At 30.7% G+C, this 144179-nt stretch overlaps 9 protein-coding genes across 13 annotated transcripts; 4 read left to right on the forward strand and 5 right to left on the reverse strand.

Annotated features, from left to right (window-relative positions):
- The first annotated feature begins 5232 nt into the window (after nt 1-5232).
- On the forward strand, nt 5233-11805 carry LOC107932155 (serine/threonine-protein kinase RUNKEL). 2 transcript variants are annotated; one of them, XM_016864106.2, is made up of 11 exons: nt 5233-5422; nt 5516-5605; nt 6101-6153; nt 6240-6315; nt 6486-6547; nt 6845-6923; nt 7025-7084; nt 7227-8882; nt 9077-9946; nt 10148-11272; nt 11582-11805. In XM_016864106.2, exons 1-10 carry the CDS (start codon nt 5375-5377, stop codon nt 11258-11260), a joined length of 4107 nt encoding a protein of 1368 aa, XP_016719595.2. In that variant the 5' UTR covers nt 5233-5374; the 3' UTR covers nt 11261-11272; nt 11582-11805. The 2 variants fall into 2 exon arrangements, with proteins under 2 accessions (XP_016719595.2, XP_040944124.1); XM_041088190.1 differs by having other exon boundaries at nt 5243-5422; nt 5529-5605.
- Nucleotides 11806-13868: 2063 nt separating this feature from the next.
- LOC107932164 (sodium/hydrogen exchanger 2) lies at nt 13869-19989 on the reverse strand. Of its 3 annotated transcripts, none has more exons than XM_016864115.2 (16): nt 19749-19989; nt 19263-19407; nt 18599-18935; nt 18373-18491; nt 17900-17997; nt 17331-17390; nt 17192-17238; nt 16911-17105; nt 16774-16820; nt 16369-16435; nt 16181-16281; nt 15975-16076; nt 15744-15882; nt 15594-15656; nt 15209-15292; nt 13869-14543 (listed from the first exon to the last, which is right to left on the reverse strand). In XM_016864115.2, the coding sequence occupies exons 3-16, from the start codon at nt 18752-18754 to the stop codon at nt 14214-14216; spliced, it is 1608 nt and encodes a 535-aa protein (XP_016719604.1). In that variant the 5' UTR covers nt 18755-18935; nt 19263-19407; nt 19749-19989; the 3' UTR covers nt 13869-14213. The 3 variants fall into 3 exon arrangements, with proteins under 3 accessions (XP_016719604.1, XP_016719603.1, XP_016719605.1); XM_016864114.2 differs by having other exon boundaries at nt 19611-19980; XM_016864116.2 differs by lacking the exon at nt 19263-19407 and having other exon boundaries at nt 19749-19980.
- A 14704-nt stretch (nt 19990-34693) lies between these two features.
- LOC107932101 (tubby-like F-box protein 3) lies at nt 34694-38507 on the forward strand. Its single transcript, XM_016864047.2, has 5 exons — nt 34694-35219; nt 35362-35449; nt 35541-35670; nt 35891-36070; nt 36258-38507. Exons 1-5 carry the CDS (start codon nt 34911-34913, stop codon nt 36706-36708), a joined length of 1158 nt encoding a protein of 385 aa, XP_016719536.1. The 5' UTR covers nt 34694-34910; the 3' UTR covers nt 36709-38507.
- LOC107932100 (inactive beta-amylase 9) lies at nt 36763-40090 on the reverse strand. The gene is made up of 3 exons (XM_016864045.2): nt 39466-40090; nt 37931-38410; nt 36763-37848 (listed from the first exon to the last, which is right to left on the reverse strand). The coding sequence occupies exons 1-3, from the start codon at nt 39700-39702 to the stop codon at nt 36958-36960; spliced, it is 1608 nt and encodes a 535-aa protein (XP_016719534.1). The 5' UTR covers nt 39703-40090; the 3' UTR covers nt 36763-36957.
- Nucleotides 40091-58267: 18177 nt separating this feature from the next.
- Nucleotides 58268-61620, reverse strand: LOC107932110 (CASP-like protein 1D1). Its single transcript, XM_016864060.2, has 3 exons — nt 60971-61620; nt 58871-58997; nt 58268-58698 (listed from the first exon to the last, which is right to left on the reverse strand). The coding sequence occupies exons 1-3, from the start codon at nt 61231-61233 to the stop codon at nt 58474-58476; spliced, it is 615 nt and encodes a 204-aa protein (XP_016719549.2). The 5' UTR covers nt 61234-61620; the 3' UTR covers nt 58268-58473.
- A 7258-nt stretch (nt 61621-68878) lies between these two features.
- On the forward strand, nt 68879-71574 carry LOC107932122 (CASP-like protein 1E1). The gene is made up of 2 exons (XM_016864075.2): nt 68879-69425; nt 71100-71574. Exons 1-2 carry the CDS (start codon nt 69250-69252, stop codon nt 71446-71448), a joined length of 525 nt encoding a protein of 174 aa, XP_016719564.1. The 5' UTR covers nt 68879-69249; the 3' UTR covers nt 71449-71574.
- Nucleotides 71575-71801: 227 nt separating this feature from the next.
- Nucleotides 71802-74415, reverse strand: LOC107932102 (E3 ubiquitin-protein ligase MIEL1). Its single transcript, XM_016864048.2, has 12 exons — nt 74070-74415; nt 73906-73993; nt 73729-73785; nt 73599-73631; nt 73422-73499; nt 73300-73343; nt 73151-73191; nt 72826-72908; nt 72657-72748; nt 72480-72549; nt 72349-72390; nt 71802-72256 (listed from the first exon to the last, which is right to left on the reverse strand). Exons 1-12 carry the CDS (start codon nt 74126-74128, stop codon nt 72131-72133), a joined length of 813 nt encoding a protein of 270 aa, XP_016719537.1. The 5' UTR covers nt 74129-74415; the 3' UTR covers nt 71802-72130.
- Nucleotides 74416-79794: 5379 nt separating this feature from the next.
- On the reverse strand, nt 79795-83787 carry LOC107932171 (lipase). Of its 2 annotated transcripts, XM_016864125.2 has the most exons (11): nt 83359-83787; nt 83169-83238; nt 82884-82963; nt 82529-82594; nt 82408-82455; nt 82239-82306; nt 81978-82050; nt 81733-81894; nt 81323-81517; nt 80686-80774; nt 79795-80274 (listed from the first exon to the last, which is right to left on the reverse strand). In XM_016864125.2, the coding sequence occupies exons 2-11, from the start codon at nt 83233-83235 to the stop codon at nt 80070-80072; spliced, it is 1053 nt and encodes a 350-aa protein (XP_016719614.2). In that variant the 5' UTR covers nt 83236-83238; nt 83359-83787; the 3' UTR covers nt 79795-80069. The 2 variants fall into 2 exon arrangements, with proteins under 2 accessions (XP_016719614.2, XP_040944125.1); XM_041088191.1 differs by lacking the exon at nt 80686-80774 and having other exon boundaries at nt 83359-83711.
- A 40151-nt stretch (nt 83788-123938) lies between these two features.
- Nucleotides 123939-125264, forward strand: LOC107932136 (F-box/LRR-repeat protein At4g14103). Its single transcript, XM_041088265.1, has 3 exons — nt 123939-124943; nt 125017-125133; nt 125226-125264. Exons 1-3 carry the CDS (start codon nt 124050-124052, stop codon nt 125262-125264), a joined length of 1050 nt encoding a protein of 349 aa, XP_040944199.1. The 5' UTR covers nt 123939-124049.
- Nucleotides 125265-144179: the final 18915 nt, after the last annotated feature.

The raw sequence follows: 144179 nt of genomic DNA on the forward strand, positions 1-144179 counted from the left end.
ATCCAACTATGATTAAATATTTTTATAAAAAAAATCAGTTATTAATGTTATTCAAATATTTTTCTTGAAAATGAGATTACCACACATCACACAAACAAAAAAGTTTGTGATATTAGTACTTAATTTTCAAGTTGTTTTCTTTAATTATTTGTTATTGCATTTGGCTTCTAATTATTGTAATATAAATTTATACGGGATTATTTATTCTCTAATTTAGATGTTTTAGATCTAATAAATATTTATATATTAATATAAAATAAACTTAAACTAAATTCGAGATCAAACTCAAAATAACTTGAACTAGAAAAAAAATTGTACCTAAATAGATCTAAATCTGAAAAAATTTAAACCCGAAACAACCTGATTTAGACCTGTCCAATTGGCACCTCTAGATAAGGGGAAGGTATTGTTTATTGGTTTAACTTAGAAATGCAATTCATTTACCACTATTATCAATAACTAGTTGACAATATAACTAGAATTTAGTTTAGGGTTTTTTTTCCTGAAGGTATTTGTTTTAATTTCTAAATTCATCATAATCCGAAGAAATACAAATTGTATTTCTGTCACATCTTATACGTATCTTAAAATTTATATGTGAAAGAAGTAATTTAGAAAATAAGAGCAAACGAAGGGGTAATTTAGAAAATAAAAGAAGGGGAAATAATTGAGGGTAATTTGGTAAAGACTTAATTAATTGAGGGCAATTGTGACAAAAGATAATCAATTGGGGGGTAAGTGGAGTAATTGTGACAATAGCAACCAAATTAAGGACAGTTGTGGAAAAAGGGAAGAAGAATATTGTGCTTATATATACATATATATTTGGCACATGTTGTTGTTCGTTTTATGGTTTGAGTCTAGTTGTATTCGGGTCGGAATGATATTCAAATAAAGTTCTGTCAACAATTATGATTTCAGGATTAAAATCTCATCCAAATGCTTGGGGGAGGAAGTCCAATTTCACCTCTTCCAACTATTTGTTGGTAAGTTTTTCAAAATCGAACCAATGATTGAACTGATCAATTTATCGATTTAACAATCCAACTAATTTGTCCAGTTCGGTAGTTCATTCAATTCGGCTAAATAAATTATTAAAAAATATTTTAAAAATAGATTCAACCAATTAAATACTCTATTCAATCAAATTTTAGTTCGATTCATCTAGTTGGTGTCGATTTTTAAGTTAACCAATCTAATACCTTTCTCTAAACCGATTTTTAGTCCAGTCGGTATAGTTCGATTCAGATGACAATACTTATCAGATGATGGCTTCAGATGTTTATCTATATTATTGTAAAGTGGTTACTTGTGTTTGAGATTATAAGTGATATTTGATAATTAAAATAAAGAAAACCTTTGTTTGTTTTGTATAAAATAAAATAAAATAAAATAATATATTAGCATGAAATTTCAAATATTTTGTTAATAATTTCATATTTTACAAATTATAAAACTATCCACGTTTCATGTATTTTTGTCCTCTCTTTTTTTCACTTCTTACTCGTTGTGGATATCTATATTTATTTGTAATCTTTTATTAAATTAGTGTTAGTAGTTAATGAGACATAAATTCACTTAAAAAATTAAGCAAATCTTATTTTTTAGAAAATAATAGAGATACGATTAGGGTGTTTTTCTAATATAGAATTGTTAAGAGCAACCTAAAATAAATCTAGAAAATTGCATATTGGGACTTCAAATTTAAGCCACCATAATCTCAAAACCTCAATTTTACCGTTTTAACTAAAATTTTATTTTATTTTTTAAATACATATTTTTGTATAGATTTTCACTTTTTTTATAATGCTAACCAATTTGTATATCTCGTGTGATGCACGGACTTAAATTAAATTATGAATTTTGGTTACAATATAAAATTTGAAAAAGCTGAAGTTTCTATTACTGAACCTAATTGTACCATCTCACGTTATTTACACTAAATTGCGTTGAAATAAGTAGAAACAGATATATTAAATTATTTAAAATAATGGGTAAACATCTATTCCAGTTTTAAAATATTTAAATGAAGTTGAAATTTGTTGATAGAGATTCAAATTGAACATGAATCGTTAATATTAACATCTTCTTCCACGTATTTTTCTAAAATATGACGAACATAATAAATTTAATGTGTATACAGGAATGGTTTGACTGATTTCAAATCCTAAAATTATATTAAATTTGTATATTCAATGTAAATTTTGTGGAAAATGACTTTCAAAAAATGATTTTGGAAAATTTATATTTTTTGGTATTTGGATGAATTTGTGTAAAATATTTTCTATTGTTTGACAAATTTTTTAAAAATGTTTCATAAAAGTTGTTTTCAAAAAACAAGCATACATTTGATATTTTCTTATATTTTCTTTATTTATTTGAGTTTATTTTCTATCTATAAATTTATATTTTATATTTTTTTTAATATATTAAAAATATTTTGTTATATTCAATTTCATCACAACATCATTTTTTAGTTACGTGACTACCAAGTGAGTATTTTTTATTTAAAAACATGACATCAACAAAATTATCAAAAAAATATATATAACAATGTCAACAAGTGGATTTAATTTTTAAATATGAAAAGTAGATGGACTAAATTATTAAAAATAAAAGTACAGAGTTTTAAAAAATACATGGACTTATGACATATTTTAACATTTATACTACAAAACATTTATTATTAAAATAGTAATATTGAATAATTTCAATAATATGTGATGAATATTATTTAAAATTATTATTTTTAAATTTTACTATTAAAACAAAATTGAAACATTAAATAATTTATTAAATTAATAAATTTATTACATGACTAAATATAACTAATTAAATTAAATATGTATGTTTAATGATATTGAAAAATATTATATATTATTTTAATATTTTAAACATAAAAATAAAATTTATTATCAATATAATAATATTAAGCTTGATTTAAGTTAATTTTGATATAAAAATAAATTTAATTATAGAGGAACTCTTTTTCGGAAAATGACTTACACTTTTCAAAAGAGTAAGCTATTTTACAGGAAAAATGACTTATTTTACGTTGATCTGTAAGTCATTTTTCGTTGACCAAGTTATTTTTTGTGAAAAAAATACGGGAAAATGCAGAAAATATTTTTCCGTAAAACTTCTTACATATAAACAAAATAACCCTTAATTTTAGTTCTTATTACATCAATAATATCCTTTTGTACTTTTAAATAATACCATAGATTTGATATTTTATACAACACCTTTCCTAAGTAATAATCATTATTAAAAATCAAAATTGAATATTTAAGGCAATTTCAATTTTTATTGCGCTAATCTATTAAGGGGTAGATGCTGACCACAAGTTTTAAAATTACTCTATACTTAAGATAATGATCGAACCTTCGACCATTGATTAAAATAGGAGAAATAATGTGTTTTTTATTAGTGTAAATATGTGAAGTTACCAGTTATTTATTTAGATTTCAAGTGTCTTAATTTTATGGTGCCAAATGACAAATATATAACAATGCCAATAAATACAATTTGCCAAATTTATGTCTTTATATTACTTTAGTATATATGCATATATATTAGATATATACGTACAACTCTAATTAAAACCAATTCAATACAAAATACAATTAATTAAAATTAAAATATATCTAAACCTAAACCATAATAAATAATATTTCAACTTAAAATATTATGTGTGTGAATCGACACATGTTATTTATGCATGATAATACTTAGAACCTAAATGTTTAAGGTACCCTCAACCATTGTAATCACTGCCGACATTGCATTAACAACTTTTTATTATTTTTATTTTATCATAAATTAAATTTTTTTTCTTACGGGTGTTTCAATTTCTAGCCATTGTTTTATTTTTGTTTAAAGTTAATGACATATGTCTTTATACTTTTTAAAATTTAAAATTTATATTAAATTAATATTAATATTTTTAAATTATTTTATTAAATTCAGATTTATTATAATGTTATTTTAGTTACATTATTACTAAGTGAATATTTTTTCCCTTCAATAATAAACTTAATAATGTTAATAATTAGAATTGATTTTTAAAATATAAAAAGTATAGAAATTAAATTATTAAAATAAAAATATAAGAATTAAATTTCATAATTGAATAGTACATAAACTTATGATATATTTTAGGTTTATTTTATAATCACTTGATACACTTACTTTTTACTTTTTTTTTCAAAATTTAATAACTATCGATAAAGTAATAAAAATATAAATAATCCTGTTAATAAAGTTTTGGGTGGGTTGATAAATTAAAATTTTAAAACTTTGTGCACCAAGTTTAAACCTTTAGGGGAGTTTTTTTTTAAATTTATTATTGAAATTAATTAAATTACTTACTTCACTCTTTTAATAAAGTTTTGTTATCTAGTAATTTTCAACTCCACTAATTTGAAAATAAAGTTTTGTTAATAATATGCACTCTAATACGTATCATCAACTTACCAACATCAAATTTTAAAAATATTTCGAAAGTTTAGAATATAGTCATGAACTGTATAATTAAGTTTACTGTCACATGTTTCACAAGAGTTTAATTGTTTGAAGAACCTCATGTTCAGTGCAGAATTTAATTCAAACGGATTATATTGATTCTATGAAGAGTTAATGTGTTGTCTTAATGTATTCGTTTAAAGGTGATTTATTCTACTAAAAAAATTAAAAATAAAAAAAAATTCATCCATATATTAATTTAAAGAAACTTTAAGTTGAACTTGAACGTTTGGGCTTAAATATTATGGTCTAAAGATTAAAATTTAGGATAAGACAACATTTAAATTTTAAATTTAATAATTTTTTAATTTGGTCTTTAAATTTTTTTAATTCACATTAATCATTGAATTTGACAAAATTTTTCTATTTTAGTCATTGTGATAGCGAGACATAATATGAGAGTGTTACATCGTCACATTGAATCAAAATGGGAAAAAATTCCAGAACTAATGTGAACAAAAAAAAATTCAAAAACTAAATTAAAGAATTGCAAAGTTTAGGGGTAAATGTTGCTTTTATCCCTGAATTTAGTTTAAGACACACTTAGCACAACGCTTGTCACGTTTAAATCACGTGATTTCGATTTGATCCGCCACGTAAGCCCGACATTTACATAACTTTTTTTCGTTCTTTTGATTTTCAATTTAAATTAATTTCCCGCTCATTTCACAGTTCCTTCTTCTTTTTTTTTCTTTCTCTCTCTTCATCTGATAAGACGCTAAAGCCAAAATTTGGGTTTCTCAAGAGTCTCGCTTCTTCTTTTTTTCAGAAAGCTCCCAACAAAATATTATTCCCAAAACACCCTCCTCAGCTCTTTCAATTTTCGAATCAGAACCGTAACATCTTCACCATGAACCATTATCACATCTACGAAGCCATCGGTCGTGGAAAATATTCGGTAATATCTCCTCATTTCTCTCAGATTTCGACAAAAATTTTCATCGCTTATTTTACTTCATTTTCTTTTTCTTAATCTCAATGTTTTTGTTAGAGTGTGTATAAAGGACGGAAGAAGAAGACGATTGAGTATTTTGCAATCAAAAGTGTCGAGAAATCACAGCGGAGCAAAGTTCTTCAAGAAGTAACATCGACTTCTTTTTTTCGAATTTTTTGATATGATTGGAATGATCAATTACTAATATTGAAAATTTAGATGTTATTGATTTGATTTTAGCTTGTACTTATACTATGTATGACCTTTATGGATGTTAGAGCTGTTTTTTTTTTCTTTTGAAGATTTGAGATAATTTTGTAACCTCGATATTTATGCTTAATTCACAGCGGAGCAAAGTTCAGCAAGAATAACATCGAGTTTTTCTTTTTTTTTAAAAAAAAATTGAGCTGATTTGAATGATTTATTACTAAGATTGAAAATTAAGATGCCATTTATGTAATTTTAGCCTGAAATTTTATTATTTATGATCTTTATTGAAGCGAGAGCTGGTTTCTTTGTGTGTGTGTGTGTGTGTGTGTGTGTAATAGTTTAACCACAATACTAATGTTTAATTACTAATGCTAATACAACATTAGCTTATATTTTACTGTTTTTACATTATCTTTTTCCATATTTTTTCAGGTTAGGATACTTCACTCTTTAAATGATCCAAATATACTTAAGTTTCACTCATGGTATGTTTATTTTCCAATTTAGATCTTTACTTATAAATTTTTGGTATATTTTCAAAATTTCTCAATTTCGTTACTTGTGTGTCAAGGTACGAAACTTCTGCACATTTGTGGTTGGTTTTGGAATTCTGTACCGGTGGAGATCTCATGACCTTGTTACGGCAGGTACTTACAGGTTACCTCCTGTTTTTCATTTCTTTTAAAGCATGAAAGCAACTGTGAAATTTTATTGGTCTGATTAACTGAGACAGATTCAAGGATCTCGAATGTGGGTATGCTTGTTTAGAAATGTACGTTTGGGTTACATTTTCAATCTTTTTAATGATGAATTTCAGGATGGTAAGCTGCCAGAAGATTCAATTCATTTCTTGGCCTATGATCTTGTCAAAGCTTTGCAGTAAGAATATATGTTCTATTTCCTATTCAATTTGCAGTTAGTGTCTTGTATGTCTTTTAATCTTTTTAACTCTCTATGTTACTCAGATTCAAATGTGGGTGTTGGATATGTATGAGTCCAAAAGGATTACTTTCAACTTCTTTCAAGATTTTTTTATGTATTAGGAGGGTCCTTGGAATGCCATATCTCTATATACATGTTTGTAAATGTGTCGAATATAGATATTTCAAAAAAAAAAAAGTTGGAGTAATATAGCTTTTGTGAGTTACTAATGGAAATGTTGGTTGTTGTTATTAGATATTTACATTCAAAAGGAATCATTTACTGTGATTTAAAACCATCAAACATCCTTTTGGATGAGAATGGGCATACAAAGGTACCTATTCAGCATAAAACAACTTTTTCATAAGATCGAGTTGCTATCATCCTACTTCCTACGCAATTGAGCTTTCACATTTGTGTATTAATTTGATGCAGCTATGTGACTTTGCACTTGCAAGAAAGTTGAGTGATATATCTAAAACGCCTTCTTCCATGGTAGGTTCATGTAACCATTGTAACATTCTGTGCACCCAAGACAGAATTAAATTGCCAATTTAATCAAGTTCTTTAAGTAATCCTTTTACCTTTTCTTTTTCTTGTTTCTAACTTGTTCATTGTTCTGCTTTCTACTGCTTAGCTGCCACAAGCAAAACGTGGAACTCCCTGTTATATGGCTCCTGAATTGTTTGAGGATGGAGGTGTCCATTCTTATGCATCTGATTTTTGGGCACTAGGTTGTGTGCTATACGAGTGTTATGCAGGAAAGCCTCCTTTTGTTGGCAGGGAGTTCACTCAACTTGTAAAATCCATCCTCTCAGATCCGCCTCCTCCACTTGAAGGAAGTCCAAGCCCGTCTTTTGTCAATATTGTTAATTCTCTTCTGATTAAAGATCCAGCTGAGAGAATAAAGTGGCCTGAGCTTTGTGTGCATGCCTTTTGGAGGAATAAATTTTCTCAAGTATCTTTACCACCTCAGCCCGCTTTTGAAAACATGATTGGGTTATATGCTAAACCATGTCTCTCAGAGCGTAATGGTGACCGATCTTCTCAAAGCAAGACCCCTCCTAAATATAGGGAAAAAGATCCAAAGGGGGCTTCAAGGAAAGATGAGAATTCTCTGGTGGGTTCAAGAGGTCATGAGACACCAGTTAAGGGTACACCAGTTGGCCGTAAAACTCAACCAAAGGCTTCTGGCAGAGGAGCGGAGGAGAAGCATAAAGATCATTCTAGTGCTATTAAGCGTGTGAATCTCTTGAGATTATCTAGAATAGCCAAAACAAACTTACAGAAGGAGAATGAGAAGGAAAATTACCGGAGGCCTGTCCCTAATAGCTCTGAGAATGAATCTGAAGTTAAAATTGAGAACACCGATATGGAACTTGATTTTGATGAGAACACTGAAGAGGAAGTGCATGATGAATCAGATGGGTCAGATGTCCCCACTTGTACGACTGAAGAGAAGATTTCAAGTCAGAATCAGGAACAATTCAAAGTGGAAGAGGGGGATAATAACGTTGACAGAGCAGACAGCCAAGCTGGGAGTAATTTGCCTGCCTCTGATGAATCAAAAACATGTGATCAGGAATCATCTTCAGATCATGTTGAAGTGGCTGCAACCCCACCTAGTGTCAGTTCTCAACACAGAAACCAGAGAATTAAGGAAAGTCCAGGGGCTACCCTTGAGTCTGAATGGTCAAAAACATCCAATAGTATCTCCAAAGTTCTCTGGCATACTTCTGATCTTTCTGTAAGACCTGTAATGCCAAGCAGAAAATCTGATAAAATGTCAGAGGCACTTCCTTCACTACCATTTGAGGCATTGCATCCGTCTGATTTTGTAAGAATGTCGAAGGAAAAATTGGATGCACTCAACAATAGAATCATATCAATATTTGGAAGTGCTGGCACCGGTGAGAAGCAAAATGTGATTAGATACCTTGAGATGCTTAGTAATAACGCAGAAGCAGCCAATATCTTGACTAATGGTCCGATAATGCTCATGCTTGTCAAAATGCTCAGGCTGTCCAAGACTTCTGCTTTCCGTGTACAACTTGCTTCACTGATTGGCTTGCTGATCCGACATTCTACTTTCATTGAAGATGATTTGTCAAATTCAGGAATTTTAATTGCACTTAGTGATGGTCTTAGAGACTACCAGGAAAAAGTTAGAAGATTTTCTATGGCTGCTTTAGGTGAATTACTGTTCTATATTTCCACTCAAAATGAGCAAGCAAAAGATAACAACCCACTTGAATCTCCATCAAAAAACAACAAGCCTGTATCTGGCTGGCAGGTCTGTTTCATATGCCATTGCTCTAACTTTTTAGATGGTAAACCTGATAAGTGGAATCTTGATTTTTAATGATGTTGCTTTCAAGGTTTCATGTTTTAAAAAAGTCAGAAACTGCCAGTATTGATGTAATGCCTATTTGTTTCTTTCCCTGCTGATTTTCATATATGTTCCATTATTCTCCTCTTTATTGGCAGGTCCCAAATTCATTGGTTTCATTGGTGTCATCAGTTTTACGTAAAGGAGAGGATGATATGACTCAGCTTTATGCAGTTAGGACAATTGAAAACATTTGCAGCCAAGGAGGATATTGGGCATCTCGTTTCACCAGCCAGGACGTGATTAGTAACCTGTGCTACATTTACAGGGCTGTGGGAAAGCAAGAGAGCATGAGGCTAACTGCAGGGTCTTGTTTGGTCCGCCTTGTTCGTTTCAATCCCCATATCACTCAATCTGTTATAGATAAACTTTCACTCAAGGATATTGCATCTGCTCTTAATAAGGGCAGTCCGCGCGAGCAGCAAATCTGCTTAAATCTTCTAAATATGGTACTGCTTGGGAGCCATTTGTTCTCAAATATAGGAAGGTACCTTCAACCGTTGGTAGAGGACAAGAATCTGGTGCCTAGCCTAGTGTCTCTCATAGAACAAGGAACTGAAACCCTACGGGGCAAAGCACTTCTTTCAGTGGCTCTTCTTTGTAAGAATGGTAAGAGATGGTTGCTGCAATTCTTTTGCAATGCAAGGTTACTCCACATAGTGGACAGATTGGCAAAAGAGAAGGATAACTATCTACAGCAATGTCTAGATTCATTTCTTTATGAAGTGGCATCTACAGTTCCCGGCTTACTTGATAGTATAACCGGAGATATCCAGCAAATGATGGGAGGACGACGACATGGGCAGAACTCTGCCCTTACCAGTCGTGCTGCTGCAAAGAATAATGTTAATTTGTTCCCTGTAGTTCTTCATCTTCTTGAGAGTTCATCATTTAAAAGCAGATTGGTGACTCATCAGATCTTGCGGCAGTTGGCAAATCTTATCCAAGTTGTTGAGACACCATTTCAAGTAAGTAGTTTTATCTGAGCCATCCTTTGTTCTCATCACTGATTATAAATTTTTCAGATCATTTTCTCTATTTTAGTGCACATAATATACTTATTTGGACTTGGTGTGACTGTTGGATAGTTATGTCGAAAATAAAGAAAATATCAGTAAGACAAATATTCCTTACAAATACTAATACAGGTCATCTTTTTCATTGACCAGGGACGGGATGATTTCCAAATAACATTGTTACGAGTTCTGGAATCCATACTTGAGGAATCTCCTGTAATTCTTGAAAGCCCTAATATTTTTACCCAAGGAATTCTTCCTAGTCTTGCTGTTCTTTACAAGGGCAACAAAGATGGTAATGCCAGATTTTTGTGCCTGAAAATCATGTTCGATGTGATGGTCATCTTCTTGAATGAACCTTCATTAAAAGATCAAAGTTCAGAGGATCTAAGATTGATATCTAATTCTCATTTTCTTCCACTCTATCCCACCTTGATTGAAGATGAGGATCCCATTCCCATGTATGCACAGAAGCTTCTAGTGATGCTAATTGAGTTTGATTATATCAAAATCCCCGACATTTTAGATCCGAAAATGGTCTCAAAATGTTTTGGATTTTTGCTTGGCGATCTAACAAATGCAAATGTAAACAATGTCAAACTGTGTTTAGCTCTGGCTTCTGCTCCTGAGATGGATCCCAAGTTACTTTCGCAGCTAAAAGTGGTTCGAAAAATTGGTAATCTTTTGGAGCTTGTATATGCAAAGGATATGGAAGACTTTCTTGAGCCAACTCTTGGCTTGTTTAAGGCTTTTCTTCTCCGCTCTAGTGGAAATGGTTTCGTTTACACAAAAGAACCCACACAGTTACTTGATGGTTCATTCGAGTCAAGTGGCTCAGTCAATCAGCAGCAATGCATTAGAGATATAATGGACTTTGGCAGCAATGTTGGAGTGCTATTGGATTTAAGTGCATCTCATGAACCGAACATTGCTGATGTAGCCTCTGAATGTGTTGTCTTATTGCTCAAGGCAGCTCCAAGGGAAGCCACAACTGGGTTCCTAACTAATCTCTCAAAGGCTGGTTCAATCCTCGAGTCCTGGCGCAGCAAGGGCATCTCTCACTTGCTCTTGAACCGGTTACTGCAGGCTGTTGGTTATTCTTGTAGGCAATACTTATCACATGCTATGATACTATCAATATCTGCAGCTGAAATTACACGGATTCAAGGCATCGTTTCTGAGTTGAAAAGCTCCAGTATACCTGGATTGGCTAATGTTGCTTCCGTTGTTTTCTCAGAGTTGCAGCGGCTGCCTCGTCGCATTTGAACTTCATTTCAGGTATATCACTTCTATGAATCGCTAGTGATGCTGAATTTCTTTCGCAAGGATAAACGGTACCGGACTGGTTGACAGGGAACCAATGTTATGTTCAGTCCGACAATTATATGATAGTTATTACGTTCATGTTTAAACATTAAAAAACTAATTTGGTTGAACTGATTAAAATGAAAACCGAAAATTTGATCGGTTCACTTTTCAATTTCATTCATGTAATATTGCTCTTTCCCTTTATCATAAATTCTGCTCTTTTTTTGAATGTTATCCTTTATAGATTAATACATTCTGAGATTTACTTGCACGTTATAGGCATTGATGAAACGACATGGAACATATTTATGGAGTTCTGGAGGGTCAAAATAATCCATGTTAGAGAGGTGAGTTATATTTTGTTAAGTACTGCTCTTGGCCTGTAAATGTATAAACCATGCATGCTTCGTTTCGTACCATCATTGATATAATATCTTTTTCTTTTTTTTTGGATAATTGATATAATATCATATATTCAATTTAAGTTCTTTTCGTTCCTTCAATGCTTTATTCGAAAAAGAAACCGTTGAGCCTTTATTTTTTTGCATTTCTTTTGTCAAATCTTATTTATTAGTCAACTGTATACGAATATATTAGGTTGGGTTCTGTAAATTGTTTCTTGATGAAATAATTTTATGGTAGTTATGTATGTGTTGTCTAAACAACGAATTTTTGCTTTAAATTTTTATAGTTCAATGCAACATTTGTTTATTTAAAAAAAAATACAATTTTCGTTGTGATAAAATTTATGCAATAGTTTCGTGATTATGGTGTCAGTGTCACTGTTGCTTAAACTCAAAAACAATGGTTTATTTTAATGTTGCAATTGATGTTTTAAGTAATAGTTTTTTTATCCAGTTAAATGCAAGATAATGCTTTTCTTAGTTATTGTAACGTTTTTTCTAAAAATATCTTTCAACATTATTTTAAAACTAAAAAAACGTTTTTTCAATAGTTGCAATGTTATTTTTTTATAGAAAAAGAATAATTAATAATTGCAAAACGACTACTTATTTATATAATAATATTATAAGATGAGTACTATGATTTAGTTTTCTGTTTTCTGAAGTTGAGGGAGAAACTGTTGTATAGTGTGTGAACTTGGAGTTAGGCATTGGAAACAACTCCTTTGCTACTAGATTAATGAGTTAATTAATAAATTAACACATATTCTTATTTATTTATCTTTATAGACTAGTGGTCCAGTTACATTTTAAAAACTTATGTAAAATTGTATGCAACTCCTTTCATGAATTAATACTATTATGTAAGAGCTTTATATTCATTTATGTATATATAAAATAAATTTTAGTTAGATGATCTTTATTGAAAATTAGAGAATGAAATTTGAAAAACCGTAGTTAATATTATTTTGCATTAATGATAAATTAATATATGTTTGTATAGCTATATATGTGTGTATTAATTAATAGTTGTTTTTAGGTGCTTAATTATTATCTATGTATTAATGTGTAATTGGATGTATTATATATTAATAGTTAGGTGCATTAGAGACAACAAAAGAGTAGGGTTCATTAATTCCTATGTAAAAATATTTATATGACGAAGTTATATATATTATTGAGGCAACAATTACGTAACACAAAAAGTTAAGTTGCTTAAATATTTTTTTTTAAGATTTTCAAAATATGCAACCATTTTATTTATGTTAGTTACTAATAAAATTTTAAGCAACTATACAACAATATTTCTAGCATTGTTGCTTATTACATTAAAAGGCAACAATTTTTATATCTATTTTTGTTGTTGTGAATTTCAAGTTTGGTTTTATTTTGAGATATTATTTTATTAGTAAGAGCTATTTTTTAGTATAATGTTTGAAAATATAAATTTGAAAATTTCACCTTGAATTTCATTTAAATTAAAATATCTTTTGAGTTTTTGAGCTTTTATACATTTGGAATTTAGTTCTTTTACTTTTATTTAATACAATTTAGTCTTATTCTTTATTTAAAAACGCAAGTCTAATTATTAACACGGTTACAATTTTTCTATTAAATTCGGTCATTATAATGTCATTTTCTTGTTATATGATTATTAAAGTAGTACTTTTTTTTATTTCAAAATGTCAAATTAGTGAATTTAACAAAAGAACTTTAGCAGTGCCAACAATTAAATCTAAATTTTAAAATTTAAAAAATAATGAAATTAAATTCTTGAAAATAAAAATAGAATGATTAAATTTCAAATGTATAAAAAATATATGAAGTTAGAACATATTTTAACCATTCATTTATTATATATCACTTGTTTTGAATTTTATCCTTACCCCTTGTAATTTATAATATATTTATAAATTTAAAAAAATTATGATTATTACACTTACATGTATTTTTATTATGTAATTGATAATTTTTTTTTAAATTCAATTCAGTTTTTCATGTTAGTATTTTTAATATCATTGAGTGACGCGAGTCAGTCCACATGATAACATTTTTGTCTTACTAAAATTAACGGTTTCTTAGTCGGTCAAAAGCCCAAAACATTATTCAAAATAATATAAAAATATTTTATATCATTACGAATTTATGTCCAAGGATTGGTATAATCCAATTTCTTATCTCTGAGTTCTTAATTCTCATAGGATTTTAGGTACACAAAGTAACAGAGTAATGTTATACATAATAAATAGAACTCTAAAAGCAAACAAACATGACATCAAGAAAATACTCTCACTATTGAGACGACAACAAATATACAATCAAAATTAATAATCAGCTAGTGCTGGACAAAATTGCTGTTCTAATCAACCTGCAAAACTCTCATTAATATTAACACAAAACTTCACACTGAAATATCCAGCTGTTGAGCCGGGTTCGCCATGATTTTAGGAAATCGGTATAGCATTCTAGACTTCTTGTACCTGCTATATCAGCTTCGAGTTCCTTTTTCATTGCCACTGAGGACCGTTTTGTTCAGTGGGTGATCCGGGAACAAATGGTACGAAACCCCTTCCACCGAATACAGGTCGCATGAAGGCATCATCGAATTTTCTCCAATAATAGTGCACGGTGTGGGAAGGAGTGGTCAAGAGCATTCTTAAGCTGGACGGCCGGATCACGCTTCGGTTGCCTTGTTCAGCCTCAGATTCTTGCCCATTGTTGAGAAGTGGTAGGAAGAATGATTTAGGAGTAGTTGGCTCGGACGAAAGCATTCTCGAGAGATGTTTTGGAGAAGGAAGCAAGATCCTAACTAATGGTTTAGTCATCAATCCGAAAACCTGCATAGTTTTAACAAACATAAACTTAATTGAGTTCCAAATTTCTACTATATTTATTTTACCTCCTCGAGTAAAAGGAAACATAAAAGAGATGTGGAATGAAGTGCAACAGTTAAAAGCACATTACGACTGCCATGCTACAATTAGAGCTATGACCGAGCTGAGCAGAATTCAGCTCCAAATTTAGAGCCCAAAACATGGCTCAACCTTTATTGAGTTTCGCTTTTGAAATTCAACCATAATTCGAGCTAAAACTCAAACAACCAAGTTGGCTTGATTAGACAATCTACCTTGTTCACCAAGTTAAAAACAAGCTCAATTCCTATCCTCAACGTAGAACTCAATTTATTTATGCTCAAGCTTAAGTTTGAATTAAGAATTATCTAAAAAGAATGTTCAATTAACCTTGTGAGCCACTCAGGTAAAGCATTAAGATACTCAGTTTGGCTTGCTCGACAGCTTGTGCTTGACTCAACGATGTTCAAACTAAACTAGAATATTTTTCTAGTCAACCCAAGTAGCTTACAAACATAAATGTCTCATTTACAACCTTCCTTGCAATTTGAAAACTGTGGTGTTTGGTAAAAGATTGGAGGTATGAGAACAAAGGTAAGAGGTCATAATCAAGATCTATCGAATAATTAAAGGGATGACTTATGTCTTACCACTGTGCTGAAAAGAACAACCGTGATTGTGCTGGTTATCATCATCGCATTCCCTCGCACTTGAGTATGCCCTAAACTAGTAAACTGCAAAAGAACGAATATTAGACTCATCATTACACATTTTTTTCTTTATTAGTCCTGCAAATTCAGGAAGAAAACAAAAAATTTGCAATTATACACAAGTTTTCTGTCAGAACCCTTAATTTATCGATTGAATATTTTATATAGAATTTAACTGTATATAAATTTAAATAAGTTAAAATCTATTATTTTGCCCTGAAAGATTGTATATAAGACTTAGGAGCACTTCTGTGTATTGAAAGATCCTACTAATGATATATAATGTTGGATTACATGAAAGAAAAAACAAGTTGAATCTTTATACCTGATTATAAGCAAGTGCCATTGAGACAGCACCGCGCATAAGACCAGCCCACCAAATGGTAACCTGCAAAATATAAGTCCACAGAGAGGTAAAAATTTATTGATCCCGAGCCTACTAAAGATACGTGTTAGAATGGTTCGAAACACATACTTGCTGTTTGAATTCAATTTTCTCATGAGGAGCTTTCTTTGTCAAGTTGGATATGAACGACAAGGGGAAAACAAAGGCTGCTCTTCCAACAAGAATCAAGCCCAGTAGAATCGAACTCACCCCAACTGATTTTCCGGGGCTGAGAAAAAAAAAGTTATGTTAACTCGTAATAGAAAAATATGAATTTTGAGTTAATAGTAAGATATAAAAACAGTGTATTATTGGCCTCACCTATCACTGATAACTCTCCACTTCTCGATGTCCAAAGCATCCATACCAACATAGAGGAAGATAAAGATCTCAGCAACAAATGATAGAGTAGCAAAAGCATGCCTGCAATAATATGCGGGAGTGATGAGATACGATAACATGAAAGGTTGGCAGGTGGAAAACTGATTTAACAGTTCAAAATAACAGATTTTGGAGATTGAACATACTTTGTTGTCACTCTTGAACTTTCTGTAACATTATGCCATGTATAGTGAGACATAACAATCCCACAAAAGAATACTGTAAGAATTCCGCTTAAATAGAAAAGCTGCAAGACAAACGTTCCAATATTGTCATTAATAGAAAAGAAAAACAGTCATTGACAAGGAGGCCTGCAAGTTCTAAGAAACCTTACTTCAGCGAGCATGTATGAGAGGTAAGCCATGAGGATCATAAGAGCAACCTCGCGATCAGTTGAATGCCTGTTTTTGCAAGAAGAAAAATGATATGAAGACCGTATAGTAAACAAACCAGAACTCCTTGCCTTCATTATTATGTAAAATTAACACCACTATTGAAAGAGACCACCCATGTCCCATATATATAGACATGAGAATATGGCCTTCCAAAAATCCTATTAATATATAGAAAAACTTAGAAAAAAGTTCAATATCCCCATGCTGTACACATGTCCATATCTGACACTCACACTCGAGTATGAGAAACATAGATTACGGTTGAGCAAGTTCAAGTGCACTGTGCTTTTATCCTCGGCTAGTTAAATGAGGCAAAAATATGAAAATTGGACTTTAATACAAACCTTCCGAAATACAGCTTTTTAATAATGAAAGCACTGAGCAGTCCAGTCTGTAGAAGATAAACAAAAATGATCACTAGGAATAATATCAAACCACAATCAAGGGTATTTTAAAACTGAGAATAGAAAGAAAGCCTCACCACAACTCCTAGCAAAGTACTTGAGATGAACAAATAAAAAAAATTTCCGACAAATTTCAAGGCAATGGTAGAGTTGATGTGATTAAGGTCAAAGCTCTGGATTGCATTGAAAAGAACCACTGATGTGGCATCATTCACAACTCCCTCCCCAAAAACCAGACTGTACAACAAAGGTGTCTCGTCCTGATTAAGAACCTGAGACAAACAAGCAGAGGATAAATTGATTGGCGCAGTTACTGTTTAACAATTTTAATGGGAACCTAGATCTCGAACATACATACTTGCAAAGTGCAAACAGAATCTGTTGCAGAAAATATTGCCCCAATTGCTGCAGTTCAGAGTAGTGAGGAGAATTAGCAAAAGACAAATATAAAATTCAACAATATATAGGAAAAGGAGTTAGCGAGGCATGAATGTCACCAAGATAGTCCCCTATCTGCAGATCACCAATATGCAATTCCTTGAAAAACTGTATGGCACCTAGCTCCCAGTAAATAAGAAAAGAAATAGTAGATATTAGGGAAAAAATTAGCAATTAGTAATTTTTTTTAACCATAGAAATAAAACCTTACTCTAAGAGATAAGGCCAATCAGTTAGTAATTCAGTATGTGTGCTTGTCACTAAATGTGCATGTTTGTGCAGCCAACAATGACTATAATCACAAGCTATGTTACTTAGATTCAGGTGTGAATGTTAGACGTGCATATGTGTGAAATGGATTTGGTCAATACTTTTAAGTTTTTCCGGATGGTTATATCCCTATACTCATGTGGATATATGTCGAACACAGGTGTCAAACAAGGGTAACTTCAAGCAAAATGAAGAGTCGGAGCAACATACATTGCACTTCTACAGAACTTATAAAATCAGAGCACCTTTCCCAAATTTTTACCAATAATTTAAAACAATGTATTTCATAAACCATCCACCTTGAACTAACCCAATAATGAGTTGAAACATAAAAAAGTTATCAAAACATTAAACATACCTGCAGATATGATGCCAAATGATATTAAAGTACCAACTGCACCAAACAGCATGATAGTCATAAAGTTGCGGAAAAATTGCTTCTTCTTCACTTGGAATCTGGTAAAAAGAAGAAAAAAAAATCAATCATTGTTGTTTTTAGTAGGACCAGGTTGCTCAAAGCCTATAGGTACAGTTGATGATTCCTTAATTGCTATTTTAGGAACTCTTTTTGCATTTAATGCATCATTTTTATTAAATTGAAGATAAAAATGTATTAATTGTATTTTTTTTTCATTACGTACAAATAATCAGGCAAAGATTTAACATTTTCCTTTCAAGTATTACCTCCGTACAAGAACCTAAACAAAATTGAAAGTAAAACCCAAGAAAAAAAAAGTTAATGCACTTTAACTAAGGGCAACCAAAATGTCCTCATAAAGTAAATGGAAAACAAATATAAATAGAGATTAACTGCAAACATCAATAACTTACCCCGCATTAAAAATAATAGGAGGAAGCAAATAAATGAAGAACAAGTCTTCACTGAAAACTAACAGGTGAGAGCTTTTTCCTCCTGTTGTAAGCAAAATTACAACTCCAGTGCACACCCCCTGCCATCAAAGAAAACCAAAATTATGAAAATTAATGCCTTTTTCCTCTTGAGCAATATAATACATAAATATATATATATACGAGAATATGCAAAAGTGCAACTTACAATGACAAGAGCAGTAATGGACTCGTTCATCCATCGGCTTTCCTCTAGTAAATGACCAATCACAATACAACCGCAAAGAAGCGCCACGAATAAGTTCATTGAAACTATGGAGCTATGATCAGAGGCTAAAAGAGAGTTTAAGATCCCGATCGCCATGGTATACCACTAATAATCACGAATCTATTATTTTGAAGTGAGAGCTAGAGTTTAACTATATAATAACTTAGAGCTTGATTTTATTATTGTTATTATTCAATTTCCCTTGAGTATTTGATTTTGGATCCGAAAACTCTCGTTCCAGAGACTTCCAGTTTCAGCTGCCAACCTCACTGAAAATCTGTTCAAAATAAAAAAATATATATATAGTTGAAGCTTTGGATCAGTTAATTAACAATAGCTCATTCTCTTAAGTTTCTAGTTTGGTTGCTGAGAAACAGGGATTGAGATTCAAAATCCGTAAGTTTCAGGAAAAGAAAGCAAAAAAAATAATATAATAATAATAATTCAAACTTACAGAAATAAACCTCAAAGTCAAAGATGCTAAAACATATATAATTTTCCTTTTCTTTTTCCTCCTCTTTTAATTGCCAGCCAAAAGAGTTAACTCGACAGCTCAAGTTGAAAGCTTAAAAAAATATAGAAACAGAGTCAGAATCCAACTCACCTCAACTCGAGTTCTGAATCTCAAAACTGTAAACTAAGAATAAGACGGATATGGATCATAAAACTTCAACCGGAAACTGACTCGGGAGAACGTAAGCAAAGAAATGCTGAATTTTCTAGTTCCAGATGCTAACCTCACCGAAAATCTGTAGAAAATTCAAAAAATAAAAAACTGAGTTGAAGCTTGGAACAGTCAATAAAAGATAGCTCATATTTTCAAAGCTTCGAGTTTGGCTGCTGAGAAATAGGAAATGAAAGTAAGAAATTGAGATTCAAAATCCGTAAGTTTCAGCGTTAAACAAAAGGGAAAGAAAGCAAAAAAAAAGAAGAAGAAATAATTCAAACTTACAGAAATAAACCTCAAAGAAACGAAAACGCATCTTATTTTCCTTTTCCTCCAGTTTTTCTTGCCAGCCAAACAGAGTTAATTTGACGGCTTAAGTTGAAGCTTAAAATATTACAGAAACCGAGTCGGAATCCAACTCACCTCAACTCGAGTTCCGAATCTCAAAACTGTGAACTGAGAATATAAAGCATTTGGATCATTAAACTCCAACCGGAACCTGATTCGGAAGAACTTAAGCAAAGAAATGCTGAATAATTTTTTTTAAATTTAAATGTTTTATTTCCTTAAAGGAATAATAAATAGGTGAATCACAGAGAAAAATAACAGAGTACTACAATGCAGACAGTGAAAGGAAAGCGAAGAGATGGGAAAAAGACAGAATTGTACAATAGACCTTTTGAAAAGACAGTTTAAAGTCCTAAAACGATTTTAACCGTTGACGATAATCTAGATTGAGAAAGTATTGTAAGTAAATGGTCAGGATTGTTTTGTTGTTGTGGTATTGGGTTCACTCGATAATTCCTTTTGAATCTTCATTGATTGGGTAGAGAATAGCGGAGAGGGACGTGAAAGGAAAGGAGCCAAGAAATGAAGGTACGCATGTTATGATTTTGTCGACAAAACGTGTCAATGGAAGATATTTTTAAATATTTTTTTTCTAATATTCTACTAAAAATCAATTGAACTTTTAGCTAAAATAAATCTAAATATCTTTTCTCCTTGGATAAAAATTAAGTTGAGAAAAACAAGTTTGAAAACATAATCCATATCAAATAAAAGTCATGCTCGGACAACATTTAAAATTATCATTATAATTATTGAAAAATTCAACTCCACAAAATCCCACCACATTATTCATGATTTCTTTTTAATTATTTATAGCATTTTAATAATTTTTTATATTATTTGCATATAATTTTTTTAATTTTTTTACTCCGAACCCAAAACCTTGAACTTAAACTCTGAATTTATACTCCAAACCTTAAATCTTAAATACTAAATCTTAAACTTAAATCTTAAACCTTGAACTTAGATTTAGGATTTGAGGTTTAAGGTTTATGTTTGTGATTTAAGTCTGAATTTTGATTTAAAGTTTGGGGTTCGGGTTTTATAGTTCAAGTTTGAGTTTAGAGTTTAAGATTCAAAATTCTAAATTTAAGGTTCGGAGTGCTAAGATAACAAAAAACCACTTAGAAAAGAGAATATATTTTTATTTTCATATCTCTTCTCATACACACTACATGTATTTAAAGCAAATACAACAACTGTTACTCAACTGCTTTACAACAAACCTCAACTAACCCCAACTACTAACAGATTCTTTATTAACCCTAATACAGAGTAAATAATCTATAGTATGAAAAAAATTCCTGAAATTTCATTAAATAATTAAAAAAAGACTATAAATAATGTGGTGGGAATGGTACATATAACAATTTCTTCCAAATAACATTTGTTGCTTGCATTTGATAATTTTTTAATTTTGATTCTTAATTTTTTTATTCACATTAAATTTAAAACTTGAAAAAAAATTAATTTGATTTTTGAATTTGAATTCAATTAAAGTATGATTATGTGATACTTTAAATTTGTGTCACGTCGTTACTTTATTATCTAAAAATTGTGTATAAAATCTAAAAAATATGAAGGCTATAAAGAAATATAATTTCACAAAAAATTAGATGATGATATCCTCATATTTTAATGGAATTCAAGTTAAAGGATCAAATTAAGAAAATATATCAAATTCCAAAACTAATATAGACAAAAAAAAAAACTCTGAAACCAAAATGAAAACCTTGCTAGATCTAAGAACTAAATATTGTTTTATCCCTAACAAAAAAATTGATAAAATTCCAATATTAGTCCCTATACTATGCATAAGTTGTTCTCTATACTTAATTTGGCCATTTTCAATCCTTGTACTTTTTAAAATTTAAAATTTTAGTCATGATCAAATGACAAATGTTAAATTCATTAAGTCCTACAATATTCAAAATTAAATGCGATAAACTTATTATCACATGGGTAATGCCATGCCAGCTTCCTATTTCCACATATTACTTCTCAAAAAAAAAGTTAATGAAGTTAACAATTTTGCTTGCGTTAGAATTGAAAATTTGAAATTCAAGAAACAAAGCGAGAGAATGATACAATTAGAGAATATGGATTAAATCTACAACTTTACACATAGTACATAACTAATAGCATAATTTAACCAAACAAAATTTACTTCTATCATTTGGTTAGGACTAAAATTTCAAACGAAAAGTACATAAATTAAAATTAATTAATTCAAAAAATATAGGGCCAAAATGAATTAAATTAGAGTATAAGGACTAAATCTTAAATTTGATGAAAAGAATTTGTTGACTTTGTGCGAACAACAAACAACTTCAAAGTATGGTAGTAGAGTTTAGGTCAAATTCTCCTATTAGACTCTATACTTTATGTAAATTGTGTGTTTAGCGCTTGTATTTTAATTTGGTCATTTTCAATACTTGTAATTTTAGAATTTTTAAAATTTAGCCCTGACCAAATGGTGGTTATTAAATTTTGTTATTTTCAAAATTTGATGTGCAAAACATATATTATCACATGTATAATACCATGTCAGTTTACTATTTCCACATATTGCTCACAAAAAAATAGTTAATAGATTTACTAACTGTTGTTTGCATTAAGACTAAAATTTCGAAATCCAAAAACTATAGCGACTAAAAATGATCCAATCAGAGAACATGGATTGAATCTATAACTTTACGTATAATACAAGACTAATAACATACTTTAACCAAACAAATTTAACTTCCACTGTTTGGTCAAGGCTAAAATTTTAAAATTTAAAAAATACAATAACTTAAATTAATCAAATTAAAGTATAAGTACTAAAACTATAAATTACATAAAGTATAGGGTCTAATTGCAGAAGTTTACCTAGAATTTACGTCAGCGTGTAACTCGGTTCTTAAAAAATTTAAATCAGGGTCGGTAGATTGGATTAAAATATTATGAGCAATTTTTTTATTACATTTGTCTATGACATGTTCTATTTAGTATTTACTGTATAAAACTCTTTTCTATTAATATTTCCATATTTTATAAATACCTCCAAATAATTTTTTTATTAAAAAATATTGGACCGGGTTGAATAAATTAAACTACCATAATCTTTGTTTAGGACTCCATCCTTAAGGAAAGTGGAGTTTTTCGTGTTATGATTTTAATAAAATGTGATTCTTTAGAATGTAACTATTATGAATGTAATTGTCGATAAATTTATTTTATAATATTTGATATATATTGAAAGATATTGATTAAAATCTTGTAAATATTGCATTATCACGTTTGGTTCATTAAATATTTTTCTATATATTCATGTTTTAAATTTTTACAATAAAATTTAATTGATAATTTTAATTTTAGTTTTTTAAATTTATAATTTTAATTGAAAACAAAATTATTTCAAAATTGTCCTACATATATTTTCTAATTATAAAATAATATGCTTGTGAAATTATGTATATATAAAACTTGCTTTCGAATAAATTAAAAAAAAACTTATGTATATATAATATTTGTGAAAAATCTATTGAAATAATAAAAAAAATTAGGACAAAAGTAGACAATAATTTATTTTTACATTTATTAATAAGACTAATACCCTAAAGCAATATAAAATAGGGTTAATTTTGTTTTAATATTTTTTGACTTTCCAATCCACAGGAAAGTAACTCTCCCACATTTTATAATGGGAATTACATGGACACGTTCATAGTAAAATAACTCTCAACGAAAAGTTAAATTTCAAAGAAAATGAATAAAATCCAATATATGAAACATTGAAATCACTTTTCAATTGAAAGAATTTTCAAGAAATCTCCTAAATAAATCTCTTTCTTATTTATTGCTTTAATATATTATTTTAAACCAGACAAATGTGATATATCAAATATGATGTTAAAATCGAATCAGATATATTTAATTATAATTTAAATTAAAATAAAATTTGATGAAATTTAAATTTAAAATCCAACCAAACATTTTAATTTAAATCGATATTCAATTTTCTCTGTTTTATTATTTTTGAGCCCTAACAAACCATTTGCCATGGAACCAAAGAACGAAAGAGTTCTTTTATGTTGCTTTTAAATAATTATAGGTTTATGATATTTATTATAATATTTTATAAAATAATTAGATTGAATTACAAGTCTAAACAAGATTTACAAACATCAAAACTCTTATCATAAAACAAAGGAAATCAAAATTTTTTTTTATCATAAATCATTATCAAAATACTTATTTTAATAAATCTTCACTTATAACAACATAATAACTTAGAACGTGTTTGATAAACCATTAAAAATTTTCATTTAATTGAAAATGAAAAATTTTCAACCTTTAATTTTTTAATTGCGTTTGATAATTATATTAACTTTTTTACTTAATATAAAAATTTCAACAAAAAAATGTTGAATATGTTAAGTAAGTAGATCACTTAATGTGAAAAATAGTAAATTAATTTTATTTTTAAAATAAATTATTTCTTTATTTTCTTAAAATATTGAAATATTGAAATTTTATATTTAATTTTATCCAAAACTATTAAAATAAAATAAATCATACAATATCAGTAAGATTAAAATTGTGAAATAATTAATTTTATCAAATAAAATAATTATATTCAGTGCTAATATATCAAACAATTTTATAATATAAATTAATAATTGTAAAATTTAATATTAAAAATTTTATACTTAATTTTTTAATTTATTAAATACATTCTTACTTTGAATCTTTAAACATTTGGAATTGATTGAAGAATTCAACTCTTTCTTTTTTTGTAATTATTAGTAATTAATTTATGTTATCATTGTAGGTACTGATTTAACACAATTACTAAAATACAACATAGATACAAGTTGTTAACTTGTTACAATACCGAAAATTTCCAACCGGAGAAAGAACAACACGTGACTTAAATTATGCCGAAAATGACCTAAGCAATCAATTATTATTTTAAAATAACTACTTGTTTGTTTACTTTTCCTTTCTGTCGCTTTCTGTCTGAAAAACTTACCTTGTCTGAACGACAAACAACCTGAAGTGTTGTGGTCCAGTTCACGTAAGCGCTACCGTAACTAAATTCTAGAAAGAAAATTAAGGGTGAGTTTAGATTGACGGTGCGTTTATTTGTGGTTAGTGTAAAAATAGTGGTGGTGGTGAAATTAGATACTGTAGCGATATTGTAGCGTGAGACAAAAAGTAAGCTAAACGCACTGTACCGCACCCTAAATCTGGTCGGTAGAGATTTTTAGGTATATACAATTGGATTAAAAATATTATTATGCATTTTTATTAGATGTGTCAATGGTCTGTTGTATTTTTATATTTAAAAATTATTTTAATTTAATGTTTATTGTATAATTTTGTTGATACTAAAATGTGTTCTTGAAATATTGGAAGTAACTCACTCGAAAAACCAAGAGTCGTTAATGGCATTTAAGGTGGAAGAGAAGAGGGGGTTGTACATAGTTGGTGGTTTTGGGTATCTAGTCATGAAGTGGAGAGGTTTTTATGGGAGATATTTAGTTTACATATTCTTATTTAATAGGTGGGTTGTCATTTAGTGTAGGTTCTTGTTAGGTTGACTATGTAATTTGATGCGATGCGATTTAAGGTATATTAATGATAAGTGACAATAAATTTATCGGAGTGATTGAGTTTAATGTGATTATGGCCTTGGGTGAAGCACAGTATTCGGTGGGATAATTCCCTAGACAAAGTGAAAGTTATAAAGTGAGATTATTTGAGACAAAAGATATTGATGAAGTCCCAATGTCGTGGGCTAGGTCTAATTGATTTATGAAATCTTTTGCTTATTATTTCTTGTAAAAATAGTGAAAATTCTTATAAAATTTGTTTATGATTTGATTACTCTTATGAAATTCACATGAGATCTTGAAGATAAAGAGTAAACTCGAATATTCTTAAAAATGTTAATTACATAAAAAGATTAAATGCCCCTAAAAAATCTACACCATAATTAGTGTCCGTTAAGTCTATGAAGGCTAGTGCCTGTCGAGGCTAAGTTGCCTCCTCCTGTTCGCTCTCTAGTATTTAAGTACTTTTAAATATTTTTACGTGTTTACATATGAATAACAATTTCCTCTTTAACGTACTATGGTTTTTTTTTGGTCTCATGGAACTTAGTACAATGTAAGGCGGTGTTGTTGCATAAATAGATAATGTGCAAGTGTTCAAGTATAATGAATTTAAACACTTTTTGCCATGTAGTCAACAAAGTACAATATACTGGGGAATCTTTTAGTGCTTTAGGAACCAAAATCTTTTTAGTTATGTAGAACGATTGATTAATTTAAAGCCTAATTTAGAAATGTTTCTCAAAAGTATTTTTTAGAAAAAAAATTTTGAGACAAATACATTTTTAAACAAGCTCTTTTTTAAGAGAATATATTTCTCTCAAGTTAAAAATTAGCCTAAAAGCACTTTTTTCAAAAGATGAAAATTTTAACTTCTTATCAAAAGTATTTTTTTTTCCAAAAGCATTTTTGAGAAACATTTTTAAACTAGGCCTAAGTATAAATGTTTAATAAACACTTAAAGATGCGAATGATGCTTGAGGAAGTTGTGCGTTAGAAGTAACAAAAGATGCTTGAGAATACTAATTATTTAAGAAAGATAAAGTGCCAAGAAAGACGAAGGATAGTTAAAAAGGTTGTGTGCCTGAAAATGTGAAGTATGCCTGAAAAGGCTACGTGCCTAAAAAGATGAAGGATGCTTAAAAAGATTATATTTGAAAATCCATGCTTGAATGCCAGTGTGATATTTATCCCTATGAGACTTGAAAAAATAAAAAAGCTCTAATTATTTATAATATGATAGTGATATGATGCTAATGAAGGAATGTCTAAAAAGCCTAAAGGGCAAAAATGAAGTGTGCCTAAGAAGACTATGTGCTTGAAGAAGCAAAGCATGCCTAAGAAGGCTAAGCACTTGAAGAAGTGAAATGTGCTTGGAAAGACAATATGTGCTTAAAAAGACTAATAATCTAAAAATGTGCCTCAAAAAGTTAAACATGCCCAAAAAGGCGAGGCTAGACTTATATACACATTAGTAATTATTTACAATATATAGTTATAGATAAATTTGAAAAGATTAAATAAAATTTATCGCGAAATATGATATTTATTTTTAAAAAATTTTAAAATAAAGTTGGTAATTATCTATAATATAAATCATACCTTAATCAAGGTATATCTAAAAATGGTAAAGGACATTTACCAAGAAAGTATGTCATGCGATATTTGTCCCCGTAAAATTTGGGAAAAACATTAGCAATTATTTATAATATATTAGTTATAAGATGCTTATCATTTTATGAGGTATGTATTAACACGAGCTTTACCGTAATGAATTTTGGCCATGTACATCAACTAAGACAAAAGTGAGATAGTAATCAAATATATTCAAGAGTTTAGCACTACCTTTGCACCAACAAAACTCTTGGTGAGGTATGTACCACTTACACTTGCACCAACATGAATTTGGGCATAGTATGTACTAATATTCGGTTTGTTGAGGTATGAAAACGTACGAAAACATAAATATACTTTGGCGTAATATGAATTCATAATATAAGTCATATATATTATGTTTAACTTAGTATATTTATTAATTGAGTCTCAGTTCGATTGGTATGAATATTGTTGTTAATGTAGGAGGATGTGGATTTGGGTACGCTGAAGCGCATTATACTCCTATTTATGGGTAGGGGAGGGACTATGAGTAGTTCTAAGTATTGTGTCAAAAAGTATGACAAATTAATGACTCTAGCTTTATGAGTTTGTGTAACAAATGAAAAAAAATCAAGAGATAAATTAACTTATTGTGATATTTTCTATTTACTCTAATGATTTGTTCCACTTTTGCATCAAATAATTTTAAAAATATTATAAAAATCATATTATTCTAAATATCTTGTAAATAATATTATATTTTAGTTTGTATAATATTAATATTTTGAAATTTTATATTTTTTAAGGAAGCTCAATCATTATATTAAAAGTTATAAGTTAAGGAGACAAAGTATAAGCTGAAATAAAAAGAGAACAACATACTAAACTTAAGTCAATAAGCTTCCCCCGTACACTTAAATCTAGTTTTCTTTTATGTTAATGGCAGAAATACTATGAGCATCGAACTCAAGTGTAGAACGAAAACACTTGAGGACAATATTCCACTTAACAAAAGTAACATATAGTAAGGTTGATCGTGCCAAATTATGTGCCACTTATTGGCAACTCGGTTCACCCAAGAGAAAACTAAATCACTAAAGTGGGACGCAAGCAACAAAATATTCGAAGTTGAGCCAAAAAGTGCGTTAATCACCTGTATCAAATCCGATTCCATGGCCAAGATTTAATCCATGAAGCCGAGAGAGCTTCTTTGATTGCAACGGCCTCTGCTAGCCGAGGAGCCAAAGCAGAGTCAATATGTCCTGACATAGCTTTCACAAACTTACCCTTCTAGTCCCTGACAATAGCCGCAAAACCCGTAGCATTTTCCTGGCAAAAATAAGCGGCATCAATATTGCATTTATACTTACCCATACAAGGCTTCTCCCATCTATGCTGACGCCCAAGCTGCTCCGCGTTACTTGCACTATTAACAGATCATACCCCTTCATTGCGTCACACCAATTCAGTAGAAAAGAAGTAGCAATGTTTACAACATGGTAAGGGGTCGAAAAGGTTCCTTTCCAGCACAATAAATTGCGATGGTACCACAGACTACACATAATAGACAGAACCCAATCCTGCCTGCTGCTATCCTAAGAACTCAACGCATTAGCAATAAAGTCGACAACAGGAAAATGAGCAGGTTGATAACCAACTTGCTGTCAAACCGATTTCGAAAAAGAACAACCAAGAAGCACATGATCAAGTGATTCCTCCTCCCCACGGCAAGCATATGCAACAGACACATTGACGCCTCTCTCGATTAGACGCTTCTTCGTCGGTAAGAAGTTTCTAAGGCAACGCCAGCAAAAATCCTTTGTCTTTGGCGGTAAAGAAGAAGCCCAGAACTGATCCCATGGCCCCGCGACGTGCAGAGGCAAAAGATTCTGTGACCATGAGAGCGCGAATCTGTACCCCGACTTTACACTGTAAAATCCATTCGGGTTAAAGTGCCAAATAAGCTAATCGGGCTGCAGGTCGACCAATCGGAATACTAAAAACATGAGCCACATCGTGCGGAGACAACACCCCCTCAACAAAGCTTCGATCCCAACCCGTCCCATCCTCGGTCATAAGCATCTTTACGTACAGCTCTTCAAGCCCCTCAATCGGCACCTTTTCAACCTAAAACGTAGCCTCATCATTCAACCAAGGATCATTAAAAACCTGTATGGAAGCTCCATCCCCTACACACCACCAAAAGCCATTCCCAACAAGCTGCTTAGCCGCATAAAGACTTCTCCAGACAAAAAAAAAGGTTACTATCTTCGCTTGCATAAAAAAAACTCACCCGAGAAAGTATCTAGCTTTGAAAACTCGACATGAAAGAGAATCGAGGTTCAGAACGAACCTAGAAACTTGCTTGTCAAGCATTACTAAATTAAAACAGTGCAAATTTCTGAAGCCCATAACACCAAATTTCATTAGTTTTTTTTAATAATGAATCAAAGCCATTAAAATTTGGAGTGAAATTATAAAAAAATATTACAATACTAAGAGAACGGAAGATAAAAGATCTAAAGACGTGGTATTGAAATCCTTTATATTATAAAATCTTGACACTATGAATAATAATATTATTACTAAGTGAAAATAATCTATAAGATACCGAAATATAAAATTATCATTGACAATATTAAATTTTGTCAACCGACCCCTAAAATGGCTAATAAGAAATACAGTATGTATATTAAAGGGGCCATGACCTTAGATAGGCCAGTGATATAAAAGTACTATAAGAAACAAATGTGCCATCATAATAAATATTAATTATAATTTTAAAAAGCGATATTTTCTAATTTTCTAATTTCAATTTTAATAATTAATTAAATTTATTAATAAATTATTTAATTTAATAATAAATATAAAATTATACACTATTAATATATCAAATAATACATAAAATTAAATAAACACTATGCTAATATACAAAGTATCTATCCACTTTTGCCTTATCTTGCCGGGCTTTGTTTTCACAGGAGAAAGATATGGAAAAAGAACACATGCAGTAAAATTTATGTAGATATTTGTCCAGACCGAGGAATGTAGAGTGGGTTAATTATCATTTTGATCCAAATTATAGAATAAAAATTAAAAGTTAAAATATGCTTTAATTTTCTTTATTTTTCATATATTTGAAATTTTAGTCTTCATACTTTTACTTTTAAGAATTTAGTCTCTTTATTTTTGGATTTAAAAATTTAGGTATAATTATTAACATTGTGAAATTTCTTCTACTAAATTTATTGGTGTGACATTTTGGAATTAAAAAAAAAAAACCTCCTAACAGTCATATAACAAAAAGTGGCATTATAATAGACCTAAGTTTAATAGAGAATTTTTACAATTCATAAAAATCTGCATAAATATTTTAATTAGACTAACACATTTAAACTATCTAATGACATTATAAAAATTGAGGTACTAAATTATATAAAAATTAAAGTACAAAATTAAATCACAAATTTAAGTATAATATAGAATAAAAACTCAAATTTCACCATTATTATATGTCACATAAGTTCCTGTATTATAGGGCTACATCAAGATAGTCCCTTTATTATTAAATGAATTAATTTAGTCCTTATATTATTAAAAAGAATTAAATGAGTCTAAATTATTATAAACTTAACATTTTTGTATAAAAATGGCTTAAAATTATTATTATTTAATTGTTGTTTAATTCCAAATAAAAGATTTCATTTATAGAATCATAAAAAAATTTTAAAAAATATTAATTTTGCTAAACAGTAAATGATTTTTTAAAATAGTAAATGTTAACTTTATTCCAATTTGATCTTATTTGATTCTTTTTAATAATACAATGACTAAATTGATCCATTTACTAGCTGGGGGACTAATTTGATCATATCCCTATAATAGAGAGACCTCTCCAATACATTCACCATATAGATATCATATGAATTTATGAATAATTAAATTTAATTAATCATATTATTTTTATTTTTTAAGTTAAAAATACAAATACAACTTCACTCATTATAAAACACGATTCAACTTATAACAAAAATATATATGTACCAAAATTAAATAATTTTAGGGTCATTTTGGATGAGCGTTTATTTGCCGTGCGATACATTTAACTTTCTTTTCGTCTTACACTACAGTATCTAATATCACCACTGTTTTTACACTGATCATAAGTAAACGCATCACACATCTAAAAACAACTTTAGACTAAAATCCAATGGGAAACCACGGTAAAATTTACATTTACTATATATATCAATTATAAAGGAGATTTTTATTTATTTATTTATTAAAATTAGTAAGATTTTATTTTCTAAATATCTGAGAAAATATAGGAGGAGAAGGGCATTGGGGGAAAGATAAGAGAGGAGATATTATTGAGGGTGGGTCCAAAATCAATAGTTACACATTACCAAACTTGTTAATTGATTATGGATTTTAATTCTGTAGCCAAAAAAATATATTTTTTAATTGATTATGCTGGATTAAGATAAAGATTTATAGACCTTTTGATTATTAATTTAATAAAAATAATGATCACAAAATTTTATACTATTTTGTTTAAACTTATTTTATATTTTTATATTTCTTATCAGAATGAATGTATATATTTTTATTTATAGAAAATCTTTGTTTACTTCATGTCACATTTTAATTATTTATGTCTAAAATATTATGTTTTAGTTACTTATGTTAACGTATTATAACATTTTAGTCACTGAACCGTTAATTGTCTTTAACGGTGTAACGATAAGCTGACGCATCACGTTAAATCATAATTTCAAACAAAAATGTTGGGTTAAATTATACCATTAGTCCCAATATTTTTTTATGTTCTTTTAACTTCTTTTTTATTAGTTTCTATTATTTTTTATTTCTCCTCTGTTTTCCTCCATTCCCCATATTTTTTGAGTACTTTTTTTTTATAATTTCTATTTGTTAAAACTAAAGGGGAAAAAGAAAAGGAAAATAAAGAAATAAAAAAATAAATTATTTAAAAAAAATAAAAAATAGGGGAATGAAGAATTCAGAGATTCCAATTCTACTTTGTCAAGAGAATTTACCAGCTCTTGACATTCATAGGGAAATAGAGATTACAACATATTCCTAGAGAAGAAAATGAAGTCGTAAATGCCCTTATCAAAATAGTTCAAGATAGGAGAACAATATTAAAATTGCTTGAGGATCCACGTGGGAGGGATGAGTTTAATAAATTATTTTAGGTCCCGTGAGAGGAATTAGTTTAATTTCTTATATTTATGTAGCTTTTTCTTAAAAAAAAAGTAAAAAATTATCTTTTGTAACCAATAAAATAAATGGAAATCCTCTTGCTTTAAGCCGAATAAAAAAAAAAAAGTAATTAATAATATTATTTCATGGTTCAAATTGAACTGAAATATCTTAAACAGTATGTCTTATCCACTATTCTCATTTATGATATCTAAAAGGTCTTATCTATATGAATAATATATTTTCCTAAAATTAAATGAATTTTATTACAACCTTAAAAAAACCCAAAATAATAATAAGAATTATTTTCCTTTCTATGATTAATAAAGTAAAACTTCACAAATAAATTTAGGATTATGTCGTTTATATTTAGAGTATAGTAAATTAATAATAAAATAATAATAATAATAATAAACACTTAATAACATCCTAAAGTAGCTTTTAATTTTTTTGTTCAAACAGAATAAATAATCACTCAAGTGAAAGGAAAAAGTTTGAATATTATATTTTTAAAGAAAGAATCTTTTTACAAAAAGGGAAACCAAACAAAACTCTTCCCTCTTAAAATATCTTTCCCAAAACAAACTAGGGGTGTGCATAATTCGGGTAAAACCGAAAAAATTCGGTTAACCGACCGAATTCGGTTAATCGGTCGGTTAACCGAATTTTTTCGGTCGGGGGTCGGTTAATTTTTTTATGATTTTTCGGTTAACGGTTAATTCGGTTCGAAACCGGTCGGTTAACCGAAAATTTTCGGTTAACCGAAAAAATTAATAAATAAAATTATCCAACCCAACCCAAACTCAATTACCCAACCCAATAAAATTAAAACTAAAGTTTACCCAATTACCCAATCCAATAAAACTAAAACTAAAAGATAACCCAATTTACTAAAGTCTAAAACCCAATTTACTTTAATAATTTATAAATTTTTTAAATTTTAAAAATAAAAAATAAAAAAATTCGGGTATTTTTCGGTAATTCGGTTAATTCGGTTAATTCGGGTAATTCGGGTAATTTTTAACCAAAAATAAAAAATACATAATTTTCGGTTAATTCGGTTAACCGACCTTATTAACCGAAAAAATTTCGGTTCGGTTAAATTTTTTTAAAAAAAAATCGGTTCGGTTAACAGTTAAAATTTTTGGAAAGTCGGTTAATTCGGTTATAGTAATTTCGGGTCGGTTAACCGGTCGGTTAACCGAATGAACACCCCTAAAACAAACTGCCTTCCCCTTTTTTTTTATAAAAGGACTAAAATATTAACAGATATTTTAATTATTTATTTTAAAGTACTTTTTGAAATATTTTTGGATAAATTACATTAAGATCACTAAATTATTATTAAGTTTATGCTTTAATTATTTAACTTCAAAAAATTACAAAATTAGTATTGAACCATTTAAAAGTTTTCATTTAAGTTACTGGGTTGTTAAAATTATTATTGTATAACTTTTTTGTTCGCACAAACTACACCAATTGAAAGCTCTACTTTCCCTTTCTTCTATATATATATTCATGAAATAACTTTGAATGTCATGAATTTGTTAACTAAATCCAAACAACTTTCATCTCCAATATTCAATACTAACTATAAGATCAATTTGGATCTAATGTATGCTTTTTTATTTGACAATGGGTGTAACAACCCTAAATTCTCGAGTCAACTTTCGAGTGTTGACCTGGGTTGGCGATGGATAAATTTATTTTGGGATTGGATTTTTGTTGGAATTAATTTGGGTGAATTTTGGACCTTTGTATAAGAAATCCAGTGACTTGATGTAGTGCCTTAGTATTTGAGTACTCCGTATTCGGGATTAGGGTGTTACAATGGGTACTGATCTATTGTACCAATCGTCGAATTGTCGCTTAGAGTTCTCTAGCAGAACTTAAAAAAAAATTAACAGCCTAATGACTTAAAAAAACTTTCGATTAATCCGATGACCATTTTATAACCTTTTGAATTAAATAACCAAAATGTAAACTTACTAATAGCTTTTTAAGTTTACCCATAATTTTTTTATGTTTTATTTGTATTAAATAAATGTTTTTACTTTGGGTTATTGCACTTTTTGGGCTCAAACTTGCCAATTATTTTCAATTGGAGCTTTATTTTTTTTTGGCTCAAGTTAGTCCATAAATTTGACAATTGTTCCCATATTGGGGCCTAAAATTTTTTTATCCAAGTTAGTCCTTATATTTTCTTAAAAATTGAACAAAAAAATTCAAATTCGAGAATAATTGTCAAATTTAAAAACTAATTTAAATAAAAAAGATTTAAACCCCAAAAGAACAATTATCTAATTCAATTTCAACGTGAAAACAATTTTTCAATTGAGCTCAAAAATTGGTTTACCTCTTTTATTTATTTTTGACACAATGTCTAAAGTATTTTTCCAACCTATAAATAAGAATATAATGCATTTCAATGTACTTAAATCTCCTCTTTCTACATTAATAAAAATATCTGTACAAATCGAGCCGAGAAAGTAACAAATACTTTAAACAACTATAAAATGACAAAATCTTTAATTAACACTCATCCCTATTCAATACTTATATTATAAAAAAAAAACCTGTAACCCCCTCATATGTCAAAAAGAAAAGCTTTTATTATTTTAGCTTTTAAATAATTATCTGCTTAACAAAAAATAGAAAATAAAAAAAAAAACCTCGAAAATTTCCAAACTTTAATTTTCAATCCAAATCCAAATCTCAAAATATCTTTCTTCTCAGTTTTTCATGCAAAACATAAACAGCTAGACAATTATCACCAACAAAATCTTCAAGCTGGTTGTTAAAGCTTAAATTTTAATTCATGACATTGGAGTTCATAGCAAGGCTAAGGTCACGCCGGGTGGTTGTTCAAGACCAACTGGAAGTTCCAGACCAAGCGGCGGTTGACGGCTGCGGCGACGACGGTGAGGACTGCTGCTGGGCCAAACTGCCGCCGGAATTGTTAAGAGAAGTTCTTTTAAGGATCGAAGACTCTGAAACTCATTGGCCCCAAAGAAAAACTGTGGTGGCTTGTGCCGGCGTTTGCAGTAGTTGGAGGCTTATCGTTAAAGAGATTGTTAAATTTCCTGAAATTTCAGGAAAATTAACATTTCCCATATCAGTTAAACAGGTTTTTATATTTACTGTATAAATTGGATTAAAGTCCTTTGATGAATGAAATTGTTAGTAATATTATGAATGGAAGTATTTTTAAATTTATATATTTCACGGTGAGCAGTATTCAATCTTCTGTAATTGGAATCTCTTTGCAGCCTGGTCCTAAGGATGGTCTCCTCCACTGCTTTATAAAACGGAACCGATCCACTCACACATATTGCCTTTACCTTAGTTTAACTAATGGTGAGATTATTGTTGTTGCCTTACTCGGATTCGGGTGTGAGTGTTAGATATGTGTCATGTTCTAAATTGTCTTTTCATATCTCTGTGGCAGCACTAACAGATGATGGGAAGTTCCTTCTTGCTGCTCGCAAGCATAAGCGTCCTACACACAATGATTATATCATCTCTTTACGGGCTGAGGATATGTCAAGGGGGAGCAGTTCTTATGTTGGGAAATTGAGGTGAGTAGTTACTCGACTCTAATGTGAGTGTCATATACAAATACGTGTCTGACACGGATATATATTCAATTTATACCTCTTTGAAAGCTCACAACTTATATTCATGTCTGGATATGTGTTAAACGCGGAGGTTGAATACAGATGTTTTAAGAAAAAAAAAGTTTGAGCAATGTAAGCTATAGACAACAAATTTATGTTTTTCTTTTTCTTTTTGGCAAAGATCAAATTATTTAGGGAACAGGTACACCATCCTTGCTGGTCAATCAGCTCATACTGGTTCAAAGATGGCTAAAAATCACTCTCCTAGGCTACCAAATTTGAAACATGCTTCATCTAAAATCCATTTGGTCAACTATTCCATGGCTCATATTTCATATGAATTGGAAGTTTTGGGTTCGAGGTAAGAGTTTTTTGTTATTTTGCATAAGGATTTGATGATTTCTTATTCTATTTGTCATATCTATCCTTTCGAGTACCCGTGTCAGATATGAAAAACCGAAGCATACATATGTCAAACACATATCCGTACCCAAAGTTGCTTTTAAAGTCCGAGTAGGTGACACAGATATATTTTATATGACTTCTAGGGGTCCAAGGAGAATGCAATGTATCATGGGTACCATCCCAACCGCTTCGATCCTACCCGAAGAGCCAGCTCGAGCCCGGTCAGAGTTTTCTGGCCGCAATACGGACATATTCCAATCAAATCCGATTGCTCATTCAGAACCAGCTAGCATGGGCAATTTTCTATCAGGATCATTGTGTGGTCAAAAGAATGGTGCTTTGGTGTTGATAAACAAGGCTCCAAGGTGGAATGAACAACTCCATTGTTGGTGCTTAAACTTCCATGGACGAGTGACAGTTGCTTCGGTTAAAAACTTTCAGTTGGTGGCTTCTCCGGAAAACCGAAAGATCGTACTTCAATTCGGGAAAGTTGGGAAAGATTTATTCACGATGGATTACCAGTATCCCATCTCTGCATTCCAAGCATTTGCCATCTGCCTCAGCAGCTTTGACACTAAGGTTGCTTGTGAATGAAGATATCTATGTCCGATATTCATATGCAATAATAATTAAAAATAAATAAAAATCGATCCAAAATTTATTCGATTTTCATTTTATAAAAGGAATAGTTAAAAGAGAATTGGTGTATGTACTGTAAACATTTGCTTAGCTATGTCTTTGCAGTGCTCAGTCAAATGGAACAATCTTTTTTTTTCCAATCCAATATCTTCTGACTTCTGGTACCTTACAAGGATGCTATCTACACATAATTGTCCTCTCTACTTAAGCTGATTGCATGTGGATGCTCAGATTTGACCTTGTATGTACAGAATCTGTGGCGGTGGTGGTGCCTTCTTTAGTAGGCAGATTGCCTGAATGCGGTTCAGGTTGGTTCAGTTTCCGGACAAACTCAATGAACAAAGGAAAATGCTCCGGTGCGAAGAATTGAGCTCCAATCCTCTGGAAAATGAATGAGTCATTAAGATTCTCACTCAACATGTTCTTCTTGATCTGCTTAAGACCATCAGGAGCTCCGACAGTCGAGTTCTGGCCGGAAATTCTGACCCCGTGCTTATTGCAAGCTGTTCCAATTTCAGCAAGTAATAATTCAGGGCTTGAGAGAGATTCCTTAAGCTGGTACTTATCTGACTGGTCCATCCCAGGCAAGATGATTTTGCATGAATTCCTTGCAAACATCTCTGCAACTTCTTTGTAGCCTTTTCTCGTGGCAGTGTTATAGAAGCCAGCTGTGAGCTCAGAAGGATGTGAGCGGGTTCCATGCCAAGAGTGCATCAATGGGACTTTCCCGAAAATGTTCACCGCACTATCACTGAAAACTGAAGAGGCAAGTGAGAGTAGGCGGTCTCCATGAGCTATGAGCTGGCTTGAGTACCAAGAAAGGAAGAAATCACCATAAGGACTTTCCCAAGATCCACCATGATCCTTGAAGAAGGTGTTTGCAGTTGGCAACTCGCTGTAAGCGGGCGCATTATGAGGGCCACCTAGTCCCCACTTTGGCTTTCCGCATGCTTCGGCATGTTGCTTAAGAAGGTGAAGCATGTTTTTGTCGTAACATTGGAACTCCCCAGCTCCCGGAACTGTGCCACTTTTGGCAAACCCACGGTGAGATGGATACCGGAGCTCACCGTCTGGTCCGAGACCCATTGTGATTCCCTGCAAAACCACAATACAGAAGCCATTAACATCAAAACAGGGTCTAATGACATTGCCTTATTTGACAAGCAAAACCAACTACCGTGATCGTAGAACCGATGAAAGCCGAAAAAGCCGACTTGAAGCTTTCACAGAAATCCTGATACACTTCCATTGGAGTCTTCCCGTTAAGAACAGCAAGCTCATCAACAGCCAGTGAAAGACATCCTCGGTAAGGCTTTCCGGCTCGATCCTTGAAGAAGATATTGGACTTGGTTTTCCCAATGTCAAGTACCCACTCGGGAAGTGGGATCTTAGGTTGACTGGAAGCGTGAAAGCAGAGTGTTACGTTAAGTTTAAGACCTGCTTTCCGAACCATCTCGGCAATGGTAAGGTAGCCAGACCAGTTGTACTTTCCCATCGACTCATGCTCCACCACTCCCCACCATATAGGCAATTCAACACCTTCCAAACCGAGAAGTTTCAAAGCTTTAAGCCCCGCTGATATTGCTCGAAACTGGTTGACTGTACCACCAGACACAACATCTAGAGGCAGGCCAGCAAATAATCTTATTCTATTAAGCTGCAAAATGAAACAACCGAATAACCTCGATAACATTTTTTAGTTGCTACCAAAAATGTCAAATTTGTACCATTATAGATGTTTATACATTGGGTCAGTTCAGGTTTGAACCGGGTTTATGAATGATATTAGTAGATTTTATATTTGCATAAACCCAATCCTACTTTAAATATGTTTAAATTTAATTAAATTTATCCATATTTATAAATTACCAACTCAAGGAGTTATAAGTTGGCTTATATTAATTTTAATTTAATATTTAATATTTAAAATGACTTTTTATTAAAAGTTTAAATTTAGGCAGGTTACTAACAATTTTTTTTATTAAATATTAATTTAATATTTAATATTTAAAATGACTTTTTATTAAAAGTTTAAATTTAGGCAGGTTACTAACAAATTTTTTTGTCTATGTAGTATTTTATTATCATATATTTAATTTTATATGATATAAATTAAATAGTAAAAAAAAATAAGTTGCAAAAGTATAAACAAGGATGGAATGGATTAAGTTGAAACTTAAATTCAATTTATATTTTAATCAATTTAATATTTTTACTTAAAATCATTTTTTTATCTCGTAATTTTATCTAAATTCTCTCATATTTTAGATAAATCTTTACGTTTAAATAAATTTATGAATACGTACAAGTGAAAAATGTAACACCTATCAATGTGTTTTAAGTCAATTTCAACAGCATGGTAGAAAATATGGTGATTAATTTAATTTCATTTATTTAATATATATTATATATATTAAATTTTATCAGAAGTAAATATACGAAAAAATTTTATATTAAAATAATATTTATTAAAATATATAATTATTATATTTTAATAGATTTATTTATCATGGGTTGGATTCTTAAATAATAATTTTTAATTATTTTATTAGAAGATTATATAAAAATATAACAAGATAAAAATATTTAATAAAAATATTAATTATCTTTTAAATAAATGTATTTTAGTAATTTCATAATTAAATTAATATTTTAAAATAATAATAATTTAAAAGCAGAAACAATGGAAGGAAACCAAAAAAAAAACCTTACAGTTTTTGATTTTGTAGAAGACTTCGATTTAGGAAGGCGATCAGATTGGGCAGCTTGCGCTGTTATTCTGAGCCCAGATTTTCCCCTCCTTAATGGACTCTCAAACGAAACACTGTTTGGTTTCCGAGAAAATAGTTTCTCGTTAAATTTCCCGAAACTAAACCTTGAATCGCTAAACCCTAATTCTGTTTTAGGGTTTGTTGCTTGAGAACAACTCCTAATTACCGAAACCTCCATTCCCCAAAAATTCCAATTCCGAAGACCCAAAAATAACTAACGAAAAATTTACCCCAAAATAATCAAAAAGAGATATATTATTATTACATTCAAAATTCACCCAAAACTAAAAATCAAGTATTATTTTAAAAAAAATCAGGTTTACAACCAAAGAACTTCAAACAAAAAACCCCAATGAAAAACAGGGCCTTTGCTCTCAGATCTCAAGCTGTAAACCACAAAAAGAAAAAAAAAACTTCGAACTGAAAATTTTGGGGGATGAGTGAAAGATTAGAAATGAGGGCTTTTATAATATTTTTTTGCCCTTGTTTTTTTTGGGGGGGGGGGATGCAGCTTTTTTCATGGCTGATGGCTGGAGCTCGTTTCTTATATGAACGTTTTTTGCGTAAAAATAACAAAAATGGCGGGTATCTCTTCTACTTTTACGTTTCGTAGTTTACCAAAATCCTCATCCGCATAATTAATCATTTTTTACTTGGGGTTAATTAACAATTTCTTTAGCAAAAAAAAAGTTATTCAAAAGAATTTTAAAATATATTTTAATCTTCACTTTTTATCATATATAAATAAAATATTTTTTTTGCCAGAAAATAAAATATTTATTTAACATGGGTAAACTACTAAAATAGTAACTTTTGTTTACTTCAGGTTATGTAACAATCAAAACATTAAATTTTTGACTAATAAATGCTAGCGTAATTAAATCTTTATATATGTGGCTTTAGGCTCTATATATGTGTTTGAGGTTAGGGTTTGAGTTGTGTCTTTAGAAAGTTTTGCTATTTATTCTAAACTAACCTTTATATTTGAATTGTTGACTTAAGTTTAATTCTGTGTAAATCTCTATCAATAATGAGCTTGTTAGTTTAATAGTTAAGTTTCTGTATACTTTTGGGTCTTGTGTTCAAGTCTTGGCCTATAGAATATTTTTTCTTATTATCGAAATTCTGATTGGTGTTTCAAACATTAAATTTTAATGTTTCCTCTTCTCCTCTCCCTTCTTCAATTTCTTTTTCTTTTCTTTTTCGTTTTTCTTGTTTTTATTTTATTTTCTTTTATCGGTCGCCAAACTTCCTGTTCTTTATCTGCTGTTCTGTAACACCCGTAACCGTCGCTAGAATAGGGTTACGAGGTATTACCGACCCAAATTCAAATTCAAATAATCATAGATGTACACATATTCAACCTACTAAGCCAACCAAGTCTTAAATCAAAAAGGTAATATCTACTTATTACGAGTCATTTCATATCATGTATCGATCATATTCGTAAACACATAACTCATAATTAAAAATTATGTAGAATATTTCAAACACCACTTTTGGTCATACCTCATTTCGCCTACTCGACTAACAAATCAATTACAAACAACAATGACACAAATGTGTATATAAAACTCACATTTAAAATTTCACCTATTTTACATGTAATCATTAGATTTTAACATATGTACCTATATCAACCCTTATAAATACAAGCAAATATAAACATTGGGCCGAATATGCCATAAGCATTTGTACAATTTCATAGTATATTCACTTATTATTATTCAAACACTCAAAACTACTTGTCAAATTGCATACAAATATTTATTCATCAAATAAATAAAGTTACTATTCATATGACCAATTTCTCAAGCTTTAGCTGAATACAATTAAGCTTAAATACTTATGCTTTAACCAATGTCAAATTCATCAATACTCAAACCATTCCATGCATAACATACCAAGGCCGATCCTATATATATATTTACTATGTATTATTTATCCCTCAATGTATCAAAGGTCATTTACAAGACCAAGTCCATAAACAATGCTCATTATGCAATTTACCAATTTCAACTACTCTATATTCATAGTAAATCAATATACAACTTTCACATAGTAAATGATAATTCAAATTCAATCTCAATTACTGAAAATTAAGATATTTCCATCCATGATTTCAAACATAGCTTATACTTATATCATATCATATCAATCAACTTTACTTGTCTATCACAACCAATATGCATAATTATCAAAATTCAAAATTCTTCCAAAGCATAACATCACTTATATTAGTCTCAACCATTTACGAAACATAGCCAAATCTTCAACCATAATATTTAATCAAAGCATTAAACCATTCATATCAAAATAAACAAGCCATTTTCGCATGGCCTATTATATATATACACTTCATTCAAAATATATTCAAAAGGGAAGTATAGCCTATACATGCCATAGATTTTAAATTTAACTTTTATAGGTACCGATGGATGGACGATAGTGTGGTTGACTACGCTGATGATCCCCGAGCCCGTAACTAGCTTCCAAAATCGATAAAACCGAAGGAAACACACATACACAATAACCTATCACAACTTAGTAAGTCATAAGCAATTAAACAATTCAATGACGTTAATAATTCAATAACAAAACTGAAAAATGCAATCATATTCATATATATACACATTCGAGCTTGCAAAACTTAAATATCAAATATGTAACTATGAACCAATTTCAGCTTGGCCGAATATACCTTTAAATAATAACATAGTTATTTTTTTCATCTTCAAATCATATACCCACTCTTTACCGAATGAACTCATTCATATATAAATGCATATAGAACATAATTATGACTTCACATATACTTACCCCTTTGGCCGAATATAAGCTTTTCCCACACACACATACTTTCATTTGCATCAAATAATTTGTATCAAAATTGACATAACCAACTAACTTTAATAGCATATATTAATTAACTATTACGTACTTATACTAACATATACATATATGTCACATTTATCATTCATCCAATCAGTACAATTTGTGCTAAACAATTTATCGAGGCCATAATAAAGTTGCACAATTAGTGCTCTCTCTCATTTAACCAAATTGATCTCGGTTCCGCAACTTAGTGCCCGTTATTAACATAATTATTTGGTTTCACACAATTAGTGCTCGTTATTTAACATCATTACTTAGTTTCGCACACTTAGTGCTCGTTATTCAACATCATTATTTAATTTCGCACACTTAGTGTCAAGCATATAGCCGTAGCTATTCTATACTCGCACACTCAGTGCTAAATACTGATAAATCACATCCACGTCTATTTCTACTTCCCGAGCTTAAACACATTCGGCTACACACATATAAATATATAAGTGCATATTTTCATTTCAGCATGTATATATATTATATTTATTTAAAGATTATAACACCTATTTGCTTACAAACTTACCCTGGACAGCAATAAACCGGAACGGAACGATTAATCGACGACTTTATTTTTCCCCCGATCCAAGTTCGATTTCTTTAATTCTTGATCTAAACACATTCAAATTTAACTCATTCAAACATAATTTCATTCAATTTCATCCAAAAACACATAAATAGGCAATTTACCATTTTGCCCCTGATATTTAACATTTTTACAATTTAGTCCAAATTGCACAAAACACAAAATATTCCAAATTAATCACAATGTAGTTTGGCCGAATATTCCTTAGTCTCATATAGGTCCTTGCATGTCGTTTATTTCACATTTTAGTCCCTCAATTTAATATTTCTTACAATTTAACTCAAAATAATCAAATCCATCAAAAATTCAAAAACAAACATTATAATCTATCACATATCTTTTATTTTCTACCATCAAACTACAAAAACCACAAACTATCATTAATTTCACATCACAAAATCATCATAAATTCCAAAAATTAAAGCATGGGTTTTGAAGAACACGAAGCAACGATCTCAAAAACGTAAAAATTATCAAAAATCGATTTAAAAACATACCTCAATCAAGCTCAACCTAGGTCGAATATAACAAGGCTTCAACTTTTTCTTTTTCTTTCAATATTCGGTGATGGGTGGATGAACAATCCATTAACATTTTTTTTTCATTTGTTTTATTATAATATACATTATAATTCATTTACCAATTAACCTTTAATAATAATATTTAACATATATGCTAAGGTCATTCTTGTCAAATGCCACCCACTAACTTTAATAATGGTCTATTTGCCACATAAATCCTTCACATTAAAAGAACAACTATTTTTTGGCCCTTTTGAATTTAACCCTTAAATTTTTATTTTACGCGATTAAATCCTTTCATTTAATCGGACACTTAAACGATAAAATTAAAACACGAAAATTTCACACAAGAAAATTCACACATAATAGACACAAAAAATAATATTAAAATATTTTTCTAATTCGGATTTGTGGTCCCGAAACCACTGCCCGACTAGGGTTTAGACCGGGCTGTTACATGTTCTGGTTGGGTAAGTACAATTTCCGTGATGTTAATTGAAAGCTAATTGTGTAGTTCTGTTGTGAATTCTAATAAACAACATTTTCATACGGTCGAAATAGTTTCGTGTTAGTGGGTTGAATTCACTTCGTTAAGCGATCCTAGTTTCTTTGTTTTAGGCGTGCGTGTTGAAAGTAGCGTTTCCCAATAGTCTAATTCAAGTGGGTGTCGTTGATTCGTTGGTAAGTGTCAGTTTCGTCAGAGGTTTCTTATTGAAGTTTTTGACATAGTTCAGTAAGTGTTAAATTGTGAGAATTTCGTTGTTTTAGTCAATTAATTGTTTCTGGTTGGCTAATTTAGGCTTTGGGATTTCTCTACGTTGTTTCTGCGTCAAAACTACTTTAAGTACATATCAAAAACCTAAGTTTTTACGAATTTTAGACGCCGAAAAATATGGCTATCGAATTAGAGACGCACGGGCTAAAGGCACAGATGTGTGTCTAGGCCGTGTGACTCACTGTTTGCCACTAGAGACTACACAGGTGTGTGTCTAGGTTGTGTGACTCACGGTTTGTGATTTAGGACTACACGGGCAGACGATACAGGCGTCTGTCAGGCTATAGGAGACACACGGGCATGCAGACGGATGTGTGCCAAGCCGTGTGCTAGGCTGTGTAAAACCACACAGGCGTGTGGCCCAAAGATTAGATTTTCCCTCTGTATGTGTCGTTTGAAACAATTGTAGGCCTTCTATAGGGTCTCCGTATGTATTGAATTAGACTATATAAGCTATGATTTTTTTATACGAGACTGAATACTGAGAGATCTATTGTATATTGCATATGGTAATTGTTACTGATATTAAATTATTCGGTATGGATATTAGAGCTTTCTTAAGCTCGTATAAGACCAAAAAATAGTAGTATATTACATCATATGTTTATAGTAGTTGCTCTAGCAACAACTGTGGCATATTATAACTCAGATTTGACGATCGGGTATCATATGTTACATTTATTGGTATCAAAGCTATAGGTTTAGCTATTCTCAAACTAAATTGAGCTCGAAGTTGAGTCTAGAGGTATATTCCAAGGTCGAGTTGAGTCTAACTCGAGATTTGGATGCTGATTTTTAAATTCCTCTATTTTATAGCTAAAGATGTAAAAAGAATTGAGGAACGTTGTTAATGATGATATAAATAGCAACAATCACTCTGTTGAGAGTAAGAATAAGATTAAAATCGAGGCACTTGGCGTTGATTCAGTCGGTGCTCAATAGAATAGAGTTGATAGACCTTGACAAAAAGGTCAAGATGATGAGAATTTTCTCTGCACGATACCAGAAATCCTTTAGAAAGTAGCGAGAGCTACTCCGTACGTTGCACCAGTAGCTGTAGTTCGGTGACCCCGACAAAAGAGTTGAAAAAATATAGAGCAACCGAGTTTAAAGGATTGAAAAGTGTCGATTCATCCTCAGTCGAAATTTGGTTACAACCGATCGAACGGGTCTTGCAATAATTAGAATGTTCACAGCCGAAGTGCGTCATTTATGTGGTATCTCTCCTAAAAGAAGAAGCTTATCAATGGTGGCTAACAATTAGAATGTTCACCGCCAAAGTGTGTCATTTGTGTGTTTGAGTTTGAGAAAAAGTATATTGGTGAATTGTATTTGGAAGATAGAAAACAAGAATTTATGATGTTGAAGTAAGAGAATATGCTAGTAGTCGACTACGAACAAGAGTTCTTGCGACTAAGAAAATATTTTCTCAAGTTAGTGCCCATAGAATAGGAGAGTCATAAGCGATTCCATCGGGGATTATGAGATCAACTCTGAGTTCAGTTGGTTTCGCATAAGCTTAATGAATTTGTTGATCTAGCTGAACGAGCAAAAATGGTTGAACAGACCTTGGGCCTAGATAAGAAAGACATGACTCTTCGAGCATTCAGAAAAAAAGTCAAGACTATAGGTTCACAACCCCTACCTAAGCGAGCTAGAGAGTCTCAAAGTTCTTGAAAATCGGTTTCATCAAATGTCGAATACGAGAAAGACCAGGTTAAACAATCATCAATATCTATTGGCAATGTTGAGAAGTAAAAAAAAAGACGTAAGTATTCCGAGCTTTAAGCTTTATGGCAGAAAACAAAGAAGTGAATATGGGAAGAAAAAATGAGCATGTTTTGAATGCAGATCCTTAGAGCATATCACTTGAAATTTTCTGAGAAGTGTTAATGATATTTTTGTTGCTACCCTGGAATCTGCTTCTATAGCTAAAGGTTGGAGAATTGCTCATGGTGGCTTAGTTGTGAGGGGTAGTCAACAATAGAAATCGATTCAATAGTACATATTCCGGTTTACATTTCAAGTAAATTTCAGGGATGAAATTTCTTGAAAGGGAGAATTGTAACGACTCAAAATTTAGTGGTGTTGAAAATTGCAATTTTGGGACCTCATTTCTATAAATCGAGTCCATAAATATTAAATAGGGTTATTTACGGAGTTATTATATAGATGAATTGAAATTCAATTATGTAATTTAGCCGAAATTCTGATTAGTTAAGGCCCGGAGACTAAATTGTAAAAGTTTAATCACTATAGATTTTTAATTAAGAAAAAACTTAGTATAAAAGTGAAATTGGTTATCAAAAGATCTAAAGTGGTTAATAAAACGCTTTTGAATAGTTGATAGTGGAATGTGATGATGGATGGTGATTAAACTAATTAATTAAGGTTTGAAATAAAATAAAAAGTTTAATTAAAGGTTAATAAAGATTAATTATATAATAAACTTAGTATAAAAGTGAAATTGGTGGATGGAGATATGAAAAACTCATCTTCTCCAACCGGTCAAAACAAGAAAAACAAAAAGGGGATGCCATTTTTAAAGCTTAGAGTATTCAACCATTTAATTGAAGTAAGTCCCCATCAATTTTTTATGGAAATTAAATCATAGGAGATTGATTTAGCTAGCTCGTGTACTAATTTGAGAAATTGTTAAAATTTTTGAAACTTGCCGTTGTTGAGAAATGGATGAAATTGGTGTGAATTTGATAGAAATTAAGCTTAGATTATGAAAATGACTAAATTGTAAAGCCTAATTGTTAGTTCCGTACATTAGGGACCAAATTGAATAAAATGAAAAAAATATTATGAAATATTTATAGGAATAGAAAGTAGAAGTTCCCTAATGAATATATGTGACATCATATTTTAATCTGAATCTTTAAATTTAAAGTTATGTTTGTCCTGGGTTTAGGGACTAAATTGAATAAATTGCATAATGTTTTTGGTTTTATCTTTTAATATGAATTGGATGGATTTTTACATTGTTTATTTATTGAATTAGTATTCGTAGCAAAAGACGACGTCAGGCCGTCGAGAGGGAAAGGAAAGGTGAGCGCAATGACAAGTGACATGAGCTTCTGGTTTGTATTTATATGATTTGTGACCGATATAATTATTATATTCATGTTAAATTCCATTATTTAGTAATGGTGTGAGTATATAATGGTTATATGAATGAAATTATGGTGATTGATATGGTTTATTGAGATAGAAGACTAAATTGAATAAATAGAAAGTAGCATGATTTAATTGATATGTGATAATTGGTATGAAATTGAGTTGAAACATTTTATATGATGTGTTGGAATGGTGAACTGATGATGAATTGAGAATGATGGAATGTGAATTGAACTATGTGATGAAATTGAAAAGTTGGTTATTGTATTAATTGTTCGGGCAGAGCCGAATATAGTTGGCATGTGATAGGATTATATTGTGTATGGGTTTATACTTCAGTTTAGCTAATGATGCACTTATATGCCAGTATATTTTGTTCGGTTCATTCGATGATGCATTTATGTGCTAGTACATTTCCTTCAGTTTATCTGATGATGTACTTATGTGCTAGTATAATTGATTCAGCTTGTCTAGTAATGCACCTCGTGTGTCTGTATGATTTCTTCAGTTTATCCAATGATGCACTATGTATGCTAGTTTATTTCCTTTGAAAACATGCAAACGTTAACCAGAAGGAAGTTTCCTTCCCTCCGACCATCGGTAGAAACCTATACTAATGGTTTCTACCACCCTAATATTCCCTAATATTAAACTAAAGAAGGACTCAAGAATTTACCAACAGTTGGCTTGAAAAAGTTAGTTACTAATCAAGTTGAAAGCTACTAATCAAGCTGAAAGCTAGTACCTTCTTTACACAACAAAGAACATACTAAGTTTCTTTTGAAAGAACAATGATGAACAGAGAAATGGAAAATAAAGTCCTTCTCTGTTAAGATTTCTTTCTATTTATATAGGAATTAGCTCGCAATTCCACTGTAACAGGTTAACTAATAACTTTACATGCACACATGATTCCACTAATCAATCACTATTAACGAGGCTTTACAGTTGTCATGTAAAATGACATGTTTCCTACATACGACTTGACACTTTTCCTGTACTTGTCTTACTAATTGTGGATTGTAAATTAATAGATCTATGCGCCACAATTGAACTTGCCAATGGCGGGTTCACAACGGAAAATCTCGCAAAATGCAGAATAGGAAATCCGTAAGATGGCAGAACCTAGTAGAACATTTTACAAGAGAAACTTCGCCAAATGAAACAATTCATTTCTCACGAATTTGACTAGCTCATACATGAGTCAACCGACCAAAACGTGAATTAGAAAAAACTTGGGGTGTGACATATCCATATAAGGCTTATGGTTTGAATGAATCAAATGATAGAAATAGATTTATATGTTAAGATTAGTTCTTTAATTGTATGATCAATTTGATGAATTGGTTGGAATGAAAAGTTTATGGTAGTGTATAAAGTACTAAAATGTGATTTTTTGTCTTTAACATGTTGAAAGTGAGCTTCGCCAAATGGTTAGGCCATTTTGAATTGGTATAATTTGAATTAATGCCAAACAAATAGTCACGTCGCGACATTGAGCATTTGTTGTCACAATGAAATCAAATCAGTATGTTACGTTGTAATGAGGATCCCCTAAAGCCACGACGTCAAATCGTGATTTTAAAAACATTATAGATTGGTCCTAATTCGACATCGGGTTAGCATTAAAGCTTTCGTAAGCTCATATAAGACTTAGAAATAGTTGTATATCGCATCATATGTTTATAATACTCGTAAGTAGATGTTGTCAAAACCTTTTTGGAAATCGACTTTTTATTTTAAAAAAGAAAATAGAAATAGAGTCGCCACCAATATTTTTTAATTAGGTGTGATTGGATCACCTCAAGGCTTTGTCACTTTAATAAAATGTTAGATTTATTAAAATCATTTTCGGTCTACAAAATTCTAGGAAATGGGTTTAGGAGTCGGTTACATACGAGGAATGATTAACACCCTCATAACGCCAAAATTGGTACCAAATTGATTACTTGATATCTTAGTGTCGGAAGTTGAAAATTTGAAGAGAAATTAAATATGATCCTTCTTTACATGTTGTTCTTTTTAATTAAAATCACTTTGTTAAATTAAAACTTATGTAAAAGGCCTTCTTATTTCGAGGTAATCGAAACTAAAAGGTCATGTCCCGTAAGTTAAGGCACAACATCTCAAATCCTCGAAAATAAGATTACTCATTGTTTAATTATTACCTAAGTCTTATATATTTTGAATTTTAAAAAGCTGCTTGTTTATCTTGGTTCAAGGAGAAAATCATGCCCCGTAAGTAAGGGTGCTATTTCTCAAATCCCTAAACAAAGAACATTGCCTCGATTTAAAAAAAATCCTTTTATGTATCGGGTAAAACGAATATAACATTTAATGCGATGTACATTTGATTTATTTGGGCATAGTATAAAAATGAATAAATAAATTTAAACATGATTCATGGCATGGTTGTAGCAAAATAAAATAAAATGGAAATCTGTAAAAAATGAAACTATGATATTAAAAAAAATGTCATGCTAGTAAATGATAATGATATAACTATAATAGTAATAGAGCACCAATTCATAATAATAGTGGCAATAATCATGTCATAGTTACTACTCTAATACTAATTAAATAATAAAAGAAAGATAAATAATAATACGAGCAAAAAATGCACAAATAAAAGGAAATATAAATAATATAAAATTTAAATATAAAAAAGGGGAAAGGAATAATAAATAAACAAACAAACAAACAAATAAATAAAAAAAACAGTTCATAAAAGGTTGAAATTAAATGAATAAAGGATTGAATCAGAATTTAAATGAAATTAAAAGCATAAATTGAGATAAAATAAATAAATAAGTAAATAAAAGACTAAAATATGGCGCGAGAAAATGAACAGGGACCAAATGAAAAATTATTCCCAATCCCATTAAACGCACTATTCCTTTGACAAATTAGGGGACTAAATAATAAGAAAATAAAATAAAGGGGTAAAAATAAACAAAATATAAGTAACATAGGACGAATTTGCAAGAAAGTTTAAAAGTGGAAGTACTAAAACGGAAATTAGACCCCTTTTAAAAAAAATGGATCTTGATTTATTTGGGTCGGGTATTCGGGTTGCACTCCAAAACAATATCGTTTTGGGCGTTTGAAGGTCAAGCCCAAAACGACATTGTATCATGACCCTATATAAGTGAAAAATCAGAAAAAAAAAAGTCATTTGCAAACTTTTTTTAAAAAAACTTCATTCTTTTCTTTTTTTTTCTCTGAGGGCATCTCCATATTCGGCCATAGGGTCGCCGGCATACTGCCATGGCCACCAGTCATCGGCAACGACGATTGTCGCCTCCTATGGTCGGAGTAAAAAAATTTGCCCCCTTTTTTTTTTATCCTTTTTCACCCTAAAACCCGGATCTAAAGGCAAATGCCTTCCAAAATAAAAAAAAATTGAAAAAAATTTCGGCTTTCCCTCCTCTCGGCACGTGCCCTTTCGTGTCCCTTTTTATTGAAGCCCAGATGAAACTCTAATGGGTTCGGTGGCTTTCGAGATCGAAAGAGACCCCCACGACGGCGCGAAAGGAAGGGACATGTAAAAGGTTTTATATTTTTATTGCTTTCAAATCTAAAAAATAAAACAAAGTAAATCACCTTATTTTTCTTTGCTTAAAGTTTGTATTCGATTTCTATTTCAATCTTCTCTTTTACTTTTTTTTTACATCATATTGTTATGGCTTTTATAGCCATATATTACAAAATATTTTACTCTTTTTTACTTTTTTCTTTTCTTTGCCATTTCTGCTTTCTACTCTTTGTTTTCTTCTTTGCAAGTACTTGTGGTAGCGGCCAACGGCGACGATGGTTCTCGCACCTTAGCCATTTCGATGAAACAATGGCAGAGCGGCAGACCTCGAGGCGTGGGTGTCTTCGGGCGAAGTGCCCGTTGACGTGGCAAGGAGCGGCGGCTCAAAGGGGGTCTAGGGTTTTTTAGTTTTATGAAGAGTTTAGGTTGTGGGCTTTGAGTTATTGGGTATTAAGGTTTTGGGTTAGGAGATATACTTTGGGCTTAGTTTGGGCTTGTAATATTTATTTATTTTTAATTTATCTGTTTTTGGCTTTTTCTCTAGGCCGGATAAAATTGGCCCGTTACAAATGTTAATGATAAAAATTGAATGTAATTGGTCGTAGTTGCTCTGGCAACGAATGTGAAATCTTGTAACTTGAATCTGATGATTGGGTTGGGTATGGGGTGTTAAAATTTTGAACCGCAACAACAATGCCAAACTAACCTTTAAACATACTTAGAGCTGGCAAAATAGGCCCGAGCTCGAAAGCTCACCCGTGCCAATCCAAGTTTGTGTCGATCTGAGTATATTATTTGGGTTTGGGCTAGCTATAATATATTTGGGTTTTGGAATAAATATTTTAAAATATGAGTATTAGGTTTATAAATTTAATAAGAAAGATAAAAAGTTATTCAACTGTTAATTGTCAATATATTATAATAATGAACAATAAAAATATTTTTGTTAATTCATATAATGGAAGAGAATAATAAATTTTACATATAATAAGCACTTTAATTATTTTATATAAAAGAATTGTATTAAATGTGTATTTTATATAAATTTGAATTGTGTTGCCATTGTATAATAGTAAAATGAATTATTACATTCGAAATTAAAATATTTATAACTTATAAAATCTAAAATTATTTAGATTTGTCAGAGCTCGCCTGACATGATCCGAGCCCGAATATGAAATAAGCCCAATTCGTACCCGTTCGTTTGCCAACTCTAAACATACTTGAACAATTGAGTCCTCATCCTTATTATTGTTGTAATAACAATCCTACTAACTAAACTAATGTTGAATCGATGCTACCATAAATGTTTTAAATTCAAGGATTATCTTATTTTTTAAAATATATTATATTGTGAGAATAACTTATATTAGAATGATCCTAAAATATATAGTTTTTAGGTATCAATAAAATAATGCCACATCATCAAATATTAAAGACATGCAAATATTATTTTATACTTAATCATATACGATACCATGTCTAATTTAATTTAACTTTAATTAAAATAATTAAAATTTTGGAGGAAAACATAAACAAAAATAAATAAAATTTGGAAATTATTAAATCAATAATTAAAAATAAAAAAACACTAGTAAAAAATCAAAATTTGAAAAATTATAACAATGGTTGTTTTATCAAATTATGAAATTTGATTAAAAATTAAAAAAAGAGAAAAAGAAAATTCATTGCATAAAAATAAAACACAATTATAAAATTTAAAAGATTAAATAAAAAACTAAAATGATTTAAAAATTATAAAAGAAAAAAACATATTATTTTATTTATTAAAATTTATAATTTTTAAGTAATTTAATTAAAATTAAATTAAGTTAGAGAAAATATTAAATATAGATGAATGCTTAATAAGATTTATACATTTTTAAAAGTTGATGATGTGACATTTTATTATTGGTGCCTAAAAATTATGCATTTTAATTAGAATAATCCTAATATAATTTATTTCTTTATATAATTATTTAAATTTATGATAAAATTATATTTTATTTCCTAAAAAATTATTTATTTTGTATATTTTTATAAAAACTCTTTTACTTTAAATTCTATTAAGTTTTTAGATTAACTTATTTCCAAATGAAATACAAATTAAAAGTAAATCATTAACATATTTTCTACAAACTTTGCATTTTATTTTGTTAATATATACAATATTATGTTTTTCACTTGTAATTTAACATATTTTAAGATTAATTGGATCAAGATTAAATTAGTTCTTGAACTTCAAAAAGTTTAATTAAATTATTAAAATATCAATATCATATCAATTAAATTTCACCTTAAATATGTCGTGAGATATGTGATGGGTGTCGAATCCACCAATATAAACCTACACCTAATTTTGCAAATTTAAGCAGTATAGGGAGTAGGGTCGATCCCTCAGAGACCGAGTTTACTGCAAATTGTTGCTCTCTTGACCAGGTTTATGTCAGGGCAGTTGTCGTGCCTAAGAAATTTGGGGGGAGGATAAAATAAAAAACCTGGACCTGAAATAAATAAATAAAATGCGTAAAAAGTAAAAGCTGAAAATAAATAATAAAAAACAGTTAAATAAATCTGAAGAAAAATTAATTAAAATAAGCTCAGCTTTAGGCACGGATTTTCCTCGTCTTTGAACCGATCCTCGAAATTAGATGAACTCCTCTTTTCCAATAAGCTAGTTATAGCTACCAAGGACGCATCAGACACAAACTCTTCCTTGTGTAAATTAGTTATGGAACGTCCAATAACTAACCCTTACCGATCGAACAACCACGAAACGTTCGTGATTTAGAACTCCAGCAGCTTTGCGTTCTAGAAGAGCCTAGCTCGAACCAATGCCCTCAACCGCGTGGGACATTTAAATCCGGTTACTACTTCCCTTGACGGAACCAAACAGCAATCTCCACTTGGCACGCCAATGTGTTCACAGAAAACCGATTAGAAACGTTCCTTTCAGAATTCCAACTGTACATCTAACCACACTAAATCAAACAACGTCTTTTTTGACTGAATGTTGATCTGACTTTGTGAGTTGACAAAACCATACTCTTAATCCGAAGAAATAATAAGTACTGGAATTTAGGAGTTAATTTGCTCGGGTGCGTAACTCACGGGTTTTGACGAGGCTAATTTTGGCCTAAAGCTGAAATGGATACTTAATAAAAAAATTTGGTAATTAAAAACTTGATTCATGACTTGATTAAAGACTTGATGATAAAATGAACAAAGTAGTCTACTATTTATACTAGTGGCTTTGCTAAATTAAGAGCCAACTAGTATAGAAAATCAAGGAATAAAATATTAAAAATCCCTACATAATCTCCCACTAAGTCAACAAACATTTCAACTAATTAATCTTGGAAAAATTCTGCTTTGGTCTTCCTTCTTTTCTTCTTTCTTCAATCTAGCCCAATTGTCTCCTTTTTCTTCTATTTAGCCCCAAATTGCACCCCTGCACAAAATTCAACAAAAACATGGAAAAATTAGTGGTGCACTCTCATAAATTAATCAATTTAATTACAAAAAATATGTAACTTCAGCATTTAATCAATATGCATTTTAAGTAATAAATTAAAGATAAAAATGTGATAATTGTTGACACAGAATAATTTAATTTCAATATTGTGTAGAATATAAAAATCATAAGGGTAAACTATAAAAATAGTCACTTTTGTTTGCCTCAGATTATATTTTAGTAACTTACGTTCCAAATGTTACGTTTTAGTCACTTACGTTATTGTTTTGTTATAAAGTGGTCACTATATCGTTAAACTTCGTTACCTCCCTAACGGCAGTCCTATGTGGCAGTCCAAATGAGCTCTAAATGCCAACTTGGATGTCCAGTTGCTGGGATGAAAATAGGTTTTTAATTAAATAAATTTAATTTAGATTGCCACGTAGTATATCTAAGTTGGCATTTAAAACCCATTTGGACTGCCACGTAGGATCGTCGTTAGGGAGGTAACGGAGCTTAACAGTACAGTGACCACTTCGTAACAAAATGATAACGTAAGTAACTAAAACATAACATTTCGAGATAAACAAAAGTAACTGTTTTTGTAGCTTACCCAAATGATAAATAAAATGCATGATTAATGTCAATTAATCGTAACTCTAACATTTCTTATGAGTTCTAAAAACTAATGAATAACAAAGCTCACATCATGGATGATAATGATGGTAAAGAGGTATCATAAGTTTTTAGGTAGGTACCTTGTATTTCAAATTGGAAAGCAAAAAAGAAACATCCCAAGTTTTTTTAGTGGTTTTCGTGTTTTATGTGGATTCAATTCACTACACGTTTTCCTTTTGTCCTTGATTAATTCCCAACCAAACATTTAATTATCAATGGGACATTCATTTTGTTTTGTCCTTTTTAATCATATTTATATATATTCAATAATTTCATTATAGGTTCTGATTATATCTGTTCTTTTATATATAAACTATAGAACTACTCATAGCCCCTCCTCAACTCATAAATAAGAGGATGATGTGCTTCAACGCACTCGAATCCACATCTTTTTACATTATTGTCAATCGAACTAAGACTCAATCAACCATATATATTTATATATTGTAGATTTGATGAATAATTTTTTCAAGAAATTTCATCAACATTCATCCTACTTGCTTGCTTCCCTTGAAAGTAAATTCCAAACCGAACTATATAGATTGAAGTGGCCATACGCAACAGCTAAAAAACTTAAATTTTATTTAGTAATCTTAATTACTAATTCTTGTATTGTCTACGGGTACTTTTATTACACTCCTAGTTTTTATATAGAGTATTCAAGTATCGAATACATCAGTAATCCCATTATTTGTAGAAATTACCTATAATGACAAACTTGTAAAATGAATATAATTATTATAAAGAGAATCATTGTTCTTCACCCTATTTTATTTTAATTGTTATTTGAATAACTTAAAGTTATGTTTGTACATCTCCAAGGAGTTTTGAAGAATCCAATTGAAAGGTAGGAAATTTTTGGACGAATGGCATTCCTTTGTATGCGATAAGAGTCTATCAATGAGAAAGTACTGGGAAAGTTTGTGTTCAATTCCAACAATGATGTAAGGGGAATTGAAATTCTTAAGAGTTATAAATTTGTGTATTGATAAAGTTATTCATTATTTCTTGAAGTTTGATCTCTCTTCCAGTTGAACTATATAACCAAAAGAAATCACGAATTAGAATAGAAGATAAATATATATATAAGGTGTAAATCTAGGGTGCCTTCAAATTTCAATGGATTTGAAATTGTTTTTTATTGGATCAAGAGAATCAAAAATAAAATCTTTGTATCCTGAATGGCCTTGACCACCTCCAAGCTATCTGTTTGAATCATCACACCATCATACCTTCTATATTGGATGAGAGCCAGTCCATCAAGAATACCCCACAATTCAGCATCAAAGACTGAGCACTTGCTCAAATATCTGTTATATCCCATAATCCACTCCTCATTTCCATTTCTTATTACTCCCCTCGCTGTAGCATTTCCAGAAACAATTTGAACCGCCCTATCAGTGCAAAGACTGATCCAACTTTCCAATACTTGGGCTACTGAAATTTGTTCATTTCGTCTAGATACGTCCTCACTGTGAAAGGAAGCAAACTGTTTTGCCCATATATATGAAATCTTTACAATCCCACTTGCATTCCAAGAGATACCATGAAAAAGAAAAAGGTTCCGATTTTTCCAAATTCTCCAGGTTAGTAAACCAAATAAACATGACCAATTTACCTTACCGACGGCTAATTTAGCAGGGCAGCAAATTAGACTTTAATCATGGAAGAAAGTCTCTTGTAAAGAAATGTCCACTGGTTCCATCTGGAATAACTTGCATCCAAATTTCTTTAGCTATTGATTTAACTTGCATCTGGAATAACTTGACCAGTCTCTGATAAAATGCAAAATATCTTCAAAATGATAACCACAGGAGCTATCATGCCTTATCCCCCGCTTAACATGCTCCACATTAGTTAGCAACTTTTGATTTAAAACAAGCCATAAGAAGAATCTAACTCTTTCAAGTCCTTTGAAATTTTCATGGTGTATTCTCTTGCACATCTTTCGATTTCCACGACCTTTCTCGAATATGCTAATAAGCACTTTTGAGAGAGAAAATACGACTTGAAGTCCTAGCCCAAATAATCCGGCCAGGACTTGCAGACGGGTGCGGGTGGTGAATACCCACAATACGTCGAATAATTTCTTTCGGCAACCATAGACGAAAAAAATCAAAATTCCAAGAGCCCTCCGCATTGACCATTTCACTAAGCATATAGTCTAAAGAATTTAAGATTTTGAGTAAAGACTAAAAAACAAATCACCTTTGTGAGATGAAACTTACAACTTGATCTCTCCCTCAGATGAATTATAAGCTAAAAGAAACCATGAACCAGAATAAAAGATTAACTGTACCGGAGAAAAAGAGTTAAATGTAAAGTCCTTTCAACAAGTCTTGCTTCTTAATATTCAAACTTATCTTCTTATCTTTGTAGAGGCAAGACTGTTACCACCTCAACATTAATCATGTGTAAACTATTATATATTTAAATAATCATGTTTAAAATAAAACAAACACATGATAGATTTAAGTGAATAGGCTAGGATTGCAATATTACATATAGCTAAAAGCACTTAACTCATATTTTATTGGTGGTCTTAATTACTGATTTTTGTACTATCAGTATATCATATTGATATAAATTTTAATTAGAGAAAATATTTGGTACATTAATAATGGAGGTTTTAGACTCTCCACAAGTAAAATAAAGTTGAAAAGTATCTTATAAGGGTATAGTAAAATATTAAAAAAAAAGATACATGATATATAATTTTTTAAAAACTATTCTTTTTAGTATTGCGCATATTCGTTTTACAATTCATGTTCGGGTTCGTGACAACAATGTTTATATAATATCACATTTTATTTTTTTACTCATACATATTTATATAGATCAAAGTATGTTTTACTTTTTTTCTTTTTTAATATGGTAAAAACCATTCTGATCATTAAATTTTCATTCAATGAGGAACATTATATTTAATTAAAGAATTCAAAGGTGCAAATGAGATCTTGACTTCATGTGAAAGAGAAGGCAAGGTTCTCATTATGAGTCTGTTTAGTATTTATATAGTATGGTTAATGATTGAGAGCCAACCAATACTAGGAAAAGGTCTCCATTCTAATATATCTGGGAATAGGTGAATGGATGGATGATTGAAATGATTTATTATTGTTTAGTTCAAGCGTTGTTGAGAAAAGAGAGAGTGAAAATCTACATTAAATATAATTTATCTCATATTTAACCACAAGATCTAAATATCATTCAATTGAACTACCACATGAAATACACAATGAAGACCAACAGATCATATCAACATAAGATAACAACAAAAATTAAATTAAAAACATCATTTGCAGACCAAAAGAAAAACATTTAAGCTACACACAGATTGACATTTTCAAATGTTCTTTAAGCTGTAAACTTGGGACATGGAGGGATATGTCTAGTCGCGGATCTTTTTGTAAAGTGTGAAGGTTGATATCATTGAGAGCAACACCAGAAGGATGGCAGCAAACAGTGAGAGCGCAAGCGAGCTCGCTGTGTATCGACAGAACTTGTCGTAGACATTGCAGATTTTGGTCCACCCGACGTGAGTGTTGCCCTTTAATCCGATATAACCGACGGCCCCTGCTGCACCGGTTGCAGAGGCCACGATCCCGACAAATACCTGCATGGTATTGTTGAGAGTCAAAATCGGTCATCAATTATCTATGGTTGAGCTAGTGTTCTCGATTAGACTCAGGAGCTACTTGAATAAAGTATTAAGATGCTTGAATTCTACTCGTTAAATAGATAATAAAAACAAATTTAAATTTTCGAATCACACAAGAATTACTTACCACATCGAAGAAAGCAAAAAAGAGCAAGAAGGTTTTGGAATAGGTAGGGTTAAGGACGATTGAAAGTGATGCCAACGCAGTGATAATGCTGTAGAAGCCTGTTACTGATAATGCTGCTATAAAATATCTGCACAAATGGTACATAATTTAACAAAATACAAAAGATATTATATATATAAAAAAATTAGGGTAAACTACAAAAATAGTCACTTTTATTTTATTCAGATTACACTTTAATCACTTATGTTTGAAATATTATGTTTTAGTCACTTACGTTATCGTTCATTACGAAGTGGCCACTCTACCGTTAAACTCCGTTACCTCCCTAATGGTAGTCCAAATTAAATTTATTTAATTAAAAACTTATTTTCATCCTAGCAACTAGACATCTAAGTCGGTATTTAAAACCCGTTTGGACTGCCATGTAGGACTACCGTGAAGAAGATAACGGAGTTTAACGGTAGAGTGATCACTTCGTAATAAAACGATAACGTAAAATTTCAAACATAAATGACTAAAATGTAATCTGAGACAAACAAAAATAACTATTTTTATAATTTACCTTATAAATTATGTCCTATTTTCTTTAGCAACATGGATTTTTAATATTGCAAACTATTAAAAAAATTTAGTCTCATTCTATTACAAAAAGTTTTAGATAAATTTATTTGGCACAAAACCCTTTTTTCAATGATTCTCATCAGCAAAGAATCTTTTAACAAATTCTTAATAGCTGGTTTAAAGTACTTATTAAAAGATATCATAACTTTTAATTAAATGAAACTTTTACATTTTGATCCCTCTAAAAAATTCAATTTAAGTTTTTCTAATACAAAATTTTTAATTTTTAACCCCAAAATTTTACAGTTTTATTTCAACCCTAAACAAAATTCCTGAATTTTTCCTTATATTTAAGAAATAACTTACATTGAGATTTTGTTTTTCTTTTATCTTATATATAAATTTACAACATATGAAAGGTTTATTAAACTAAATTCACAAGAATGCAATTATTGAGATTAGCGACCTCCTTATCACACTATCTTTCAATTAAAGAGTCAAGTTTATATTTCTTTTCACCTGTACCCCTTCTGCCTTATGGTCATGGATAAGCTCAAATGTTTGGCATGTGATAGCTATGGGTGTGGGACACAAGATTATTATTTACTTTGTTTGTTGCCATTTGAAATTTCAACAATAAATTTCCACATTGCAGCCAAAATGTGTAATAGGAACATTCTGTTTTTTAGCTAAGCCCCTAGTGAGATTTTTTTTTAGGCTTAATATTTATTTTTTTCTTTGTGCCATAATAAAATTCTCATTTTGATTATTTTACTAATTTTCGGTTAGTTTATCTCTTTACTTTTACTATGTTAATCACTTTAGCTCTTTGACTATTTCTGTTTTAAAAAAATATCACTTATCAAATGTGAACATTTGAATAATAATAAAAGGGTCGAAGTGAGAGTTTCACTGTAGTACAGATATGAAAGTAAAAATTTCATTATAATACAAGTCAAAATAGACATTTTGCCTATTATCAAGGGTAAACATGTGAATATATGGGATTTTTTTTTTCAAAATAAAATTTTTAAGGTTCAAAATAGGTATTAATTTTTTTTCTTAAATAACAAAAGATATGATGTTTTAGTTAGTATTGTAAATGTCAAAATTCCAACCTCAAATTTTCAATTTCAGTTTGTAAGTGTGGTTATGATTCTTGTGAGAGATTTTGTGATTACTTCATGTTAATTAAGAGATTAACAAAAGTTTTGCTCGACAAATAAGCCACTTAACATGCAAAAATTGCAATCAAACTATATGAATTTATATTTGAATGAGATTATGACGTAATAAATATATTTATAAAATTTAATATAATTATACTTTAGTTGAATGGTAAAATTTAAATATTGAAAATTATAGTCTTGGTTTAGGCCTTATTTTGTGTCTTTTAATATTTCTATTTTTTATATAAAAACGCTGAAAATAATATAATTTATTTTGCAAAGTTTGGATATTTTCGTCATCATTTAATTGAATTAGTATCCAGTTAGTAAATGTTTAATGTTAGTAGAGATAAATATAAATTATACTTACACGAGGGCAGGTGAATGATTGAACTTTGCTTGGAGTTGGATCCTGATTAAAGGGAAGCCTGGCACTGGAACCATCTCGGTTTCCTTGCTGGTAGCCATGACCACCACTGAAGTTAGAGTAGCCGCAAATAGTAAGACCCGAAGAACAACATCGACAAAAGAATAGTTGAAAGGGGACTTAGCCGCAGCCGCCACTGCGGATGGTGGGGTAGCTTCAGACTTTGGTGATGACAGTGGGACAGCAGTTTTATCAGTGGATGCCATGGTTGGTTTTTGGAATCTCTGAAATGAAATGCTGAAGAAACTGGTGCTGTATATGCGTTGTATATATGGAGAATTGAGAATAGACCAAAGTGTCTCATCTGATAAAAGAAAAAACCAAATTTTGGAGAATTGAGAATAGACCGAAGTGTCTTCATCTGATAAATAATAAATAAAAAATAGAAAAACAAATTTTTTTGATTGGATTTCCCTGCACGCAAAGTTATAATTACAGTCACGAGATTTAATCTAATTGATTCATGTAATATTATCAATCAACTGATGAGTTTTGATGGTCTCCTAGGAAACTTTGTTTTCCATACGTATATGATTCTGATTTTGTTGGATTTTGAAGTGAAGATTGAAAAGAATTTTCTAACCTTACTTCCCGCATGATTGTCGCACAACAGGACTAAAAACTTGGCGGCTGCTCATTTTGGCAAATATTAACCATACGTTTTATATTTAATCTAGACAATTGGCCAATGATATCAACTCACTCAAATGTTTACTATATAATATAGATTATACGCTTCAACGCACTTGAACTTATGCTTCTTATATTGATAACAATGTTTATACCAATCAAACTAAAACTTTATCCACATTTTATTATAATTACTTAAATACTCATATATCTATTTACCCAATTCAACCTACGTTTCATCTAATCAAAGACTCAATTGAATGAGACTAGACGTTTCATCTATTATATATTATGACTATGCTTTCCAATATATTTTTTCTTTTTGAAGGTATGCTTTCCATCATGTTATAAATTGATTTTATGGACGTATTAAACTAAGATTTGATATACTACTTCTTTTTTGTTAAATTTCCGTGGTTATTTGTAATTTATAAAAAGTTAATTTTTTTCAAACAAATCGATGAACAATACTATTTTATTTAAATTAAAATAAATTAAAAGAGTCCTCCAAGGTCCCCAAAACAATGTTGTTTTGTGGAGTTGTGGGAGATGATGAAAAAATTGGGAGAAAGAGTATCGAGAGAAGGTTTTATAAACGTGGACATAAACGAATCTTTGGTAGAGTCCACGTGAATGGTGACTATAAAGAAAGATTGATGTGATAGGGATAAGATTATTTATATATAACAGTTGGCCTGTCGAGTAGAAGGTTTTACAGTGACTTTGCTTGAAACAAGAAGTATGGGTCCTTTTATAAAACTTAAAAAGAGAAATTGTATCAGAAAAGGTAAGTTGTAGAAGTTTAGTTGATATTATTCTTCATACATCGCTTTTGAATAGAGGTACGTTGTTATTGAACATGCGAGATTTTGATAGCAAAGCATGAGCATGCAAAGCACAATTGAGTTGAAGTATGAGTGCTTGAGGTGTTCCTGAAATTTTCTTGATAGAGTTTGGTGCTTAAGGAGAACCCTTTTTATGATATGGCATTATTACTCAACCCCACCAAAGGCCCTTTATACACACGGTTGAAATTTAATAGCTGTTAATTGCTTTTAAATCGAGTGATGAACGAAAGTGCTTGATTACAGTAGCCACTTTGATTGCCACTGTGATAAACAAGTAAATAAAGTGAACAATAAACACAAAATATAGTTTACGTAGTTAGGTTTCTCTACATCTATATAGTCTAGATCAATAAGTAATTCTACTATATTTAATTCACAATGCAACAAGTAAATCAAGTTTTATCATTCTCTATGTATAGAGACCTCACTTTTGTACCTAAAGACTAGAACATTCACCTATAAATTCTTCCTCGATAAACAATAAAATGCTCTCTATACTCTCTTATAAAACTTATAGTACAAGTCTCAATATATAGAAATTGTCGAGATTTGTTAACATACTAATGATCGATTATAATCCAACTCCTTATCAATAGTCGCTACAAAATAGCAAAAGCAACATACTAATGAAGAACAATGTAAAGTGGACTGTTGGAGATTCATTCTTCAAAGAAGTCTTCAATGCAACCATGATTGGTTCTCCACAATCCAAGGGGTTTACTTGTTTGATCCAAGCCAATCTAATTTTTGAGGATAATTACTTAAAATAGATTGGTCTTCAAAGTCGGGCTTCTATATCTAAAATACCAACATAATTCAAAGTTCAAAAATTTTATTTCAATAAATTGTTAATTCAAAATATGCAAGTTAGTAGACTATCACGGAGACAATGAAAATGACCACTTTTGCTGGGCACTTCAAAAACTTGGCTCAACATACACTTTTAAGATTCCTCTCTCGAGGATTCTCTCCTACATATTCTCATCTTCTTCTCCCACAAAAGAACTCCATTTTGGGGATTCTCTTCCCCTTTTTACACCATACTCTCAAGACCATTTAACTCTACAATTCTTTGCCTTCCAATGGTAAATTGCCTGCGAACCTCTAAATCTATACTTGTATCAATAGACTTACTAGATACAAGTTAAAAAATTAAGGTCTAAATGTACACAAAGTGAGTACCATTTTAAATAAAGTGATAAAGTTTGGGAATTTTTTTATTAATTTAGTTTTTTTTATAGAAAAATGCTTTATTATATTTTTTTTTGGACACAGATGAAATATATTTGTGGGAATGCTATTTTAATTTTTTTTTCAACTAAACTTTTATTAATCAATTTTTATTTTTTAAATGAAGTTTGGCAATTGAACTTTATGATGATAAATTTTCGTGACCTTTTAGTTTCAAAATTAAATCAAGAAATTGTTCTCAGTTTTAAGTAGAATTTAAGGATTCATAAAACTAAATCAAGAAAATTAAATTTATAAAATATCATATTAAAATCCAACTCTATTAACTCGAAAAATTAACTCATTTTTTTTATAAAATTTAATGACATGTGAATTAAAATTCATCATTGCTTTACTTAGGAGATTAATTTTTTTTTCCTTTTTATATATTATCCATATAGGTGTTAATGTAGATCAAGAAAAGTTTGAAAATTGCAATCAAAGTACTCTTTTAAGTGCTGTGGTTGGAACCTTATCCTTAATCTTAATTGTTCATAGTCAAAACCTAATCACTTTCTCCCCTATAAAGGCTATATATCCTTATTTAAAGGAACAAAAAAGATTAAATTAATTAAACAACCCAATTAGAAATTGCCAAATCAACTGCCTTTACTTTCTTTAAGTTTTATTGACCTAAGTAACCAATTTAGTTAAACCAACCTCAATTTTGACACTTTCTTTTCCTAGCGCCTTTTTAATTAGATTTCTTATACGATATAATCATATAATATAATTAAAATAAATTATATTATTGTATAAAGTTCTTATATTAAATCTGATTTTAATTAAAATCTTATCTTATATTATATTAGTAAATGAGATCTTGATTTTTTTTATCAAAGAGATCTTGATTTAATTGTAATAATATGTTTGAATTTCGTCAATTTTGGATTGTTTTTCTAGATTTATTATTGTTTAAATCTCATCATGTATGGATCTTGTTTAGATATATTTTGGTGATCAGTTTGGTTATATTATAATAATTGGTTTTGATTATGGTTATTAAGTCATTAATTGAGTTAGGGTGTGTTTGGTTATATTATAATATCACAAGTTAACCGGACATTAAGTTAATTAAAAGAAATTTAAAAATTCAAATTTTCTTATTATAAGAGCATTTTTATCTTTTACATATTTTTATACAAAATTTATTAAAAAAATTGAATCCCAAAATAAATCTATAAAAATTACACATAATAAAACTTAAAAAAAATTAAAATCCACAAAGCATCAACTTAATTATTTCAACCAAAATCCATTAATTTTTAATATAAATTTTTAATTCAGAATTATGCGTTAAAATAATTTGCGTAAGTTTAAAATCAAATCATAAAGCGACTGTTTTTTACGTTTGGATGTGTCCAACTAAGCTCCCAAACCAAGCTTTAATAGCAATGATTGAAAAGTTTGAAAGATTAATTGAATCCATAGATAGTATCGAATGGAAAACCAAAATGTTATTTTATTATTATTTATATCTATTTTACGGTTTATGTTGTTTTCGGTTATCCCTTTTAATATTATCGTCTCCAAATTTTAAATTTAGTAAATTAGCATAAAACCGGTTTAAATCCGATAAACACTATCCTTTTTCAAACTTTCTTAAATAATTAGATTTAAATTTTCAACCTACCAATTTTATTAAGAGTTATATCATTAAGCTAAATAACACTTTTTATTAGTTAAAAAGAATATTTAATATTTTTAATGCTAAAATTATTTTTAAATAACTTTTAACTTATTAATTTTATATTAATTAATAGAATTAAAAATTAATTCTATAATTACCCATAAGATTAATTATTTATTATTGTGTATTTTATGGCTTTTATTCACATATATTATACATATAAAGCTATAATAAATTAAAAATAAATATTTTTGTAATGTAAAAAACAATCTATCAGGATATGTCATTTTAGATTATAGAAAAAAAAACTAATTTTGAGATTGTACTTAAATTTATCGATATGCCGAAATTCTTAATTCTTTTGATTTTGATATTTTAAATTAGCACATAAGTATTTCAAGAATATGATTCTCTTTTAAAAAAATGGGATGTGAGAAAAATTAAGGTATGTGTAATTTGGGACAATAACTTTTAATAGGTAACATTTACACATTAACCTTCATTACAATTAGGTCAAGGTTGGTTAAAATTTAGTTACGTTAGTATGTACACATGTTAAATGGTGAGTATATTTGATATATAGGTCCCTCTATTATATGAATTAGATCAAATTAGTCCCTTATACTACCAAAAAAAAATCATATATATATTTTGAGGTTGATACAGCACCACGTCAAACCAAACCAATTGTAATAAGTTTTAACTTCGTGTTGGCTAAAAAATATCAACACTTATTCATGCACCTACTTTTTTCCCCATGAGAATACGTTACCTATTAAAATTTTATTTTATTTTTCTTTTACTGTTTGAATTTAATAAAACAAGGATGAGCCGATTGAGTCTTAACTCAATTAGCATAGGTATTGTTATCATTACAGGAGGATGTGGATTTGAGTATTATCCTCCTATTTATGGGTTGGAGAAATGCTGTGAGTATATCTAGACATTATGTCAAAAAAAGCACAAATATGATTAGAACCTATAATGAGATTGTTAAAAAAAATACAAGTCTAGTTGTTAACACTATTAAAATTCTTAAAAATATAAATAAATAGATTAATTTTTAAATGTACAAAGAGTATATAAACTTAGAGCATATTTTAATTTTTTATCGAAATATTTTATTTCTTAATCATATATAACATTTTATAGACACCTTTAAAAATGGTTTTTTAAGAAATAATATATTATAAAAAAATAAAATGGGTGTTTTTTAATAAAGAAAAAGTTGAAATGATGAATAATTAATATTCTTTTTAATTGAAAAAGATCACTTAACTTATAACAATAAACTTAATCTTAAAAAAAATCTCAAAAATCATTAATAAAATATATGCTTTATATTTGCATTTTGTACCAAATTCTTGTTAAAATAGATCAAGTTATCTTTGGCCATGATTAGTTGATTTCTTCAATTATACAAAAGAAAAAAAAACAGCTCACAATCAACAAATTATTACTCTATCAATAAGTGGTAGGTGCAATAGTAAGACACATTACATTCCTAACGAGAGAACATATGTTCAAATCTTGTTAACTACATTGGTATAGAAATTACGCATAATTATAAATTTATTTTTAATATTTATTTTTTTTATTATTTGGGTTCTAATTCTATTGATAATAGGAATCAATAAGGGGTGAAAGTTGATCAGAGACGTGATAGTTCACCCTAACAAGCGAAAAGTTGTCGTGCTTCAGTGGTAAGAACAGTGGTGATAGTGGTTGAAATATAGTAGAGGGGGAATGTTGGAAGGTTGAGGATTTGGCTTCAGTTTTGAGATTGCTCTCCCTTGGCCCTGTTAGAGAAGTGAGAAGATTTATATACAGGGGACGGAAGGGATGTCACATGTTGAGGCCTCACTAACGGCAATGTTGCATCTTGTCTCCTTACAGAGGTGACAATGTGATTCTATAGATTAATTTTGTGACATTATAGGGCGATTTGGTAAAAAATGAGAACGAGGCTCTATGTGGTTCGTCCTTTGTCTAGTGCAAGGTTCGTTCAGGGCTGGCTTCACATTGGAGGTTTGCTCAATGTTAAGTTCGTTCAGGAATGACACATGTAATTGTCTGTGGAGGTGGTATAACAATTTTTTTTATCATTTTATCTCTCCACCTTTAAATTTTAATCAAATTTATTTATTTTTTTAATAGAAAAGCTAACTTGAGTGTTACAATTTTAATAGCTGGCAACCTTTATATATTTCATGAAAATTCAAAAATATTATTTATAAATTTCATAAAATATTTTTAAAAAATTCACTCAACAATAAAGTTGATGACCAAAAGTGACAAAAGGGATAAACATTAAATGTTGAATTTATCAAAACCCAAGTTGTGGCCTATTGATCGAGTGTTCCTATTTATCGAAATAGTTGTATAAGAAAAATTAAATTAATCATACATCTAAAAAGTTATATACGTATCAAATATTAACCTTAAAATATTATGTTTAAATAATAGTTGATAATTTAGTTGAGCATTTCTAATGCATGAAGTGAAAATATTATTTTATAAAGTAATATTAACAAATGATTTTTAGACCATGCTTGGATTAAAAGTAGCGAAGGAAAAGAAAAGAGTGGAAAGTTAAAAAAAAAAAAGACTAAATTTATCTTGTTTGGATAATTAAAACTAATAAAAGTGAAGTACAGTAAAGTAATTTTAACCATTTTTGTTTGGATAATCCGTAGAAAGGAAAGAAGCAATTATAACGGACTTTTACAACCCTATTCCTTCTGAGTTGGAAAGGGTGACAAAGAAAGTACAGAACAAGGATGGTTTTATGGTTGAGACTAATGACCAAGAGATGACTGAAGCCTCAGATGGAAAGGTCTCATACGAGGATACTTTGACGGCCAATAAAAGAGGTGATGTGGTAAATGATATTGAAGTTTTGCCGGAGGATGTCATGACTATTAATCGGGAGGGAAAGTAACCGGAGATTAGGTTTTTGTCTCAAGTCAGGCGTATTGTGAAAATTGACTATAATACTATTGGAGGGAGAAGGGGTAAGTTCACACGTTTGGCAATTGTTGTTGATTTTAATAAACCATTAGATTATATCTTTAATAAAATTTGAAAATGTAATTCTATTTTTTTTATATAAATTTAACCATTTTATTGAAAAAAATATCTTAATTAAAGTTTATGGTTTTTATTTCACTAAGAACAAAATTAATTTTATTAAAATTTAATACAAAGAGGATTAACCTTAAAATTTTGGTTTTTTTTTACGTTCTTTTTAATATATATTAAAAATAATTATTTAATTATCAAAAGTCTTATGGCCTTTGATGGCACTCCGAATGACGAAGGTTTATTTAATTATTTAATTAACCTAACTAATTTGGGTTTTTGTTTTTTTTGGAAATAAGTTATATGTTAGGTTAAAAGCAATAAAATTTATTGATCCTTAACTTTATTTTCCAGCATTTAATGCTCTAACACATCAAATTTTGAAGCACATAAATGTTGTTTGAACCTCTTTTATGCTAATGAAATATTCATGATATTAGTTAAGATATTAATTAATAATATTATTTACATCAATATCATATTATATTATTTCCCATGTTGAGTTTTAAGTAAATTAAAAATATTTAGTCATTTAGTTAATATTAAAAAACCTTTCACTTATTAATATATATTGATAAATTCAGTATTTCTTTCAAAACTTTACCTGCATAAATACAATTTTATTGATAAATTCAACAATTAAATTATTAAAACATTAATAATAATAATAATAATAATAATAAGGAGCTAAACAAATATTATAGTAGGGTAAGTAACAAATTTATGGGAAGCCAAAGACAATATATAAGAAGGTGATGGAGTAGAGTGGAAGGAAATAGTGGATCAAAAAGTGGGGGTGTGCCATGTCGAGTATTTGTGAGTTGATTTTGAGGTTTATGGCGCTGCTGCTAACACTTGCGGCCGCCATAATTATTGGGGTAAACAAGCAGACCAAGTTCTTCCCTGTTCAGCTCACCCCAGCTTTCCCTCCTGTTGAGGTTGCTGCCCGTGCTAAGTGGCATTACTTGTCTGCCCTTGTGTAAGTTCAGTCAGTTCTTTACTACTATTATCCTTGTTATTAGCATATTTGTTTCCATGTGCAAAGAAAAAGGGCAATCTAGTAGGGTTGAAATCCTTTCCACCATGCTCCAAAGTCACATACATACTAACAAGTTTCTAGTCATCTCTTGCTGCTTATATTACTTAACTCTCAAATCCTTGTCTCTTATAAGTATTAATCTATATGTATGTAAATGAATTTGTTGTCTTCATAGACATGTTTATCACCAATTTATGCACGTTTGGTTGATCTTTGGCTGCTTTTTTTTTTCATAATGATTGTTTTAACACTAATGTTTATCGATTTGGTCATTTTAGATCTCTTTTTTTGGATTATTTTGGCCTTCAACTTTTAAATTTTAGTTAAATTACTTTTTGTTAGACAAAAAGGTCGATTGAACTATAAAAATTTTAATGACACTGACATGGCAGCTCACATAAGTCTACATAGCAGTCTATGTGTACTTTATTGTTAATGTGGATAACTTTAAAAAATTTATGATATTTTTTAAATTTGTTGAATTTTAAAATAGTCTTATGAAGTACATGTAGAATGTCGCGCGAGTTTTCGTATTAGTACTGTTAAATTTTAACAGTTGAGTTGGTATTTTTTTCAACAAAAAGTAATTTGACTAAACTTTAAAGATTAGAGGCCAAATTTATCCAAAAAAAAATAGTGTCAAAGTAACAAATTGGGTAAACATTATAGTTTAAATTTATCATTATGCTTTTTTCATACAAAACAACATACCTAATTTTAATTAGGTTAAAATATCTTATAAGTCTCTATACTGTTTGTAAATTTGGAATTTAGTCCCTATCTTTTATTTCTAAGAATTTAGTTTTTTTCTTTTTTAGATTTTAAAATTATTTTGTTAAATTTAGGTTTATTACGAAGTCATTTTTTTTAGTTACATTGCTACCAAATGAGTTTTTTTTTTTAAATGTCATATCAAAAAATTTAAAAATGTTATCAACTGAACCTGAATTTTGATATCTAAAAAGTAGAAAAGTTAAATTTCTAGAAATAAAAATATAAGAACTAAATTTTAAATTTGTGGAAGAATATAATGACCTCTGATATATTTTAATATTATAGAGAAAACAAATATTAAAAAGTAGAATTTGTAGTAAGCCCATACCTAAGTAGCTATCAATGAGCCAGATTGGACAACTGTCTTGATCTTATTATTTTCCTAACCCAAGCCTAGGTTGGGTCAGTACCACCCATGTTACTTTTCAAAAAGATATTAAAATATTAAACTTTCTATTAATTTTATATTTATAATTAACTAATTGGATCAAATGCAACCCATAACAACCTATTAACTCACTTAAAATCATTATTTGAGGTTTGAACTCGGTAATTTTTCTTTTATTGAGGTAAACTAAATAATTATATCCACACTGGGACTTGAATTTTTTTTATCTATGTTAGTCATTGAACTTGACAAATGTTTTCATATTCGGGTCTACATTTTATGGTTTTGTAGGACTAACTTGGACAAATAAAAAGTTCAAGCACCAACGTGAGAATAATTGACAAGTTCAGAGCCTTAGACCAATATGAAAAGAGTTGGAAAATTCAAGCCCCAAAAAGTGATTTAACCCTAATATATGTACATATTTATTTGGTTGGAATATGTTTTGGCAGGTATTCCCTGGTGGCAAACATAACAGCAAGTTCATATGCAGCGATTTCGACACTGATTGTGTTGGCAACCAGAAATGGGGAAGCAGGGTTTGCCCAAGTTATCACTATCTTTGATGCAGCGATAGTTGGGTTGCTGTTTTCAGCCAATGGGGCTGCCTTAGCCGTCGGTATCATTGGTTACAAAGGGAACTCTCATCTTCAATGGAACAAAGTTTGTAATGTTTTCGACAGTTTCTGTGACAGAGTTGCCATTTCCATTGTTCTGTCTTTGGTCGCTTCTTTTGCGTTTATTGCTTTGGTTGCTTTAGCTGTTCTATCTTTGCAGAAGAGATTTGCAACTAGAACTTAGAAATAATGTTATCATTTGATGTTTTTATTAGGTAGAGAAAATAAATTCTTTGTGGGAAACAAAAATTAAGAAAAGGCTTGTATGATTTGTTATTTTATTAATTATTACTATTTGGATTTTCTTTTATCTACTTTGGGTGGATTTTTATTTCTCATTTTTATCATAAATAATTGGATGTTAAAATGAATTTTTCCTTTTCTGATTAATACGATATTGATACTTTGAAGACAAAATTATTATATTTTTAAAGCACGAGAACCAATTTAAAATCCGGACTATAATTTAGATACCTTAACCCTAATAACAATAGAAAGTCACAAGCTGCAATTTTACAAAGAGAAAAAATGGATATATTACCATCAAATTCTCTAATGTCTGTTATTATTACAAATTATCATATAGCGTTTACATCAACCATAGAACCATTCACAGTTTCATTTTTTTAACCCGAAATGGGGAACCGATAACCTGAGAAATGTTTTATGAGGGAAGACATAAAAATGGCACAATCATTTGAATAATAATACACTGAATCATATAATCAAATCCAATGACGATGATGGATCGAGATGATCGAGACATGATATGCAAATTAGAAGAATTCATCTCCGCTTTTACAGTTAACGAGCAGACCTTTAGAAGTCAGGAGCTCACCGGCTTCGGTTCTTCGATCATGATCTCATCACTGAGGGAGTTCCGGTGGGGCGATCGTCCGGGTGTTGTAAGATCTACAGTGACTGCATTTCTGTCCGATTATGTGGAAGTAAACCTCGGTAGTGTCGTCACAGTCATTGCATAGAATCCAAACCTGCATTTCAATGGCATAATCAACTCGAATGACAAGGCTCAAAAATAAAAACAGCAGATTATTAGACATGAACATGAATTGAAATTACGGACCTTCTTATATCGGTAATCCTCCGGCATTAGGGTCGCTTCAATCTGTCAAAAAGCAAGAAAATTCTTTCACGAATCAGATTCGAGACTGAAAACATTTACAGTTCAATGACCTTAAACTCGAAGAAACGTACCTCTTCATCCATCCTCTTCCAGGCTCGGGACATATCGATCACCGACTTTGAGCATATGGGACAGCAATATCTGAGCAAAAACCATGAATTTATATTATGAATGGAACTCAGATTGTGAACAAACTAATTCAGGATAGGGATCGAGCTTTAAACAAACAAGAACAAACGGTTGCTTACTTGTCACGCTTTAGCATCTCATGGTAACATTCATAGTGCATCGTGTGACCGCATTTCATCACAGTCGTATCTTTCAACGAATCGAAGAGGTACTAGAGAAACAGAACGACCTATAATTAGCAAACGAGAATAGTTCAAGATAAAAACAGAGAAAAATCGAAAGACCAACCTCGTAACATATGGGGCAGTGATGCTGCATCGAATTCTCCACACAAGTATGATTCCCTCGCAAGGCAACAGAGTAGCAAGACCCTACGCAGATGCAGATTACATGAATAGATACGACATAGAGCCAAAACCATGCCAAACACTAGCAGTTCGCAACTACGTTAATTGGATTTCAGGGTTAGATATGTTTTGGAACAAGATATTTCATGAAAAACGAAAAATCTAACCAAAGCTACCATAAAATAAGAAATGGGGATTGAATCTAAACTAAGAATAAGACCATCAAAATCATTAAGAAAGAAAAGATGAGGTGTTTAAGTACATACCACACTTCTTGCAGTGAAAAAAATTCTCTCGGCCACCAACTCTATTTCCAAAACCATTCAATTAGGTACATTCACTTGCATTTGAATAGTTAAATAACAAAATAATAGCCATATGCATAAGCGTAACTTGAAAGACATAGAAAACTAACCGGCAGATCCCACAATCATCACAATGAAACTGCCCTTTCTCAGTCTGCGTTACATATAACAAAGATCAATAGTAATTAACTAAAATTATCAACTACTTCAAATTATATATGTGTCAGCTTACATCATCATCAAAGAAGTTGCAAATTTTACAGAAGTATTCTCCCATATTGACTCCGCAATTTGAACAAAGTTGAGCAACCTAGAGCAACATAAACCAACATCAAATTGGAGAACATAAAACAAGAACAAAAATAGGTATATTTGTATCTAAAAAGTTACAAATCTGAAACAAACATACCGGCTGCTCTGTGTCACAAACCGAGCAAATAACCTTTAAAAAATATGGAGATTATTTACATTATAAACACCAAAAAAGGAGAAGAAAAAATGAAACTAAAGTGAAAAGGCTTGGATTTTCAATGTCGTACTTGTTTAACATCTTTTCGAACAAGCTCGTGCCTGTCAAAAGGGTTACTTAACAGGTTCTGAAGCCAATACAATAAATGCCCAAATCAGTAAGTTGCATAAAAAATCAAAAAATTATGAACTTTTCAACTTAAAACAGAGGGGAAAAAACAGGGGAATGCAAATGAAAAAGAAAATACCACAGCTTCGTTATGGCAATGGCGACACGAGAAAACCTCGTTGCAACATGGAGCTCGAATCTTGCATCTCCTCCTATAATGTTGGCATCTAAAAAAAATCCAGAAAAACAAACAAATAAATTATATGTGGAAATGAATCTTTAAAAGGAAGAAAGAAGAGATACCCATATCCCATCTTCCCAAAATGGAGGCGTTGATTAGCTGAAGAGGCTTCCATCTCCATGAGTATTGGGGGGGAGGAAAACAAAGAAAGATTTGGATTTACTATTTGGGTTTTTTATTTTCCAGATAAATCCAGAAAGAGGGGAGGAGTTTCCCGATTAGGAAAGATGGGGGGTTAGTTTGGGTGGTTTGTCGTAATCCTCAAAAGAGGAAGAACCGAAACGAAGAGAAATGGAGGCCACCCCACCTTCAAGAGAAGGCCACTCATTTATATTTATATTATTTAATTCATCGCATGGGAGGAGATAGGATAAGGCAGATGATGGACCGATTTATTGATTTATATTTTCACTATTTATAATCGTTATAATCCTTAACATATAAAAACAATTTTGAGTTTCGGAATTAAATTATATAATTTTATGATATTAAAATTTTATAAACTATAAAGTAGCGTAGATAGAAATTTTCATTTTAAATGAACCAATACAAATTGTTAGGGTTGACAATGATTGTTGACCTTCTAGATTGTGTGAAAAAAAAATGTCAATTCCCATTATAAGTGGTGTAGAGAGTCATAAAAATATGATTTATTTAAGTTAGAATAGTATTGGAATAAAAAACATTTATAGTGAAAAAAAGTTTAAAGAGCTGCATGATTGCCTTATTGATATAGTTCAATATAAAATTAATTTAAGGTATGATTCGGATGTGATCATCTTTAAGGTCAATAAATTTGAAGTTTAAAACACTAATAAGATTGGATCTGATATGATGGTCATCCTTGAACATGATAATGCCCTTTTCATGGTGATGTGGAGTGTTGATGTATAAGTATAGGGGTATAACACTGATATTATAACATCTTATGTATTTGCTAATGATGCCACAATGGCTATGTTGGCAAGGTTGAGGTACTTGGTCACTGAGGACTTAAGTTTCGAGTTTCATCATATGTAAATCATGTGTAAATACTATAGAGAGATTCTATCTTGAATTTACTTTGGGTTTGAATCCACCATATTTAGCCTTGTTCGAATATATTCCAGATTTTAATTTGATTGTGCTTTGTATTAATTTCATTCTAATTATAGTTACTTGGACATGTATTGCTTTGTGATCGTACATGTAATTATACTTGTAAAAACTTAAAAAAATATCTCATATAATTTTAATAAATGTCAAATTTTGCTATTAACCTCCATATTATACATAAGCTACGAATTTAGTTTTTATACTCTAATTGTTTTTCATTTTAATCTTTGTATTTTTTAAATTATATAATTACAATCTTGATTTAAACAGCAGTTGTTAATTTTTGTTGTTCCTAAAACGTTATGTAACGAATATATTATCACATATGTAATGCCACATTTGCTTGTTAATTTCACATAGCACCCACGTTATTCTAATTAATAGAGTTGACAGTTATTTTTTGAGCTAGAACTAAAATTTAAAATTTCAAAAACTACACAAACTAAAAACAATCAAATCGGATAATTTGGATATAATTCACAACTTACGCATAATATGAGATCATTAGCAAAATATGGCATAATAATTTAACTACTATCGTTTGAATTGGGACTCAATTTACAACTTTTGTATAGTGCAAGGATTAATAGTAAAGTTTGAGGTCTTATAAAGGTTTAAATAAGTCAAAGATCCCAGTACTCTTCTGAAATTTAAAATTTAGTCTTTATATTTTAAATTTAAAACATTAAATCCCTATATTTTTTTATTTAAAATATTGTTTACTCTGTCAAATTTGATGTTAGAAGTGATGATCTGGTTATTATAAAAAAGGTAAAATAATTATTTTACCATTCAATATTTATACATTAATAAATACAAAAAATATTTTAAAAATTAAAGTCTTTTCATATTTTCAATAAAAATTAAAAAAATTAAAAAATATATTTAAAATTTTAAAAATATGAAAAAAATTTAAAAAATTGTTATTTGTTTCATGAACTCTGAATCAATTCAAATTAAAATAATTAAAATTTTTAATCAGTTAAAATGTAGATTTTCAAATTTTTTTAACCCAACGAGCTGAATCACCAAATGCTCTCTCTCTCTCTCTCTTTTTATTTTGGTTTTCTCAGGAAGGACCTCTGAAAAAATTCAAGACAAAGGAACAATTGTTAAAAGTTACTGCACTGTAAATTCTACCAAAACGCCAGCGTTTAGTTCCATTCCTCGGCTTTAATTTTTAAATTAATTTTTATATAAATATGCTGTGAAGTGTGAACCACGGTGGGTATTGGGTAGGTGAATGGTTGTGGGTGTTGCTGATTTTCTTAATTGAAATTTTTAATTATTTTAATTTAAATCAATTCATTTTTATTTTTTTAAAAATTATAATAATATTTATATACATTATAATTAAATTTACATAAAAATATTTTTTATATAAAATTAATCTATTTTAAAATAAAAAAATTTATCCAAATTTGATTTAATATGGATACCCAAAGTATCATGGGTAAATAACACATTTTTTAAATTTTTGGAAATTTTTATATTTTTCATATTTTAAAAATTATTTAAAATAAAATTTTAATTTTTTTAATTTTAAACTTTTCACAATTTTTATATATTTTTTAAAATATGAAAAAAACACTTTTAAATTTAAAACATTTTTTAATTGTTTATGCACTTTTAAAGAGTAAGGACTAAATTGTCAGAAAAACTATAAATGTTTGAGGGCTAAACAATTATTTTGCCTTTTATAATAACCACATCACCCATTCTAGTGAAAAAATTGACAGAAGGACTAAAATTTTAAATTAGAAAAAAAATAAGGACTCAATATCTCAAAATTAAAATATGAGGACTAAGTTTTAAATTTAACCTTTATAAAGTACAAGGTAGGGTGGCGCCGCAATGTGAGCGAATCATGTTTCAGACAGTTAATTTTCCTTTTTCAGGCATTTTAACAAACATGTGCATGCGGTACACATCACATCATCTCATCCCTAAACTTAAAATGGAATACTAAAAAGTTTAAAGTATTGTTTAAGTATTTTTTTTATATTCGAAATTAAATTATTTTTTTAATTTTTTAATTTAAAAATTTAAGTTCAATTGTTAAATTATAAAAATTTTATATTGAATTAATTGATTTGATATTTTGGAATAAAAAATCTTCATTTCACAACTATGTTAATTAATTGTTATCAATGGAGGAGGTCATGAGTTTGAATGTGCTGAAACGTATTATCTTTCTATTTAAGGGTTGGAGAGAGACTATGGGTAGTTATACCTTAACTAATGGTCGAGGGGTCGATCCTCACCTTGGGTATGGAGTAGCTTTAAAATTCGTAGTCAGCATCTACCCCTTAATGGACCTACAATATGCGGGGATTAATTACTGGGACCAAATTTTAAATCTATAAAAAATATAAAAAACTTGACAAAAGTTTTCCATTTATAATCCCATTAATTTACTTTTTTTAATTTGATTGGGTGTTATGGTTTGAACAATATTTTTAGATTATAGCTATTGGGAGCATAATTGTTATTATTTGATACTTTGGGTTGTTGAAAAGAATATCTATATTTGGAAAATTGGTCAAAAATTGATGGTTACTTAATAAAGTTCACATCACCTAATTTTGTATTATTTCTTCATCAGTACAAAATTAATTGTTTCTTTCTTGCACGGTTTAAGTATGATTTATCATTTATTCAAAAAAAGTATGATTTATCATACTCTAGTTTAAGTTTCTATTTTTAATTTTCTTAAGATGAAAGATGTGTGGTTTAATAAATTGAAATTTTTAATGTTTAATTTTATAAATATTAAATGTATATTATAAAATTGTTTAATATATTAGTAAGATTAAATTTCTTCTTTTTTTTATGCGAAGATGTGTGGTTTAATTCATTGAAAAGTTAAATATTAAATATTAAATTTTATAAATATTGAATTTATATTATCAAATTATTTTGTATATCAGATTATGGGGAGAGATTCACTTATACCGGTGTAAAACTTAAGACTTTTTATATTATTAATATTTTAACAATCTAATAGTCATATTTCATGCTCCACTCATGTAGCACGTCAAGTTTGGTATAAATTGAAATTTTCTAATTATTTATTTTATGTAGAAGAACCTTCAACGGTTAAATATATATTAATATAGATAATATTTTAGATCGATATGATAGAAATATCAGATCGACTAAAAATTTACATGCATGATAAATACAAACCATTGGATTGTTAAAATATTAATTGTATAAAAAAATTGAAAGAGTGTAAAATCACTTAAATTTTACGCTGATGTAAGTGAATCCCTCCCCTTGAATTATTAGTAAAATTAAGTATTAAATTATTAGTAAAATTAAGTAACAAATATACTGTTTTATTCTAAGTATCTCTCTTTTTTACACGTTCAATTTTTTAAATATTTTATTATACTTTATAGAATACTTGTTAACCATTAAACTTACTTGTAAAATCTAAAAACTTCACTAATAATATGCCAAATAATTTTTTATTTTATATATATATATGCTAAAACAATAAAGAGTTGTTCTTTTTAACACTTCATTCAAATAAACTTGTTAGGATAATTACCATTATCAGCCCAAAATTCGAATGAATTTGGGACAGGATCCTAATGAGCTCGCTCTCCTACAAGGTTACACGTGCATAAGACCTTTTAAACACGTGTTGGGTTTAGAGTAAGATATGTGTCTATATACAGAAACCACTACCTACGAGAAATAAAAAAAAAAACCCTCAACAAAACTCGTATACTTTTATTTAACCCTTAGATTTTAATTTATACACATAAGTTCTGATGTTTAACATAAGGTGAATTTTCATTAAAAATAAAATTTTAATTAATAATTTTTAATATGTTAGCCTTTAATGTGTGTGTGTCTCTCTCTCTATATAGTAATCAGATGCAAAGAGTTCTTTTCTCGTACATAATTCCAAAGAAAAAAAAGAACAGAAAAAGAGAAATTCTAGAATTGTGTGCACTGTTTCGCAGTGGCAAGGGAATTGTCTCTTTGAGAATTAAAATATACGCATAGATACGATCCACTTTGAATCCAATTTTGGGTGGGATCCAAAACACTACTTATTATAAATATTATCTATATTTCATGCAAAATTAGTTTTTTACTATAAGTCACATTATATTTTACCTATTTTATTCAAATTATCAATTTTTAATAATAAAAATTAATAAGAACTTTAACAAAAAAACTAAAATTAATTTATCTATTATTTAAATTGAATTACCAAAATCAATCCACTCCTACTACAAAAACTTCAATCACACTTCTACCTCAAAATCCACTACATATCCTATTCATTCAAAAACTCTTAACTTTCACTTATCTTAATATTCTTTAGTCTTTGTTTTCATCTAAGGCCGGGGGGGACCATCCACTCACACTTTTATTCTTCACCATAAGCTGCTGCAAATTAAACTATCGATATGCGCAACAAATGATTTTTTTTTCTTGATTTATTCAGTAAGATGGATCCGTTAACCAACCATTTAATAGAAAAAGAAATGAACTGATAAAAAAACCAATAAAACCGGTTAAAAATCAATTAGAAACTCGTTAAAATCGAATTTAAACTAGTTTATATATTTTATTATAATTTATAAATGCTTGTTTGTATTTATTTTTATTTTTATTTTTTTCATTGTCATGATTGAACTGAAAATCAGTAATTTAATCGCTTCAACCGCCTACACCAAGTTTCAATTAGTTTCTCATAAATTATAAGATTTAACAAACGTGAGGATATTAGGAACTGGCCATTAGCCTAATATCCATAAGTATAATAAGAAATGTACACATTTTGGAGGATATTTACATGAATTCATTCCTAACGAAAACCTACATTAGTAATGCTCTTTTTCAATTATTTTTTACATTTGCTTCAATGGCAGAACGAAAACGTAGTTACCTGAAGCAGTCAGAACTCGATAAACCGTGGCAGGGTGAAACCATAAATTGATCAATTATGCACTAGCTTTAACTTCCCCTTCATTCGACCGAACACGCATGGCTGGTGCTCTGGACAAAATGAAATTTCCTTTGTGATCCGTTTTGCCATACTCCGCAACACGAGGATCCATCACGATTCTGCATGATCTCCATTCTTGGCACATTAAATCGACACCATAATAGTTCAAATGGTCCATGATGCTGTTACCTGTCACCGACCTGCAGTAGAAAGTGAAAATAGATGAGCTCCTAACAGATTCCCACAGTAATAACACAAGGTAAATCCATCCATGCCATTATTTTCCTTTTCTTATCAAGAAGGTGAGAGGAAACGATGCCTCTTAGAAATTAATAAATGAAGGTGACAAAGTTGCTTAAGCTTATGTTACTTGAACTTGAGTGTGATTATTGGATACAGGTACATGTCTAACACGGGTATGTTCAAATATTTTTTAAGTTGTTCATGCATTTGGAGGAACATATCCCGATACCCCTGTTAGAAATGTGCTAAACACAGATGACTCAAGAAAATTGAAGGGTCAGAGCAACATAGGCTTAAGTAATAAATGAAGTTCATTGTGCCGATAAATTTCCATCACAATCAAAATCAACATACCAAAATAGGCTTACCTACTACAGGTTGGATCCTCACCAGAACCATCACAGACCTTCTCAACTCTATAAACCAGACTTCCCAGTCCAAGGGAATACAGCCACATCTACAAATAGGGATATAATTTAACAAACTTATCCATGATGTTCTACGTTTAATCAGGCTGCAGCCTTACATGCATCAAATATGAGTCCTCTATCCATCACATCTCCAATATAGAAACTTTAGGTTTAAAATGTCAAACAACAGGGCACAAGTGCATCCTTACATTTATGGATGTTAAATTGTATAGAGACTCAAAAAGAAAATAACTTGATCATATTTATATGCATGGAACGCAATAACCATTAGTACCATGAGAAAGTCTCTTTCGAGAATCATTAAAAACATGCGACACTTTTTTATACTGACATTCACTGTCAGTGTTACTCAAGAATCGAGACAACAGATGGATATTCGTAACAATCCAGGCTTCCTTCATGGCAGCAAAAGTTTTTATACTGAAAGTTACATAACATTCAAAATTTCAAAAATCAAGTACCGATAATTGATAATAATCCAATTAGTAAAACTCTCAGGCCTACATTTACATTTACATTGCCGAGTAATACCAGAAATCATAGAGAATTAATTTCAACACTCACAGATACTTACCTCTCTAGGAAAGTGATGGTATGTCTTTTGAGGGAAATAATAATAGTATGGTGGCAGATGAGGGACAATATCATGGTCATTTGTCACTCTAATTGTATTTGGCACAAGTTTGGCATAGAAAGAAGCAAACGCAGCATTCCCAATCCGAGGTTGTCCAAATGTCATAACTTGAACACTCTTAGCTTCATGATTAACCTGGAAATAAAGATTCATGTCCACATTAAAACTCTGACAAAGCAACCAGCAAAGCTCCCAGAATTTATGAATGGAAAATTAACCGAAAAGATTTGGAAAAACCATGCTACATAATTCAAACTAGTGTAGCAATATAGAAGGTTTCACATTTATAGCACAATGAAAAAAGAATAACAACATATTTCCAGCTTTAAGCAAGAAAGATTCAAGATTACCACTAGATCAAGTGCACAAAAGGAAGCCATAGCCCCTCCCATTGAATGACCTGTCACCATGATGCCAAGGTCCCCATAGAACTCTTTTGCTTCTTTAACTGCATGCAGAATTCCGTGGCGTATGGTTGTGTTGTGGTAAGCAGTATAAAATCCATGGTGCACCTGAAATAGCCAAAAAAGACAAAAGATTAATTACAATCAGTCCAGCAAGAATACAAAATTTCAGAGGAGTTTGTTATGCATACCATAGCATCTGGCATGCCAGGGTAATTTAAATCAAGCTGTTTCCAGAATAAGTCTTCAACCCAATTCTGTATGCTGCAAACAGACAGACAAATCAATCAAATAGAAAACAGTAAAATATATTCATTTTTAGAAAGAACAAAGACTATCAGTTTCTCCATACTTCAAATCTTGTTTATCATTTATGTTTCGATGCCATGAATAACATATTCTTTTGAAAACATTAATTGAACAGAAACTAGAGAAGCAAATGATGTTAGAACCTGTGTTCCTGCGTTCCTCTAAAGGCAATAACAACGGCATTAAGATCCTTCGCCACTCCGACAAATGCCTATCAATTTATAGTCAATTTCGTGTCAATTATAACCATTAATTTTAACACCTACATGGGTTGTGATTTCAATAAATATCAAAGCACACAAAGAGATGCACCTGTAAACAGTTCTCAATATCAACAACAAGCTCAATAACTTCAAATCCCTGTTTCAATATAAAGGAGCATTAGTACAATACATTCGACTAGAAACCTACTTAAACATTGAAAATCAAGTACCTTGGTCAAACCATTACATCTTTCACATGTCCAAGTAAAAAGTTCCGTCAAATCTGAAATGTACACCTACAAGAACAAAATTTGCCCAAGCTATCATAACAACAATAAAATACAAAGCAATATAAAGAAGCAAACAGCAGCGCTTATAGAACATCTAGACAACAAAATTGAACTATTGACTTATCTATTCTAAGAATCCTCATGTCACTTGCTTCAAATTTCATCCAACTATGGAATATGGATACATATAAATGAATAAACCAGCTCATTATTTAACCAACTGCAGCACAAAACTAGAATTTCCTCGATAGCTACTTAATCCGTAAAAGCTCAAACTCATAATAACAAACTTTACCGCGGAAGCGTATTCTACTAAAATGGTGGCAAGAGTATGATTGTAGACGGGGAGTTTATGCTTGTGGTCGACCTTCAATTCTGCAGTAAATGGAAGCAGATCCCTTAATGAACTAGACTTTAAAAAATCTCAAAAGCTACAAAAATCATATAAAAATAGAAGTTCTTCAGCTGATTACAACATTTATTTGCATAAATTAGGAATCATTCATGATAATTATAACAAAAAGACCTAACTTTAAAAAAGAAACTTTCAGAAATTAAAATAATTGAATCCAAAAAGTACCTCTCCCACAAGAAGATGCAATTAAACATGTAAAAATCACAAAAATTAGCCAAGCTTTTTGCTCCATTATCTGAAATCAAACAAAAATCTAGTAGAAATCGTAACGAACAACGAAAAAGAAAAGGAAAAAAAAATCAAAGCAAAGCAAAACCAAACCAAACAAAGCAAAGCAATGTAATCAGAAACGGACCTTGTGAAAAACGGATATCGGAGCTCCAATCAAGAAAGTATCAAAGCTTATAGACGGCAAGTATGCGGCCTCCGATTGGCTAGAGCGGCGTCGTTTTGGAGGGGGGTCAATATCTTTCAATGATTAAGAAGAAGAAAACACCGGAAGAAAAGGGAAAAACTAAAACGGATATTCTTTTCGTATTTTCTTTTTTTCAATTACCTAAATTACCCTTGTTGAAGTTTTGTTGTTGACTGCTTGTTATGAAACACTGGGGGCAGATATAAATGGGTAGGATGGTAATTTAGAAAATCAGTTACGTGCAACAACCACCATTGAGAAATTAATTTCTCTCGGCTTGGTGATTTATTTGCAGATAGGATTGGGCGAGTCCACACCACAGGCACAGGGTACTCTTCTCTCATCTATCTGCTTCTCTGTCGGCTGGGCTGTTTTTATTTTTTATATTGGTATAATTATAAAAAATATTTATTTAAGTAATTATAATTACAATAAATTAATAAAAAATATGTCTATTTAAAATTTAAAATATATTTAAATAAGACTTTTACATGATGGATTCAAATTCAAATAAAAATAAAGCAAAAATTTATATATGAAAATTAGATATGATGAGACTTGAATTTAGATACTTAAGAATTCGGGACTTCAACCTGACAACATAGCCGAGTAACCATTGGTTGCTTGGATTTTGAATATGAGAAGTAGGACAATGTTACTCATTGAGTTTTGAGTAAACTATCTATTTTGTCACTTGAGTTTATCCACGTTCTTATTGAGGTCATTTATTTAAAAAAATATTTTAATTACTAATGTTAGATAAGTTGTCAATTTTAGTTACTTTACCGTTAAAATATGTTTGATCACCGAATGAAATGCAGACTCAACCTGGTATAATAACAAACTTAGCTCTCAATGTTTACCCATTTTACTAATTTAATCTCGACTTTAAAAGAATAACAAATTTAACTTTTAATATTTACACATTATTCTAATTTGATCATAATTCCAAAAATTAAAAAAATACATAAAATTTATTAAAATGTATAAAACACTCAAAAAAATTATAAAAAAAATAATGATGCAAAGCAAAGTACTCGATTTATATTTAAAAACTAATTTCATAAATACCGAGAAATTTTTTTTCTATTATATGATATGTATACAGATATGTATTTAACTGCTGACTAATCAAGAAATTGACACAGTTCAGACTAGAGGTGCTCATGGGTGGGTCGGGTTCGGGACGGGCCAAGAAAACAATTTCGGCCCTCGTCCTAGGCCCAGGCCGACCCAAAATATGGGCCTAAAAATTTATCCAGGCCTGGCCCAGAAAAAAAATCCTAAGCCCGAGCTAGCTCGGCCCTTTTTTTAATAAACACCAAAAAAATATTTTAAAAATAAAAATAATAAAAAAAGTATTTTAAAAATATTTTAAAATTAAAAAATATAAATAAAAATATTTATTATATTCGGGCCATTTTCTAAACGGGTCTCGTTTTTTACCCAAACTCATATTTCGGACCTATATTTTTACCTAAACCCTCTCATATTTCGAGCGGGCTATCAGGTCGGGCCAGGCCGCCCGGCCCATGAGCACCTCTAGTTCAGACTTGGTTCATCACCCAAACCAAGGATCGACTCAGGAAAAGAAAAAACAAATGAAGATTCAGGTATACCCTTTACCATGGAGTTCTCAAGTAAAAATATGAATAAAATAAAATAAAAACAGCACGAGGGGAAGAAGATTATATATTTAAGTAGTTACAAAAGAAAGAAAAAAAGGTTGAAGCCTTCATGATCTATCGTCTTCCATTAATTCAAGTCCTTGATGTTTTGTCTTCCATAATACTCTCTAATGAAGGTCTTTATATATGTGGAGTGCTTGGCTTTGCATCATTATTTTTTATAACTTTTTGAGTATTTTATATATTTTTATAAACTTTAATCATTTTCGAATTTTATGTGTTTTTTTAATTTTTAGAATCATATCAAATTGGCATGATGTTATATATTAAGGGTTAAATTTTTTTTTCAACATCAAGATTAAATTAATAAATAAGTAAACATTGAGGGTCAATTTTGTTATTATACTAAGTTACGTCAACATTCCATTTGGTGATAAAACCTATTTTAACGATAGAGTACTAAAATTTACAAGTTATCTAATGGGAGTGACTAAAATAACAAATTTTTGAAATAGGTGACCAAAAATAGAAACACGGGCAAACTCATGTGACTAAATATGTAGTTTACTCTTGAGTTTTAGTTTAATTGGCACTATTATTATTGCAACAATAAAAAAGTTATGGGTTCAAGCACATTTAAACTTTTTTTTTCTAATTTAATGGTCAGGGTTTGGGTAGAAATAAACATTGTATTGAAAAATTGGACCAATGAATTTTAATAATAAATGAGTATAAAATAAAAATATACATTTGATTAGATATAGTTTTCAAATAAAAGGTCTACTAAGAATTCATTAATAAATAAAAGATTATAATTAATCAACCAGTGTTTAGTGTAATGATAAGTTTTTTGACACTTTCAAGGAGAGAGAATGTAAATTTGATATTTAGAGACTAGATTATTAAAAGAGACAATAAAAAACGTCGAATATGAACTATAAAACGAGTATTAAAAATTAAAAAATAATCATTAAACAAAATGTAATGTAGTTCAATTGAGTAGCACAAATAAAACCTTTTAAATCCTCAAACCTACTTAGGCTCGGTTCAGCCGTGCTTTTGAGATGGGCTTTTCCCTCAAAAAACACTTCTCACTTAAAAGTGTTACCAAACAGATATCAGTTGAGTAAAAATTTCAACTTAAAAATTTTTTTAGCTTTTTCCACAGGCAAAAGTGTTTTTGCTGCTATTTATATTTTTAACCCCAGTTTATCTTCTCTAAAAGACAAGTTAGAATACCTATTTTTTCTTTTAAAGTTCTTTCCTCTAGTTCTCTTCTCTTTTGTTCCTCTTTTAGTTCCTCCACGAATGAGTTTCTTTTCTTCTTCTTCTCTTCAAGTTATAAAATTATTTATAGTTTCTCTCTGACCCATAAATAGGAGGATAATACGTTTCAGCACATTCGAACTCATGTTTTCCTACATTGACAATAATTCTCATGCCAATCGAGCTAAAACTCAATCAATCATACATGACAATTATTTGATACACAGCTTGTAGAGCTTTTTGAACCCTATAAGTAGGTTGAGAGTGTGATAAATGTTTAATTTATTTATAGATTTAATTTTTAATACACTCTCCAAGATATATGTCACACTCTCAATCTACTTATAAAATCAAAAAAATTCCACATAATTATTTAAATCAAGCAATTTGATAACATATATTAAATCAAATGAATTTTTTTTTTGTTTTTCTATTCAATCGTTTTAATCAATCAATCCCAGGGGATTACATGAAATGATGTCTTTTAATCAAATGTGACATTAGGGATTGTGATAGATATTTTTATATTTTTAATAATTTTTAATTTTTAAAAATAGTTGTTTGAATTTTTTTTAATTTTAAAAAAGTTAATCAATTGTTGACGTTATATTCACTTGATAATCTACATGTATGTCACATTAATAAAGTTAACGAAAATTAACATTTTCATCAATTTTGGGGCGATTTTACAAATATCGCAAGTTTAAAGACAAAAAATAAATAAATAAAGAGCTAAAATGAATTTTTATTTATTATAAAATTAGAGGGCTAAATAAGTTATTATGTCTTCTATCTATTTAGTTTAATATACCAATAATGAAATACAATTATTAAGGGCTAATTTTTTATTGATGTTGCAATTGAAAAAAATGCTTTTAAAAATTACTTGAAAAAGTGATTTGGAAAGTATGATTTGTTAATTTCAAATGTTATGTATTACTATTAAAAATTGTAATGAGAAGCTAACGACCTTAACATATCCATTTCAGATATGATATCGAAAAGTAAAAATTGAATTAATGTAAATAGTGTTTAAATAATTTAATATAATGATACATAAAATATAAATTTTAAATATAATTAATATAATTAATATAAAACACTTTAAAAATAAATAGTACATAAAATATTATAAAAATTTAAATATAATGATAAATGATAGTTAAAAAATTAGTATAATAGTACATGGTGTTTAAATTATTTAATATAAAAATAAATAAGGTATAAATTAATTTATATATTTAAATATATATATATTTATACATTTAAATATATATTTAAATAATTAATATAAACCAGTGTATTTTGATAATTTCATCATAAAATACAAAAATGAAAAGCGAAAAGCTAAAGCACTTTACATTTGGGTGAAAAATTACCTTTCCACCACAATGTGGTCAATTTTGGTTGGTTTTTGTTTGTTTAAAGATTTCTATTTTATAAAATAAAAATTAATTAATTGGATATTTAAATTTATGTTTAGATTAAATTAAATTAATTGGGTTGTGTTGTGTTTGGGTTGAGTTGAGTCATGTTATTTTATATTGGAATATGTAATTTATATTCAAATTATTCTAAATATATATTCAGATTAAATTAATTAATTAGGTTGATTACTTTTTATTTGAATAACTTAATTGGGTTGGATTATTTTATATTTTAATATTTTAATTTTTGGGTTGATTTATATATGTCCTTAAATTTTTTTTTAGACCTAATTGGTCCTTGAACTTGTATTCTGTCAACCAAGTTGGTATCAGGAACGAAATCAAGAAAAAAATTTAGGGGAGCCGGAATGAAATTGTCTATATCTTTATAATTTTTAAAGGATTAAATCAAATTTTTATCATTTTTAGGGGGACCAAAGTATAATTTTACTTTTACTAATTTAAAATTTTTTAAAATTTAAAAAGCCAAAATGACAAAATTTCTATTTTAGTGGGGCTGGCTCCTCTAATTGGTATCTTTGCACTAACATCGTTAATTGTGTTGACATGACACTGCTAGCTAGTCTAGTGATGCCATGTAATAGCCTCTCAGAATGCCACGCGGCAAACATAAATTAAAATATAAAAATATAAATTATGTTTGCCATGTGATGCTTAGAAGAGGCTACCACGTGGCATTACCAATTTGGTTAAAAATGTTATGCTAACACAAATTGACGGTGTTAGTGTAGAAAGACAAACTTAATTGATGGAATATAAATTTAAAGATCAACTAGATACAAAAAAAACAAATTTAAGAACTAAATTATATATTTTTCCACATTTCAATATCAGGGGTGTGTTTATATCTTAGTGGATCTATTTGTATCAAATATGTAAAACTGAAAGTCGAATAATTTTAATATATTCCTCACATAAAACAGCGAGATTTGTAATCTACTATGTGAAAGGTAGAATTGGCAGCTTCAAGAATGATGAATCTATCTTTTTGTATAAGGATATATATATATATATTTGGAATTACTTGTAATTGGTTCATCTAGTGGTCTATTTTAGACTGCTGCTTCCATTTTTATTCTTAAAGTTTATAAGATTCTAGGTAGAGGCTATCATAGGTCGGGTCGGGTTGGATCGATCTCAAGTAAAAATTTAAGTTCATTTGTTAGGTCTAGGCTTGGCTCGAAAAATGGGAATAAAAATTTTTCCAAACTCAATCCGGATAAAAATGCTAAAATTTGGGTTCGAATTGGCCCGCCTATATTAAAATTTTTTATATTATATCATTTTTTACATAATTTTTAAATATATATAATACATAATAATTTTTAAATATATATAATACATAAAAATACTAAAAAATTAAAATATATGTGTCGAAATTATTTTTTTGTGAAAGGTTGACTTTATTTTAAAAACGAAAATGGGAGTCGGCACCAATCCTTTTTACTATGTGTGATCAGATCACCTTGCAATTTGATCGTTTTAATAAATAGTTTGATTTATTAAAACATTGTTTTTTGGTTTACAAAAATCCATAAAGTGGATTCGGGAGTCGGTTATGCATGAGAAAGGATTAGCACCCTCGTAACTTCCAAAATTGATACATTGTTGATTACTTGATATTTTTAGTATTGAAATTTGAAATTTTGAAGGAAATTTACAGTACGATCTATTTTTTTGCATGATGACAAATTTATTCGAAATCATTTAGTTAAATCCAAGCGTATATGAAGACCTTTCTTATTTCAAGTTAATGAAGAGGTCATGTTCCGTAAGTTAGGACATGACGTCCCTTACTCTCGGAAATAAAATCGCTCATCACATAATTTTTGTTTAAATCTCATGTATTTTAATGTTTGAAGTATATTCGATTATTTGAGTTCAACAAGAAAATTGAAATCCCGTAAGTTAGGGTGCGATTTCTCGAATCTCCCAAATATAAAATATTGTATTGTTTTAAAATTTTATTTTTTGCGAATTTGAGTAAAAATTAATGTTTAAAAAATGATATATGTATAGTTTATTTAATTGTGTTTAAAAAAGAAATCGTTTAAAAACGTAAAATCGGTCGTATTTGGCTAATAATGATAGCGCGACGTAAATTTGGAACAACGATAGCATGCATAATACAATTTAATGTTCATAGCATTGATGATAATGGATCATAATGTTCATATGCATAAGCAAATAATAATAAAAAAGATAATGAACAAGTGTAAACATGCAAAAAAAAAAAAACAATCTTAAGCATGGAAAAATGCGAACAACAAGCAAAGTCAAAATAAACATTACAATTTTAATATGCCCATAAAGAATATAAAATAATAAGTAAATAAATAAAATAAACATGATATATAAAAAAAACAAAATAAAAGTAAATAGTCAAGGATTAAAATGCAACCTAGCCGAACTCTTTGGGGTAAATTTTAAAATAAAAGGAAATCAAGGTAGATTTAATGAGTAAAATAAAAATAAAAAATGCGCAAAGGTGCAGGGACTGAAGAGAAAATTATTCCCAGCCCTCATGCGCACTGTTTCATGTAGGACCAAAATGAAACAAGCGCAAAAACCTCGGGGTCAAATTAAAACGCAAAAGAATGAACAAAAGGGTCAAATTGAAAATGAGTGACAAAGCTGAAGGACCCACAGTGCAAATATCCCATTTGGCCTTAAAAACGCGCGAATCCTCCGCCAATCGGGTCGGGTCGAACCGACCTCCCCCAAAACGACGTCGTTTCACCTTCTTCAGCGGTTGCAACATATATTAGATCCTCATTTAGGAAATCAAAATATAAAGGTTCGTAATCCTCTAGAGCTCTACTAGCTAGGAATATCGATATTACACTCCTCTTTACTGCCTTCTAGTTTACATAGATTATATCAAATTCAGAGAACAAAATTTGCCATCGAGCCATTAACGCGGTTGACTCTGTCATGTGCTTTAGAGGGTATATTTTCGAGATGAACTAAGTCGTATGGTACAACATGTACTATCCCAGCCTCTAGGTAGTCCAAACTAAGGCGTAACACAGGTTCTCGATTGGCGAATATCTTGTCTCGCATTCGATGAACTTCTTGCTGAGGTAATAGATTGCTCTTTCTTTCTTCCCTGACTCATCATATTGACCTAGTATGCATCTCATGAAATTTTCAAATACTGTAGATACAGTATCAATGGTTTATCTGGGCTAGGTAGCATCAGCACTAGGGCATTGGACAAATAATGTTTAACCTTGTCAAAGGTCTTCTGGCATTTCTCATCCCATATGCCTGGGTCACGTTTCTTAAGGAGACGGAATATGGGGTCACAGTTCTTAATTAGTTATGAAATGAATCGGGCAATATAATTTAATCTCCCTAAGAAACCTCGAACCTCTTTTTAGGTACACGGTGATGGTAACTCCTGTATAACCTTAACTTTATCCAGGTCAATCTTGAACCCTTTCTCCTTGACTACAAATCCTAACAATTTACCCGACGTGGCCCCAAAGGTGCATTTTGTTGGATTCAACTTTAGCTGTAATTTTCTCAACTTCAAAAATAGTTTTCTCAAGATTTTCACATGTTCTTTTTCTGTTTCGGATTTTACGATCATATCATCGACATAAACCTCATTTTCTTTATACATCATATCATGAAACAAAGTTACCATGACTCTTTGATATGTTACCCTAGCATTTTTCAATTCGAATGACATCACTTTATAACAAAATATTCCTCACATTGTCACGAATGTAGTCTTCTTCATATCTTCATGATGCATCTTTATCTAGTTGTATCCAAAGAAACCATCCATGAAGGAAAACAGTGAATGACTTGCTGTGTTGTCCACTAGGGCATCAATGTGAGGCAACGAGAAATTGTCCTTCGGGCTGACATTGTTTAAATCCCTGTAGTCTACATACATTCGCACTTTTCCATCTTTCTTAGGGACGGAGACTATATTGGTTACCCACTCTGAATATTTGACCACTTGTAGGAAACCAACGTCAAATTGTTTCTTGACCTCTTTTATTTTCAATAGTACGTCAGACCTTATCCTTCGAAGTTTCTGCAGAATTGACTTGCATTTTTCCTTTATGAGAAGCCGGTGAACCACAATATCAGTACTTAGACTAAGTATATTTTGATACGACCATGTGAAGACATCTTTGAATTCTTGGAGTAACTCAACGAGATCTCGCCTTGTCTCTACAGTGATGCAAGTTCTGATTTTTACCTCTTTCTTTTTTGTTTCATCCTCTAAGCTCACAATTTCCACTGACTCTTTGTAAGATAGAATCTGTTTTTTATCTTGCTCTACCATCCTTAACAAATCAAGAGACAAGTTACAATCTCAATCATCTTCAAAGTCCTAAGGTTCTTCTAGACATATATCCTACTCAAAATGAGACTCTGAGTTAATAGCAGCGTCACTCATGTCATTAATATCTGGAGACCTATTATAGAAATAAAAGGAGACCCAATGAATAAATAAAATTAAAAATGATTAAATTTGTGGTATGAGTATGAGAAAAAAGAGAAAAAAAAGTAGAATATTTGCTAAGTGGGATATAAAAATGCATTGTTTTCATTGAAATAAAGATAATGGACATGCACATTTTCATTAAAAGATCCCTACTACTCCCAAGCTTAGAGCAACAGGTGTGTTCTTCAACACTGCTCTGAAATAGTCCTAAATACTATAAGGATCTCCTCCACAGTTCAATTATTCAGAACACTTTAGGAGATATGGGGATGCATTTTTTATAGGTTCCCTTCCTCAGTTCCCTCTTCAAAGCCACAAACATCTTCCCCTTCCGAATCCTCAATGTCTTCAAAGAATTCTTTGTTGTCCATCAGACTCTGTACTAGAGTTTTGAACTTGGCGCACTTTTGGATTTCATGAAATTTATTGCATGTAATGAAATGTAATGTTAATGAATGGAAAGGATGCATACGAAAAGGCACTAATTCTAGTTCAATTCCATCAGAACAACTTTAGTAGAAAACGAGTTTCTTTACATAAAATGGATACTTTCACTTTATCAAGAAACTCTTTTCCATGACAAACTCTCTATTTAGCAATTGAACACGAATCAACACTTTTCCTCTAAAATGAAATTGCAATGCAACCACAACTAAAGTAAAATGAAACACGTCAGTACACTTTGTATAAAGCTTGAATACAAAGCAAAGAATAATAATTAAAATGTCTCTTTTTTGGAATCTATTCGGGTAACCGCTAAAGGTTTGACATGGTTTTTCCCATGGCTGGCTCTTAGGGTTCACTACATGTAGTTTTGTTTTAAAGTAAGGGTACTTGAACTGGTAGATTCCTTGATCCTTACCTATTATAGGCTTATATGAACCGAGTTCAGTTTGGGGGAATACATTTCCCTATGTCCGTGCGGAGGTGAAAACCACACAAAGACATAGGTACGGATGTATCCTGAAAGCGGTTCACTATCATATGCAAAGGTAAAGACCTCACGAAGGAATAGCTTCTCACTCCTACTTAAGAAGGGTAGAATGGAATGATTATGCCATGCAATATGTGAAAATATAAAGAGAAACTCAAACCAATAAAACAGATGTATTAGATCGCTATGTAACCTGAGATAACAAAGACATTATTTACCATCAAAATAAAACATAAAGAAAGAAATGCAAGGAAGGGATCGTTAATTTAAATCAATTTATCAATTATCGATAAAAAGACCAAAAATAACCAACTCACGACTCAACTCTCTTATTCGGTCTCCAATTGAGTCACCAAACTGTCGAAAACTTTTTTTTGTATTCGACTTTTTATTTTAAAATAAAAATAAAGTCGCCACAAATCCTTTTTATTTGGTTTGATTGGATCACCTCGTAATTTGATCATTTTTATAAAATGTTAGATTTATTAAAACGATGATTTTCAGTCTACAAAATCAAGAAAGTGAGTTCGGGAGTCGGTTACACATGAGAAATGATTAGCACCCTCATAACGCCCAAAATTAGTACCTAATTGATTACTTGATAACTTAGTGTCGAGAATTGAGAATTCAAAGAAAATTTAAAGTACGATCCCCTTTTTTTTCATGATGTTATTTGATTAAAATATCTCTAACTAAATTAAATTTTATGGAAAGAACCTTCTTATTTTAAGTTAATCGAGAAAAAAGATCATGTTTCGTAAGTTAGGGCACGATATCTCGAACCCTCGAAAACAATAATACTCGTCATTTGATTATTACCTAAGTTCTACGTGTCTTGAATTTTAAATAGGATGTTTGGTTATTTCGGTTCTAGGAAGAGGCCATACTCCGTCAGTTAGGAGCACGACTCCTCAAATCTCGAAAATAACGAACATTGCATTGGTTTTAATTTTTTTTATGTGCTTACACCGAAAAAGGGATGAATGTATGTAGCATAATTTACGATGATGGCAAAATTATGGTATTAACAAAATAAGCATAATATACAATAAAATAATGGCAAAATAAAATAAAATAGCTACATAGGTACAAACAAAATAACATTACAATGAAATAATAAAAAAATGAAATGATTGTAGTAAAGGTAATGAGGGTAAAATCATAAATGACTATAACATGATAATAATAGTAATAATATCTAATGACAAAAAAATAAAAAAATAAAAAAAATAACTACTCAAGTATGTAAATAAAATTGCAATATTTAGAGAGGGGCAAAAATATAAATAATCATAAAAATAAAAGTGTTGGAAATAAAAAAAATAAAAAATAAGTAGGCAAAGGACTAAATTGAAAGCTAAAATAAATTTAAAGCATAAATTAAAAAAAAGCAAACAAAGGATTAAATCAAAACAAAATAAAAAGTACAAGGACTTAATTAAATAAACAAGGGACTAAATCAAAATTATAATAAGATTTTAATGTATAAATAAAAAATGCAATAAATAAAGGGTTAGAATAAAATATAATAAAAATGTAGGGACCAAAAGGGCAAATAAGCCAACCCCAATACACGTGTCACTCTCGAGAGGGTCAACAGTCTGAGGACCAAAACGAAAATAAACTGAAATTAAATGGCATAATTTTAAAAAGAAGAAAAACCAAAATTATGACCAATTGAAAAATGGCTAAGGCGGAAGGACTTGGGCGGCAATTTAACCCCTCCTTTAAAAACATGCGGATACTAGAAGATCTGGGTCGGGTCATTAGGTTATGTCCAAAACGACGTCGTTTTGGGGCTTCCGAAGCCAGGCTAAAATGTCGTCGTTTCAGTAAGCCTATATAAGTTAAAAAAAATTTAAAAAATATCATTCTAAACCTGTTTTTTATTAAAAATTAATTTCTTTTTCTTTTTCTCTAGAACTTTCCTTGGTGTAGCCATGGGAGCTGCCGTAGCTTTGCCGTGGTCACCAATCGTCGACAACAGTGACCTCCGCCTCCGATGGCCGAAAAATATCCAAAATACCCTATTTGACTCCCCTTTTCACGTAGAACTCCAATTTGGGGTTAAAATCCCTAAAAGTTTAGTCAAATCTCAACAAAAACAAGAGAAATCTTTCGATTTCTTCCCCATTTTCTACGCGGTCTTAGGTGCCTAGGGAATCAGAAGCCTTTCAAGCCAGAAGGGAACACCGACGGTGGTGTAGGTAAGCCAAAAAAAAATCTTTCGTTTCTTTATATATATATGTTCTTAAAAAAAGTAAATGGGACAACTTTATTTTAAACTTTTTTTTTTGTATTCTATTTTCTTCTTCTTCTTTTTTTTGCTACGTTACATGGTTTCAGTTTTTATAACTGAAATATATTACAAAATATCATTTTTTTTGCTGTTCTTTTCATATTATCTGCTTCTCTGTTTCTTTTTTTGTTTTTTTTTCTCTTTTTTGCATGTTCTCAGGGCGATCAATGGCACTGCGGAGCCATACTTTGCCATTTTGGTGAAATGGTGGCAGAGGAGGCGTGCTTGCTGACGTGGCAGAGGCGACAGCTGGAAGGGCTAAGGGGAAACTAGGGTTTTTGATATGTTTAGGATAGTGGGCTTTGGGCTTAGGTTTTTTTTTGGATTTTAGGGTTTGCAAATGGATTTGGTCATTGGGCTTATTATTTGGACTATTAATGGACTTTTATTTGTTTGGGTCGTGTGTCACATACGGTCACAACATATGGTCGCGTGTCATTTTGATTTTAAGTGCAAGTTTTTCCACATATCATTAGGTTGTTACACGATCTGGAGGCACGGTCGTATATCCCTATTTCGAATACTCACACAGTTTGTGACACAGCCTTGTGACCTTATTTTGATTTGCTGTAACATCCTTAACCCGTATTCATCACAGGAATAGGGTTACGGGAATGCTACAGCAAGTTAATAGAAATAAACAGGTAAAACCATGATCTTTATAATATAATTTCCCAAACACCATAAAGTAATTGAATTGCAATAATAACTTACATTTACAAGGCTTAATCGAGCTTAAAGGACTATAGAAATAATCTTAAAACGCTTAAGGACTAATTTGAAACAAGTCAGGAAATTTCAGGAAAATATGAAAATTTTTAAAAATATGGGACACACGGCCGTGTGAATATTTGAAATTGGGACACGACTACGTGTCCCAGCCCGTGTTTTAAATCGTGTAACTCATTGACTTGATACACACAGCCATATCGCAGATTGTGTGACTCACTGACTTGATGCACACAACTCTGTCGCAGACCGTGTGTGGCACATGGCCATGTGGCAGCCCATGTGCACCTAAATGAACCTTAAACATCAAGTTTATCATTTCAAGATTTCTTGGACACTAAGCAATTCATCTACCAGCCATTAGACCTATTCAAAATGTTATTAAACATACTCAAATCATGCTAAATTAACCATCTTAAGTGCCTAACCAATGTACCCTCAATGGTACCACAAGTATACACATTTATACAACAATATAAATCATCAACCATTCATCCGTTCAAAACATATAATCTTATCAACAATATAAATTTGTCATTTCCCCGATTATTTTTTATTTGGTCCAATTTCTGATCTATTCAATAATTCATGTAACACCCCTTACCCGTATCCAACACCGGAATAGGGTACGAGGCATTACCAGAACATATACACTTGTAAACGTATTTAACCGAGTTATAAAACTTCATCTAAATTAAATATTTTATTCAAACATTTATATTTTCACAATTATATCCTCAAAATATTATGATCATAATAATTAGGGCCTACGATACCCAATACATACTCATGCAATTTAATGCTTTATTCTCATTTCATTCAAATCACAATTTCTCATATTCACAATTCAAATCATATCACTAACAATTTATAAAAATATATTACTGTATTATTTACACGTAACTTACCAACATGAGTTCATTTATAAACCATTCATAACATTACTTCATGCCTAATCACGTGCTAAGTATATCATACGTACGTACTATGAAACTTTATTTTCCCACCTGAGCTCAAACCATGACCAATATTGCACAAAATATATGCATCATTTCTATTTCATCGTTTATCAATTATAATCGAGCGTATTACCAATTATACACAAATCATTTATATATTTTCCAATTTTTTCCTCCTCCTTCTCTCCATTCCACATCCTTAATGTGTATAACACATTTAAACAACATTATCCATACTACCACTATTTTCTTGTATGTAAATTCAAGCTATCCGTCTGAGTCAAAGTCACTAATTTATTTATATCTCGAGCTACAGAGCTCCAAATTAAGATCCGTTAATTTTACCTGAAACTAGACTCACATATCTTCTTGCCATAAAATTTTCAGAATTTTTGGTTCAGCAAAATAGTACAGTTTATTCTTTAAAGTTTCCCCTGTTTCACTACTCGACAGTTCTGACCCCTCTTCACTAAAAATTAATTATCTCATTGTACGGAATTCGAATAATGTTCTTGTTTGTTTCTTTTGAAAATATACTCATTCAATATTCTAAACATATAATTTTATCCCATAAATATGTTTTTAAAATTTTTAATGATTTTCCAAAGTCAGAACAGGGGAACTCGAAATCATTCTGACATTGTCTCACAAAATTAATTATATCTCATGATTTTCAATTCCATTGCTTACACCATTTCTTCATGAGAAACTAGACTCAATAAGCTTTAATTTCATATTTTATTCATCTTCTAATTCAATTCCCTCAATTTTTGGTGATTTTTCAAAGTTAGACCACTGCTGCTGTCCAAAACTATTTCTTATAACTTATTTTACAATTTAATTCTAACTAAGTTTACTTACTTTCCTAACTCAATTCATACTTCTTTTCTATTCAAATTCCATCCAAACTCAAATTTAACTATTAAATTTTCAGAAAATTTTCCTAACTTCGAATTTTCCTCAATTTAGTCCCTACAACATAAAAATTTGTAGCTTACTTTTCAATTTAATCCTTTTATCAATTCTAGCTTGAAATTCATTCAATTAAGTCCTTAATTCATGTTTTTGTTCAACATAAACTATACTTGAGAACTCATAAACTTTCAATATGTTAACTTAGTTTCGTCAAAACCTTATTCTAAAGCTTCTAAAATATCAAAATTAAAAGAAAAGGACTTGATTGACTTACCAAAATAAGCTCCAAGCTTCAATTCTCTAATTTCCCCCTTGTTCTTTTCTTTCCCTTATTTTCGTTGTTTCTTCTCTGTAACTTTCTTCTCCCTTTCTCTCTCTTTTTTTTTTTACTTTATATCTTATATATATATAGTTAATAATAATAAATAGCTATTTAATAAACAATATAAATATTACATTTGTACATTTACATATTATTACACATGTGTTTTATCATTACCATCCATTTGTCATATTTTAATTTATTTCATAATATAATAACAATAATATTAATAATGACAATAATAATAAAATAATAAAATATCATTTGAAGAAAGACAATGGCCATGCAAGACTCTTTTGTGCTTCGGTTGGAGAAAGAAAGTTGATGGCCATCTTTTCCTTCTTTCCACTTGTATTAGTTATTTATTTTATAATATAAATTATAATCATTTAATTATAACTTTATTATTATGTTAAGAAACCATGCTACCAATTAACCGTCCACTAACATTATAAGGTGGAATTATCCTCATTTTAATCCTTAGTTTAATTATTATTTTAGTTTATTAGCAATTAAAATTATCTAACGATTAATTGTTGCAACTTTTATGATTTAGTTAATTAGTTACTAGATTAACAAAATTACTCATTTAAAATCTAATTTATCTTAATAATAATTTTGTAAATATTTAATAATATTTTATACGGGCTCAAATTACGGAAATGAGGTCTCGGTGCCTCATTTTCCAACACCATTGACTTTAGGGTCGGAATACTTGTATCTTGCCTAAGTATCCAATTAACAAATTCGTCAAATCAAAATGTAATATAATATTATAATTGACTCATAAATGTTAATTAGGGACTCGATAATCGGAAAATGGGATTTCGCAACCACCATTTTCGACACAACTAGCTTTTAGGTTGTTACAAGACTTGTATTGAAAGATATTTAATTTTTAATGAAGAAAGGTCAGAGCTGTCTAACAGCAAAACATGGGAAGGTTTGAAGAAAAAGACTGTATTAATTGGCTTAAGTAGAAAATATAAAATTTTTATGATAAAAGGTTTTAAAAAAAAACGAATCTTAATTTCGAATTCTGTAGATCAAGATATAAATAATTTAATAACTACTACTCAGAAAGACCACTTTACGTATGTATGTAAATAGTGAAAGAATAATTAATGTTACATATAAACATGCTATACTAAAGGTCAATTTTTTATTATATAAATACATGTACATAAAAGATGTAGAATGGAGAGGAGGAAGTGAGAAAAAATTGTTTTATTTAAAAGAAAAGTACTTGGTTTATAATTTATCAGTGATGGATCTCATTATTCAATACTAAAGGAATTGTTTTCTACTCATCTTTATATGAATGAAGATCGAAGACAATCCTCCTATTTATGTCTTTTAGGTTTTTTTTTGGGGTATTTTGTAGGTTTGTTTTTATCATTCATGTTTAGAGTTCGTGATCGTACACTCCTTGCCCCTTTAATTTAATCATTCAATAACTATTAAGTTAATTTATATATATAAACATATTCCACACTTGGTATTTAACTAATGTGGGATTAAGCTTTCCATTTTTCTCAACATAATTCACCAGTGACTTACTTTAAGCATCAATTTCTCATTCATTACTCAATAATTTTGAGCATATGTGAAAGGTATTTTTTTGGTATCTTAATCCTCACAAAAACAGTGAGATTGTTAATCTACTATGTGAAAGGTAGAATGGGCAACTTCATGAATGATGAATCATGTTAATGTTATAAGATATTTTGTTAGAATTACTAGTAAGATAAAAATATTCAAATTTACGAGGGTTGAGAATGAAAATTTGACAAATTAAAAACATGAAAGAAAAAGGTTGCTGAGATGAAAGAAAAGAAGATGCTGCATTACTTTCCCTTGACTTTTTATTCCCATCAAAATCTAGTAAGAAAAGAAAAGGGTGGCAGCCTGTATTGATTACAAAATCTAGTAAGAAAAGAAAAAGACTGTATTAATTAGACTGTATTAATAGACCCTCCCCTGCCATTTTTATTAGGACTAAAAAAATCATTTTAACCCCAAAACAAAATTTTATGAAAAGAAGGTAAAACCTTCCTCCATGCATTCTCAATCTTCACTAGTTAGGGTTTACGATATTCAACAGCTTCAATACAACAATATTATTAGGTTTTCTTCAGAGTGAAGGACAAAAATTTATGAACATATCAATTTTTCATTGACACCTAAGGTTGATTTTACCTTTACATTATCAACATGCAGTGGCATATCCAGGCAGCTAGCAAGAGCCCCGGTCCCCCCTAAAATGAAAAATTATCCATTGAGGTCTTTTAAAAATTTTAAAATTTTAAATTAGTAAAGATAAAATTACACTTTAACCCCTTAAAAATAATAAAAATTTGATTTAATCCTTTAAAAGTTATAAAGATATAAGCTATTAAAAACTAAAATTTAATTTCGACCCCTAAAATAATTTTTTGGCTTCGCCCCTGTAAACACGGTATATTTCAACATACAATAATTTTTTTACTCAAATATCATTAATTTATAATATGGACTCAAATTACAATGATAAATACATTTGGATCACATTGCATTTATCACTATTACAAGAATAATGAATAAATATCAACTAATTAAAAGTATGGACCAGAATACATTTATTTTTTGTACTGATAAATGTCAAATTTTATGTAATTTGTTACAGAATAAGACTTCTAGCAAATTTACATCAATGTTATGTGGAACTCAAGACAAATGTGCCTCTTGCGACAAGACAGTGTATCCATTGGAGAAGGTAAATACATTTTACATTATGTTTTTTTTCAATTAATCAGTAATTTATTTATTTATTTTTATTATTACATAAAATTTATGAATTTTATTTTTACCAAATTTTATCATTACATAAAATGGCAGGGGAGGGTCTATTAATACAGTCTAATTAATAAAGAGATGATGAAAAATGGCGGTGATGAAATAAAGAAACCAAAACTATTAGGGGCAATTTTTAAAATAATATTATTATTTAAGAGAAAATTCCATTTCACGTCAGCTTTTTGTTTGAAAATTTAGCGGAAGTGAGTAAAATTTGATAATTGAATGATTTGCGTGTGGAATTTACCCAATGTTGTATAGTAAAGCTTATCCTAGGTCCATTGTCACCAGACGTGAAAACAAAGCGAAAGGCGGGTATATTGCTCGCTCACAATACATTGTAGGGGTGTTCATTCGGTTAACCGACCCGAAATTACTATAACCGAATTAATCGACCTTCCAAAAATTTTAACCGTTAACCGAACCGATTTTTTTTTAAAAAAATTTAACCGAATCGAATTTTTTTCGGTTAATAAGGTCGGTTAACCGAATTAACCGAAAATTATGTATTTTTTATTTTTGGTTAAAAATTACCCGAATTACCCGAATTACCCGAATTAACCGAATTAACCGAATTACAGAAAAATACCCGAATTTTTTTTATTTTTTATTTTTAAAATTTAAAAAATTTATAAATTATTAAAGTAAATTGGGTTTTAGACTTTAGTAAATTGGGTTGTCTTTTAGTTTTAGTTTTATTGGATTGGGTAATTGGGTAAACTTTAGTTTTAGTTTTATTGGGTTGGGTAATTGAGTTTGGGTTGGGTTGGATAATTTTATTTATTAATTTTTTCAGTTAACCGAAAATTTTCGGTTAACCGACCGGTTTCGAACCGAATTAACCGTTAACCGAAAAATCATAAAAAAATTAACCGACCCCCGACCGAAAAAATTCGGTTAACCAACCGATTAACCGAATTCGGTCGGTTAAACGAATTTTTTCGGTTTTACCCGAATTATGCACACCCCTAATACATTGGGCGGAGTTATTTTGTTTTACACGTATATTATTTTCCAACTTTCTAAAAGCAATCTTTTAATTAAAAAGCGTACAAATGAAATTCAAATGATTTATTTCCCGTTTTCCCAGAAACAGAGTCAACCAGAATTGCAGAGTTTAATTTTGAATATTGATGAGGTTTCTTTCCCCAAATTCTTAAATGAAAATGAAGGGACCAAAAGGGAAAATAAACCAACCCAATACACGTGTCACCTACTTGTTTTGAACCACCAGTCTCTTTGTTTGATAAAGGGTGGGGACAACCATTCTCTTTGGCAAAATAAAAGTTGGGTAAACTACAAAAATAGTCACTTTTGTTTGCCTCATATTATATATTAGTCACTTATGTTTGAAATATTACGTTTTAGTTACTTACGTTATTGTTTTGTTACAAACTGGTCACTCTACCGTTAAGCTCTGTTACCTCCCTAACGATGATCCCACGTGCCTGTCCAAATGAGTTTTAAATGCCAACTTGGATGTCCTACGTGGTAGTCCAAATTAAATTTATTTAATTAAAAATCTATTTTTATCCTAGCAACTAGACATCCAAGTTGGTATTTAAAACCCATTTAGACTGCCATGTAGGACTGCCGTTAGGGAGGTAACGAAGTTTAACGGTAGAGTGACCACTTCGTAACAAAATAATAACATAAGTAACTAAAACGTAACATTTCAAATATAAGTGACTAATATGTAATTTAAGGCAAACAAAAGTGACCATTTTTATAGTTTATACTAAAAAGTTATTGATCATGTTTTGAATTGTTGGCTGGATTTAGGCAAGGAAGACATTGGAGTACTTAGCCCCACCCTTTTTCAATCCAAAGCCCCACCCTTTTGGTCAAAGCTAGACCTGTCCATGGGCCGGGCCGGGTTCAGGCTGGGCCCGGAAAAAATTTTCGGCCTGCCTCCTAGGACCGGGCCCGGCCCAAAATATGGGCCTGGAATTTTGCCCAGGCCCGGCCCGAGAAAAAATCATAAGCCCGAGTTCGGCCCGACCCGGCCCATTTTTTAATAAACATTAAAATTTTGTTTTAAAAATAAAAATATTTTAAAAGTATTTTAAAATTAAAATTAAAATTAAAATTAAAAATTAAAAATTAAAAAATAAAAATAAAAATATATATTTATTATATTTGGGCCGGGCCCGGGCCCGGGCCAAAAAAGTGGTGCCCGAGGCCCGGCCCATTTTTTAAACAGGCATCGTTTTTTATCCAAGCCCATATTGCGAGCCTATATTTTCACCCGATCCCTCCCATATTTCGGGCGGACCGTCGGACCGGGCCGCCCGGCCCATGGACAGGTCTAGTCAAAGCTCCCTTTTGTCCTAAAAACCGAGATGAACACCAACACCATCTTAAAACAAGACCCTCCCCTGCCATTTCAAAAATTACAAAATCCATCAAGCTTAACCTCTAGCCATTTCCATTTTCATTTCATTAGAGACTTGAAAAATAAATGGAGGCAAACAATAACTCCTCGTCAACAATGAGTGTTACCGTCTCTGAAACATTCAAGTTTAATGGGAAATGGGCAACTTTGGCTTTGCTTCTGGCTTCCTTTATAACTTCTGCAATTATGTATAAATGTATGAGAGGCCGTATAAATGCAGAAACAAATGTCCCAGCTGATGTTGAGCTTCCTTCAACTTCTCCACAATGATAATATTCGTCTCTCTTCTTCTCGGTAATTTTCTTTCTTTTTGGTTTTCTTTTTTCCTTCATTAAACTTTTGCTTCAGACAACCAGAGAAAGGGGTTCCACAGTTGCATGTGGTCTTGACAACACCCCCATTACCCCCAAAATTGGCCTTAAGTAATGAAACAGGTTTCTATATTCTTTGTAATGATCGATGATTGGTTAGGAAGATAATTTCATCGATAGGCAAAATCTTTGTCTGGAAAATTAGTTCATTCCTAGCCAACCATAATGACCAATAAGCAGCCGTCCAACAACAAAGCCACCATCTTCTTCTTCTTTTGTTGCTTTCTTACAGCTACTGGCCTTACCCTGGTTCATGAACTCTGCAACTTCTTTAGCTTAGCGGTTTGCTTAGGTGGAACACATAAGAGCAAGTTTAACCTGTCAACAACCCAGGTTCTTGAACCTGCGGAATGCGGATTACTTTTTATTTATTTTACCTCACATTTCAATAATATTTTATATTATCAAAATTTAAATATTAAAAGGTATTCTATTAAACATGAAATTACACTTTTGTATGTATATTAAATTTTAATCTAACTACAATTTAAATTTTTCAATATGTTTTTGTACTATAAAGAACAGGGATCTCACGGTTTGAGTTCATGTCAAACACTCGTTCCTTCGTTCAAGTAAAGACAATTGTTCAATTTTGAATTGCTTTTTTATTGATATTTTAATCAATATCAAGTATGTTTAATTGATGCAAAATCTGATGCTTGTATTGCCTAATTATATAATAAGACTTGGAGCAATGTAAATAGATGTTCCACAAGTTCTGCTTTGTTTTAATTGATTACTTTAATTGGTCGTTTATCCTTTGAATCACATTTTATTCATAAAATATGAAATGATAAGTAGTTTCGAAATGAATTTTGAGTTACTCTATATTTCTTACTCATTAACATATTTATTTTCATTTTCTTGAATTTCAAACAGGTTATTGTTCCAGAACGCATTCATGATATGGACTATGTTTGTTACCAAGTTTTAGTATTGAATAATTGAGTTGTTGAATTATATATGAATGAGACTCTTGTTGTAGTAAGGCGTGTGGTGTTTTACCATCACAAACTCTTTGTTATGTTGTCTTCGATGTATCAATTTTAAGCGATTTACTATCATTAAAATATGTACATCACATATATAATAGAAATAATTATATGTTATTACTTACTATTATAAAATAGTAGTCTAAATTAAAAGTGATCTAATTTGGTTAAGTTTTATTGGGTTTGAGTTATTAATATAGGTCAAATATGTGTAGATACTTTAATAACTAATTTCTAATTGATGATGAGTTGATTAGAAATTAGGGTTAATGTGTAAAAGTTATATATTAAGGTTATGATCCCCAAATTATATACAAGATAATTTTCTTTTTATTATCTCATCTTTAGAAAAGAGAGCAAATATTCTCTAAATTTCTTATGTGCTAATTTAGAAGATCAAAACTCTAAAGATCTGTAAATTTCAAGAAATCGAAATATTAAAATATTTACACATTATTCTACAGCCCAATCTCAATTTCATTATTCTACAGCCCACTACTATCCATAATTACAAAGATTTCATACCAATTTTAAAATATTTACTCATTAGCCCGTATGTCCAAAACTAACAACTTTTATTTTACAAACTAGTTCTTTTTTATATTTAAGCTTAAAATCTAACTAAATAACACCAATAACTTCAAGCATTCATCAATGGAAATATTTTGAAACTTTTTCAATTTCAAAAATTTATACATGAGTTAACTAAATCGAGCTAGCAAGATCTAAAAAGGGTAAAATTTACAAAAAAAAAAAAAACCTAAAGACAATGGCCATGCAAGACTCTTTTGTGCTTCGGTTGGAGAAAGAAAGCTGGTGACCATCTTTTCCTTCTTTCCACTTGTATTAGTTTTTTTATTTTATAATATATACTATCATTTAATTATAACTTTATTATTATGTTAAGAAACCATGCTGCCAACCGTCCACTAACATTATAAGGTGGAATTATCCTCATTTTAATCCTTAGTTTAATTATTATTTTAGTTTATTAGCAATTAAAAATATCTAACGATTAATTGTTGCAACTTTTATGATTTAGTTCTTATGCCTTAATTAGTTACTAGATTGACAAAATTACTCATTTAAAATTAATTCATCTTAATAATAATTTCGTAAATATTTAATGAAATTATAAAATATTAACGGGCTCAGTTTACGGAAATGAGGTCCTGGTGCCTCATTTTCTAATAACACTGACTTTAGGGTCGGAATACTTATATCTTGCCTGAGTATCCAATTAACAAATTCGTCAAATCAAAATATAATATAATATTATAATTGACTCATAAATGTTAATCAATAATATTTAGGGACTTGATAATCGAAAAATAGAGTTTCACAACCATCATTTTTGACAACTAGCTTTTAGGTTGTTACAAGACTTGTACTGAAAGATATTTAATTTTTAATAAAGAAATGTCAGAGCTGTCTAACAGTAGAACATGGGAAGATTAGAAGAAAAAGAGTGTATTAATTGGCTTAAGTAGAAAATATAAAATTTTTATGGTAAAAGTTTCATTGAGTCTTATTTAAAAGAAAAAGGATTTTAATTTTGAATTCTGTAAGTCAAGATATAAATAATTTAATAACTGCTACTCAAAAAGATAACTTTACGTATGTATGTAAATAGTGAAAGAATAATTAATGTTACATATAAACATGCTATACTAAAGGTTAATTTTTTTTATATAAATACATGTACATAAAAGATGTGGAATGGAGAGGGGGAAGTGGGAAAAAATTGTTTTATTTAAAAGTAAAGTACTTAAATGGCAGGGAGGGTCTTGTTTTACATATTACGGATGGCATTGAAGTAAATAAAGCAAAGAATAAGCCCAATTAGAAACCACTCAATGAATAACCATCAAATTTAGTGGTAGAAATTGAAGCCACGAGGTATCAGTATCACCACTTGGTGCACATGAAGTTTTTTCTTTTTTATTTTGGTGCACGTGGTCATGTTTTTAATTGGCGACTGGATTGGGCCCATCAAATATATATGCTGCCATTGCCCAGTGATTCAGTTCCAAACTCTGAATGTTATGTACAACTAAGGCCTGCAAGACATTGTTGCCATAAGCATTCCACTTGGGAAATATCTAGGTTCGGCTGTCCAACATTTTCAAAATCAAATATATATGCTGCCATTGTTCTATATAGCATTTTAAATATTGCAAATTTAATCTCTTTCACTCGAATAGTATTGTTTTACAAAATAAATTATATTATTTTGAGAATATTTTATCTTATATTAAAAAATTAATAAGATTTGAACATAAACATTATATGTTTAAACATTTTTATTATATTATCTCAATCAAAATCTCATTTATTTTTATATCAAATTTTATAAATTATAATTTTCATTTACATCGTAGCCGTATTATAATATATTTTCATTTATGTCATTAAAAAAAACCCAAAAAGAAAGCGCCTTTGTGCCTTGTGGTCACTTTCGCCTTGCGTGGCATTACCTTTTTTCTCTTTTCTTTTTGGTTGCTGAGATTGAAAACGCGGTGGGAATCGTATTTTTGCTTGATTACACACCCTCGTCCTCTTTAAAACTCCCTCTCCTGCCATTTCATCAAAGCCACTTCAAAAATTACAAAATCCATTAGAGCTTACGCTCTAGCCATTTCCATTTTCATTTCATTAGAGACTTGAAAAATAAATGGAGGCAAACAATAACTCCTCGTCAACAATGAGTGTTACCGTCTCTGAAACATTCAAGTTTAATGGGAAATGGGCAACCATGGCTTTGCTTCTGGCTGCCTTCATAACTTCTGCAATTTTGTATAAATGTATGAGAGGCCGTATAAATGTAGAAACAAATGTCCAAGCTGATGTTGAGCTTCCTGCAACTGCAACTGCAATTGCTCCACACTGATATATTCGTCTCTCTTCTTCTCGGTAATTTTCTTTCTTTTTGGGTTTCTTTTTCCTTCATTAAACTTTTGCTTCAGACAACCAGAGAAAGGCGTTTATCAACTTTCTGAAGCAGCTTTCCTCCAATACAAAACCTAAAATGTGTTCATCTATAGAACTGATCCAATTCCTCAAAAATATAACTTAAATCGGTGCATGGCCCCGAGTTTGTTGATAATATATATATATTACTTGGGTATAGTCCCTGATATAGATGTATATATTACATGGAGATTTGTGTCTTCATGGATCATTTCGGAAAGAAATTATGTGCTGTTTTAACCTTTCATTACATGATGTTTGTTTTTTTCCTAAAATTTTAGGAGTATTATCATTTTGATTTTTTATCTTAATTTTTTTTTACCTTAATTTGCGTCTTTTATGGATCATTTCAAGAGAAATCATGGATATTTTTACTTTAATTTTTTCTAGAGAAATTAAATTACGTTTTATTCTCTTTATTTAAAAAAATAAGTAAATTAATTCATGTATGTTACACCAAAAAAGCAAACATGTTCTATTTAAAATTCAAATCCCTAACAACTTTTTTATCATTTTATGATTTACATAAAATTCTTAGTTTAGCCCTCCATGTTGTCTCTTGAATCCTACTTTTATTGTAAAAAGCCTTAAAAATGTATGGTATTTTAACGTCTTACAATGTGTATATGATTAGAATGTTAAAAGAAAAAGAATCCTTAGATCATGAGTAGAGTTGAAGTTGTTGCAATCAAGTATGTTTAATTGATGCTTGTATTGCCTAATTATATAATAAGACTTGAAGCAATGTAAATTGATGTTCCACAAGTTCTTCTTTGTTTTAATAGATTATCCTTTCCATCACATTTTATTCATAAAATATTCCGTTTCGATACCTTCTCAAACATGATTTCAATAGTATTTTCAGTTGATATCAACTGTATTAGAATGTACCAATTGATTTCCTTTGCAGTGGTTGGAAAATGGTATACTGGCCAACACCAAAAAATGAATTATAAAATATACCTTAAATTTTAAACTTAAATTTTTATTATTTATTTTAAATTTATTGGATGATTAATTGTTATCCTTAATAAACTTAATTTTTTTAATGTTTACATTAAAGTAGTATTATATATTTAGTATAAGTTTATCTTTTTAATGCGTGATAAACTTAAAACGAGTCGGGCTTTGAATTTTCAAACTCAAGCTTAACCTATATTTTAAATAGGCTTAATTTTTTGCTCAAACCCTCTTCAATTTTTGACGGGCCTCCAGATCTAGATGGATAATTCGACCCATGAACAGATCTAAAAGAAACTAAGTAATTTTATTAATATAACATTTGAATTTATATGAGTTAATATATTTTAATTATGTTTGAGCATTTGAATAATGAATATTATTTCACACTAATTATAATCATAATAAACATGTTATTTTAGATATTTTTATAACTAAATTGATATACAGTTAATTCGTGAAACAAATAAATTTAGAACTATATTTAATAAACGTTTATAAATGAAATATAATTAATTGTTTAAATAAGGATAAGACTATTTTTTTCCTTTCCATATTAACTCCAATAATTTTAGAAGAATATTTGATAAATAATCAATGAAGTTTTAGAACTCCATAAATAAATAATTGTATGGTATAGTAAACAATTAAAACAAATATATATATATACATGATAATTTTTTAATTTTGTTTGTGAAATTAAATTTAAAAAAAACACTAATGATATATAAAATATTGATATTAGTTTTAATTAAGAAATATTAAAAAGTAAATGTAATAGAAAAACCATCCAATGAGAAGATGATGAAGTTGGATGGAATATTTATGGAATCGTATGATGATTCAGTCCTCCTTCAGCAATCATAGTGGACCATGTTGGGTGTCAAATAAAGGGACATTGGGAAATCGAAACAAAGATTCAAACTTAGATTGTTTAGAATATGTACTTTATTCCATCCCAATCCCAAACCTTTTTGGAAGTTGTCTCTACATTTGGCAACAAAACATGTTTCTCAACGGTATGGTTCTGAGCTAACTTAGTAAAATATATCGAAAATAAATGCGTCTGTTTTTTTTAAATTAAGAAAATAAATCGTTTTTTAAAAGAATGTAAAAACTCGCTCACTTTCTTGTCAATTGGATCGAAAGTGTGTCCAGCTGGACGCGCTTTCACACGTTCTCTTAGATTGTTTATAATATGTACTTTATTCCCAATCCCAAACCTTTTTGGAAGTTGTCTCAACAAAACATGTTTTTCAACAGTATGGTTTTGACCTCAATTAGTAAAATATATTGAAAATAAAAGTTAATTGGTTAAATGAGTCGTTTTTTTTAAATTAAGGAAATAAGTTGTTTTTGAAGAGAGTGTAAAAACACGTCCACTTTCCTGTCAACTGGATCGAAAGTGTGTCTAGCTAGACGCGTTTTCACACATTCACTCTAAAAATGACATATTTCCCTAAATTTAAACCCCGACTTATTTGGCCAATTAACTTTTTTGAAAAATTAGGTACAGAGGCGGATCCTTACGGGGGATTAGGCCCCAAAATTTTGGAAAATTTTAGATGTTTCAAATTTTAGAAAAATTTTATTATATCATTTAATTTATTTAAAAATTTTAATTAAACCTTTTAGAGTTCTTAAAATTCTCATTCATCTCATAAATATTTTAGTTAGAACTCCTAAAATTTAGTTTCAAAATACACCTCATTTATTTTGATTCAGTATGGCCCAAACTATCATAATTTTAAGTCGTTGGAAGGCTAAAAGCACATTCAATCGTGTGTTTCATATTGTGAGTTAAAATTTTAAGGGAACTTGGTCCCCCCAGTGCTAATTGCTAACCTAAAACTGGGTTAAAAAGTAATGTTGTTAAACTAACATGAGTCTCCCTGCAGAAACATTCACAAAAGGAGTACAGCAAAGAGCAAACAAACAAAAGAAGGGTCAATTATGGGAAAAATTCAAACAAAACTCTTATACACTTAACACGGTTTTCCAAAAAGGATTCCTTGATTAATGAGAAAATGTTGGAAAGCGGCGGACCATTTCACTTGCATCGTGCCTCAGGTCCCCATAGGCCAATGTCCTATTGCAACCCCAAAAATAGGTATGACATTACACATATAATAATATGTTTATCACATCAGATTTTGAAAATAATAGAACTTAACTTAATAAATTTGACAGTTATAATTTGGTGAAGACTGAAATTTTAAAATTTAAAAAAGTACAAGAACTAAAATGATCAAATGTATAAAGATTAAATCCATAAAATTCATGAAATTAAAAGACTAATAGCAAAATTTTATCGTTTCAATTCAACAAAAAGTCTTTATAGGCAAGCTAATTTGAAGCGGGCCATTACTTGAGTCTAATAGGCCCAATATGCACCTTGTAAATGAGCTTACATGCTGCACAGAATTCCTCGGATTAATCCTCTAAAATGTCCAGCAAAAGCCAGCAAAAATTTAACACAACAGTAGTCCAATACTTAAGCAAGATGGGCGGGATTTAACCCACCTTGCCTTTCTCCCACAACTTTCTTGCTAAACTTCTCCAAAACCCTTTTCAACTTGAATAGTACAATTAATCCGATTCAATTCTATATTAATTTGTAAGTATATATTTTTTTTGGAAAAAAAAAGTATTAGTTTTAAAATATGAAGAAGAATGAAGATGGGGAAGCAGTGTGGAAACAATAAAAATAGAGAAATAAAGAGATTGCGTAAAGCGGAAAATCTCCAAATAACAGAGGAATTGAATCACCGAATTAATTTGACTTCCGAAACGTAATGTCTTGTCTAAGCTGCTCCTTTTTTACCACTTTTAAAAATGTTGTTCGAATACTTTTGAGTTTTATCATAGATAATTATAATATATAAATCTTTAATCTCGCATCTATTATAGTTTTCTTTTAATCATCTAATTCTATAAATATGCCATTTTATTATTATATTAATTTATAATTTCATAAAATTCAAAAAAATTAAAAGACATATTTACCATTTGGGGGTCAAGGCAAGTTCTTGTCACCTTATTTACACCCCTTATCCAATTGTTAACCTTATTAATTTTTTTATTAAAAATTGAACTTCAATTAATAATTTCATTTATTGATGGAATTTTAAAAAAAAAACTTCCACATCTGAAGGGCAATTAATAAATGAAATTATTAATTGAAGTACATTCTTTTTTACAAATTTATTCAGATAAATGAAATATTTATCTCACGATAATAAATTTGGACAACAACGTTAATCAATCCACCTCCACCAACACCACTTCGGCCTTCATTTTCTGACCATAATAAATTTAGCACTCAAGTTCCAAATTTCAAGTCATTTGCTCCTTCTTATTTTAAATATGTATTTTTTTATTTTTAATAGAATTGATTGGTTTAATTTTGATTTTGATTAAGATATATGATTATTGTGAAATGTGAGTAAAAATATATCATAATCAAAATCAAAATTAAACCAATCAATTCTATTAAAAATGAAAAAAAATATTTACATCCACATAAAAATCTCAATAACTAAATGTGTGAAGGGTTTTATAAATTCATAGAGATGCGGATAGTGAATTATATAAATTGAACTTTTTAAATAGAAATCAAAATCAAATTTCAAAAGAAGTTGATTAGATTGACTTACGTTACCATGGATGAGAAGTAGTGATTATAAACATCCTTTGTAATGAATAAAAAGAGATTATCCCTAAACAAATATCAAAAAGCAAACTATTGGGAATTATCCATATTTATGGAAAATCAAAGATATGAGTATCAAATAATGGAAAGTCAAAGATATGGGTATCAAATATTGGAAAGTCAAAGATATGGGTATCGAGATATTGGCATAATAAAATCTGAGATATTTGCAATATATGGTCCCTAAATTGTAAAGTGACTTTGCAAGTTGATCCCTGAACCTCAACTATAAATAGGCATAACCATCTCTCATTCTGTATCTCAAACTTGCCATTCTCTACTTAAGGCATTGTTTTCTCTCTCTCTCTTTGTAAATTCTCACTTGTATTTTGGAGTGAAATATATTTGGTAGTGCCCGAGGACGTAGGCAAAATTTGCTGAACCTCGTTAAATTCTTGTGTTCTTTATTGTGCTATTAAATTACGATTGAGGGATATTCTGGCTAGGAAAGACCTGGTACTTAAGCGATCCTTGCGATCCACCTCTCTTTCCTGGGAATTGAACTTAGTGTGATTTTTTAGTACAATAATTTTACTCTTTTACACGCTTCCGCACAACAATTGGTATTAGAGCTAGATTCGTACTTGGGGAATACGATCGTTCACGGCACTGTTCACGTACTGTAGTTGGGATTGAGGAGAAAAAAATGGAAAAGTCATCGTCAAAGACTACTGTGACCAATGCGAAATTTGAAGTAGAGAAATTTGATGGTACCAATAATTTTGGTATGTGGCAATGTGAGATCCTGGATGTCTTATGTCAGCAAGAGCTGGATATAGCCCTTGAAGAAAAACCTGACAAGATGGATGACAAGGAGTGGGCCAAGATCAATAGATAGGCATGTGGAACAATTCGCCTATGTTTGGCCAAAGAGCAGAAGTACTCTGTCATGAGGGAGACATCAGCGAAGAAGTTGTGGGATACACTGGAAGAAAAGTTTCTAACAAAAAGTCTTGAAAATAGGCTTTTATTGAAAAAGAAACTTTATCGATTCACGTATGCACCCGGTATGTCGATGAATGACCATGTGAACTCATTCAATAAAATTTTAGCAGACTTGCTAAATTTGGATGAGAAATTTGAAGATGAAGACAAGGCATTATTGTTGTTGAATTCCCTTCCTGATGAATATGATCATCTTACCACCACATTGCTTCATGGGAAGGACACGATCACATTTGATGCAGTCTGTAGTGCGTTATATAGATCTGAGACTCGAAAGAAAGATAAAAGAGATCGCAGAGATACAACCGCAGAAGTCTTAACAATAAGAGGTCGTTCACACAACAGCAAATCTGGTAGAAGGGGAAAGTCCAAAGGGAGACCCGCCAAAGATGAATGTGCCTTTTGCCGTGAAAAAGGGCATTGGAAAAAGAATTGTCCTAAGCTACAAAAGGGCAAGGCTATTTCTAATGCATGTGTAGCGGAGCATGATGAGGAGTCAGACTTTAGCTTGGTTGGCATGGCAATGGCATGTCAAACGGATGAGTGGATTTTGGATTCAGGATGTACTTACCATATGTGTCCTAATAAGGACTGGTTTTCTAGTCTTAAAGAGCTAGAAGGTGGAATTGTTCTTATGGGAAATGATAGTGCTTGTAAGACAATGGGAGTGGGTACAGTCCAATTGAAGAATCATGACGGCTCAATCCAAGTCTTGACAGATGTTCGCTACGTACCTAGCCTGAAGAAAAATCTCATCTCATTAGGCGCCCTAGAATCTAAAGGGTTCACAATCACTTTGAGAGATGGATTACTAAAAGTAGTAGCTGGGCAACTGACGGTGATGAAAGGCACAAGAAGAAATAACTTGTATTTTTTAAATGGAAGTACAGTTATTGGATCAACATCAACAGTTTCTACAAAATATGTAGATTCAGAGGCTACCAGATTATAGCATATGCGATTGGGACATGCTGGTGAAAAAGCTTTGCAGACATTGGTGAAGCAAGGCTTATTGAAAGGTGCAAATTCTTGCAAAATGGAATTCTGTGAACATTGTGTTCTGGGCAAGCAGAAGAGGGTAAAATTTGGTCCAGCAATTCACAATACGAAAGGAACTCTGGACTACGTTCACAGTGATGTGTGGGGACCTACCAAAGTAGCTTCTTTGGGAGGTATGCACTATTTTGTTACTTTTGTTGATGATTATTCAAGAAAAGTATGGGTGTATCTAATGAAAAGAAAAAGTGAAGTTTTGGATGCATTTCTGAAATGGAAGAAGATGGTGGAGACTCAGACTGGTCGAAAGGTCAAACGACTTCGATCAGATAATGGTACTGAGTACAAAAACGATCTATTTCTACAAGTATGCCAAGATGAGGGCATTGTGCGACACTTCACTGTTCGGGATACACCACAGCAAAATGGGGTGGCAGAACGAATGAATCGAACTATACTGGAGAAAGTTCGATGTATGTTGTCCAATGCTGGATTGGGCAAAGAATTTTGGGCTGAGGCAGTTACATATGCGTGCCATCTAATTAACCGTTTGCCATCAGCTGCAATAAATGGAAAAACTCCTATGGAGATGTGGACTGGTAAATCTGCTACTGATTATGATTCTTTGCATGTATTTGGTTCCACTGCATATTATCATGTAAAAGAATCTAAGTTAGACCCAAGAGCAAAGAAAGCATTATTCTTGGGTATAACTGATGGAGTAAAAGGATATCGTCTCTGGTGTCCTGATACAAGGAAGATTGTTTTCAGTAGAGATGTGACTTTTGATGAATCAACCATGTTGAAGTACAAGGATTCACAAAAGGATGACAAAACCAGTAGTACTTTGCAGCAGGTGGAGCTTGAAAAGGTTAACGATGATCCAGCTAATATTGAAGGGACAAATGATGAAGAGGTTCCTACCCAAGAATCTCTACAGCAACAAGATTCAATTGCATATAGAAGGCCAAGAAGAGAGATTCGTAAGCCTGCTCGCTTTGATGATATAGTGGCCTATGCACTTCTAATTACAGATGATGATGTTCCTTCTACTTGCACAGAAGTAATAAGTAACCCTGATGGTGTAAAGTGGAAGCAAGAAATGAATGAAGAAATGCAGTCTCTTCATAAAAATAAGACCTGGGAGTTGGTGACACTACCCAAGGGAAAGAAGGCAATTGGATGCAAATGGGTATATGCAAAGAAGAAGGATTTCTTGATAAAAATGAAATTCGATACAAGGCTAGATTAGTAGCAAAGGGTTACGCTCAGAAAGAAGGAATAGACTACAATGAAGTGTTTTCTCCAGTTGTGAAGCATTCGTCTATTCGGATTTTGCTAGCCTTGGTTGCGCAATATGATCTTGAACTAGTTCAGCTTGATGTGAAGACCGCGTTTTTACACGGTGATTTGGAAGAGGAAATCTATATGACTCAGCCAGATGGATTCAAGGTTGCTGGAAAAGAAAATTGGGTTTGCAAACTGACAAAGTCGCTTTATGGATTGAAGCAATCTCCGAGGCAGTGGTACAAGCGATTTGATCAGTTCATGAAAGGGCAAAGGTACACAAGAAGTAAATTTGATCATTGCGTGTATTTTCAGAAGCTACAAGAAGGAACTTTCATATACTTGCTCTTATATGTTGATGATATGCTAATAGCATCTAAGAGCAAAGTTGAGATTGAAAGATTGAAGACTCAACTCAATCTCGAGTTTGAGATGAAAGATCTAAGAGAAGCTAAAAAGATTCTTGGCATGGAAATATGGAGAGATAGAGCTCATGATAGAGTTAGCTTGTCTCAGAAGCAGTATTTGAAAAAAGTACTACAGCAGTTTGGCATGAACGAGCAGACAAAACCTGTAAGTACCCCGTTGGCTTCTCATTTCAAGCTTTCTGCACAACTATCTCCTTCGACGAATACGGAACGAGAATATATGTTGCAAGTTCCGTATTCTAATGCAGTAGGTAGCTTGATGTATGCAATGGTGTGTACAAGACCCGACATTTCACAGGCAGTTAGTATAGTGAGCAGGTATATGCATAATCCTGGAAAAGGACATTGGCAAGCTGTGAAATGAATTCTACGGTATATTCATAAGACCATGGATATTGGATTACTGTTCAAGCAGGATACTACACTTGGTAAAGGTGTTGTTGGGTACGTTGATTCTGATTATGCCGGTGATTTGGACAAATGAAGATCAACCACTGGTTATGTGTTTACTCTTGCTGGAGGACCAATAAGTTGGAAGTCTACACTGCAGTCTACAGTTGCGTTGTCAACCATAGAAGCTGAATACATGGCTGTAACAGAGGCTGTAAAGGAAGCTATTTGGTTACAAGGTATGGTTAAAACCTTGGGATTGGTCCAGGAGCATATTAATGTGTATTGTGATAGTCAAAGTGCTATTCATTTAGCAAAGAATCAAGTCTATCATGCACGTACAAAGCATATCGATGTACGTTTCCACTTTGTGCGGGAAATTATTGATGAGGGGAAAATTCACCTTCAGAAGATTAAGACTGCAGATAATCCCGCAGATATGATGACCAAGGTGGTAACAACAATCAAGTTCGAACATTGTTTGAACTTGATCAATATTCTGCATGTTTAACAGTTGAAGAAGGCACTATCAAGTGTTGTTGACAAAGACAGAGAGAATTGTGTGAAGATAAGATTACTCGAATCAAATCTTCAAGGTGGAGATTATTGGGAATTATCCATATTTATGGAAAATCAAAGATATGGGTATCAAATAATGGAAAGTCAAAGATATGGGTATCAAATATTGGAAAGTCAAAGATATGGGTATCAAATATTGGAAAGTCAAAGATATGGGTATCGAAATATTGGCGCATAATAAAATCTGAGATATTTGCAATATATGGTCCCTAAATTGTAAAGTGACTTTGCAAGTTGATCCCTGAACCTCAACTATAAATAGGCATAACCATCTCTCATTCTGTATCTCAAACTTGCCATTCTCTACTTAAGGCATTGTTTTCTCTCTCTCTCTTTGTAAATTCTCACTTGTATTTTGGAGTGAAATATATTTGGTAGTGCCCGAGGACGTAGGCAAAATTTGCTGAACCTCGTTAAATTCTTGTGTTCTTTATTGTGCTATTAAATTACGACTGAGGGATATTTTGGCTAGGAAAGACCTGGTACTTAAGCGATCCTTGCGATCCACCTCTCTTTCCTGGGAATTGAACTTAGTGTGATTTTTTAGTACAATAATTTTACTCTTTTACACGCTTCCGCACAACACAAACTTTGAGAGTGAATCTTACTTCTCGATTTCATATAGATAGCCGTTATCAAATCTTTCACCGTCCTTAAGAACAAAAAATAAAATAAGTTAATCAAAACAATGATCACATATAATGAAAGAAGAAAGAAACATAATAATCAGATATGAAATATTAAATAAAAGAAACTTCATGTAAAAACTTTGTATCTTGCCATCAAATTAGATATTGAAAATCATGAAGGGTAAATTTGATCGTCGATGAAAGGAACTATCACTTTGAGCAAGATAGTGCTGATAACGTATTATAAAATAAAGAGAGATTGAGAGAATAAAGAACAAAGAAAATATGAAAGCAATAGATGATGTACTCTATTGATCAAAAGGGGTAATTAAAATGTTTCATCTGAGTCTCTATTTATATGAAGCATCTGAGTCTCTATTTATAGGCATAAGAAATATAAAAGAAGTAGAGATCTAATTCTAATAACTATTAGAATGTAAAGAACATTAAACTTTATCTTGATCGTGATGGACATCTACTTAATAATATATTCATAATATTAATCAATTAATTATGAGTTTATTCTTACCAATTGAAAATTTAATTTTCTTATTAATAAACATTGAAAAAATTCCTTCTCTTTCAACTTTTCGCACTTTCTTCTTTCATATTCCCTCAACTCTCATGACTTTTCATAATAACTGAAACTAACAAACAAAACCTTCATTCTCCCTTCTTCTAAAACCCGCAGCCTTCTTTATTGCAAGGGTCTTGAAGCACCATTTTCTTTAAGGGTTATTCTTCGATTTTTAAAACTTCAAAATGTCACGCCATAATTTTTAATAGAAAAAATTTAATGGTAGTAACAGTTGGACCTGAATTATTAAATCCAAAAAATAAAGAGACTAAATTACTAAAATAAATGTAAAATAACTAAATTCCAAATATACGAAGTGCATAAGGGCTTAAAGGCTTAAAGCATATTTTAACCTTCAAAATTTATTTTATAATTTGATATAAATAAATAATTAAACCAATACCAAGCTTGAACCGAAAACTATACTAATTTATTTACAGAAGAACGACCGAATTCAAGAAAGAAAAATTTAGAATTAAAACATAAATTTTATTAAATTATATAATATGATTTTTTTGAAAATTAGAAACAAGATTTACTCTTTTTTCACAAAAATCGAAGAATAACCCTTAAAAAAATAGTGCTTCATCAGGTTTTAAGACCCTTGCAATAAAGAAGGTTGCGGGTCTTTGAAAAATAGAACGAAACCATGCAAAAGAAAAATGGATATGAAGACTTTTTCCTTTCTAGGTATCGATTTTTCAGAAGAAGGGAGAATGAAGGTTTTGTTTGTTAGTTTCAGTTATTATGAAAAGTCATGCGAGTTGAAGGAATATAAAAGAAGAAAGTGCGAAAAGTTGAAAGAGAAGGGATTTTTCAATGTTTATTAATTAGAAAATTAAATTTTCAATTGGTAAGAATAAACTTATTATTAATTATTGATTAATGTTATGAATATCTTATCAAGTGGATGTCCATTACGATCAAGATAGAGTTTTAATATCCTTTAAATTCTAATAGTTGTTAGAATTAAATTTCTACTTCTTTTATACTTATTATGCCTATAAATAGAGACTCTGATGAAATAAAGTATATCATCTATTGCTTTCATATTTTCTTTGTTCTTTATTCTCTCCATCTCTCTCTATTTTATAATATGTTATCAGCACTATCTTGCTCAAAGTGATAGTTCCTTTTATCGATAATCATATTTATCCTTCACAATTTTTAACATCTTTGATGGCAAGATGCAAAGTTTTTACACGAAGTTTCTTTTATTTAATATTTCATATCTGATTATTATTTTTCATTCTTCTTTCATTATATGTTACCATTGTTTTGATTAACTCATTATAAGATTCACTCTCAAAGTTTATTTTTTGATATTTGCTTAGGGATAATCTCTTTTTATTCATTACAAAGATGTTTATAATCACTACTTCTCATCATGGTAACGTAAGTCAATTTAATCAACTTCTTTTGAAATTTGATTTGATTTATATTAAAAAAAAGTTTAATTTAATTTATATAATTCACTATTCATATATCTATGAATTTATAAAACCCTTCACACATTTAGTTATTGAGATTTTTATGTGGATATAAATATTTTTTTTCATTTTTAATAGAATTGATTGGTTTAATTTTGATTTTGATTAAGACATATGATTATTGCAGAGTGTGAGTAAAAATACTTATTTATCGTGAACTTTGGGATATTCATCCTGTTTGTGATAATTTTATATCATTGTAAAATTTTAGATGAAATTATGTCATAAGAGGCGGAGGTTAGAGAATGTTTATGTTTAAACTTTTATAGCTGTAAAGTTATTTTAATTTGATATTATAATATTTTGTATTTTATTGTGGTATGATATATAATATATATTATCTAACTATAGTGATTTATTAATGACATGAATTTATTATTTGTTATGTTTAATATATGTTTTATTTATACCTATTCATTTTATTTTTATATGAATAAATAAAATTTTATTTAAAATAAATTAAACATTCATTAAGGTTATACAATAAAATGATTATATGCTCCTGAAGAGCTAATATTGTATCAAACTGTAAAAAGCGCTTTAAGAGCTTATATTTTAGCTCCTTGTGATGTAAAATTTTATAAAATATAATATTATTTTTCAGATCAAGAATATATATGTTGAATAAAACCTAATGTGTTTTACATTAAAACTATATATATAAATAACATGAGATATTCATATATTTGTATTATATATATTCCTCGAAGGAATCCATTACACTATATGATAGAAATATCTAATGTGCTTCTGCAGTAGCAATATTGTGAAAATTGCTTTAACACTATTTTCGAACAATCTCATACCTTCTAGTAGCTAAGCAAAATAATAAGTTACTAATGAAAAACTATGAAATTCTTCCTACTAGTTTTGCTTTAGTCCCTGAAGTAAATGTAGCAGTACATAACAATTAAGAAAAATAAAAATATAGAGATAATGATTGTTGTTGTAATTGAGGATGTAATTGGAGACTAATCATGACAACATGAATAGATAGATTTTGATTTGAAATTCGCGCATGTTTTGTGATGGTGATTATGAAATAAAGAATCAATGGAGGCGTTTAGAAGTCTATCCTACTAGATTTATTGTATTCCCTGAAATAATAGATTGATTGGTTCCAAAGATAAAAATTCTTCTAGATGGTTATATAGTGGAGGCGGATGCTCCAGAAGAGACCCAAGACATAACTAATAAATAAAAATTCAGAAGAGATTCAGATACCTGAAACTAAATTTTAAAATAATGAAAATAAGAGATCTCAATAAGTTATGTCAATTCAAGAAAATGTAGAACCGAATAATAAAAGTGGTTGACAATAAGTTTTCATGCAATGTTATTATTGAAATAATGAAATAAAATGAGGATCTTGAATAAATCTATTGAGAAATATAGATATGGAATAAATTGATCAAAATAGAAAGACACAACTCAAGTAAAATTAAATTCGTGGAGTTTTTGGACCAGCAGTCCAAATATCTAAAGGTATAAAGCCAGTGAGGGTGCAATTGAAGTAGTTTTGCAAAAGCAGAATAAAAATATGAAGTTTTTCACTAAGTCCTAACATTGATTATGAAAAGATATAATATTCTTTTGTGGTGAATGCAATAACCTTTAGATATATTATTAAATTGATAATTCATAAAAGATTTAACTTGCGTCTAATGGTTATTGTTACAATATTTTATGAATCACTATATAGTAAAGTTTATATTAAAATTCTTGAAGGATTTAGGATGCTAGAAGCATATTGAAATTCTCGAGAAATTGTTCATTTATATGAATTGAAATAATTTGAACATATGTGGTAAATTTGACTTAGTGAATAGTAGTTGAAGGAGGATTATAAAATGATCCAAAATACCTATTTGTGTTTTATAAAAAGAATCATGATTAATGTTTGTTATAATTATTGTTGAAACTCCTGAGGAGATCAAAATATATTTCCCCATATTTCCCTTACTAATGACTTTTAAAAAAATGGTAATATAAATGCTTAGCAAATACATTGAAATAGTCATTTGGAAAACTAGTATTTAAGATTGAATACGTAGAATATGAGAAAATATGTGATGTTTTCATGAGGGGGAGTAAATACGCGTTGCACTCTTTTTCTCTTAATCGATGTTTTGTCCCATTGGGTTTTCCTGGTAAGGTTTTTAATGAGGCAACATATTATGCATATTATAGATTGTGTACTCTTTTTCCTTTATTAGGTTTTTATCCCACATGATTTTTCCTAATAAAGTTTTAACGAGGCACATTATCTACCAATGGACATCCAAGGGGGTGCTATGAATATCTTATTAAGTGGATGTCCATTATGATCAAGATAAAGTTTTAATGTCCTTTAAATCCTAATCCTAATAGTTATTAGAATTAGATCTCTACTTGTTTAATACTTCTTATGCCTATAAATAGAGACTCTGATGAAGCATTTTAATTACTCTTTTTTTATCAATAAAGTACATCCTCTATTGCTTTCATATTTTCTTTGTTCTTTATTCTCTCCACCTCTCTTTATTTTATAACAATTAATAATTTATAATTTAGTGGTGATTAATATTAAGTGTCAATGCTTTTTTTTTTTATCATTTGTTGACACATTAAATTTTTTTATAAAATATTTAATTAGTTAATAATTTTAGGGTGAGTACTATTTGATACACTGGTAGTACACTTTTTTACGCCATAATTAGAGTTATAAATTTGTCAAATGTCTTATTTCTTTTATATATTTATTTCTTTTAAAATTTCCATCATACTTGCAAATGTTATTTTTTACCATTAGAGCCATCTTAACAGAGCATGCAAATATTAGTGGCCAAATTTATCATTAAGCCTTGAAAAAACTAAAATCTAAAATATTTGACCATCTTGAGAGTTTGGAAAATCTATTACTAGAAAATTTATGAGTAGAGCCGAAGATTGTGAACTGTACAAGTTACCAATTAAATGAAAGAATGAGCTCCAGTGTATAAAGAGAACCTCACCATTTAAGAAGTAACCATAGAAATGATGGAACCCGCTATTTATTTATCCATATCTATTTACTCATTTATTTTAGTTAATATACTTTTTTTTATACCTAGTATCAATACAATTTCTTATTTCAGAGCGAAATGAAATGCTTAGAAAAAAGGAAAAATCATAGTCGGGATGATTAGAGTAGCAAAAGTCATTGGAATTTTTATTTTATATATTGGAAGAATAAGTTTTGTTATTAATAAACTAGAAAAGAATAACTAAAAGAAAGAATTAGTTATTCATCAAAATTTCTTTTATTCAATAACCAAACTTAATCAGAGATATATAGCTCGTAAATGTCGAACAAAAATTAGTTTGTTTGCATCAAGCTTTCGAGAGGCTCATTCAAGACTTACTCGAACTATTACTTAATAAAGAATAAGAGGTTTGGTTTCGGTTCATCAGGATAGAGATAGGAAAAAAAAGAGATTTTAGTCGTTTGTGGATCACTTGAATAAATGCAGTAATTAGCGGAGTGGGGGTATCCTATAATTATAGTAGATTAATACATAATATATATGTACAAGAAACAGTTGATTCTGAATCGTAAAATACTTGCACAAATAGCTACTCAAATAGAAAGTGTCTTTATATGATTTCCAGTGAGATTAGAAAATGAAGAGTAAAGAATCCAAAGAAATGCTTTAAATGAAATGGGATTCCTCGAGAATGAACTCGAGTAAAGTAGAGTAGAGATTAATATGATAAAAAATTCTACTTCTAATAAGGTAACTTATACTAAATCAATTAATTGCTTGTAACGAATACGAAAACTTAAACCACCAGATCAATGGTAAATGTCCTTAGATTAGGTAAAAGTTAAGGGACCAATTTTGATATTAACCTTAAATCTTATATAAAGGTAGGGAAATATTGGCATTTAACACTAAATTTTCGCATATCCAGCCGCTTATACAAAGCAAAGACTTTTCTTTTTCTTTCTTCTACAAATCCGATCCTGGCCTCCTCTATTCTCAAGTCTCCAAAGTTTGCTCCGAAGGCAGACATAACAAAACAAAAGCGAAAAACTCTCTGGTTCCTATCGCCTACCGTCGGACCGGTCTGTAGTTTTCTTATCTTATGGCGGTGTGTGTCGAAGACAGGATCAGTAGTTTTCCGGATCCTATTCTTTGTCATATTTTGTCATTCCTTCCCATTAAAGAAGCAGTTCGAACCTCTATTATTTCAACCAAGTGGAGATACCTCTTTGCTTCAATGTCTACCATTGAATTTGATGCTTGTTCAATGAGTGGTTTGACTGACAGAAATATTGACAGCTTCAAGAACTTTGTTGATAGGTTATTGAAATCCCCCGATCAGGTAAGATTAGATTGCTTTAGGCTAAGTCATATGATTTGTTCATGGAATGATTGGAATGATGGAGATCATGATTTTGATATCTCTGGTTGGATATGTGCTGCATTGTGCCGTGGTGTTAAGGAAATTGATTTGCAGTTAAGTTATCGTGAAGATATTTTACCAGCTGTTTTATTCACTTGCGGCTCACTGGTGACACTGAAATTGGATGCAGTAGGTCATAATTTTAAGTTCCCATCTGACGTTTGTTTAGGGAATCTGAAGACTTTGCACTTTAGAGACTCATTTTTCGGTGATTCCGTTCTTAGGTTCATTTCCAATTGCCATGTCTTAGAAGATTTGGCTTTTATTGAATGTGATTTTTATACAAGTGAGATCAATATCCAAACTCCTTCGCTTAAGAGATTTATTTTAGATTTTAATCTCGGAGAATTCGCAGATTTAAAGTATGTGGTGGTGATTAATGCTCCAAATCTTATTTATTTTCAATGTACTGACGCTGTAGCTCAAGGTTATACTTTGAGTACCATGAAGTCTCTAGAAAAAGCCCATATTAGCATCTGCGACTGTGATACCATTGATTCTCAAGCAATTGCAGCTCATCTTATTCAAGGAATTTGCAATGTACGGTCTATACGTTTAAGCATTAATGAAGGGGTTAGTAAACTTTGTATTCATGTGTTTTTTTCGTTTTTAACATTATATTATAAATCCAAGTTTGTGTGTGCAGATTTTCCGACCAAGTTCTTGTGTGCAGATTTTCCGAACAAGTCAACTTCCTATATTTCACAACCTTATTGAATTCGAATTTCTTGGTCGTGGTTTTAATGGGAGAGAAATTTGGCTTGTAAAGTTTCTACATCGTATACCTAATCTAAAAACACTTACCCTCAATTTTCCGGTATGAAATCTTTGTATATGTACTTGTATTTGTTGCAGTTGATTGTTTTAGTGTCAATTACATCCACAATTACATAAACTTACAAGAAATCAAAAGCATGTTTGAGATCACCTAAATTCAAGGTACAAACCAAATAACTTCTTTTTCTTTTTGTCATGAGTTTAGGTTGTTGCGGGAGCTCAATGGAAGGCTTTAGAAGTTCCTTCTTGTTTGTCATTTCACCTCAAAGAGATTAAAAATTTCATGCTTCAACACACATATGATTGAAATGGTTAGTTATTTCTTAGATAATGCAATGATTCTGGAAAAGCTCATAATAAGTATGGATGCCCGGACTAATATGACACAGAAAAAGAAAGCCCGCAACCAATTATTGCAGTTAGTAAAGAGTTCAAAGAAATGTTTAAAACTAGTTGTAATTTTGTAGTACTGTTTTATATTATATGATTACAACTTATCAGTGTCTGGTTTGATTTTATATAGATGTGTTGTTTGTAATATATATTTTGCTCTTAATGTCCGATACATTCATTAATGGCAGTAGACTATACCTGATGGTTGGTTTATATATATGTATATTGTAGCCAAAAATAGCATTTGGAATTAATATGTAGTCCCATGATTGGCAAAATATTTAAATTTGCAAGAAAGAATCATATGATATGCATTACACAAGAAGTACTTGTGATAGGAAGAACATCAGATTGATTTGGAAGCTCTCAAACTATGGGGATTTGTACATTCTTAACAGCAAACAAATTGTTACTAATAAAATATTTTGCTTCATTGCTTTGCATCAAATATGAACACATTTATTAACAGTGTTACTAAGATGTTCACTTTGATCATCTTGAATGCTTGTTATTTCAGGAAGTATCTATTTGAAATCTTTAATAAAACTAAACTCAGGAAGTATCTATGTGAAAAAAAAATGGCAAAATACATGAAGAAGCCATAACAAAAGAATCAAAATGAAATGAGTTCATACAGGGATTTGTTCAGAATATTCAAAATTGATAATCAGCTATCTAAACCAAATAAGCAAATAGAATAAATAAATAAATTCAGTTATTTTAATTTATTCAATTTAACTGATATCTTAATCCTCACAAAAACAGTGAGATTGTTAATCTACCACGTGAAAGGTAGAATGGGCAGCTTCAAGAATGATGAATCATGTTAATGTTATAAGATATATTTTTGGAATTACTAGTAAGATAAAAATATGTGGTCAACTTTGGACTTAAATTTCATTTGTTAATACAAATGATAAACATATTCAAATGTACGAGAGTTGAGAATGAAAACTTGAGAAATTAAAAACATGAAAGAAAAAAGTTGCTGAGATGTTGAAAAGAGACAGAAGAAAAGAAGATGCTGCATTACTTTCTCTAGACTTTTTTATTCCCATCAAAATCTAGTAAGAAAAGAAAATGGTACTTTTTCCCCAAAGTCCATTAAAATCTACGTGAGATTTGTACTATAAACTAAAATCCATAGTGGCACAGTTTGGGTTTAGATTGTAACACTTACACCTATTTTCTATTGTTTCTTTAGGGGGTTTGGGACGTGAGGTGAGAGAATAGAGAAGAAAAGGTAGAGAAAAAAAGGAAAGGAAAAGAGACACTACACCAAAACAGGCTTTTAGCGGCGCTTTTTTAGGGCTATAGCGGCATTTTTTAGCGCCGCAAAGAACGCCGCTAATGACTGCGTCGGTAACTTTAGCGGCGCTTTTTACAATAAACGCCGCTATAGACAATGGTCTTTAGCGGCGCTTCTACATCAAACGCCGCTATAGACCATGGTCTTTAGCGGCGCTTTTGCAGCAAACGCCGCTATAGACCGACATTTTTCGCGGCGCTTCTGCATCAAACGCCGCTATAGACCGTCATCTTTCGCGGCGCTTTTGCATCAAAACGCCGCTATAGACCGTGGTCTTTAGCGGCGCTCACCCATCAAACACCGCTATAGACCATGTTCTTTAGCGGCGCTTAACCTTAAAACGCCGCTATAGACCTGGTTCTTTAGCGGTGCTTTTCCATAAAACGCCGCTATAGACCTTATTCTTTTAGCGGCACTTAAAAAACAAACGCCGCTATACCTCATGGTTTTTAGCGGCGCTTTTATAAAAACGCCACTAATTTTGACAGATTTGAATATATTTTTATTTTGTTTTCAGCCCCCCTCCTGTAAAAACAAATCAGAAGAAACCAAATCTAACCAACCCAATCTAACCAAATCTATATAATATTTAAAATAAATGTCAATAAATAAAATAAAATTCGAATTATTCTGACAAAAATTGTAAAAGTTAAAATGATAATACCAAAATCAAAATTGAAGTATATTTAAACGATAGTCTAAGACAACGGCGGTTGCGACTGCTGAAACATCTTCATCATATTCTGAAGCTGCTGCTGGAGTTCATCGAACTTTTTAAGCTGTTCTGCTTCCCTCGCTGCAGCCTCTACTTCCCTCGCTGCAGCCGCTGCTTCTCTCGCTGCCGCATCTTCTTTAAGCTGCTGCTGGAGTTGTTCATACTTTCGTTGAACCTCAGCTTCTCTCACTGCTGCCTCTACTTCTCTCACTGCTGCATCTGCTTTAGGTTGTAGCCGGAGTTCTTCATACCTTTTTTGAACCTCAGCTTCTCTCGATGTTGCCTCCGCTTTAAGTTGTGTAATTTGCTCACTCATTGTCGCTTGCATCTGAGCTATCTGGCCTCTTAACCTCTGAACTTCAGCTTGAGCCTGACTCCCCGAATGCATGTATTGTTGCGAGCTGGATCCAAAATATTGGGATGGGTTAAGAAAAGATCCTTGAAATCGAACCCGACCATACCTTTCAGGACCCAAAACTTCAGTGATAATCCGGTTATCAATGTCGTCAATATGAACAGAACTATCACTGGAAGCAATCGCTTCGTACTCCGCCTTTTTATCCTTCAGTTTTTCCTAAAAAATAAATCACATAGTTAAGAACGCAACATATATTAAAAAAACAAATGCAACATAACTTAACAATATTTGCATTACAAGAAATGAAATAAACCATTAGAAAATAAACAGTATAAATAATTAAAACAAGTCAAATTGTATTAAGCAAACGTACCATAATTTCTGCAGCTTCAGGAGTCATAGGGTTTCCATATTTCTTCCTATGTGTAATGTCAAAAAGTTGAAGGCATCCAACTTTTTGACCCGACAACACTTCCTACAATACAATAGTAAAAATATTATTTGATAGAAAGTAATAAATATCTGCCAGTATTAAAAAATTCAAAATACCTCGGCCTGAGCTACACACGCAAAACTTCTCGACCCAGCTGTGTGCGTGAATTTTTGTTTCTGCCTACTACTTGTTCCAACTCGTTCACGATCCTACGTTATGAAATTATTAGTACGTTAATTAGTAAATACTATAAATCAAAATAATTACAAGATTTTTGTAGTAACACATACCTCTCCTTTCTTCGAAGTCCAAAATCTAACGACCTCTTCCCACTGGTACCTCAGCATTCGCGGCAGGACATTTTGTAATCTCTCGTCGAGTGTTGTTTTTGTCTTAAAATAGTCTTTCTTTAAAGTGCTTTTATGGTCTCTCCATCTTTTTCCCAATGCCTTATTTACATAAGCATCGGAGACCTTTAGAGCAAATCTCCCCTACAAAAAACACAACTTAAGAAAGTAAATGTAAAAGAAACTTAAACCCAAGTATTATAAATGATATACACATTTTGTTACCTTAATGTTATCGAGAGCTTGGTTCTTGTTACTCTCGGGCACTTTATGCCATGACTCGAAGTTAATTGGCAACATATTTGCATTCCGTGCTAGAATGCCTATGTATCCTGCTAAAAGGCAAGCTTCTGATCCAACAGGCTGACCAAAGCTATTACTGGATACTTGGACACGCTCGACTGGATCTAGATCGTATAAATCCCTCAGTAGCGTACGACCGCGAACTCTCCGCGTCCCACCAGTTTCAGCTGGAAAATAAAAGTATTGTAATATAAGAAATTAATAAAATTAAATAAATAATAAGTCAACACACATGTAAATTAAATGTTAAATTACTTTGAGCTTCTATAGGTTCCTCAGGTGTAACCGAAACATTCGAAGATCCAATAGCAGTCTGTTGTCCAGTGCTGTTTGTATCCACCGAGTCTGAAGTACCTTGAACAATGCGGTGCGCTCGCATGGGTCTTCTAGGCATTTTATCTGGAATACAAATAAATTAGTTAAAAACTTAATATACAATTACAATAATAATATGTTCGTCTATATAATTAAATAATCGTAAAAGCTTACTATATTATAATCCATAAATATCTTCATCCGTATCCTGGCGGACCCATTGACTGTGTGTACTAGTACTAGGGATGTTTTCGTTTAAGTTTTGTTCTGGAAATAGCAAAGTTTGTGTTCTGTCGTCAATGCCATCTCTACTTCCACTGCCCATGTCAAACAAGTCCCTAGGGATGTTACGGAGTACAACGTACCAACCCTCATCAATTGGATCTTTTGAGTAAAAAACTTGTTTGACTTGAGAAGAAAATACGTACGGCTCATCAATCAATTGTTGTCCTGTATAAATCAATCGAGTGAAGTTCACCATTGTGAAACCAAATTGATCTTGCTTAATTCCACGACCAGTATTAACATCGGCCCAATCACCTCGAAATAAGACAACTTTCCATTTTCCGTAGAAATCCAACTCAATTATATCAGTAAGAAGTCTGAAATATTCTACATTTCCCCCGACAGGATTGTTGTCCCTAGCACTAGCATAACTAGTAATTGAGGAATTAACAACTATTCCACAATTTTGCGTTCTCCTCAATCTCTCGCGATGTTTTGTATGAAATCTGAATCCGTTTATGATGAACGCACTATATCTTTTAACCACCCGATTTGGACCTTGGGAAAGCCATTTAACTTCGTGTGGTCACGTTCTTCCCACTCCAAACCTATTGTATGAAAAGTAAACTAAGTTGATAAAAATTTTATGAGAAAAGATTATAATTATATGTCGATGAAAGCTACAATTGCATACCGTTTGGGTTAACCATTCATGGAAAGATTCTGTGAACAACTTATTGATATCTCAAAGTTGTGTTCTTCGGGAGCGCGAACGAGATCTCAGTATTTGTTTGTACTCACTATGTAAAAAATATGTTCCGCTTGTTAGAAGATAAACAATTTAAAGGTGATGAATATTTATCAAATTTCTAGAACTTACTTGCGTAAAAGTTCCATTGATTCGTGGTGAAACAGAACATACCGATGTGCTTGTACCCACGAAAAATCATCTAATTCTGCAAATTCCACTTTGCCGATTGGTTCTCCAAAACTTTGGAACAAATAAGTATCGGCCAAGTTATGATCCGTGAGTCCAGCATTTCTATTTGGTCTGCTCAACCTTGTTTCGACATCATCCAAATATCGCGAACAGAAGGTCATACATTCCTCTACTAAGTAGGCTTCAGCAATCGATCCTTCTGGATAACGCTTGTTGCGGCAGTAAGACTTTAATTTGGATAGGAACCTAAACACGATATGCAACATTATGAAAAGTTGTACTTAAAGGCATATAGGGTTTAGGGAAGGAGAGTTTTTAAAATAAATTAACACCTTTCTATGGGATACATCCATCGGTAGAAAATGGGTCCGCCAAGAATTGCTTTTCCCGAGAGATGGATTATCAAGTGAACCATAATAGTGAAGAAGGAAGGTGGGAAGATTTTCTCCATGTTGCATAAAGTCAATGCGGCTATATCCTGTACCTTCTGAAGTTCTTAAACATCCAAAACTTTGCCACAAATGACTTTCATTATATTGGATAGTTCAATTATACAAGACGTCACCTTCTTCGACATACAATATCGTAGAGCAACTGGCAGTAAATCTTGCATCAAGATGTGATAGTCATGTGATTTTAGCGAATACAGTCTTCAATCTTTAACACTAACACATCGAGATATATTTGATGCATACGCATCTGGAACCTTTATATCCTTCAACACCGTACAGAACACTTCTTTCTCTGTCCTTGACATCGAAAAAATTGAAGGCGGCAACCGATATTTCCCATTAGGAAGTGGATTCGGATGAAGATCAGGTCGAATTCCCATTTGAACTAAATCAAGTCGACTCTGAAGATTGTCTTTTATTTTCCATCTACATTCAAAATTGTACCCACAATGTTCTCGCAGACATTTTTCTTAATGTGCATAACATCAAGATTGTGTCATAAAAGCTGATGCTCTCAATAAGGCAACTCAAAAAATATACTTCTTTTTTCCCACAAGTTCGCCTCATTGGGATCATCCTCTTCATCGGAGTCATCATCAGCTTCATCATTTGATCTTATATTTATTTGCGTGTTTGCCGGGTGGTTCATCTTTCCATAACTGAAATTTATATCTTTCAACATGAACAAGATATTAGATCCACTTGTCTGCGAAGGAGCTTCTCTGAACTCTTCAGTACCGTCAAATACTGAACTCTGAAATCTAAATTTATGATTTTCCGGTAACCACCGTCGATGCCCCATGTAAGAGAACTTTTTCCCATTGTATAACCATTGCGAACATGTTTGTGCAGCACAACAAGGACACGCATAACGACCCTTTGTACTCCAACTGGATAAATTTGCATAAGCGGGGAACTCATTAATGGTCCACATCAAAGCTGCACGTAATTTAAAGTTCTCATTTCTCAGCACATCGTATGTCTCGACACCAGCCCATAATTGTTTTAACTCTTCAATAAGTGGCTGTAAATAAACGTCGATATCATTTCCGGGCCCTTTCTCTCCAGGGATAATCATAGATAAGATAAGGGAAGGTTGCTTTATGCAAATCCACGGAGGCAGATTGTAAGGAACAAGCACTACTGGCCAAGTACTGTACGTAGTGCTCATGATCTTGTAAGGATTAAATCCATCAGATGCTAGGCCAAGCCTCACACTCCTAGGATCGCTTGCAAAGGTTGGAAATTTATTGTTGAATGATTTCCAAGCTAAAGAATCTGCCGGATGCCTTAATAATCCATCATCGGTTCGTCCATCATGGTGCCACGTCATTGACTCCGCTGTCTTCGACGACATGAAAAGCCTTTGAAGCCTTGGTATCAGCGAAAAATACCGCAAAATCTTGACCGGCTTCGTTCTTGGTTGTGCATCATTTTCGTCGTCGTTCCCATCTTCTGTGTTTCTATTTATCCAACGGGATTCGCCGCATACATGACAGCACTGTTGGTTTCTTCGATCGCCCCAATACAACATGCAGTCATTCCGGCAACTATGGATTTTGTTGTACCCAAGACCTAAGTCTTTTATCATTTTCTTCATATCTTTGCATGACTGAGGGATTTTTGCAAACGGAAACATTTCTCTCAAAAACTCTAGCAGCATTATCAAAGAGTTTCCGGTCCACCCTCCCAAACATTTTAACTGGAAAAGACGAACGCAGAAAGCCATTTTGGAGAATTTTGACCCCTCATATAGTTCTTCGTTCATGTCATTAAGTAACGTGTAGAACTTTGCCGCTTCTCCATTCGGCTCTTCAGGAGGTACACTTGTTCCCGGTTCGGTAAAAGTCTTTGCACCAACATTACAATCAGCAGATGGCACAAAGTCGGCTGGGAACGAATGCAAACCATGACTGTGCATATTAAATGTATCCCGCAACATACCTTCCATGTCATCCCCTTCAACGGACTGATGGTAAGATCTACCAGGATAAGAAACATCCATTGTTGACGAGGAAGTACTAGGCGGGCATTCTCCATGGAAAAACCATTTTTTATAACCCCGAACAAACCCATCAACAATTAAATGCTCGTATACAACTTCACGATAATGCCAGTTTATGTTGATACACTTGTTACAGGGGCAAAGAATCATGTTTTCTTGGCTTGAATATTGAAATGCAAAATTCAGAAAAGTCTGTACTCCATTTCGATATTCGTTGCTTACCCTTGATAAATTCATCCAAGACCGTTCCATTTCTTAATTCTTGGAAGTCTGATTTTCAGCAGATATTACAAGGGTAAGTTTTTCACTTATAAGTATTATTTCACTATGTAAGTTAAGATATGATATATATTTATGTATTATGTCGTATTATGTAAGTTATATAACCCGTTAACAGTACCTTAAAATGGTATATGTTAATATTAGGCATGCTCTACACAACTAGACTAAACAACACTCAATAAAAATAAATACAAGATATTTATTTTCCTTGGTAGTTATTGCGGAGAACATGGGTTTTTATTTTGTTTTTTCTTAAAAATATTTAAGAAAATCATTATTTTTAGATTTGTATCTAATTAGACCTCAATTTAAATAAAAAAACAAAAATATTAGATATAAACTAAATATTAGAAATTAATTTGATACGATATGCAAAGATAGAGACATATAAGTTAATACTTTTTAACCTTTATAAACATATTACCTAAGTAAATAGATAAAATAATAACATATTTTAAGCTTAAATTTAATGTTTGAAATTGTTGATGAATTAAATTAAAAATATAATTGCAATTTACTCAAAATAATCTTTAAATTTATTTGGTGTTTAAAATTAAAATTTAATGTTTAAAATTTATTGTTTAAAATTTATTTGGTGTCATACCAATTCATATTAATGTATCAATAATAATGTCCATTGCATTTATCTTTATTCACAGGAATCTTTTTCTGAAATTTTAATTTTCAAACCCTACCTTACATTATAGCAAAAATGCTAGAAATAATGTCCATTGCATTTATCTTTCTTCACCAGGATCTTTTTCTAGCATCGGTAGAGGTTAGCGACTAAATAAGAATCTTCTTATCATTTTGATTAAAAGTAATAAACTAATTAGAACATACGAATATGACAAAATGCATAATAAATTTTTGCTAAATATTTTTATGTTTAATTTGGTTGGGATTTTATTGATTATAAAATGTTACCAAAATATTTAATCTACATGACTAAAATTGTTTCAAACTCTCAAATTTTAATATATACACACACTAAAATTGAGTATTGACAACTTAATATTTCAAGAAATTTGTTTGCAGCTTTGGGTATTACTCAATTGATTTTTATCTATAATCAAAGCCTTCTATGAAAAGCATAAGAGTTCAAGGTTTTCTTAATATACTGATCATTCAAATTTTACAGATGAAATTGGGTAGAAATAGAACATTTACTATAAATAGATTTTTTTCTCGAATAAATGGATTTAATCTCAAGCATAAGATAAATAGGGTGTGAAAAGTGAACAAGCTAATTTTTAAGGTCGAGTTTGGAGTTAATTTAAACTGTTAATATTATTTTCTTGCCCCTTAATAACAAACAATTTGATGCAAAATTACAAATGGGACAAGAAACCAACGAACTAACATAATTTTTTTATATAAACAAGCGACTGCTATTCACTCATAAAGATAAAGGACGTGAGGAAAATGAAATTGTAGCATTATGCCATGCCAATGATGCAGCATTTAATCACACAACACAATAAACATCACTTAAGTTTCTTAGCAATATGATGGTAAAAATATATTAGCACAGAACACACGTTAATGCTTTTCAACTTAATCTTGTATTAGCACAGAAGGAATCAGAAAGAAATTGTACCTAAATCCCTCACCTGCTAAACGATGCAGAAAACAAAAAAGGAAGCAATGAAATGGAATTGAATGAAACCCTAAACATAAACCCTATAAAATCAGTTCCTAACCAATGAAACCATTCAGAAAATAAATAAACATTCGAAGCATTACATTACCTTCAAAACGATGAACAAAAATTGAAGAGGAAGATCGAAAACCCTATAAACAGAGTATATTTTTTTTAATGTCAGTTTCTCAGCACAATAACAGGGAAGGAAAAATAAAATTACCAAATTGGGGAAAACCCAATGTATACGGAGGCAGAATGGGGAAAGCGAACCTTGAACAATTATTCCCCCGACCACCAATTCCGACGATGCTCCTCGACGTTCTCCGTCAACTGTCTGTGTCTACGGAATGTACGAACCCGATTTTTATCAGTTTTGCAAGAAATTGAAACAGCCAAACAAGTAAATTTGAAAGAGATATAGAATTGATTTTCAGAAATGGGAGAAAGCAAAAACAGTAAATGGAGTTAGGGATTTCAGAACTTAGGGATTTTAGAAGAGGAAAAACGAAATTGGCGCTGGGAGAGGGGGTATACCCCGAAATCTGATCTCTCACTAAACGACGCCGTTTCAATTAAATATATTTGCGGCATTTTTCATAAAAACGCCACTAATAATTCAGTTGTTATAATATATATTTTTTCTTTTTATTTATAATTATTATTTTTAATAAGTTTCTTACTTAATACTTTTTTTAATTGATAAAATTTATAAAAAAATTTTAATTTTATACAGTATGATTAATTTAAACATTAACAACATTAAAATTTATAAATATTAATCCCAATACAATATTCTACAAAACTTTCATTTGCGGCGTTTTTACAAAAAACGCCCCTAATACCAATAAACAGTATAAAAACGAAGTTGTTTCAGTTACACATTTTGCGGCGTTTTTGCAATAAATGCCACAAATCTTGTTCTATAGTGGCGTTTTCTGTATAAGAGCTGCTATTTTTTCAATTTATTTTATTTGTCTTTATTTATAAGTTTAATGATTTTTAATAGATTTTTTCTGATAATTGTTATGACATTATTTTAAATTGATACATTAATATGCATTTATAAAATTATTTCAATTTTATGCAGTACTATATATATAATATATAACATATATATATGCATAGATATATATCGTGGCATATACTATATATATAACCCTGTCACTTATAATCCTATATACTAGTGACATAATAAGAAGTAAAAAGCAGAAATAATTTTAACTTTTTTTTGGTTTTGTACCCTAAAACCCGAAGCTATTAATCCCTATAACCCGTAAACATTAAAATTAAAGGCTAAACCCTAGCTAACTCGTATTCTTCATGCAAATCCGAACGCAAAAACCAAGTATTGTAACATTCAAATCAATAAGTGTGAACCATAAACCATAAACATCAAGCCGTAAAACAGTAAATTTTATCATTACATCTTATAAGCCGTAAACCTCGCATTAAAACTAACATGTAAACTCAAACCCTAAACCCCATTCCTCAAGCCATAAACCTAAACCCAAAACCCTAAACATAAAATTATAATCCTAAATTAATAAACATTATGTATCAAACCTTAAAACCCCAAACCGTATGCAACAAATCTTAAATATTAATCCCAAAACCCTAAAATACATAACTTTCATTTGCGGCGTTTTTACAAAAAACGCCGCTAATACCAATAAACAGTATAAAAACGAAGTCGTTTCGGTTACAAATCTTGTTCTATAGCGGCGTTTTCTGTATAAACGCCGCTAATTTTTCAATTTATTTTATTTGTCTTTATTTATAAGTCTAATGATTTTTAGTAGATTTTTTATTTTGATAATTGTTATGACATTATTTTAAATTGATACATCAATATGAATTTATAAAATTATTTCAATTTTATGCAGTATGTATAATATATAACATATATATACGCATATCGTGGCATATTATTTATATATATAACCCTGTCTCTTATAATCCTATATACTAGTGACATAATAAGAAGTAAAAAGCAGAAAGAATTTTAATTTTTTTTTTGCTTTTGTACCCTAAAACCCGAAGCTATTAATCCATATAACCCGTAAACATTAAAATTAAAGGCTAAACCCTAGCTACCTCATATTCTTCATGCAAATCCGAACACAAAAACCAAACATTGTAACATTCAAATCAATAAGAGTAAACCATAAACCATAAACATCAAGCCGTAAAACAATAAATTTGATCATTAATATATCTTATAAGCCGTAAACCTCGCATTAAAACTAACATGTAAACTCAAACCCTAAACCCTATTCCTCAAGCCGTAAACCTAAACCCAAAACCCTAAACATAAAATTGTAATCCTAAATTAATAAACATTATGTATCGAACCCTAAAACCCTAAACCGTATACAACAAAACTTAAATATTAATCCCAAAACCCTAAAATACATAACTTTCATTTGCAGCGTTTTTACAAAAAACGCCGCTAATACCAATAAACAGTATAAAAACGAAGTCGTTTCGGTTACACATTTTGCGGCGTTTTTGCAATAAACGCCACAAATCTTGTTCTACAGCGGCGTTTTCTGTATAAGCGCCGCTACTTTTTTAATTTAATTTATTTGTCTTTATTTATAAGTTTAATGATTTTTAGTAGATTTTTTTTGATAATTGTTATGACATTATTTTAAATTGATACATTAATATGAATTTATAAAATTATTTCAATTTTATGCAGTATGTATAATTTAAATATAACCAACATTATAATTTATAACTTACTGAAATTATTCAAATTAATATAATGTATAACAACTTTAATTTAGATCCCAATATATGCTCTATTTTTAAGCTAACAAACAAATGTACATACGTAACTAACACAATATTAATATATATATGTTTCATAATATATAACTTATAATATAATAATATAATTCAAACATTAATTGAGAATATATAAAAGAATGAACTAATATTTTAGATTTTCTAATTAGCGGCATTTGAGAATTACAGGCGCTGCTCCAGGAACACCGCTATAGACCGGAACACTAGCGGCGATTCTCCATAAACGCCGCTTTAGAGCGGAGCATCAGCGGCGGTTTATAAAAAATACCGCTAAAGATAAGACCATTAGCGGCGCAGACGCAAAAACGCGGCTAAAATACCGGTACGTTACCGACGCTTAACGCCAAACGCCGCTGAAGAATGGAGTATTAGCGGCGTTTGGGCAAAAACCGCCACTAGTGTTCCCAAATATATGAAAACGGCGTCATTCTGTGTTACTCTATTTACGACGCTTTTTGTAAAATGCCGCTGAAGAATGGAGTATTAGCGGCGCTTGGGCAAAACCACCACTAATGTTCCCAAATATATGAAAACGGCATCATTCTGTGTTACTCCATTGCGGCGCTTTTTATAAAACGCCGCTGAAGAACGGAGTCTTAGCGGCGCTTGGGAAAAACCGCCACTAATGTTCCCAAATATATGAAAACGGCGTCGTTCTGTGTGACTCTATTGCGGCGCTTTTTGTAAAACTTTGCTAATGCTTGGTTTTAGCGGCGTTTTTTTATGTAGAGCCGCTAATGCTCGATAATTTGCGGCGTTTTTCGTAAAATGCCGCTAATGCTCGATTTTTAGTGGCGTTTTTTGTCCAAACGCCGCGAAAAGCGCCGCTATATCCCTATTTTGGTGTAGTGAGAGGAAAGAAAATATCAAGAATTAAATAATTATTTTTAGTCTAGATTTTATTTTGGTTTAGGTTAGGGTTGAAAATTAGATATTGGTGCTCGTAAGCTATTCAAGTTTGACTCAAAAAAAATTTCAAACTTGATTCGATAATTATTAAGCCAAGCTTGAGCTATCAATAGAGTCGAATTCAAGCTTAATAATACTTTACTCGAACCACTCGTGAACCTTATCGAGCTTTTCATATTTTTATTTTATAAAATTATGTCATTAACCTCTCTTTATATTATTAACCCTAAGTTTAATTACTGAGCCGAGCTCGAGCACAAAAATTGATAAACGAGCTTAATCAAGCTCGAGCTTAAAAATAGATGTTCGATTGAGCTCGGCCGAGTATTTTGGTTCGGATCGACTTGATTACACCCCTAATTTATGGTTTTCAAATATATATGGTTTTAAATTTATGTGCTTTAACATGAAATTAATTATATTGCAATAAGATTTTAATTTGACATGTTTAATTTTTTTTTAAAATTTAAGTTGAACAATTTTACTCGATTCGGTCCGACTTGAATTTCATTTCACTTGACTCGATTTGGAAAGAATTTAAATTGAGTTAGATGATAAAATAGGACTCATTAACATAATTAACTTGAAATTTTTTCAACTCGATTCGACCGAACGCTTATCCCTACTACTAAAACCCATTAAAATCTAGTAATAAAGGTACGTGACATTTGTTGTATCACTGTTTTGAGCTCCAAATTTGTCCCAACACTTTTACTCAATAGCTTCATCCAGTTAACATCTATAAACTAAAATCTACAGTGGCGCAGTTTAGGTTCAAACTATAATTTCAATTATTTTATTTTTTGCAGATTTGTCCTATAAACTTCTTTATTCAAACTGGGACCCCCATCCTCTAATAACTCTAAACTCCTCTCTTCCCTTTTATTTGCCTCAAACCCCTTGTCATCTTTGGCTTAAAATATTTTCTCTTAGTTTTAAGCAGTAGAGTTGCGAAAGCATTTTGTGATGGATTCAAATAATGGATCACCTGCAACGACGAGTGTTAGCATCGAGGAGAGCTTAAAGTTTAATAGGAAGGGGACACCTTTGGTTCTGCTTCTGGTTGTCATGCTTGGGTTGATCATATATGCAACTGTGTATAAATGTAAGAGAGGCTGTGCAGATCTCAAAGTCGAAGCTGAAGTTGAGCTTGGAGAATGATATTATCCGATGGACGTGTCTCTGCTTCATGGTATGTTGTATCTATCTGTGTTTTCACTTTAATCAACTTTTGGTGCTGCTTACCTTTCCTAATGACATTTGCTTTGTCACAACAAGGAGATCTCCCCATTTCTCTATATAATCCTTCAGCTTAGTCTTTTTCAGGAGACCATGGCCCTTTCTTCACATTTGCTTTGTCACAACAAGGAACTCTCCCCATTTCTATCTATGATACTTCAGCTTAGAGTCTTCTTCAGGAGACCATGGCCCTTTCTTCACATTTGCTTTGTCACAACAAGGAACTCTCCCCATTTCTATCTATGATACTTCAGCTTAGAGTCTTCTTCAGGAGACCATGGCCCTTTCTTCACATTTGCTTTGTCACAACAAGGAGCTCACCCCATTTCTCTATATAATCCTTCAGCTTAGATTTACTCACTAAGATGTTTACTTTCATTTTCTTGAATGCCAAACAGGTTGTTATTCCAGGAAGCATCCATGCTGGGTTATGTACGGAATCATGAGTCGTTGAATTATATTAACGAGACTTTTGTATTAATGCGGATTTGAAGTTTATTACATTGAATTATATAAATGGGTTGTTGAATTTGAGTGTGTTTACTTTAAGTACCATGTATTTTCTATGTCATCACGTTTGTATTTGGGGTGGATTTTTATAAAATAAGTGCTTTAAATATTTGGCTAGTTTAAATTGAGTTTTATGTGATGTTACTCAAATTCGGATTAGTAATTATATGAATATAGATAACAGATGATCAACCCTAGCTAAAAGTTTACCAGGAAGAACAGACAATGAAATAAATAACTAATGGTACTCTCATCTAAAAAAGCGTACAAAGGGAGATGAGGAAGAAAAGTGCAGTAGTTGGCAAAGTGAAGCCACCCAGAATGAGAATATTTTTGAAAGTGAAGCTGAAAGCAGTAGCACCGACGAGATGATGTTAGGAAGTTCACCACCCTCGTCTCCATCACTATCCTCCTATTTTTAATTTGTTTTTAGACTCAATTGAAAAGAAACAAACTCTTTTCGCTTTCTCCCATTTTTAGATTGTATTTCTGTTTTTCTAATTACAATTTGAGGAGCATTTTCTTTTATCATGAATCAATCTAATTTGAAAAGAAAAATTAAAAGTTTAAAGGTGAAAAAGTTTTAAGGATGAATTTGAAAATTGGGATATAACTTATGAGCTAATTTACGAATAAAGCCATTGTTAAACAAAATCCATAACCAAGTGGCTCTGTTTTCCACAAGGTTGGACCTTTCCCACTTTAATCTTATAAAAATATCGCCCAAAAGCAGTCATTGGATTATGTTGGTTTTTCTTAATTAATCACGTGGATTATGAGACTAAACATACAAGTCTTCTCAAATAAATTAGGATTAGGATAAACTAATTATATGTTTTAATCATTCTATAATCCCACGTACATATAATATAAATTGTTGAAAATATAACAAAAAAAAGTATCGAATTTTGAATGATATATTACATGTATTGTATTTACCATATTATAATTTACCATAGTATAATTATTACATAAATTTTTAGGAATAATGCCGCATTTGATTTTATTATTATTATTTTATATAATATTTGGAACTACCTATATAATCCTTCCTCAATCTTTAAATAGGAGGATAATGCTCTCTAACGCACTTGAACTCATGTCTTTCTGCACTGACAACAATGTTGATAAAACTTAAGATTGTTAGTTATTATGTATTTTTCTGTCATTTGACCATATATTTTCTTTTAGTTGCTTAAAGTATCATGCAATTTTATTTGAGAATAAGATTTTTAATATGAATTAATATTGGAGAGTTGAAAACTTACTTTATTATAAGGAAAGTTTTATTACTTGAGGAACTATTTTTGAAGTTGAGAAAGTTACAACTAAAGTTGAATACAACACAATGCACCTTCAAGGCCACGTCGGGTAAATTGCTAGGATTTGTAGTCAAGGAGAAAGGGTTCGAGATTAACCCGGATAAAGTTAAGGTTATACAGGAGTTACCATCGCTGTGTATCCAAAAAGAGGTTCAAGGTTTCTTAGGGAGATTAAATTACATTGCATGGTTCATTTCACAACTAACTGAGAAGTGTGACCCCATATTCCGTCTCCTTAAGAAACGTGACCCAGGTGTATGGAATGAGGAATGCCAGAAGACCTTCGACAAGGTTAAACATTATTTATCCAATGCCCCAGTACTAATGCCACCTAGCCCAGATAAACCATTGATACTGTACCTGCAGTATTTGGAAATTCCATGGGATGCGTACTAGATCAATATGATGAGTCAGGGAGGAAAAAAGAGCAATCTATTACCTCAGTAAGAAGTTCACCGAATGGGAGACAAGATATTCGCCAATCGAGAAGCTGTCTTACGCCTTAGTTTGGACTACCTAGAGGCTGAGATAGTACATGTTGTACCATACGACGTGGCTCATCTCGAAAATAGACCCTCTAAAGCACATGATGGAGTCAACTGCGTTGAATGACTTAATGGAAAATTTTGCTATCCGAATTTGATATAATCTATGTAAACTAGAAAACAGTAAAAGGGAGTGCAATAGCAGTTTTCCTAGCTAGTAGAGCTCTAGAGGATTACGAACCTTTATATTTTGATTTCCCAAATGAGGATCTAATGTATGTTGCAATCACTGAAGAAGGTGCTCCAAGAGAATATCCCTAGAAACTAAATTTTGATGGCGCCTCAAATGTCGTGGGTAACGGAATTGGGGCAGTCTTGTTATCCCCAGATGGAGATCATTTTCCTTTCAATAGTAAACTTGATTTTGATTGCACAAATAACATGACAGAATACGAGGCGTGCATTATGGGTATCCGTGCAGTTATAGAATGCAAGATCAAGGTACTGGAGGTATATGGGGATTTTGCACTAGTAATCTATTAACTCAAAGGTGAATGGGAAACGAGAGATCCCAAGTTGATTGATTATCGAGAGTTGGTTTTCAAGTTAATTGAGGAGTTTGATGGTATCACCTTTTGCTACCTCCCGCGAGATGAAAATTAGATGGTCGATGTCTTAGCTACCTTAGCTTCCATAATCAAAGTGAACAGACAAGAGGATGTAAAACCTATCCAGATGAGCACTTATGAGGCCTTAGCCCATTGTGACAACATCGAGGAAGAAGAAAGAGATGATCACCCTTGGTACCATGACATATTACGATATGTAAAGAATTGTGAATACCCTGAGCTGGCAACTGAGACTGATGAAAGGATCCTACGAATGCTGGCCAATAAGTACGTCTTAGGTGGAAAGATCCTATACAAAAAAAAAAAACCAAGTGTTACTAAGGTGTGTAGATGCTATTGAGGCCAAAAAAAATCCTAGAAGAAGTCCATGAGAGTGTTTGCAGGACACATGCTAATGGTTTTACAATGACTAGGAAAATAATTAGATTCAGATATTATTGGTCCACCATGGAAAGGGATTGCATCAATTATGCGAAAAGATGTCATAAATGTCAAATTTATGGAGACAAAATTCATGTGCCTCATTCATCTCTTCATGTTATGACTTCTCTATGGTTTTTCTCTATGTGGGGCATGGATGTCATTTGTTGACCTTACCAAAAGCTTCCAATGGGCATCGATTCATCTTTGTGGTCATCGGTTACTTCACCAAATGGGTAGAAACTGCTTCTTATGCCAATATCACAAAGTCAGCAGTTAACGAATTCTTGAAGAAAGAAATCATATGTCGATATGGAATGCTAGAAAGGATCATATCTGACAATGCATTAAATTTGAACAACAATACGATAACGGAGGTCTATAGTCAATTTATGATCAAACATCACAACTTGTCACCGTATCGCCTAAAAATGAATGGTGCAGTGGAGGCAACCAATAAAAATATTAAAAAGATCGTGGGAAAAATGACAGAGAGTTATAAAGATTGGCATGAGAAGTTACCATTTGCTTTCTATGCTTATCGAACGTTTGTTAGAACTTCCATTGAGGCAACACCTTTCTCATTGGTTTATGGAATAGAGGCAGTCTTGCCCATTGAAGTCAAGATTCCTTCTCTCCGAGTTTTATCAGAGTTGAAGTTAGATGAAGTAGAATAGATTCAATCTCGATATGATTAATTAAACTTGATCAAAGAGAATACGTTAAAAGTTATCTGTTATGGTCAGATGTACTAAAAATGAATGATACGAGCTTATGACAAAAAGGTTCGTCTAGAGAATTTCAAGAAGGAGACCTGGTGTTGAAAAAGATTCTTCCTATACAAAAGGTCTTCAAAAGAAAATGTATGCCGAATTAGGAAGGACCTTATGTGGTAAAGAAAGTATTTTTTCTAGACGAGCATTAATTCTCACTGAGATGGATGGCAAAAACTTGTCTAACCCTGTGAATTTTGATTTAATCAAGA

This window comes from Gossypium hirsutum, chromosome D02 (assembly GCF_007990345.1).
Source record: "Gossypium hirsutum isolate 1008001.06 chromosome D02, Gossypium_hirsutum_v2.1, whole genome shotgun sequence".
Lineage (NCBI taxonomy): Eukaryota > Viridiplantae > Streptophyta > Magnoliopsida > Malvales > Malvaceae > Gossypium > Gossypium hirsutum.

What these genes read in the sequence shown, in the direction of transcription:
- LOC107932155 (XM_016864106.2), top strand. Translation starts at nt 5,375, where the DNA reads ATGAACCATTATCACATCTACGAAGCCATCGGTCGTGGAAAATATTCG. An exon ending in TCGGTCGTGGAAAATATTCG is followed by an intron (nt 5,423 to 5,515) that starts GTAATATCTCCT and finishes TGTTTTTGTTAG; the next exon opens with AGTGTGTATAAAGGACGGAA. An exon ending in TCATGACCTTGTTACGGCAG is followed by an intron (nt 6,316 to 6,485) that starts GTACTTACAGGT and finishes GATGAATTTCAG; the next exon opens with GATGGTAAGCTGCCAGAAGA.
- LOC107932164 (XM_016864115.2), bottom strand. Translation starts at nt 18,754, where the DNA reads ATGGCGATCGGGATCTTAAACTCTCTTTTAGCCTCTGATCATAGCTCC. An exon ending in CCTATTATTTTTAATGCGGG is followed by an intron (nt 17,998 to 18,372) that starts GTAAGTTATTGA and finishes TCTTTTTACCAG; the next exon opens with ATTCCAAGTGAAGAAGAAGC. An exon ending in GCAGATAGGGGACTATCTTG is followed by an intron (nt 17,239 to 17,330) that starts GTGACATTCATG and finishes TCTGAACTGCAG; the next exon opens with CAATTGGGGCAATATTTTCT.
- LOC107932101 (XM_016864047.2), top strand. Translation starts at nt 34,911, where the DNA reads ATGACATTGGAGTTCATAGCAAGGCTAAGGTCACGCCGGGTGGTTGTT. An exon ending in TTACCTTAGTTTAACTAATG is followed by an intron (nt 35,450 to 35,540) that starts GTGAGATTATTG and finishes TCTCTGTGGCAG; the next exon opens with CACTAACAGATGATGGGAAG. An exon ending in TTGGAAGTTTTGGGTTCGAG is followed by an intron (nt 36,071 to 36,257) that starts GTAAGAGTTTTT and finishes TATGACTTCTAG; the next exon opens with GGGTCCAAGGAGAATGCAAT.
- LOC107932100 (XM_016864045.2), bottom strand. Translation starts at nt 39,702, where the DNA reads ATGGAGGTTTCGGTAATTAGGAGTTGTTCTCAAGCAACAAACCCTAAA. An exon ending in CTTCTACAAAATCAAAAACT is followed by an intron (nt 38,411 to 39,465) that starts GTAAGGTTTTTT and finishes TTCATTTTGCAG; the next exon opens with CTTAATAGAATAAGATTATT. An exon ending in TCATCGGTTCTACGATCACG is followed by an intron (nt 37,849 to 37,930) that starts GTAGTTGGTTTT and finishes GTGGTTTTGCAG; the next exon opens with GGAATCACAATGGGTCTCGG.
- LOC107932110 (XM_016864060.2), bottom strand. Translation starts at nt 61,233, where the DNA reads ATGGCATCCACTGATAAAACTGCTGTCCCACTGTCATCACCAAAGTCT. An exon ending in AATCATTCACCTGCCCTCGT is followed by an intron (nt 58,998 to 60,970) that starts GTAAGTATAATT and finishes CCATTTGTGCAG; the next exon opens with ATATTTTATAGCAGCATTAT. An exon ending in TTTTTGCTTTCTTCGATGTG is followed by an intron (nt 58,699 to 58,870) that starts GTAAGTAATTCT and finishes AATACCATGCAG; the next exon opens with GTATTTGTCGGGATCGTGGC.
- LOC107932122 (XM_016864075.2), top strand. Translation starts at nt 69,250, where the DNA reads ATGTCGAGTATTTGTGAGTTGATTTTGAGGTTTATGGCGCTGCTGCTA. An exon ending in CATTACTTGTCTGCCCTTGT is followed by an intron (nt 69,426 to 71,099) that starts GTAAGTTCAGTC and finishes ATGTTTTGGCAG; the next exon opens with GTATTCCCTGGTGGCAAACA.
- LOC107932102 (XM_016864048.2), bottom strand. Translation starts at nt 74,128, where the DNA reads ATGGAGATGGAAGCCTCTTCAGCTAATCAACGCCTCCATTTTGGGAAG. An exon ending in TTTGGGAAGATGGGATATGG is followed by an intron (nt 73,994 to 74,069) that starts GTATCTCTTCTT and finishes GATTTTTTTTAG; the next exon opens with ATGCCAACATTATAGGAGGA. An exon ending in ACTGCCCCATATGTTACGAG is followed by an intron (nt 72,749 to 72,825) that starts GTTGGTCTTTCG and finishes CTGTTTCTCTAG; the next exon opens with TACCTCTTCGATTCGTTGAA.
- LOC107932171 (XM_016864125.2), bottom strand. Translation starts at nt 83,235, where the DNA reads ATGGAGCAAAAAGCTTGGCTAATTTTTGTGATTTTTACATGTTTAATT. An exon ending in TAGTAGAATACGCTTCCGCG is followed by an intron (nt 82,595 to 82,883) that starts GTAAAGTTTGTT and finishes TTGTTCTTGTAG; the next exon opens with GTGTACATTTCAGATTTGAC. An exon ending in GAGGATCCAACCTGTAGTAG is followed by an intron (nt 80,275 to 80,685) that starts GTAAGCCTATTT and finishes TTTCTACTGCAG; the next exon opens with GTCGGTGACAGGTAACAGCA.
- LOC107932136 (XM_041088265.1), top strand. Translation starts at nt 124,050, where the DNA reads ATGGCGGTGTGTGTCGAAGACAGGATCAGTAGTTTTCCGGATCCTATT. An exon ending in GTTTAAGCATTAATGAAGGG is followed by an intron (nt 124,944 to 125,016) that starts GTTAGTAAACTT and finishes TTGTGTGTGCAG; the next exon opens with ATTTTCCGACCAAGTTCTTG. An exon ending in ATGGGAGAGAAATTTGGCTT is followed by an intron (nt 125,134 to 125,225) that starts GTAAAGTTTCTA and finishes TATTTGTTGCAG; the next exon opens with TTGATTGTTTTAGTGTCAAT.